Source organism: Lissotriton helveticus, chromosome 7 (genome assembly GCF_964261635.1).
Source record: "Lissotriton helveticus chromosome 7, aLisHel1.1, whole genome shotgun sequence".
Lineage (NCBI taxonomy): Eukaryota > Metazoa > Chordata > Amphibia > Caudata > Salamandridae > Lissotriton > Lissotriton helveticus.
In genome coordinates this window covers 1,709,163,824-1,709,308,002 of record NC_136068.1, presented here as the reverse complement: position 1 = coordinate 1,709,308,002, position 144,179 = coordinate 1,709,163,824, and the positions used below count along the sequence as shown (strand labels likewise).

Sequence of the window (144,179 nt, the reverse complement as noted above, 5' to 3'; positions counted from 1 at the left end):
AAGCCCCGCTCGTTCTCCTTGCATGAGTTAGGCCCCTAACTAGCCAACATCGGAGAACCGTGGAACAGGTGTTACCGGCTCTGGATGCAGCCATTCAACCAGTGCGGACTGCAATTGATTGCGAGACCAAGTCAGCTTTCACGAGGATTCATTCAACCCACATGGGAAGCAGCCACACAACCAGTGTGGCATACAAGGAGGGAATCTAGGTAAGCAGTGCTCGGAAGTCTGTGAGGTTTCTGCTCGTTATCATCCGCATGCGCTGGAGCCCCAACTCAACCAACAGGGGAAAACAGCAGAAGGATCCAAAACACGCTGTGGGCCTAAAGCCACAGCGTTTCCAACTCCAGCACAAAACGACAAGGACATAGAAACAGTAGTGCACAAAGTACGCTTACCAGACCTCCCGTTGTCAATGCTGCAGCTCTGGGTACGGATTAAACGCCCATGACTTGTGCACCGGAAGTGTTTTAGTTCTCTCGTTTCCTCTGACGTGGCCACATCAGGTACAGCAGATTCCCATGAAATCATGGGAGTTGTAGTTCCTTCGGGTTATACAGGAATCCACACAAACACTGGTCTCTATCAGTGTTCTATGGACGCCCTGTTCCTGTTCGATGCGTTGCAACAATACATCTGTCTCCCGAAGAACACTAACAGAGACATGGCTCCCTAGGGAAACTTCTATGAAACCTGGCAGTGAATTGAGGGGCATGAACCCCTGCAGCTGGTTCCCACGAGTTCTCCTCATTCCCATGCATCTTCCATGCTACCAGATACCACAATCTTTCCTGGTAGATTTTAGAATCCAAGATGCCCCTCACCTCATGCTCAACATCATTATCCACCAAGACAGGCACTGGACATTTTTTAACTAGAGAATGGGATGGTTTGAGTAACTATACATGAAATGCAGGGTGTATTCTCAGATTAGAGGGCAAAGCTAGTTTCACCACCACAGGGTTTATAAGCTTGATCACTTTAGAGGGCCTGATATATTTGGGATTGAAGATACTATATTTCTTAAATCTCCCTCTTTGTACACTGGCCCTGGATGTCTGTGCTTGTCAGCGTATGCCTTATATTGGATCTTAGCCTCTCTCAAACCTTTCTGTGCTTCCCTCAGGGTGTTTTGAATTTGTGTCATTCTATCCTGTACCTCAGGGATCTGTCCATGGTGTAAAGGTTTCAGAAAGGGAAGAATCTTGGATGAAACCCATGAGTGCAGTAAAATGGAGTATGTTAATAGACCTATGGGTAGCGCTGGTATATGTTATTTCTGCCAACCATAAGCTGTCTACCCAAACTTCTGAAGTGGTATCAACACAACACCTGAGGTACTGCTTTTAGGTCTGATTAACTCTTTCTGTCTTGCCGTCTGTTTGTGGGTGGAAGCTAGTGGACATATTGGAGGAGATCCTTAAAGCAGACCATAACACCTTCCAGAAGTTATCTGTAAAGTGTGGGCAAAAGTGTGGGCCACGGTCGGAAACTATGACACTTGGTACCCCATGTAACCTTACCACCACAAACTGATCTAAATACTCAAGCAAGACGTCATTTAGGAAAAACTGAAAAGCAGCGGGAGCATTATATAAGGTGAACGGCATCACCAGATATTCTTATAAGCCATAGCGGGTCTTAAATACCATCTTCGCGCATACGAACCATATGGTATGCTCCCATCAGATTCAGATGGGTGTAAATCATGGCTTTCTTTACCTGCTCCAACAGGACTTTGCTCAGAGGTAACAGATACCGGTTCTTAACCATGATGGCATTCAATGATCTATAATCGATGCAAGCATGCAATTACCCATTTGCTTTGGGTATAAAAAACAAAGGGGAAGTCGCAGGCGACTTGGAGTTGAATATGAATCCCACGCCAAACATTTTTCCAGATAAGCATGAAGAGGAGTGTTTTCAGGTTCTGTTTGCATGTATACTCTTCCACAAGGGATAATTGCACCAGGTACCAAGTCTGTCTGGCAGTCATATTGCCTTTGAGATTGGAGGACTTCGGCCTTCGTTTTGTTAAAAACATCTTCGTAATCCTTGTAGTCTTCTGGTAATGTCACCCTTTGTTCAGCAGCTGTGGCGATGTGGTGATAAAGAGCCAATGCTTTAGCAGGGCTAGTACGGTGTTGAGTACAATGGCTTAGGCAATACTCTGAGGTAAATAGAAGGGTTTTCTCCACCCAATCCACCTGTGGGTTGTGCAGCCTCAGCCAAGGTAAACCTAGGATCACGCCATATTGTGGAGCTTGGATGACATTAAAGGCCAAGCTTTCCAAATGATCTGTTCCATACAAGACTTCCAAGGCACTAGTGGTAAAACAAATGGGTCCTGAGTCTAGACGTCTTCCATCCACCGCAAAAACAGCCTGAGGAATTTCTTTCTACTGTAATGTGATTCCCAAAGTTTGCGCCTGCTCTTGGTCCATGAAACAAGGTGTTGCCCCAGAATCTATCATAGCCTGTACCTTACGCCATTCTTCTTGAATCAGAAGGTATATCTCCAAATAAAAACTTTCTTTACTACTAGTTGCGTCACCTTCCAGTGAAGGGATGTAATTCTGGCTTGAAGTGGTCCCTTCGTCCTTCTTCAAGCTTATTCGTTTCCCGCCATAGGTTCAGAAGTGACTGTCGATACCTTTTTATACTCCGCCTGAGGATACTTCGGCCTTAAGGTACATTCTTTAATAAAATGCCCTTTCTTATATGCACAGAACCTTCTTTCTTCGGTAGTCCCTTTCTTCAGGGGTTAGAGGGGAACGGACAGTTCCTATCTCCATAGGCTCTTTCTTTTGAGCATGGCTATTTTCAGAGGGCTGAGGATGATCTAATCGGGAATGGAATCTTTCCTTCTTCTTGTGTTCTCCTTTTCTTTCGCTGATGCAATGATCCAGCCTTAAGACAAGGCCTATTAAATCCTCACTAAAAGTGGGTAGAGGATCGATTTGGGCCAATACGTCTTTCATTTCCTCTTTTAACCCGTGATGGAAAATAGCTGCTTGTTTGGCCTCTGGCCATTCTGTTTCTGTAACCAATCTACCAAAATCATTCAAGTAGGTTATCGATTACCAGTTTCCTTTCCTCAATTCCAATAAATCTTGGTCTGCTGAGAGCGTGGCTGATCTACGATTGAAGGTTTTCTCAAATTCCCTAATGAAAGAATCCCAGTCGTATAATAAAGGGTCGTCCCTCTTAGGGGTACCGCCCATTGGGCTGCATCCCCTGCCAGATATGAAATTAAAAAAGCTACTGGTGCATGGTTGGTGCTGAATGCTTTGATTTTACACGAAACGTGCAACACAACTTACGTACAGAATACCTGCTCCTTACTACTCTCCCCATGGAATCTTTAGGGTGCAGCTAAAGGAATAAGTGTAGGGATTTCTACTACCATAGGTGCGGCTTGCAGTACTTGTGATAATCCTGCATCAAAATGATTTTGCTGTAGTCTGTCCTGTAGGGCAGCTATATCTGTCCTAGAGGTGGTCAGTTCTGTTTGTACCAAGACCAAGGCGGCCAGGACATCCTCTAATTTATTTATTTATTATTTAAGCTTATTAAACACGACAGCTACCCAAAAAGGGTTTCCCAGCGCTAGACAGGCAAGTTACTCAAGGGTCACCAATACAGCAGCTACTGGAAATTATTGATTAAAAAGCAAGGTCTTAATGGCTCTGCGAAAGCGAACATAGTTGGTCTCAGTACGGATATTCAGGGGAAAGGAGTTCCAAAGAGTAGGACCTAAGTGAGCAAAGGACCTGCCTCCCATTCTAGTGAGTCTAATTCTGGGCACAGTGAAGTAGACCAAGTCTGAGGATCTCAGTTTGCGTGAAGGTATGTAGGTATGGACAAGGGATTATTTTGGAAAATCGGGGCCCCTGCCTTAAAGGACGAACCCTGGCAAGGTATAGTACTATTTGTAAAACTGGACACACCGGGTTACGTGCACATTAACTACAGAGTAAACAAGACATTGTCTTTCAATAGATTAAATTCCAACAACTAACTTATATTGGATATTTCTTTTTTTTTTTTTTAACAGTGTTTAGTTTTTCTTAACATATTCTTATTTCATCTGTACAATTTATCAAACATTTTTTTTGATGCAGTTTTTTTTACATATGACACATAACATTAAATTTACACTGATTAATTCATAAATAGCAGTTCATGATTTCATTTCTTAAATACAGAATATATTCCCTTCAACGCGTTTCGGCCGATTGCCTTCCTCTGGAATTCTGCATTTTCTTTTTTGCATAGACAGTAGGCTATTGCACAGGTATGCACTGAAGCAGAATATCCAAATCAAAGAGTCCGAGCGTCTCTAATGGCGTCAGTGTTTCTGGATACACAGAGAGAGATCCAATATTTTCACTCAAGGTGCTTGATATATGGGTTTAAGATCGATTTATGATGTTCAAGGATGGATAGTTTGACTTCAAACTTCCTGCTCCTGCTTTAATTCAAGACCAAATCTCCGTTATAATGCTGTGTTCTGCTGCTGATATTTCAGGATAGTGCTTTTCAACCGGTATGGCTGTATGTTCACGACGGTCATCTGGATTTCTGGGATGTCTCGAGTTCCAGCCCTATTTGCGAAGCTTTTAAAGCGCTGTGGCTCTCTGGTAAACAAATATTTTTGCCTCGTCGCATCTGCCGTCTCTCGGAAAGCTGGTGCAAAGATGCATCTTTGAACGAAAATCATGAACTGCTATTTATGAATTAATCAGTGTAAATTTAATGTTATGTGTCATATGTAAAAAAAACTGCATCCAAAAAAAATGTTTGATAAATTGTACAGATGAAATAAGAATATGTTAAGAAAAACTAAACACTGTTAAAAAAAATAAAATAAGAAATATCCAATATAAGTTAGTTGTTGGAATTTAATCTATTGAAAGACAACGTCTTGTTTACTCTGTAGTTAATGTGCACGTAACCCGGTGTGTCCAGTTTTACAAATGGTATGGACAAGGGATTGCAGGTACCGGGGAGCTGAGCCGGCTTTGATCTTGAACATGTAGCTCAGGGTTTTGAATTTAATACGGCTCTCAACCCTGAGCCAATGGAGATCAGGGAGGGGTCCTGTAATGTGGCTAGATCTGGGAATTTTACACAACAATCTTGCGGCGGCGTTTTGGACTAGTTGGAGACGTCTTGTCACTGCCTTGTTCACCCCAAGGTAGAGAACATTCCGGTAATCCAGCGGAGAAGTTATAAGGGCATGGACTACGGATTATTGGGTGTCACAAGTTACCATCCAGATAATTTACTTAAGCCATCGCAGTATAGTGAAGCAGGTGGCCGAAACCTTGATTACTTGATGTTGCATTGTCAGAGCGCTGTCAACGGTAAAACCTAAGTTTCGCACATGATCTGATGGGAGAGGGAGGGGACCCATCTCAGAAGGCCAGTGCTTAGAGCACCAAAGATCTTGTTTTTGTCCCAGGATTAAAACCTCGGTTTTGTCACCGTTCAATTTAAAAAAATTTAGATTCATCCAGCCGGCAATTTTCCTCAGACCGGACTGCAAGAGAGATGTAGAACCCTGGTCAGTGTTCGAGAGGGAGAATGCAATCTGAGAATCATCAGCATAGGTGAAAAGCGTGAGGCCTTCTTGCTCCGCTATATAGGCCAAAGGTTTAACATAAAGATTAAAAAGAAGGGGGCTGAGCACCGAACCCTGGGGCACTCCATAGGGAGATGCATGAGTTTTGGAAGTTGACGTGTTGGAAAAAATTTGAAACGTACGGTGAGAGAGAAAGGAGACCAGCCAGCTCAGAGCAGAGCCACCAATACCCATAGAGGCTAATGTCTCTATTTATTATTTTTTTATTTTAAGAGTTTTATATAGCGCTGCTAGACCCGGAGGTATCAGAGCGCTTTACATGAGGAATTTAGCATTTAGCATATTACAAACGTTACAAAATTTACATGAACAATCATTGCGAGGAAGAGGAAAAACAAGGTTATACAAATACATCTAATGATTAGATCATTACAAAAACAGAAGATGTTAAGGAGCAATGGGAGCGAGGGAAAATAGGGGTAAGGGAAAAGAGGGAGAAGGGAAACATGGGAATGAGTGGGAGCAGAGAGAAAGGAACGGACAAAGGACGGAACAAGATGGCAGGTCAGGATCAGAGAAGAGGGTGAGAAGGAAGATGGGGACAAGAAAAGGGATTCTGAGAGAGGGAGAGGAGGTCCTCGGAGGAAGATATAAAGAGACAGCAGCGAAAGGACGAGGAGTGCCATGCACCAATGTCGGGTTTTGGTAGGTGACGGCCGCGGGCGCCAGGCTCCTCTATAGCCGAACCAAGCGGCTCCACCGGGCAATGGCCATGTCGTCTCAACGGCTTTACATAAGGTTCCAAAAAAACAGATGAACATGAAAATCAAGATCAGAAAGAACGGGGAAAGCTGGTAAACCACAGGAGGAGACAGCAGCGGGGAAGAAAATGAGACAAATGTCCAAAGTCCGTGCCGCCGGCGGGCCCGCTGCGCGAGCGCAGCTTCTGTGTCCTAAGTATTCTGGCGGCACCAAGAGACTGCAGCGCTGACCCCGACATCCGCCGGAAGTGAGTACAACTTGCCCGTACTAGCCCTCCGAACAAACGGCACCAGCCGCGTCGGACCGGTGCTGCAGGGGTGTGACCAGAAATTCAGGTAAGAGGCTAAGCTGTTAGTATCAACACAGTTTTAAAAACAGTAAGATTCGTGCAAATTTTTAAAAGGAGCTGGCGGCGGCGATTTGATTCAAGCAGCCTACCCTGTCCTCTAAGGTAGTGTTAGAAAGGCGATTCCAGGGGAGACAGAAGATGTCTGACTGCCGCCCCGAAACCCACCTCTCCGTATGGAATTGGCCGAGCGCCGTCGAGAGGCCTCTTTGGCGAGGCTCCTCTCCTACTATCGTAACAGCCGAGCAATCCCACCACCACAGAGAGACACCACACAAGAATAGATTTAAGAGTCTTTATATAAGGAATAAAGGCAAGGTTCCGCAGCAATATGTACAGGGGGGGATCAGGGGATCCCAACAAAGTCTCCTTGTCCGGGGAAGGGGGTAGCGGGACAGTCTTGGTACCAGCGGGTACTAGGAAACCCTGCGCACAGCTCTCAATCCTCGAGCTGGGGGGTGCCGGGAGCCGCGACAGCGTCAGCAGGGCTCCGAAGATGGTTCAGCTTAGTAGAGCCGCGACAGCGTCAGCAGGGCTCGGCGGATGGTTCAGGCTTGGTAGAGCCGCGACAGCGTCAGCAGGGCTCGGTGGATGGTTCAGCTTGGTAGAGCCGCGACAGTGTCAGCAGGGCTCGGAGGATGGTTCAGCTTGGTAGAGCCGCGACAGCGTCAGCAGGGCTCGGCGGATGGTTCAGCTTGGTAGAGCCGCGACAGCGTCAGCAGGGCTCGGAGGATGGTTCAGTGAACTGGAGCCGTGACAGCGTCAGCAGGGCTCAGAGGTTCCAGGTTCCAGGGTCAAGAGTTCTTATCAGGATCAGCCGCGACGAGGTCAGCAGGGCTCCGACTCCCAGATACAACTGATTTCCTGATCCAGGGCTGGCCCAGATATAGGACTGGAGTCCTTTGATGTCCGGACCCTCGCGCCTGGGGGTCAGAGGGGCCGGGATGAAGGTGTCCAGACACCCAGCAGGAGGGTGGAGCCAGCGCCCAGGGAGGCCGGAGGGCGATCGATACCAGGCGTCCGGGTACGGCTGGAGGGCCATCAAAACTCCTCTCCTCCGGGATCCGTCAAGTGGCCACTTTACCACCTGGGTTGATCTTGGTGCCACGATGTCGGGGCTTCGCTGGGGCTGCGGCCGGGGTCGGGCCGAGGCCACGTGCTCGGGACGTGATGGGCCCAAGATGGAGTCGGGCCTGAGAGGGTGGCACGGGGATGTGACCGGACCTGCAGAGTTGGGGCGAACCGGGTTCGCCGGGTTCCAGAGGGGGAGAGCCGGGGTCTGCCAGGGGCGGCTCTCGTCGAGAGTTCGTTGAGGGTGGTGTCCGGAGGGGCGACAGCGGGTCAAAGGAGGGCCGATGTCGTCCAGGGTCCGCCACGCGGGAGGGGTAGGACCACGCCACGAGGCCGGGTCCAACACACGTCCCCTCCAGCTGAAGGCGGGGAGAGTCACCCATCTTCTTGGGGATTCTCCTCGTCGAGGCGGAAGAAGCGGGACAGGCCGTCAGCGTTGGCGTGGTCGTTGCCAGGGCGATGTTCCACAGTGAAGTCCATCCCCTGCAGGGAGATGGACCATCGCAGCAGCTTCGGGTTCTCGCCACCCATCTGCATCAGCCACCGCAGGGGCCGGTGGTCGGTCTGGACCCGGAAGTGGGTGCCGAAGAGGTAGGGCCGGAGTTTCTTTAGGGCCCAAACGACGGCGAAGGCTTCTCTTTCTATGGTGCTTCATCGTTGTTCTCGAGCCAGCAGCCGCCGGCTGATGAAGGCCACAGGTTGGTCAACCCCCTCGGGGTTGACTTGCGACAGGACCGCCCCGATGCCGTGCTCCGAGGCGTCGGTTTGGACCATAAACTCTCGGCTGTAGTCGGGGGCCTGGAGCACAGGGGCGGTGCACATGGCAGTTTTTAGAGCCTCGAAGGCTGCTTGGCACTCGGGGGTCCAGTGCACCTTCGGTGGTAGCTTTTTGGAGGTCAGTTCAGTGAGGGGCCCCACAATGCTCCCATAGTCCTTTGTGAAGCGCCGATAATATCCAGTGAGCCCCAGGAAGGCTCGGACTGCTGTCTGGGTGACCGGGGGCTCCCAGGCCACGATGGCGTCGACTTTGGGTTGGAGGGGAGCCACCTGGCCGCTCCCCACTTGGTGCCCCAGATAGGTCACGGACCCTTGGCCTATCTGGCACTTGCTTGCCTTCACTGTTAGTCCGGCCCGGCGGAGGGCCATCAGGACCTCCCAGAGGTGTCTCAAGTGTTCGTTCCAGTGGAGGCTGTACACCGCAATATCGTCCAGGTATGCGGCACTGAACTCTTCTAGCCCCGCCAGCACTCTGTTCACTAGTCTCTGGAAGGTAGCGGGGGCCTTTTTCATGCCGAAGGGCATCACCTTGAATTGGAAGTGGCCATCGGGGGTCGAGAAGGCGGATCGCTCTTGGGCACCAGGAGTGAGGCCGATCTGCCAATACCCGGCCGTGAGGTCGAAGGTGCTGAGGTATCTGGCGGCCCCCAGACGATCGATCAGTTCATCGACCCGGGGGATGGGATGGGCGTCGGTCCTGGTGACGGCATTCAGCCCCCGGTAGTCGACACAAAACCTGAGTTCCGGGGGGGCGCCGGGGGCAGCGGCTTTAGGGACCAGGACAACTGGACTGGCCCAGGGACTGTCTGAGGGTTCGACCACCCCTAGGGCTAGCATCTTGGCAACTTCGGACTGGATGCAGGCCCGAACTCGGTCGGGAACTCGGTAGGCCCTGTGTCGCACGGGCGGGCTGTCCCCGGTGTCGACATCGTGGACACACCACTGTGTGACCCCGGGAGTGAGCGAAAACAGGTCCGCAAACTGCCCCAACAGCTCTTGGCAGTCGTGGCGCTGTTCGGGGGTCAGGGAGGAGGAGAGGGGAACTCCCTCGACGGAGCCATCTTTTTCAGAGTACTTCAGGAGGTCGGGCAGGGGCTCGGAGTCGTCTTCGGCCCCGTCATCCGTAGCTAGCAGCAGGCTCAGCTCTGTGCGGGCAAAGTGAGGCTTGAGCCGGTTGGCGTGTAGGACCCGGAGGGGGTTCCTGGGGGACTCCATGTCTACCAGATAGGTGACGGGGCTCTTGCGCTCCACCATTGAAGGGCCCCATCCATTTGTCCTGGAGGGCACAGGGTTCGACCGGGGACATGACCCAGACTTGTTGGCCCGGCTCGAAATCGATGGACGAGGCGTTCTGGTCATACCAGCGTTTCATCTCCTCCTGACTGGCCTCTAGATTACCTCGGCAAGTTCCCGGAACTTCCGAGTCTGGTTCCGGAGGGTCAGGAGGTACCGGTAGACATCTGGCGGGGCATCTCGGACTGTATTCTCCCAGCCTTCTCTGACCAGGCTGAGGGGACCTCGGACAGGGTGTACATACAATAGTTCAAAAGGGCTGAATCCCAGGGACTTCTGAGGTACCTCCCGATAGGCAAACAGGAGGCATGGTAGTAGGACGTCCCATTTGCGGCGGAGAGGTTCTTCTAGGCCCTTGATCATCCCCTTGAGTGTTCTGTTAAACCGCTCCACAAGTCCATTCCCTTGGGGGTGATACGGGGTGGTGAACTTATATGTGACCCCGCATTGTTGCCACAGGGACCGCATATATTTTGATATAAAGTTCGTGCCCCGATCACTCACGACCTCTCGGGGGAATCCCACTCGGGAGAAGATTCCCATTAGTGCTCGGCCCACCACGGGGGCCGTTATGGTCCGGAGGGGGATGGCTTCTGGGTAACGGGTGGCGTGGTCCACTAGGACGAGGATGAAGCGGTGTCCTTGTGAGGTGCGGGGGTCCAGGGGCCCAACGATATCGATCCCCACTCGCTCGAAGGGTGTTGTCACCACGGGAAAGGGTTGGAGCGGGGCCTTGGCTTTTCCCCCGCTCTTCCCGCTGGCTTGACAGGTCGGACAGGTCCTGCAGTGATTGCTGACATCGATGCGCATCTTGGGCCAGTAGAAGTGGGTCACCAGGCGGCTGTAAGTTTTGTCCTGCCCCAGGTGCCCGGCGAGGGGCACGTCGTGTGGCAGGTTTAAGAGGAAGTCTCTGAATCGTAGGGGGACCACCAACACTCGGCTGGCCCCCAGTTCGGCAATTTTCTGTTCACTGTATAGGAGGTCGTGGTCCCAGTAGACCCAGTGGGACCCCGACGTGTCCCCGGCGGCTTGAGCTGCGGCTTGCTGCCTGGTCCCCTCGAGGGAGGGACAGGTCTTCTGTTCCTGTCGGAATTGTTCTCGGGTGGGACCACCTTCCTGGTGCCATTGGCTTAGTTCAGGGATGTCGCCGAGTTCGGCGATGTCTTCGCGGGTGGGCCCTGGTGGCCCGGGCTCAAGGCCGGTTTCTTCATCGATGGCGGGTGGCGGAGGCGCGGGCCATTCCTGTTCTCCGGTCAGGGCGGCCTCCGCCAGCGCCGGGGCCCGAGCTGCCATGGATCGGGTCGTCACACAAACCCACTCGGGTAGTCCCAGCATCCCCAGATGCTCTCTCCGCTCGACTTGGGCCCAGGGAGAACTCTCGAGATCGTTTCCGAGGAGGCAGTCTATGGGGGCGTCGTCCCGGACGGTCACCTTTAGCATGCCCGACACCCCTCCCCACTCGAAGAGGATGCGGGCCATCTGGCACAGAGTCTCGGAATTGTCGGCGGCCAGCACGGGGCACAGTACATTCGGTAGGATTTGTTCGGGGGTCACCAGGTGGCAGCGGACGGCTGTCACACTGGCTCCAGTGTCACGGAGTGCTTCGGTCCGGCGCCCATTAATGTTGACCCACTGACGGTACTTTTGGGTGTTGCTCGGGAGTGGAGCCCGGGGAATCATGTCTCTCTCGCCCAGACAGACTAGGGCCATGGCGGCTGGCTCCCACTCGGTCTGGTCCTCGGTGTAGACCTCTTCTTCTTCCTCTCCTCCTTCCCCCAGGGCTGCGGCAGCGATCTGGCGGGTCGGAGGTCCGGCCACGCCGGTGCGCTGGTTCATTGGGCACTGGGAGTCACTGGCGAAGTGACCTGGCCGCTGGCATCTGTGGCAGGTAAAGTTCGGGCGGGGCCACGGTCGTGCTGGGGGGGCCCTCTTCGGGTCAGGGACGGTGAAGTGTTGCTCTGGGGCGACCCCCGGGGTGGACTCCGGGGCGGCGCAGGCGGAAGTCTCGGCTCCGGTTCTGGCCTCCTCCGCCGCCTCGCTGGCGGGGGTGCCCTTGCGTGTTCCGTCCGGATTCTCCTATCGGGATCCGGGGGACCCGGGTGCTCACCCATCGATCGGCCTCGGCGGCGAGTTTCCGTGGCTCGGTCAGCTTGCTGTCGAGTAGATGCTGTCTGAGCTCGACAAAGCAGTTGTTGGAGAGGTGCTCCCATACGATGAGATCGAACAGCTGCTCGTAGGTGGTCACTTTGCTGCCCTTTATGCACCCTTCTAGCGCTCTGCTATAAAAGTTCACGTACTCCACCCACATAGTAGCGGGGATCTTTTTACAGTCTCTGAATCTTTGCCGGTACATCTCAGGGGTGAGTCCATACCGGGTGAGCAGGGCGTCCTTCATGTGATCATAGGAGGACATCACGTCGTCGGCCAGGTCCAGCAGGGTGTCTCTTACTTTGCTGACGAATCTCCCCCATAGGCCGGCACCCCAATCTTTTCGGGGTATGCGGTGCGCGGCCATGGCGACTTCGTAGGCCTTAAACCACTGCTGGATGTCGTCATTTTTGTAGTACTCTTTGACGACATCCTTGGGAATGTGGACCTTCGGGTCGGCAGGAGGCGGGGGGTTGCGGAGCACCGCGGCGCCAGCTTCTTCGCTCTTGGCCTTGATCTCCAGCTCATTGAGGCCACGCTTGTGTTCGAACGTGAGTTTCTTTTCTTCTAGTTTGCTCTGTCTCCGTCTTTCCTCCAGGTCTCCTTGCAGCCGTAGTTGCTCAAGGGCGATTTTCTTTTCCGCTAGCTGGAGTTCTCAGTCCAGCCGGAGTCGGGCGAGCTCCAACTCGTGGAGCCGGCTTCTCTCTCGTTCTCGGGCATCTTCGTGGGAGAGGCCCGGATCTCGGTTGGTGTTTCTTTCCTCTACGGGGGCTGCTGAGGTCCCCTGGTGCGCGTCTGGGACCAGTTCACCTCCGGTCGGGGGTGGTGTCTCCCAGGCCTCCACCCATGTTTGTAGCGCTTCCTTAAAGTCTTCCTTGGTACTTAGTCCGGTGGTAGCGATACCTAAGTTTTTGCAGAACTGTTTGAGTTCTTTATGTGTGTAATCCTCCAGTAGTTCCTTCTGGAACTCTGCGTTCGTTCCGGCTTCTTTATCGCTCATGGTTGCTGTGGTCTCTGTTAGTAGTGGGTGAGTTGTTCGCTGTACGATATGCGTCGGCTCGGATCCCGTCGCCTGCCACCAATGTTAGAAAGGCGATTCCAGGGGAGACAGAAGATGTCTGACTGCCGCCCCGAAACCCACCTCTCCGTATGGAATTGGCCGAGCGCCGTCGAGAGGCCTCTTTGGCGAGGCTCCTCTCCTACTATCGTAACAGCCTAGCAATCACACCACCACAGAGAGACACCACACAAGAATAGATTTAAGAGTCTTTATATAAGGAATAAAGGCAAGGTTCCGCAGCAATATGTACAGGGGGGGGATCAGGGGATCCCAACAAAGTCTCAATGTCCGGGGAAGGGTGTAGCGGGACAGTCTTGGTACCAGCGGGTACTAGGAAACCCTGCGCACAGCTCTCAATCCTCGAGCTGGAGGGTGCCGGGAGCCGCGACAGCATCAGCAGGGCTCCGAAGATGGTTCAGCTTAGTAGAGCCGCGACAGCGTCAGCAGGGCTCGGCGGATGGTTCAGCTTGGTAGAGCCGCGACAGCGTCAGCAGGGCTCGGTGGATGGTTCAGCTTGGTAGAGCCGCGACAGCGTCAGCAGGGCTCGGAGGATGGTTCAGCTTGGTAGAGCCGCGACAGCGTCAGCAGGGCTCGGCGGATGGTTCAGCTTGGTAGAGCCGCGACAGCGTCAGCAGAGCTCGGAGGATGGTTCAGCGAAGTGGAGCCGCGACAGCGTCAGCAGGGCTCAGAGGTTCCAGGTTCCAGGGTCAAGAGTTCTTATCAGGATCAGCCGCGACGAGGTCAGCAGGGCTTCGACTCCCAGATACAACTGATTTCCTGATCCAGGGCTGGCCCAGATATAGGACTGGAGTCCTTTGATGTCCGGACCCTCGCGCCTGGGGGTCAGAGGGGCCGGGATGAAGGTGTCCAGACACCCAGCAGGAGGGTGGAGCCAGCGCCCAGGGAGGCCGAAGGGCGATCGATACCAGGCGTCCGGGGACGGCTGGAGGGCCATCGAAACTCCTCTCCTCCGGGATCCGTCAAGTGGCCACTTTACCACCTGGGTTGATCTTGGTGCCACGATGTCGGGGCTTCGCTGGGGCCGCGGCCGGGGTCGGGCCGAGGCCACGTGCTCGGGATGTGATGGGCCCAAGATGGAGTCGGGCCTGAGAGGGTGGCCCGGGGAGGTGACCGGACCTGCAGAGTTGGGGCGAACCGGGTTCGCCGGGTTCCAGAGGGGGAGAGCCGGGGTCTGCCAGGGGCGGCTCTCGTCGAGAGTTCGTTGAGGGTGGTGTCCGGAGGGGCGACAGCGGGTCGAAGGAGGGCCGATGTCGTCCAGGGTCCGCCACGCGGAAGGGGTAGGACCACGCCACGAGGCCGGGTCCAACAGGTAGCCATACTCAACTTCCGATCGGGAGGATCAATAGTACCAACAAATATCCATATGCATAGCTTCGGATTCCAATATCTAAAGCCTATTAGAGTCACCACTTATAGAAGGGCAGTGGTTTCCAAATACATAGGATTCAACATTAGAGTGCCACAAAAGAAGAGTTTTTATCCCAATAACTTCTTGGGAATTGTGATGCAAAATGTCTGCCTTATATCACACGAGGCAAACTGTGCTTGCTTTCATCCACATCTGTCCTTTTGCAATAATGGCAAACATTCCAGCGATAGGCAATTATTCAAAGATCATACATTGTCAATTTCCACTTAATGTAAGCAGGCATGTTTTCATGTCCATAGCAAACTCCCATCAATGTCTTTAGCCCCTCACTGACATTGCTTGTGTATGCTGCGCCATGCCTCTGTTTCCCATGTCATAAGCAACCTCGAGTTTCCATGCGGCTTTGTAACCTGCTGGCACCCCCACCTCCATGAAGTTAAACTCAGCTTGTAAACACATCAAGCCTTTATCAATGAGCTGATTTTTTCATGTAAATGCCCATCGAGAGGCTTATTATGGAAGCTTTCCACCAGGGCAAATCTGTTTTGCTGCTTATGCAGCATAAACCTACCCGATGGCAAGGTTGCTCAGTGAGTTAATACTTCTGGAAACACGGACATCACACCCATGTCAGTAAAATGTTTATTATTAAATGTTATTTTCAGCACTTTGGAATCATTACCATCTGTAAACAGGAACAGACTGCTTGGTTCAATATCTCCCAAACGTAAACAAACGCTTCTCTCCAAAGCTATTCAAGTGGGCATAGTATTCTTGAAGCTCGCTTAGTAAAGTGCAAGGTCGGGGAATAACTTTTCTCTTCCACTATCTTTTCTGAAACTCGTCATAGCATGTCCTTTATTGCACCTTGACTGATTGTATCAACTGATGTTGCAAATCCATCTCGGACTAACATTTAGTCAACAGCAACTATGTTTTCATTTATGATTTGTATTATGCTACATTATACAATAAAGCATGCTCTTGTGTAAAAATACATGAAAATTGCACAAGCTGGGTCTACAGTGCAATGCAAACCTCTTCAATATGTGGGGGAATATTGTCACAAAGCCCAAATTACTAAAGCACTGTAAGTCGTTTATTTAAAACAATATATTGAACATTCTGTATTATTACAATCATATTTTCATAATATACTAATATGCCGAGACCAATTGGCTAATGCTTGTTATACCAATATATTCTTTGTTCTCTGAAGGCAGAGAGGCCTTTGCCTAGTCCAAACCAGTTCTGGTCAGTTCTGGAGCACTCTGTTTACATGACTCCTTCTTTCCTTTCACAGTGCAGGGCAGAGACTCAGACGCACCACAGGAGGTGGAGCCAGCATCGTGGAGGGAAGTCCCTCAAACTCCAGACAAGGAATACACAACCTAGCAGAGGCAGGCTTGGATAGCTAGGCAAGAAAATACCTACTTTCTAAAAGTGGTATTTTCAAACACAGAATGTTAAAACCAACTTCACTAAAATATGTATTTTATCATTCTGAGTTCAGGCATACTAAACTCGAATTTCTACATAGTTCACTGAGTCAGTTAGGATTATAAGATGTAATAATCAAACTGCCCATTCTGGCCGATGGGGAACAGGTTGCCTCGCAGTAGTTGAACAACCAAAATGGCTGTAATTTACTATCAGGACATGCCACACACATCAGTGCACCCTGCCCCTGAGCCTAACATAGGGGTGGCTAATATGCAGAAAAGGGAAGGTTTAGGGACTAGCAAGTGGGGGCATTTGCCAGTCAACATGGCAGTTAGCAACTGCACACAGGCATTGTGGTGGCAGGCCTGAGACACCATTTTAGGGCTATTCATGTGGGTGGCACAATCAGTGCTGCAGGCCCACCAGTAGCATTTGAATCACCAGCCCTGGCACACTCGGTGCCATTTACAAGGGACCTACTGGTAAAACAAATATTCCAATCATGGATAACCAATCACAATAACAATTTATACAGAGAGCATATACACTTCAGCACTGATAAGCAGTGGTACAGTGCCCAGAGTCCTATTGACAACAACCACAGGTCAGGAAAAATAAAGTAAGAAGAAGCAAAAAGTTTGGGGATAACCCTGCAAATAGAGCCAATTCCAACAGGCATGTGCAGGTAAGCGTCCTGTAAATCGATGGTAGTCAGAAAATCTTGCACAGAAGCCAGAGGAATGATTACTTGTAATTTCACCATATGAAAATGCACAGTCCTTTTCCAACGGTTGAGTCTTTTCAAATAGAGCACTGGATGAGATCTTTTGCAGCAAAAACATAATGGAATGCACCCTTTGGCCCTGCTCTTCTTGGGGAACTGTGAGAATAACCTTCTTCTGCAGCAAAGTTGAACTCCTGTCCCATAAGGCATTCTGGGGATAGGAGTAGTGATGCATCCAGAGTCTGGAGGAAGAGAGTGGAACTCTATTAAGAAGCCATTCTAAATGATGCTCAGAATGCAATGGTTCGTAATATAGATGCTTTCCACTGAGGAAAAAATGCTTGAGCCTTCCTCCCACCACATCCAAGGCTGGAGAATCGGAATAGTAAGGACCCCTGTGTAGAGGGACTCACCTTGAGGCTTCCAACCTTTTGATCGTGGGCGATCTTAATATGCATTTAAATTACACTTCCTTAGCCACTACTGCCAATTTTATCGCGGATCTAGCAGCGCTCAATATCACTCTTCATAATTCTGGCCCTTCTCATAAAGCAGGTAATCTGCTCGATCCGATTCTCTCCAATTTGACTATGGTGTCATGCAAATCTGCTGTCCCCATTCCCTGGTCTGACCATTTTCTGATAGAATTTCAAATTAAACATGGGCAATCCTTAGAAAATTATTCAGCTGTTTCTGGTCACAGAAACAGCAAAAATTGGAAAAATCTGGACGTTGATAAACTGAATCTCTGCCTTCAGAATACAAGACCAGTGTCCTCTATTACCTCGATGGAGGAAGAAACGGTTATTCACCGTTGGCTCAGTTCATCCATAGACTCCTGTCTTCCCCCAGTTAAGAAGAAACACATTTATTGTCATCCCCCTGCTCCATGGTTCTCTGAAGCTCTTAAGCTAGAAAAAACTAAATGCAAGAATCTCGAAAGACAATGGCGCAAATACTATGATCCTAAAATCAGATCATCGTACAAATCTGCCCTCAGTAATTATCATACACTTTGTAATGACGCCCGAGCTAGACACGCTAATTCAACTATTCTTGAAGCTCAGAACTGTCCAAAAGTACTTTTTAAAGTTGTTAGGGAACTCTCTGGAGCCGCTTGCCACCCGAAAACTCCTTGTCTTGATTCCAAACAGTGCAATGAGTTGGCTGAGTTTTTCATTAATAAAATTGATACTATTTATGCCGAGTTTGATAAACAAGCTGCTATCCCTTCTACAATCTCGGTAACCAAAGGGATTCTCAATGAACACCTTCCTCAGATCTCTACACTAACTGACAACACTATTTGCCTAGATAAATGGACCCCACTTGATACCACCACCTTTGGTAGTATTCTGAGTAGCATCAAAACAGGATCTCCAAATGATCAATGTCCTCCGTCAGTTTTTCAAACTTTGAATCAGTCCTCACTGAATTTAATTATAGAGTTATTGAATATGTCGTTAGTTGAAGCAACAGTTCCGGCGACATGGAAACACGCCATGATTGTGCCCTTGCTGAAGAAAGCCAATTTGGATTCCGAGGAACCATCTAATTTCCGTCCCATCTCTCTCCTCCCTATTTTTTCAAAAATCCTGGAGAAGCATATAAACACCCAGCTCACCAGCTTTGTGGAAACTCATGATATCCTGCATACCTCTCAGTCTGGCTTTAGGGCGGGATTCTCCACGGAATCCACACTGCTGGGTGTTATGGAAAACATTCGTTTACAGGTAGATAGAGGAGAAACTGTGGCACTTATTCTTCTCGATTTAAGTGCCGCATTAGACACTGTTTCTCATACCATCCTTTTAACCACCCTTCAATCTAAAGGTATTACTGGTCCTGCACTTAAGTGGCTTTCTAGCTTCCTACTACAAAGAACCTTTCAGGTTTTTTCATCGACTTTTAGCTCGAAAATCCATGTTTCTCAACATTGAGTCCCGCAGGGCTCCATACTGAGTCCCCTACTCTTCAATATTTATGTAAGTCCACTGGCAAGAATAGCGGAGCAAGCTGGGCTCATGGTATATTCCTATGCCGATGACACCCAGATCATCTTCTCACTATCGGCCAAAACTAAGCACGATACATCAGGACTCGGTGTAGGGCTAACAAGAATTGCCGATTGGATGCATGCAAACAAACTTAAGCTAAACGGTGGGAAAATCAAACTTCTTTTGTTCGGTAACAACAAGTCCCTCTGGGGCCCTCAACATTGGCCCTCCCAGATGGGACCGCTCCCACGTCCAGTGCATTCGGCCCGCAACTTGGGCTTCATTGTGGATGACCAGCTGACAATGAGGCAACAAGCAGTTAAAGTAGAGTCCATCTGTTTTGTCATTCTTAAGTGGCTTTGGAAAATTCTATGGATGCTTCCTTTGCCCACCCAGAAAACTGTAGTCCATGCCCTAATATCATCTAGATTGGACTATGGGAATGTGTTATACCTGGGTACAAGCAAAGAAGTATTACACAGGCTACAAATTGTACAAAACTCTGCTGCCCGACTGCTATGTAAACTTCCCTACAGAACTCCAATCTCTGCCTCATTGCATGATCTTCACTGGCTGCGGATCAACAATCGTGCTAAATTCAAAGCACTGTGCTATATGCACAAGATTAATTCTGGCAAAGCACCTCATTACCTTAAGGCCTTGGTTCATCAATATCGCCCTTGCCGCACACTTCGATCCTCCAATCAGCACCAATTTAAAGTTCCAAGGATTAAACGAGTCAGAATGGGCGGACATTCTTTTTCTTGCTTAGCCCCCTCACTCTGGAACTCGCTTCCCTTTCACATACGCACCGAACAACATTATTTCAAATTCCGTAAGGACGTAAAAAACCTGGTTATTTAATCAATAATTTCTTTCTATTTTGTTCTATCTCCCTAGTTTCTGTTCCTTAGTTCCTGTGTGTTCCCTAGCGCCGGAAAACCTACGGGTAGCTGTTGCGCTGTATAAATCTAATAAATAAATAAATAAATAGGCCCATCCTGAAGTCTCCCTGGTTTACGGGGCTAGTATTTGCGACATTTCAAAGAGTATGACTTCGAATCTCCCTTACAATAATCCTTAGAATCACTAGATCAAGGCTTAAAAGGTCCTTTCCAGAAGAGGACTAATGTGATAAAAAATGTTTTGAAAAGATTTTTTCATCATGTCACCCTACTAGTTGCTGAAGATCTTCTTGCTCTGAAATGCAAGTTTCATCAGGGACACTTCCTCTGACAAATCAGCCTTCCAATTCCGGAGCCAAACATGTCACCACAATCGCACTGAAAGCAACGGAGGCCGCTTTGAGTATATCAACCAAAATGTCAATTAAGAACTTTGACTGCTGATCCATCTGAAACAAGATCTCCAATAAATCCTGTCCTTCTTGCATCAGTTCCGCCAGAGAGTCGAAATCTTCCACCAAAGATTGTGAAGTTAAAGCAGCATAGAAGGCTGTCCGCGGTACTAAATCCACAGCCCCAAAACATCTTTTAAGGCTGGCATCCACCTTCTTGTCAGTAGGGTCTGATGGTGAACAGTCATAAGGGTTCAAAGAAGACCTGCCCAGCAGGGAGCCTAAATAAAGTCCACTTTGATGGTGTGAGGCAGTATAACTTCCTCCCAACTGATATGATATCTGCAGAAACCTTGGAATCTGACATTGATCCGGCTTCTTCTAACCTCCAAAAATAGGCTCCTTGATTTTGGGGTGAAAAAGAAGTCACAGGAGCTGTTTTGGCAAATTGAGGAAAGAGACCATCAGCATCTGATTCAACAGGGGGGAGGATCAAACCGCAAATTGTCCCGGAGGTGCCCATGATTCGTCTCTGAAAATAAACTTTCCACCATAGGAACTGCATTTTTCTGGCAAAGAATACCTATCCGTATCAGAGGATGAATCCGCAGACCTCTTTTTCCTTCTCCGCCGCCTCATCAATCATGGCCTGAATTTGTCTAGCCATCAACCTGTTCTGTGACTCAGGAGAGCGACTGGGATGCCGCACAGACATCTCTCCTTCTTCACCCTCTGATGAAAGAAAAGGAGAACGCTTCCACCTCTTCCCCCTCCATTTGGAGCTAATCAAACTGTGAAAAGACAGGCCTTAAAAAAGATCTGCCATTAGTCATAGCCCAATAGTAAAGAAACATACGGGTCCCCAATAGAGAAACAGAAAGGCACAGGAAAGGAAGCCAGTCCCAAAAGGCCACAGCATAGCTACAGGCCCATATAGTGCCCATGCTAGTAAAGCAGATTGGCTGGTAAGGGGGCCTGCCAATATGCTTTACTAGCATGGGAGAGCACTGTGGTGCCCAATCGTACTGTATCATGGAGTCTCCAAGAAGTGGGAAGCCCGCTACAGTTACCCTGGAGCGAGCACACCACACCCACCCTTGGAAGGAGACGACAAAAAGAAACAGGAGGTAGGTGGGGGGAGCTTTTTATACTGGGAAAAGGGATGTCGGGGAGGTGCAGAAGGCCTCACTATGGGCCTAATTTACAAGAGTTTGGCGCAGGGCAGTGCAGCAAGGAATCTTGCTACGCTACTCTGCTTCAATAGAAAAGGGCAGGAATGCGTCTTATCTATGAGATACTGTGCATTCCTCTCCTATTCTCCTGTGCTGGCGGACAGTGAGCTGCCATGCTCCAAAGTAGGCAACCTTGCGGCATGGTGTAAGGGTGTCTGCATTGTAGGGGTGATTCTTTTAGTGTACTGCAGATTGCATTACAGATAGAAGGAGAACAATCGAGGAGAAATAAGGAGATTTCTCCTCATTGGGCCTCCCTAATGCCACCCATGGGGTGGCATTAGAATCTGACGCATTACCAGGTTTCCGATTCCTCGTAAATCTGGGAATGCTTCAGATTCGATGGGTGTTTCGTAGTAACACCCAGAGCAACACGCATGGAACGCTCTTTACACACAGTGTTCTGCATGAGAGGGGCACATATTTACAAGGCTATGGAAAGCCACACAAAGTGGCTTTGTGAGGCCTTGTAAATATGTTGCAGCACATTGCGCCACCAGAGCAGTAAAAAAAAGTACGCGCCTGCAGCGCAAAAGTACAGCTATGGGCCTCGTAAAGGAGGGCCTATGATAGGAAGCCAAGCGAGAGGGAGGAGGAGGTAACAGCGGTGTGAAGAGCCATTTGCAGGGTCTTGCAACTTGCAAAATGGCCGGAGCAGCTCTAAGAGATAGCAGCATAGAGTTCTAGATATTTGGCTTGAGGTGAGAGGAAGATCAATTTGACACAATGAATTCACGCAATGTCATCAATCTAAAGGCAGTCACTACAAGTATCCAAGAAGGTGAATACCTGTTGTGATGGGGGGTCTGAAGGAAATGGTGTCCCTCTGAATGAATTACCTTATTGCAGGTAGATAGAATCTTTAAGACAGCTCTTTTCTCGACAGGAGGACAATGGAGGTTTGTCAGATAATTAATATGTGCTCATGGAAAGTCGGAGAAGGACCCTAGCAGCAGCAGTTTGGAGCATTCTGTCCCATAGTACCTTTTGTTGGGTTTCCAGGTGGCCTTACTGTGTGTGAGGTTGGCTAGGTAAATTTCTTGCTAGAGGAGAATATGGAGATGGGGAGGGTGAAAGTGAGGTTACAGTCTCATCACTGTGAACAGTGGGATTGACGCACCTTTATACACATCTGTGTAGTTTTTATGAGGCATAGATCGTAGGCGTCTCCTGCTTGACTAAAGCCGTAGTGTAGTGTCCAGGAACTTATTCTTCTTTTGTTGGGAGTGTCAGATGTGAGTTTTCTGGTGGGAGGAAGTGGTTTGTAGTCAACATGAAACTGTTCTGCCAAGTGCTTATTTCCGGTTTGAATTATACATCTCGCGTCTTTATAAGGTACACACTTAGAGGGTCTTGCTGCTGTCAGTTTCTCATATATAGAGGGGCAGCGAAGGAGGAACATTTTACATAGTTCTATCACACCAATCAGACTCCAACAACCCTCTCTGTTGGCTTCACTTCAAACCATCTCAGCCACATTGGAACCTGTGGAGAGATGTCTGAAGACTTCAGGGACCTTCAGCAGTGGTTGTCCAGCTTGAGGAACCAGAGATCATCAGCTCAGGTTCAGTCTGATTAGGTTGCACACGGTTGTTGTGCGTGCAGTTTTGAGTCACGTTTAGCAACTGAGGCAGATCTGTAGATGGTTGAAAGTATCATGAGAACCTAAGTGGACATCTACTGCATAAGACTGAAGATAAACCTTTACGACTAGTACCAGAATAGGCATCACACCATGCACCTAAATTCCCTAAAAGAACAACTGAAGAAAGCATTGCAAGGCAAGTATATTTGTTCAAAAATGAGTAGTTGTGTTATTTTCCAAGATAAGTACAAAGTGACCCCCATGCATTCGCGCTCACTGCACGCAGAAGCGAAAGTAGTGATTGTAGAAGGGGACATTACAAAATAAGCCCCTCTCACCGACCTTTTCCGGTGGTTCTGTCCTAGTGCAATATTCAGTTCTGCTGTGGAAGGGTGGAGGATATGTGGCGTACAGCAGCTCTAGATCTCTAGGACGTTGTAGTAGAGCAGTATAAATTAGAAAATTGATCAGGCCAGATGCACGTGGCATCATGGTCAAGTGTAGCTGGCATAATACATAAAAAGACAGCAATGATACTGGCCAGCAGCCTGCAGTAACATGAGGCATTTAACATCACAATGCCCTTAGATGTTATGTTATTGTAGTAGTTATAGTACGGAATCTGCACTGGTGGAAATCTCTGAGGCAATACGCGAAACTCTAGACTCAGGGAGTAGGACAGTTCTGGTCCTGTTAGACTTGCCGGCAGTGTTTGACATTGTGCCTCATGCCCTGCTCTTGTCTTGTCTTCGGGATATTGGCTTAATAGGCTCTGCATGGGAATGTCTGAAATCTTTCCTTGAGGATAGAACTCAGCAAGACTGGATCCCTCCCTTTACGGCTAACCCCCAGAATTTACTGACTGGGGTTCCGCAGGGGTTGGTTCTGAGCCCTTTACTGTTTAACATCTATATGTCTCCCCTTATTGGGATGGCAGAAGGCTTGGGTGCCAAAGTCCTCGCTTATGCTGATGACACATGGAAGAAAAACGGGACATCTTCTTCCCATGTGAAAACCTGTCTGACAGCAGACCCAGCCCAGCTAAAATGCAATGTGGAAAAAAGACGAGATCCTCCTTTTCGGCAATTTCCCTCCTCAATATTGGCATTCTTTCTGGCCAGATGAGTGCCCCAGGCCTATTCCTCTGGATTTGCCTGTCAAGAACTTAGGTATCTGGTTCGATGAAAAATTGAGTTTCATCTCCCAGATCACCAAGCTGAATGGAATGTGTTTCGCCATTCTGAAATCACTGAAAAAGTTCTTGCCACTCCCTCTTTCGGCAAGGGAAACGGTCATGCGTGCTCCTATTACCTCACGTATTGATTATGCCAATGCACTGTACACTGGTCTGCCTGACTAGCTTTTGGACAAACTTCAGGTAGTCCAAAATACAGCAGCCATAACCCTGCTTAACCTCTCTAAGAGAATCAGTGTCAGGCAATACCTTCATAACCTGCACTGGTGAAATGTAAGTCCTTGGTTATGGCACAAGCTGCCCTTTATGGGCTATGCCCGATGTATCTTAGGAAACGTTTTCAGCTCTATGCGCCAGGCGCTCCGCTCTTCCTCAGTGCTGATGGCCTGCACCCCTAGGTTCCATCTTAAAAGAGTACGCAGCAGCTCCCTTGCTTATAGGGCAGCAATGGCCTGGAACCAACTGGCTTTTGATCTTCACTGCCTGCAGGAGCCAAAAAACGTTGGGAAGAGACTCAAGACATTTCTTTTTAACTAATTAGTCCTGCAGGAGCCCAAAAACTTTAGGAAGAGACTCAAGACATTTCTTTTTACCTAATTAGTCCTTCCTCTCTCCTCACTCCCGACGGGGTTTGAGCTGCGACACTCTCTGAGAAGCTGTGCACGCTACAAATGCCATAACATAACATAACAGTATAACACTTGTATAGCGCACAAATACCACCGGTCTCTTAGCGCTTATATTAGGGATATGATACCACGTTGCAACAGATATTACTAAATTGAGTAAGTCAAACTCTTCCAAAAGCTTGCTCAAAGAAGAACACTTCCAGTCTCTTCCCAAAGGGGAGGAGAGCGGTTTCTCTACTCAATTTTTCTGGCAAATCCCTTTGCTGCATAGCTTGCCCTGCACACCTGAGGATGTTAGGAACAATACGCAATCTAACGAGTCCATTTAAATAAAAACACACACGTCAACAGATATGAATCAGTGAATCTGATAGATAAAAATCAATAAAAATACATTGAAAGACCTTTATTACCATTATATGGATAGAGTGTTCTTTGGAATGGGATTATGGGGCAAAAGAGAAAGGATTAAAAGAAGGAGCAGACGCTTATGGAATCAGAAGATACACACAATAGTAATGCTCAGTCCTCAAATTATTTGCAGTTTGGCCTACTTTTCAATCTTTCCATCTATTGGTTTAGGTTATTACTTAAATTGTCACCCATTAAACCACATCTGCCACAATTGGATTTAAAGAGGTAAGCAGAGTGGCAGAATTAGAAAAAAACTAAAAAAGCCTGGAGGTTTCTTCTTCAATTCTCTTTATTGAATTTTCATTGGAACAGCTTTAATGTATGCATTACTTAATGTATCAGCACTATTACAGTTGTACAGAGAAGCAAATGAATTGGCCATATTTATAAACTATGGTTTACAGTTGGGCAGTGTTGATTAGAGGATACTGCTATTTTCTGTCGCTATTCAGTCCAGGTTTGACCTATGTCCTTCACTCTTATTCATGGGTGTCGGATTGTAATATGCAAGCCTTTGTTAGCCCCACGTGTTGCTGCTGGTTTGTGTGTATTCTGTCCAACATGTCTGCTTTTGGGATGGAAGGATTAGACATTTGAACAGTAGAAAGTGTTACCATCGGATAGCTTCTCTGAGGTCCTGCTGAAGCGGATTTGTTTTGCAGAAAAGCTCTGAGCAGGAGCAACATGAATCTTTGGCTTACTGCAATGCATCTTCATCGGATCGGCTTGGAAGGTTGGTCCTGGTCCTCCGGAGTTCTTGATACCAAGTCCCAGGTGTCTGGAAATGTTAGGGGAAGTAGATTTTGGTACCAGCCAAGGGTCCAGGACCTTCAGTACAGAAATTGGAGAGCTAGACTCACTGAAGCAGCAGGGTCCAAGGCAGGTCAAATTGAAGCTGGCTGCCTGGGCAGTTGCATAAAAGGCCTCTTGTAGCTTTTTGTGTCCCTGCAGCTTGAACAGGAGGTCAGGCTTATGACCCTTGGAGTCCACTTCTTTATTCTGGTTACAGAAAGTTTTCTAAGGAGGCTACTGTGGATGCCACACTCCTGTACCCTCTCTAACCAATAGGGTATTAGCTCAAAGGGGCAAATGTACTCACTTTTGCACCACTTTCTTTGGTCTATACTGCAAAAAATCCCTCTATGTGCCTAACTCCAAGATGATAAAAACATTCTCCCTTTGTGCTGAACCTGTGTACCCATCCCAGGGAAATGGACAATCTATCCTCTGTTGTCATTCCAAACTAGTTCTGAAGGCATCTCTTCTCCCACTGGGATTGGTACCTGCCAGACTGGGGGAACAATGAAGGGACCTAGCCTGGTGTCTTCTATCATCTGCCAGTGACAAGGTAGGCCCCTCTGAAGTTAATCACTTTCCTGGGCACAGTCCAGATGGTTATCCTGCCAGAGGAACAAGAAAAGGATAATCTTTAAAAATGCATAACTCTGGTTCTATGTATTCGAGTTTAGTCGTTTTGGTCTTGTTTTGTTCAATAAATCAAGCTCTAATTTTCTAACCAGGTGTGGATTATTTTGTGTGGGGCTTTTCACTGTACTACTGTTATAAGTGTTGCACACAAACTTTACACACTGCCTCTTAAGTTGGGCCTACATGCTCTGTGCCAAGCTACCTGAGGGTAAGCACAGGTTAATTTAGGGAGTGTTTCTGACTTACCCTGACTAGAATGGTGGTCCCTACTTGGGCAAGGTGCATGACTCTGCCAACTCAAGACCCCATTTGTAATACCCTTGGTACACTTTTGCACCATATACTAGGGACATATAAATCAGCTGCATATGCCAATTAGGTGTATTACAATTTCATCATGTTGAAAGGGGGGGGGCAGACAATTTACCTCTTGTTAGCAGGGGTAAACCACTAAGAATGCTACATCCAGTAAAAAGAGTCAAGGCACAATTCTGGCAGTACACCACACAAAAGATGGCCATTTCTACATTGACCCCTCCCCCAGCAGAATCTGGGTAGAACTACCTACCACCACAGGAGTTTTCAACGCTAAAGTGGAAAAATCTGAAAAAAACATCAGCGTTGATGTGGTGACTCCCAAGGCGATGATCAATCGTAAAGTCACACCCTGTCGGGAGATGGATCATCTCAACAGTTTAGAATATTCACCCTGCATTTGCATCAGCCATCTGAGGGGTCTGTGCTCTGTCTGAACGTGGGAATTAGTCCCAAACAGATACAGTCTCAGGGTCTTCTGTGCTAAGAGCACTACAAATGCTTCCCTTTCAGTTGCACTACATCTTTGTTCTCTGGGTATTAGCCGCCTGCTGACGAAGGCTAGATGTTGGCCTATGCCCTCATCATTTAGCTGTGAAAGAACAGCCCCAATACCACACTCTGAAGCATCTGTCTTCACAAGGGATTCTTTGCTGATGTCAGGTGTCTTTACACATGGCTTCAGGGTGTCAATTGCCTTTAGGCACACCTCCGTTCAGATCATCTTTTTGGGTTACTTCTTGGAAGTCAGCCAAGTCAAGGGGCAACGATGCCATATCCCTTGACAACACTTCTGGAATATCCAGTAAAGACTAAGAAGGATTTCGCCTGTGTCTGGGTCATGAGAGGTCCTAAGCCATAATAGTCTGGATCTTTGACTGGAGAGATTGTTCATGGCTCCCACCGACTCGGGTGGCCCAAGCACACAAATGAGCCCTGCCCCAGCTGGCACTCACTGGCCTTGATATTCAGGCCTGCCTGTTGCTGAGTCTGAAGCACTTATTTGAGGCTGTACAGGTAGTTGCCCCAGCTAGAACATAAGACAGTAATGTCATCCAAGGTGGCTGCACTGACATTTCCAGCTCAGATAGGGCCCAGTCGACCAAACCCTGAAAGGTGTCAAGGACATTGTTCAACCCAAATGACATAACTCTAAACTGGAAATGCCTCTCTTGTGTGGAGAATGCTGACCTCTCCTTGGCCTCTTAAGGTATTGCAATCTGCCAATACCCTAATGTGAAATCTAAGGTACAGAAACGACTTAGCTGCCCCAAACTGGTCAATAAGCTCATCACCTCTGGGTATGGGATGAGCAACAGCTTGATGATGGAACTGAGGTCCTTGCAGTCCACCCAGACTCTAATTCCTGGGATGGTGCCCTTGCAGGGGTTTGGGGGGGGGGGCAGACTTTGGTACCAAAACAACCAGCTGGAACAGGGACTACAGACGGCTCGGCTCATTCACCGCTAGCTCCAGCATCATCAAACCCTCATATTTGATACTGGGTTTGACCTTATCAGGAAGTCTTACTTGACAGTCATGCTGCCCCCTTATTAAAATCATGGGCACACCAGATGGTGACCCAAGAGGTAGAAAGAGAAGGGAGCAAAACTGTTGCAGTAAATGGTGACCGTTTCTCTGCTGCTCTGCGGTCAGTGTTTGGGAAAGAACAACTCCCTTGACTGACACATCCAGCTCCTCGGAGGACAGAAGGACTGGGAAGGGTTCCTTTGCTTCCTCTTCCCCAACATCTGTCACCATGAGCACTGTGAATTCAGATGTCTCAAGGTGTGGTTTCAATCTATTGACATGCAGGACCCTTAGGGAGTTATTGAGTGTCTAAAGCTCCACTATGTGTGGCCTCACTATTTTTGTCCTTGATCTAATAGAACCCTTTCACCAGCACTGTAAGGTTCTGGGCTCCACAAAATATTTGGCCAGGTTGGTACTTCACCAGAGTGGCCTGCTGTTCTTACCACTGTTTCATAATTTCCTAGCAGGCCTCTAGATTTGTCTCTTTCATGAAGAGCCTCATCTGAGTTCTGAGGGCTAGCATGTAGCTTACAACATCCTATGGGGTTTACTTTGGAGCTTTCTCCCACCCCTCCTTCACAAGCCTGAGAGGTCATCTAACAAGGTTTCCAAATGGAAGCTCAAAGAGGCAAAAGCCCACTCCCTTCTAGGGTACTTCCCTGTAGGCAAAGAGCATACAGGTAACAGAACGCCCCACTCATGTCTCAGGGGCTCTAATAAGCCCATAATCATACTTTTCGATGTCTTGTTGAATCTTTCAAAAAGCCCATTTGTTTGTAGGTGGTATGTGTGGGAACTTGGAGGTTACCCCACACTCATCCAACATGGCCTTTATGAAAGCAGACATGAAGTTGGTGCCCCTGGCCATCATACACGTAGTCACTGATCCCAGGGTCAGTCCCTAAGGCTGTCTTAGGGTCTAGAGGCCCAACAATATTTAAATCTACCCTATCAAAGGGTGTTCCCACCACAGGGAAAGGTTGCTGGGGGGACCTTGTGTTTTACTCCTGACTTACCACCACTAGTGTGGCAGGTGATACAGGATCTGCAGTACATATCTGATTCAGTCCTCAACTGGGGCCAATAAAAGTGGGTCACTCCGCGGTCAAGGTTTTTGGCCTTTCCCAGATGTCCTGCTAGGGTATCCCATGAGCCAACTCCAGTAGGAAGGCCCTATAGCATTGGGGGACCACCAACGTTCTAGTTTACTCTGGCTCAGTGACCTTAGGCTCACTCTACAGCCAATTCTCCAAATAAATGTGGTGTACACCGGAGGTGTCTCCATTGACCTGGGCCTCGGTCTACCACTGTAGACCTTCAAGAGTGGTGCACTCCCTCTTGCAGAATTCTGACTGGAACTGTTCCTTTCTTGGGCTCCCCCACTGAGGTATTGATCCAGTGGTCAGCTTCTTTCCGAGGCTCTCGGGCATAATGAGCCAAGTGTCTAACAGATGCTGGCGCAACTCTGTACAGAAATTACTCAAGATGTGCTTTCTCAACACCAAATTGTATAGCCCATTATAATCATTACTTTGCTGCCTTTACCTACCCATCCAAAATTTTACTTGATGAAACTACAAAGTCTACACATGACAGATGTTAGTAGTTCTTACTATCTCTGGACCTCAAGTGATACTTTACAGGGGTGAAACCAAACTTACAGATAAAGGCTTCTCTCGTGGAGGCATACTTCATCTGGTCTGCTACTTCAGAGATTGCAATGTGTCTAACCACTGCCAATCGCTGTGGGTAGCATTCCAATTCATCATTCTCTGGCCTACCCTGCCACCTCGGTTTGGACCCAGCAATATGCAAATCTTCTCTTGAGCATTATTGTGTGCTAGACTGAGGCACAGTACACAGATTTCTAGTACTCCCGGGTGCACTTCACCCCGTGCTTTCCAGCTGTATTTCACCTTGTGCCCATAGTTGGTCATCACTGTGTGCTCCACTAATGAGTACTAGACACTGCTTCTTTGAGGTACACTTCTAGTACTCCCATGGCACACCTCACCCAGTGCTCTTCTGCTTGCAACACTTCACATTACAATCCTTTTTGGCCTCATCACATGATCTGCTAAGGCATATTACACACAGCTCCTGTGAGGTACATCTCTAGTGCTCCCCTGGTGCAATTTACCCGTGCTATTCTAAGACAATGCACTTTGTGTTCACTGTTGTGCATCATCGGGTGCTCCATTAATGCTGTCCACTGCCGTGGATCCTGCATCACGTGGTGATTTATGATTGCTGGTCTGTGTGCTTTGCTGTCTATATCTTTGTAAGTTGGTGTGTATTAGGGTATGTTGCTTTGTTAGACCACGGGTAAATAGGAGGGCTGTAGGTGTGCTGGTGTGTGTCCAAATGCACCTACCAATATGGTGTGTACCTCTTTGTACAAAAGATAAATGCATTGGCTTTGTTTATGCTTGTTATTATTTGAATTTCAAAAAGCTATATTCTCTTGACATGCATGAATGTGAACTGGAAACAAAACTATTTCTGAGTAGATAATGAAGGAATAAGGGACATTTGGAGCATAATAACTGCATGGCGTGTCAATGCAAACTCCTATTTCTTGTAAGTAGGTGTAAGAAATTGGTTTATTGTTTAAGTAGGATTGACGCCCCGACCAAACAACAGCCACAAACCTTGTCAGGGGAACCACAAAAGTCACTAAATTCACTTGTACTTAACCCTTAGCTCAAAAGCAGTCAGGCTTAACTTGGAAGCAATATGTTGAGTCTTTATGGGGCACACAAACTGAAATCAAGGAAAAACATAACATTAGAAAAATCCCAAACCAGTTTAATTTAGAAAGGTTGAATACATTTTGATAGATGAAATGGCACCAAAATCAAATAAATCCAATCAGAAGAACAGGAGTTATCATATTTTTAAGTTTGTAGTGCAAAATAGAGTCTACACGATTAAAGCACCAACCATGGATATCTGGTTGTGCCAGACCGGGGCAAAGTCAAAGGTTAAGCCCGACCACAATGGAGCATGGGTTAGATACACAAGATGGATTGGTACTGGTTATGACTTTCATTCTGACTTAGAAGAAATTTGAAAGAAAAGTTCCTGAGAAGATAGAAGTTGAATGGGGCAAGACACAGGGGTGGCTACTCAACTACAGCGGAGGAGCGTCACCCCCTCCCCTCGCAAGTAGCCTCAAAACCTGAAAAATAAAACGATTCTAAAAAAGGTTTATTATCGTTTTATTTTTCAAGTTCTGAGTCTTGGGGGCAGGGCAATCGTGGGGGCAATCACGGAGAGGGAGTGGGGGGCCCTACTGTCAGTGTGCATGTGGGTTTGGCCAGCAGTCTTAGGACGGCCAAACCGTCCTGCACACTGAGATGTCTATAACCCAAGCTGCTTTGCCGGGTTAGAGACAGCAGGCACAGGCTCCCAGAATCTCTGGGAGCACAAATCCAGGGCGCTCAGGCGATTCCTGACGCTGCTGTCATGCTGCCAGCAGTATGAGAGCAGCGTCTGGTTTGGCTGCAGCGCAGGGGAGTTTGGGAGCCTGTGCTGCAGGGCAGCCAGAGAGGAGCGGAAGAGCAGCAATGCGGCGTGCCGCAGGTATGTTATTTTTGTTTGTTTGGGTTTTTGTATTGTTTCTTCGGCCCCCACTCACCTGCCCCGCCACACAGCCCTGACACCAGCAGCTATTGGCAAGACAGCAGGTGGTGTCTATGGAGGAGGCATCTTCATCAAGAATCCAGTGAATTAAGTCAAAAATTTCCAGCACAATGAAACTGCAGTCTATAGGCAACGATGGCTGCACGCACCCGGATACCTTTGCCGATAGCTCCAGCTGAATAGGATTTGCTGCTGCAGAGAAAAACAGAGTGGGAGTTGTCGCGAAGCTAGGCAGACCAGCAATGCACCTTGGGCAGATCGGATGGCAGGAAGACCCCAGTCTTCTGTCAGTTCTCAGGCCAGTTTTTGGTGAACATGCTTTTAAGTTACAACTTTTTGGAGAAGTACCACCAACACCACAACCAAGGGTCCTAGACTTGGGGGGGGGGGGCATCACTTAGGAATCACTCCAGCAGGGGCCATGTGCAGGGTTCAAGACCCTGTGTCTCACAGAAGAAGCCAACAAATAGGGGTGACTTATATGTATTAAAAAGAAAGGTTTAGGTATTGCAAAATGTTTATTTTGCCAGGTCTAATTGGCAGTTTAACCTGCACTAAAGGCTGCAATGGCAGGCCTGAGACATGTTTAAAAGTGCTACTTTAGTGAACGACATAATGAGTGCTGCAGGCCCACTAGTAGCATTTAGTTTATAGGCACTAGATACATGTAGTACCACTTTACTAGGGGCTTACAAGTAAATTAAGTGTGCCAATCAGGTGTAGGCTAATTATACCATGTTTAAGGGAGAATGCACAAGCACTTTTGCACTGGTAAGCAGTGGTCAAGTGCACAGTCAAAATACAAACAAAAACGAATTTCAGGAAATAAGAGGGGTAAAGGCAAACGTTTGGGGGAAGACCACACCAAGTTTGTCAGGTCTAACAGTACACATGAGGAGTTAGTGCGCCATATTCAGCGCCATTGGGATTCTGCAATTCTGCAGCGTTTTCTGCATAATTATGACTTTGTGGCTTTTGCCACATAATCCATCATCTGCTGTGTAATCTTCACATTTCAACCCACAATTTTTATTTCCACCTAAAACGGATGAAAACTTAGTTACTAAAATGTGATGCCGTGCTCCCGCGCAGTGGGAGGTCCTTCGCAAAGGTTGACTGGTCACCTTTCAATTGATTATTGCTACATTTGATTGTTAACCTGATACTTGTGAGTTGACATCTTGCCTAGACAGTGTGGCCATGAGCTACAATGACAAAACAATGATGTACTACTGTCAGAAAATGCAACGCATTATATCCATAATTTGAGTTTTCGTGCCACATAATTTGGTCCTCATCTACAGCATGAATGCAGTCGCTAAGTCCATATTAAAGGGAACCAGCATTTCCGCTTTGGTCACGTGCAGGAATCGAGGCTGTGAGGTCTCTGGCATGTTTGAAAGTTATATTAGCTCCCTTGCAGAACTGTCTGCAAGAGCTGCTGTTTTTTAGCTCAGACGTTTAAAAGGGGGTGCTATAAAAAATGCTGTTTGTTCTCAAACATGGATGAGAGGCGTGCAGGCTGCCGAAGACCTGCAGAGGGGGTCCACCCTCCGTACCCACCTTGGCTACAGCACCGCGAGGGCCCCCAGGAAGCTGCCCGCCCCCACCCACCTCGGCTGCGGCTCCGATCTCTCTGCCCCCTCCAAGTGTCAGAGGCGGGGGACTTCCAGAGAGCAGCCATGCGGTCTCTTCATAGGCGGAGAGTGCGCAGGAAGAGGGGCTCGCGGAAATAGAGAGGAAACAAGTTAGTAGGTCAGACGAACAGCAGGCAGGTTGGCGCGTTCCTGCATCATGGAGTCCCGGGTCAGCTTGACGCCCCTGTTGCTGCTGCTCTGCGCCGGTAAGTGCCCGGTGGGGTGGTACATCCGACGGGTGTCTTGGGGGGGGGTGGGGGGGAGGGACTGGTCCGTGACCGCTCGTGTTACCCCAGCATCTTGGACACACCTATAACATGCAGACAGACGATGAGAGGAGAAGACCTTCTTCTCTTTGTTTTCCAGCTCACGCATTTAGCGTCTGATCACGCTTCCAATTATTTGTATGGTGACCAACTAACATGGAGGCAAATTCTGGACGGGAGTGTAAAAAATTCAGGACAATGGGTTAAAATTCAGGCCAAAGGGTCGAAATTCAGGACAAAAATTCCAGACAAAAAGTCAGTTTTACAGACACATCGAAGGAGAGACCCTACCCCACTATTCTATCAATGCATTTATTTATTACTTTCTACATAGTACTATGTATACACTATGGTCTTTATGTGATTGTACTGGTTTAAGGGCATTTATCTCCTATACACTGTCATCATTTCCCCTCTAGAACACTTTAAGCTGCACAGGGTTCATTGCTCTGCTTCCCTATGCTAATAGTTAAAGCAGCAGCAACTGGGCAGGAGTCTGGGGGTGGACAGTTTATTAAGGGTTCGTTTGTTACAAAGAAAATGTTTCAAATAGTGTGCTAACTATTCATAAATAGCCCAGCACCGTTCTTCTGTAATTGCACAATGGAATCTATTGCTACATACCTGACTACTATCATGCTATGTAATCTCTTTTGGCATACAACAATAAAATCTTTTCTTTTAAAACATGTGGTAGTGTTTCATTTTAGTACATTAGGCCACAATATTGCATTGGCATTTACCTGAAATTAAAGTTTCTAAAGATGAACTTCAAAACATTCATTAACCCACACTATTGACTACACCAGGTGTGAACTGAGTGAGCCTATTATCTGGTGCCCCTTACATCATGACCAATATTATTGTTATGAATGGTGGAATATTCCAGGCTAATAAAACACACACGTTTTTTTTCCACAGTCCATCGTAAACAGAATTACTTGAACGTGCTCTAAAATGTCACTATTAAGTACATTAGACACATGAAGTAAATTGATTTGACTAACATCACACAACTTAGCTGTGCAGAAAATCCGGGATTTGAACCCAGGCTTCCTGGTAATACATAGTGCACTTAAGTCACTGACTGGATTAATGTATTTTTTGCGATCCCCTTTAAAACCAGAAGACAGTGTTTTGTACAATTCTGTAAGATGAATAGAATACTATGTTAAATAAATACAGATGACCGGCTAATCTGACAAAATATCTAATTAAAAAAAGGTCCATAATGAAAATAAGGGAAGGCAGGACACCATATGCTAATGTCACTTACCGTTTAGACATTATATAGCTATTCTAGATATGGCGAACTACTGAAACGTTGAGCCAGGCTTGAGCCTGAAGCCTGGCTCTAGCTCAGTTCAAGGTTCTGTTAGAACCTCGAGCCCATAACAAGGCAAGCTTTCATGTGGCTTCTTCCTACCTCCTTCCCTCGACCCAGGATGTCGCATTAGGGCCAGGGCTGCCTATTTTGGAACTGGGGAACAGGTTCAAATCTCAGCATCGGCTCAACGTCTTGTGATTCTGGGCAAATCACTTAATCTCCCCATGCCTATAAACAATGAATGTGACCTCGTGTAATGTAAGCGGTGGTCATGTAAAGTGCTTTAATAACCTTGGTTCAGGTTCACACTATATAAAATCTTCCGAAAAATGCACAAAGAAATAAAAGCAAATCCTTAACATAGGGAAAGACAAATACCTGTGTCCTGGCTAATTTTTACAAAGTTACATTTGAATACCGGGCTAAATCACGTTTTCCTTACGTAAATTGTATGATCCTAGGCAAATGTGTTTCTTCCCCTACATTTTTTCCATTAATGCATATGAAAGCAGTTTCAAATGCATGAGTTCAGAATACACGTTGTACAAAAACAATTTATTTAATTTCATATGCTTTAATGTGATGTCTTAAAGTCAGTGCTTCACATGTTAAAGAAATACACTTCTCCCGAATTTTACCATATTTAACATGATGGTTGTTATATGATTTACATAGGAAACATATCAAGGCTTGGCTCGTGCACGGGCTCTAAGATACAGGCCAGACCCTTGGCTTGGCTCACTTTGTTAGTTTGTTGCTCGCCCACCTCAAAGCTATCCAATGCAGCAGTTAAAGTGCATTAAAAAAAGTATAAATACTGCCATGGGGATGGAGTGAGGGAGCGAAGGGATGCAATCAAAGGCATGGCTAAAAAGAGCAAAATATGGTTAACTATTTTGTTGCTCTCTCACCATCAGGTAACTACATATAAAGTAATGCACACCTTAACTGAAAAATAGATAAAAATGATACTAATCAGTCGAAAATATTCTATTGTTTGTTATGAAACCTGTATTGGTAAATGCGTTCACTACAGAGGTATACGCCTGCAACCAGAGGTCCACAGAATTGAATCCTGTTTTGTGTAGTAGGGAAAAGTGGCTTGTGTATTCTTAGTGCTAGGAGATCCCTGAAAGCACTGTGAATGTTTAAGTTGTTATTTTAAAGGATCATTAACACAATATATTACAGGCTGCCACTAAATGCGCATATAATTTAGGTTAAAGATAAAAAGTGCTACTAAATTATAGATATCAGTAATATACATATTTTACCTAGTGTCATGAAAGTCGATTCACCAAATTGCCTGGGGTAACGGAAGTGACATCACAATGCCCTTAGACCCCCACTGACACCACAGGAAGTGACATCATAAGGCCTTTGATGTCTTCCTGGCAGTGATGCCATGTGGCCTTTAACCATGGTGATGTTACAGGAAGTACATCACTAAAGGTATAAATTCTATAATTATTGCAAGATTAATACATTAGGTATACTATTCATACATTTTTCATATCATCTCATCTCTCTTCCATTACTATTTACATATTTCCCATCATATCTCCCTCTTATTCTCTCACCTTTACTTTAGGAAAGGTATTTGGTCCGTATTTGGACAGTATTAGTGAGCAAGATTGCGCCAAACATCTGGCGGCTAGCAATGCAGGCTCATACAGTGCCATTTACAAATTGTCAATTATAATGATTTTTCCAGAATCAGTATGTCACTAACCGGTATTTTCCGAAACGGGACTCGCAAATCTATACTTACTTTCTGACATGTTGCCATCTATTAGAAAATAGTATGTTTTGCACAAGCTTTAGCCATATTATAGGAATAAAAAATAGCATCAAAAACAAAACCGAATGCATTAATCCTTTTAAATCCCTGAGTGCATGCTGTACACTGCAAAAACCATATACATTCTTGCATAACCCGAAGAATTAGAAAGATATCATGATGTTGTGAAAAGCTCTGGCAACTAACTTTTGGGTTATAAATGTCATTGCGATCATTAGAGACCTCACCATCAGGAGCTAAGGAAGAAATGCTCGGTTAAGCAAAAAAAGCGGATGAGGGGTTAGGCAAAGGGGACGATGAATGATTCTGTAGCATGTTAACTCACGACGTATTTTTATTTCAGAGGGGAAACAATGACTCCCAACACTGTAACTACCGGAACGTCTGTTACAGAGAATGATTTAAAAGAAATATGTTTCCTTTTTTATGTGTCAATAGGCCAGTGTTTCAAGGCATTTGACACGAAATGTACCAATCTTTGCAATAATAACCATAACTTTTCAAAACGCCCTCTCTAATTAGGAAATTTCAACTGACTCCATCAATTCAAGGCAATACTAGCCCCAAAACGACCTTAATATTTTCTAATTGCACACATCTGCATTCCGTTGGAGAAGCAGACAGGAAATTAACTTTTGTCTTTTAGTGGAGAGGCTAGAATTACGGACAAATGCTGTCCGTTAACATACCTATCACGGACAACGAACATTAGAGCTAATTTACGTGAAAATTACGGTCGGTTGGTCACCCTGCTTATTTGCACAGGCAGGAGGTAACCCACGATTTGCTCCCCGTTTCCTGCTTATCATTCCGTGCTCCAGACCTCCACAGTATTCCTTCCCACGGACCCTGAGCCTACGCACACCTTCAGAGCGCTTCAGTTTATCGGGTTCATGCATAATAATTAACAAATCCACAACAGTTTTTGTTCTTAGCATTCCGTTTTTAGTGAGCTGCAGGGCTTAAAGTGGGCTGGGTCCTGCCGGTGCTCAGCAACAGCACAGCAGTTTTTAAAAGCAGGTGCCAAGACGAGTCCTTATCACGCTCTCCACTTTTGCCCTCCGGGTGAGAAAAAACGTAACTCTGCAATAGCCTAACCCACCCATTACTGCCTTTGATGTAATTTCAAAGAGGCTTGTTTTTCAGTTTCATATAGCGCAAACTTGAAGCGCTTTACCCGATCCCCAGATAAATTACACAAGGGAATATTCATTATTTTGAATCACAGGACGTCAGACTCAAATCTGTTTTCTCAGTTCGAAGGCCGCTGCTCGAGCCTAATGCTGCACCTTTGCCCACAAGAGGTAGTAGCATTTTTAATATTATATACAACAAAGTTATAGTTGTTGCTTATTTATCTGATGCAATTTACAACCATTGACACAAACAATAGTCCTGGTTTGTTGTAGGTGTAATGTCACATGTTGTATTATATATCTAGATGAATGGACAAAAGCAGCAAAATACCAGTGTGGCAGCCAACTATGCTAAGCCCAGATTTTTAGGTAAGTGTTTTTGGCCACGCCCTTAATTACAGCAGCCACACCCCTAAGAGAGACCCCCTCAGTTTTTTCATCCCACTTAAAGCCCTGGTGAGCTGGTAATGCAGTAAACACCAGTCCCAAATAGCACAGACAACAACATTTACTGGCTCAGCTGCTCACTCAGGCACCACAGAAACTTGAGCTCTGCACCTTGAGAGCTCTGCACCAATAATAGTTGAATGCATCGGTAGCTCAACAAATCCTGGGTTTTCCTTTACATTCTGGCACTTGTAGATCTACTTTTATTATGGGATCACCAGGACTAGAAATCCCAGCATGCAAAGGAAAAACCCTGGAATGGGTGAGTTACTCCGCATGGAACGTGGAATCTTGAGAGCCTCTGTTGTTGATGCTTCTCCTGTGTAAGGGAAGTAGATCTACAGCACCCTCTGTTCTGTTATTACCCACCCGATGCAGATGGCATGACAACTCTATTTATATCAAAGTCAATGGCGCAAAATCGTCTTGCCTTAATGAAGTTTAAGTCGCCTTTGACTTGGCCTGCAGTCCCACCCGACAACCCCCTTCTAATGCTTCCCTTTCCAGGCAGTGTTCACTCCTTTCTTCTGCCACCGACCACACCCCCATTACCACCTGCTGAAAGCTGGTGGTAAATGAGAGAGGTAATCCCCACGAATTTGGGATTTCCATTCAGAGTTTCACCCAGAAAAATCGGGTTTGCACAGTTATTCCACATTCCATGGATGTTAACATGTAATAAACAGATAAATAAGCTTCCACACCAGCTATAAACTTTATTTCCTGCACATAAACCTGCATTACTTGTAATCAGGCCCCACGAAGTGAACAAATAAATAGGAAAGAAAAAAATAAATTTAATTCCGAAAAGGAAACATTTTCTGTGCCTAAAATTTAACAGAAAGGACGAAGAACACTGAGAAATAGCAGAGACTGTTGAAGAAGTACTATCATCTGGCTAGCCAAAGAGCTATCTTGTCTCCGGAATGGGTTTATTAATAGAGGCACGCATGGCTAATCCACGCGTGCCTCGACCACACAACCCGAACCACAAATGCATCTTACCTACGCATTCTTTTAGCATGCATGCCTTTCCCACGCAATTTCATGATAAAGGCATGAATGGTAAAGGGGTATAAGAGGCTAAGGTCGTGACCACCCCTACCCAAGCCACAAACCCCCTGCCTGCCGACCCTGTGGTCCAAATACCCCCACCCCCTCCCACCCTCAACCCCCACCCCCCATGATGTCCCTAACCCTTAATATACACTACCATGACCTCCTCACACCCCCACACTGTCCCTAAAACGACCCCAACCCCTTTCACTGCGCTTAGGCCTAAAACCCTAACCCCTATTTTAAAAATCTACCCCAAGCCCTTAGAAAACTACCCCGCCCTCCCCTAAGCCATAAAAACGACCCCAACTACCTATTCCCCTCCCCCTGCCCTGAGACCTAATACACTTTCCCTCGATTCCCCTCCCACCCCGGCGCTGTCCCTAAAACTACCCCATCTCCTTCCACTGCCCTTAAGACTAATACCCTTACCCCTAATTAAGAAAACTACCCAACCTTCCCCCAGCCCTGAAAACTACCCTGACCCCTCCACAGCCCTGAAATCTACCACAACCCCCTCCCTAGCCCAGAAAATGACCCTCAACCCCCACCCCCAGTCCTGAAATCTACCTCTACCCTCCCCCAGCCCTGAAAACCACACTGACCCTCCACAACCCTGAAAACTGCCCTGACACACCACCAACCCTGAAAACTACCCGCCACCCCCTCCACCCTGGAATGACCCAGACCGTCCAGCCCTGAAAACAACCCCCAACCCATACAAACTTCCCCCACCAAACCCTGCCCCACTTACCCCACGTGTCCTCTCTTCCTGCTTCCGCTGAACTGCAGGCAGCAGCTGGACCGCACACTGCCTTAACCACGCATATGCGTGATGAAGGCAAATGCATGGTTAAGGCAAGCATAGTAGGGCTTGCCTTGTCGGAACAACGTGGTTCTGCCCGTGTTGTTCTGACTGTTTCCCCTCCAGAATGCATAATACACACATAGGATTAAGCAACCCCAGCCGTACATTATAAGGATGTTGCAGGTCACCAAGAAGTGTCTTTGCCATTTAACAACACAAGGCCAGTGATCGAAGTGTATTAAAAACGTATGAGAACAGCGATGCTGCACGCAATGATGGCGGGCTGAGTGGGTGCCGTCAAATGTTAATCAGTGTGAAAATGCACTGGTGTACTTTATGAAACCTCTATTAGTTAATACAGTGCACTAGAGAGCCACATAATTGTATTCTGGTTCGTGCACTGGAAAATAGTGAATTGTGTATGTTTACACAGTTCCACTCTACGCTACTCCACTATTCTTCCAGTCTACACCACTCCACTATCTACCAGTCCCCTCCACTCTGTTCAACTGTATGCCAGTCCACTCTATGCCAATCCGCTCTACACTATTCCACTGTATGCCACTGCACTGCACGTTAAACCACTCTAACACTCCACTTGATGCTGTTGCACCATACTCCACTCCACTATACGCCACTGTAAGCTAGTGCACTCTACACCATTTCATTGTACGCATGCCACTCATCTATTTCACTGTTTGCCACTACACTCTATGCCACTCTATACAGTTCCCAGACCCCCCAGGATATAGCGGCATGGATTTGCAAATTTAGTGGCACAAATTGTGGTTGGTTTTATTCTCCAAATAATAAGTTAAACTCCACCCGATGCGCGATGCTTCCTCTCAGTAGTGAACCCCAACGGTGACTGGACACTCGTTAGAAGTAACCACCAAACGGCCGCATCGCACGAGGGTGCAATATTAAACAACAACATAACACGCGACTACAACACGCGTGGTCATATAATTGAAACATAACAAGTAGGGAACGTGCTCATCGCGCAACACACCGCGCGATGAGCACGAGCTATTTAAAGTAACCATTACATCACCTTCCCCCTTACAACAATGAAAAGAAACAAAAAGAAATAAAAAAAAACTATTGAATATCACAAACATCAACAATTTTAATACCTAACAAAATCGTTGAACTTCCCAGGTGTTCTCATGACTCTTCCATGAGAAGAAATTACCCGTGAAGAAAAGACATTGTTTGGACTGGAACCAGAGGAAACAACACAACTGTTGGACGATTGAATCTGATTACCAACACAATCGTTTACTCCCACAGGGTCCTTCCACCAATGGCACCAATCCAGGTCTTCAACAGGTTCTCTCCTAAAGTCTTTAATAATGTTAGCTTGTTGGGGTGAAACTTTTACCAGGTGGCGTTTGTTCCACCAACCCCTATTATCAATAAAAGCCGCACCCTTACTGACTTTGAGAACCCTTAAAGGACGAAAAAAAATTGACTCTCCTTTTTTTCCTCTAACAGGTTTCTTTAGCAAAACCCAGTCATCTACAGAAATGTACACAGGGGTAATGTTAGCCTTGGAATCAAAATTCTTTTTCATAAGCATTTGTTTGTTATCTACATTTTTCCGGACAGCGTCCATATTAATTCCTTTATCTCCAGATAATTTTTGAAGCCATGAGGGAAACAATTTAGAATGTGAACCTCTGTTCCTCAACAACACAAAAGGAGAAACTCCCGTAGTGCAGTGTGGAGAAGTATTGTAATGCCAAACTTTTTCCTTAATGAAATTAACTACATTCGCTCCACAAGCCAACGCCGTCTGAACGCCCTCTTTATTTACCTTATTCCCTCTCTCTACTAAACCATTAGAAGATGGGGAATATAAAGCAACTTTTAGTTGTTTAATATCCAGATCACCAAGAAACTTTTTCATCTTATCAGATACAAAATGCGCTCCATTATCGCTAACAAGTACCCTAGGAGCTCCTTCCACATCAAAAATCCTTTTTAAAAATGAAATAGTCGAGTCAGAATCAGGTGATTTAACACATTCGTGGTACATCCACTTTGAATAATAATCCACCAGTAGGATGACATATTTACATTCTTGATCAAGAATAGAATAAGGTCCTGAAAAATCGATACCAACTTTTTCCCATGCAGTATGTGGAAATTCGGTTGGGGATAATGGGATTTTCATTGTGTGCCATTGTTTATCAGAAACTAAGCAATCTGGGCAAGAATCAATTAACCTTTTGACCTGCACATCTAAAGAGGGCCACCAGTAGTGTTCCTTAATTCTCATAATAGTCTTAGTATTCCTAAATGGCCTTTATGGGCTTCACCTATAATTAAAGACCGTAGTCTGAAAGGAGGAACGAATTTGTCACCTCTGCGAACAATGTTGTTCTCAACTGAAAGTTCATCTGCCACTTGAGAAAATCTACGTAATTCCCCCTCCAAACACCTAGGTTCTGGCCAATTATGAGTTGCGTAATGGATGACTTTCTGAAGTACTGGATCACTATTGCCTGCTTCCTTCCAATAATCCTCTGATAAAACAGGGGTTAAACCCCCTACAGCATCCACCAAAGTGACACATTCAATATCCTCAGGAGATATGTCTTCATCATCATCCTTAATCATGGAAAGTCTTGAAAGACAGTCAGCTCTAAAAATTTTACCACCGCTAATGTGTTTGACCTCAAAATGGAATTCCTGTAACTTACTAACCAACCTCATCAATCTAGCCGACATACAAGAAGAATTAACCCTTTCAAAAATATAAACAAGAGGTTTGTGGTCGGTAACAAGCTCAAACTTTCTACCCCAAATATATGTTCTGAATGTATGTACTGCCCACACGCAAGCTAACGCTTCCCTTTCAATTGTGCTATATCTGGTCTCAAATGACTTTAATGAACGCGAAGCAAAAGCTACTGTCTGTTCATTTCCTCCAACTCTCTGAGTTAAAACTGCACCCAGACCAGTGATACTAGCGTCCACCGTTATGGTAGAAAAACAATCGTCCCTGAAAGCGTGAAGGGCCTTAGCAGACACAATCAGTTTCTTTACATCATTAAAAACGTTGTCTAATTCAGGAGACCAGGTAAAACTGCAACCTTTCCTCAACAATCCACGTAGGGGTTCGACCAATTCAAAATAAGCAGGGACGAATCTAGCATAGTACTCGGCCAAACCGAGAAAAGACCTAAGAGAGTCTTTGTCAGATGGAGGTTTGGCGTCTTCTATGGCTCTTACTACAGAAAACTTCGGTCTAATCCCCTCCCGAGATATGGTATGTCCCAAATAATCAAGTTCCTTAACTGCAAACTTGCATTTGTCACCGCGGACAGTCATTTTTTTAGACCTCAAAATAGTGAGGACACGCCTTAAAATTGTATTATGCTCCTCCAAAGATTTAGCATAAATCAAAATGTCGTCAAGGTAAGCCTGTACCCCAGTTATCTCATGGAAAAGAGAGTCCATAAGCTTCTGGAAGACACTTCCAGCCGAAGCTAGACCGAAAGGGAGGCGTAAAAACTTGAACGCACCAAACGGAGTAATGAAAGTGGTTAACTCCTGTGACTCCTTAGACAAAGCAACCTGGTGATAAGCCGATTTTAAATCGATTAAAGATTAAAGAAAACTACCTAGCCCCACCAAGATTAGCGAGCAGCTCATGAATCTTCGGTAGGGGGTGGCAATCCACAATAATGTTCTTGTTTAAACCGCGCAAATCCGCACAGAGCCTAATCTCGCCAGTCTTTTTGCGTGCAACCACAATCGGGGCAACCCACTGCGAAGAATCAACTGGTTGGATAATCCCTTGATCACATTGATCTTTCAAAGACGTATCCAACTCTGCGCGAACGCTCAAAGGAACAGATCTGACTTCATGAGCTACCGGCTGAGCCCCTGGAATCAGTCTTATTCTATGTTCAAAACCTTCCACACTGCCTATTTTGTCGCTGAACACAGGTTTAAATTCTTCCATTATTAGTTTTGCATCAAAAGCCTGTTCAATAGACATACATTCCACCCTTGTTACAGGTAAATCCCCAACCTTAACAGGATTTTTGTCACCAGGAACCAAATATAACCCCATGCGTGCAATATCCTTCCAACCAACTATATTTTTGCCCTTTTCAGCAACATAGATTTTGGTAATAGTCTCTCTTCCTAAACATTGCACCAAACCCTCAAAATACCCAATCATGTTAATGTCTTTTTCACCAAATGCCTTAGGGTTTACATCTGAACTCAATAATTCAACTTTCCTTTTCCATAAGTCATAGAAAGTAGAATCTCTTAGAATAGTAAAGGGAGAACCGGAGTCCGCCATGACCTGTAAGGGAACATTGTCAATTATAGCAGAGCACAAAGGACCTTTTATATCATTCACTTGTCTGTTATCATCTAAAGTAACAACAATATTACTAAAAGCATTTGAACATTCATCCAGCATGTCAGATTCAACACAGTTAACAGAAGGAGTTTTCTTAAGATTCCTACAAACCCCTTGGAAATGGCCCATTTTTTTACAAATGACACAACGTCTATTCATCGCGGGGTATCCTTGAAAATTACCCAAATGGTTCTTTGACCCACATCTGTAACAAGCTGCAGATTGTTTCTTTTGCACAAATTTCACATTTTTGTTTTTAAAATTTACAGCACATACAGCATTATCTAAACAAGACTCGGAAGAATTAATTAAGTTAATACCACTTTTTGACGCTTCAGCCATGACTTTGCTAGTAATTGCGGAACGTTCAATACTTAAAGAAAGTTCAATCACTTCACTTAGGGAAGGATTTTTGCAACCTAGAATTATTTCTTTAATCTTCCGTGAAGAACAGTTAAAAACAAATTGGTCCCTGATATAATTATTGCAAAGGGGACCAAACTCGCATGTTGTCGCTAAAACCCTAAGTGCAGAAATGTATTCTTCAACCTTTTCGCCATCTTTATGTTTCCTTGCATAGAAGTTATGTCTTTCCAACATAATATTTGGTTCCTCAGCAAATTGTTTTTTTAATCGGGCTACAGCTTCCAGATATACATTCCAATTGCGATCACCACTTTGACCAGGGGGAGGTGGAATTGGGGGAATACTTTTAAAAATGCATTGAGCTGCTTGGCCTAGGCAACTAAAAAGAATTGCGAATTTACGTTCAGCGGAAAAATCCATAGCATCAATAGCAATAAGATGATTTTCAAACAAGGCGAACCACTCTGTCCAAATTATCTCTGGACTTCTGGGTTTACTCAAAAAATGAGGAGGTTGAGTAATATGCTGCAAATGCAAGTTAGCCATGGTCAATATTAACTCCCAGATAAAACAACTTTTGAAATATAACGAGAAAATATATAATTAAACAAAAATTTAAATGAAAACGTGAGCTCTCTTAAAATGACATCACCAAAGTACTTTAAAGCGTGCGCATCACTGAAATGATGCGCTGAAAACTATCACTTAAGAATTTCAAAGCGTGCGCATCGCTGAAGTGACACTCAAAATATATGCCAACTGAATCCTTAGAGCGAGCGCATCGTTGAAATCATATTAAATGGATTCCAAAGCGTGCGTGTCGCTGATGAAATGTTTAAGAGTTAACGTAACTGAATCTTTAAAGCGAGCGCATCGCTGAATAACACGCTGAAAGGTTACGACAATTTATTTTCCAAGCGTGCGCATCGCTGAAGCAATGCGTTATAAATTGACTTAGTAATGCGCTATAATTTATATTTACCGTGTGGATTCTCCTCTCAAAGTGTGTGCATCAGAGACCATCCATTAAACTTGTGCGTTACTGTGGACACGCACCGATGGTGGCTGCTCGTTTCTAAACGTAAACAAAGAAACGTGTGAAACGCTGTAATGCACTGAGTTTTAACGAATCAAAAACCTGATTGCTTGAGACGCCTTAGAAATCTTTGAAACCTTCAAGGATTGGAAGGCAAACTGGCGAATCACAGCTGAGTCATCGAAGACCGCTAAAAGACGATTTGCATCTCTAGTCTTAATTGGCCAATCTTCAAATTCATTGCGAAGCGTAGGTTTTTATAGCCAATCCATGAACATGAGTCTAAAATGGCCAATCCTGATGCTTGAATTATGAGTCAATCGCGCATAGATTGAAATCGACGTACCTTGTTTGTCGGTGAAGAGAAGGGTTGAAAGAAGAGCTTCACATCCAAACGGCAAGGTATGTCCGAAATCTGAAGTTAATATTGCATGGGTATGGTGGAGTTTATTCCCGATCGTCGCCAAATGTTAAGTTGAATAATCCACTCAAAACGAAGTATAATTGTGGTTGGTTTTATTCCCCAAATAATAAGTTAAACTCCACCCGATATGCGATGCTTCCTCTCAGTAGTGAACCCCAACGGTGACTGGACACTCGTTAGAAGTAACCACCAAACGGCCGCATCGCACGAGGGTGCAATATTAAACAACAACATAACACGCGACTACAACACGCATGGTCATATAATTGAAACATAACAAGTAGGGAACGTGCTCATCGCGCAACACACCGCGCGATGAGCACGAGCTATTTAAAGTAACCATTACACCCTTGGAATTGCAATTCTTCATCTGCCAGTTGGGCTAAACAGAAGTGTGAGGTCTAAAATTTTGTGTCACATTTTGTGATGTCAATTCCTGTGAGGTCCTGGGTCTTGATGCCACTTCCTGTGATGCAACGTGCCATGTTGCGCTCAATGATGGCACTCAATGTGATGTCACGTGCTATGCTGCCTTACTTGGTTAGACCCCCCCACTTCTGTTTTTTAGGACCTGCTCCCCTCCTAAGAAGTGAAATAAAGACAAAACAAGACAACAGGCCTCCTGCATCCGTGTACCCAGAATCGGGGAGAACATTCCTGTCTCCATCAGGGCCGCCCCAGCACGGATGCAATGCAGGGATTGAATGACAGGCACTCACCCACACCTGACCCCCACTGCATGTCTGGTTTCTGCCCCCAAAGCTCTCCTGCCTCTGAAGTCATGGCTCCTGCCGGGATCCGAGGGGCAGGCGCAGAGTACAAATGATTCGGAATGAGTCCTGTTCCTAGGGAGGGCCGTGGGCTAAAGAACATGATGGATTCAACCAAGATCTGTGGCTGGGAGTGAGTGTCTGAAAAATCTACGAGTTGTGGAAATTCCTTAGGATCTGACATAAGAGACTTTGTAGTTACCTTTGCATCAGAGATGCCATGCTTCTGGGTTGTGATTGCGGCATCAGTGCCATGCAACTCTTACTAAATCAGACGCTGGGCATTTTTTTTGCTATAGGTGAAAGTTAGTAAATCTGGGCCTTAGGGTCTCTTGGTGACCTGCACCAAGGGGCAGATGGGAAAGAAATGAGGGTTCCACTTGTAGTCTTGCGGAGAGAAAGGAAGAACAATTTCTCGCTTTATGTAACGCCCTTTTTTCTGCTAGAGCAGTTTAATTACTCTGGAGTGCATGTATGAAGCATGTTCCATAGGATGTGGTAAATAGCAACTTTACACTTTATTCACTACATTTGAGGCTATAATTCCTGTGTTTCCTTCATGCGGTGGCGAGAGCACATTAAGAAATTAAATACCGCCGCCATTCAATTAATATTGCATTTGTTTAAGGGAGGGCTGTGCTAGGGCTTAGAAGCCCCGCTGCGAGTCTAGACTGCAGACGGGCCCCCCCACGTGCAACTCACGACACCCACAACGAGGCGCTTCACAGGTCGTAACCAGGGGGCCCGGCCTGGAAAGGATAAAAAGAATGCGCCGCCCCCCTTCCAGCCATAAAAGAAAAATATGCCCCTAATGGGAGGACCCAGGGGGTTGGCTTCTCGTGCAATGACACACACGGACCCCAAAACCACCGCAAGCCCCTGACACCTGCCAGAGCCGAGGATATCAGGCGGGGGCGTGAAAAACAAAGCCTCATTAACAAGTGAAAGGTCTTTTAATGACCTGACTAGGATGCTGTCCCCTGAGTTTCACCCTGCGTGCGCCCAGCTGCATCCTCAACAAAGTATGAGTGGAAGCCTTAGTAGAGCCCTGTTCTCCAAGAAATTATACCAGTGCATCACAGGTGGAAACGGTCACTGGATGTCAGTCAGCATTGAACACTGCTGCACACATGGCAATAATGAAAAAATTACTAGGAAATCTCAAGAACCACTGAAGGAACAGTCCAGAAAGGATGGAACATCATCGTCACACGGCGGTCCATCAAAAGACAATTTGTCTAGCACACGGTCTCAAATGTACTATCTGGGCTTCCAGGTGTCTTGAATGTCCGCAATGAGATCCTGATTGTGCGGTCTAGGACCTACCTGGAGTGCCTGACTGAGTCAGAGGTGCTGGACAACGCAATAAATATCCTTGTGAACTTTTCCGGGGAACAGCCCCAACGATCTAAAGGCAGTTGAATATAGCATTGGGGAGGCAACTAAGCATGGGCGTAAAATCCGCTCCGCTCGCGGATTTTTCGGATTTTCGGCAAATCCGCAATCCGCGAACGCTCGCGAATTTGTCGAAAATCCGTGAATCCGCTCGCGGCGGATTTTTTGCTTGGTTGCGGCGCGCGGCGTGGTGCACGGCGTTCACTTTCCGTCATTTTAGCGTTTGCCGAGTTGTTTTTTTTTGCGAGTGACGCGCCATTTTAGATCTTGCTGCGTGTTCCCGCGGGAGTTTGTCGCCCGCGAATACGTACTCACGGCTTGCCACCTTGCACAGCACACCTCGCGAGAGTTCGCAATTGCGAACACGTAGTTGCGGCGGAAAGGAACAATCTCGCACTTGCGAAATAGAGATTTTGCAATTTCGCACAAGAAAATCACCAGCAAACAGGATAAACCTTCAGAAAATTATGATTTTTATCAGAATCACTCCTCAGGTTGACATTTGCATGGCCTTTTTTTTTTGCAAGGAGTCCATTTTGGGGGGGGGGAGGAAGGAAGTGCCCCACAGTCTCCAACTTCCTGTTCCTGTCCAGCAGGCTCCTCCCAGTGCTTTGTCCATCTCCTGGTCACTTTCATTTGGATCTGGAGCTGGAAGGATTACTTTTTGTGGGTGCTGCTGGATATTTGGATTTGAGGCCTTTTTGACTGTCTTTGGATCACTTTTGGATTAGAAATCAACTTTCACAAGTAAGTTTGTTTGGGGCATTACAGTTGCTGCAAGTAAAATTTTGGAACTTTTTCAGAACATTAAATAAATTATATTGTGGGTAGCCACAGTATCCAGTAGGACCAGGGTTGGTTAGGGGTGCATGATACAACTGTTTTGTTGAATTTAAACACCATTTAGGCCATGGATGGGCTGGGATTGTGCTGATTTTTGTCTTTTTTTTGGGACTGCTGGTGGAGCCCTTTGCCCAGGGGTGGTGAGTGTTGCATGGGCCTAGTCTTTCTGTGGGGTGTCTTCTTAAATTTAAACATAATTGAGGCCATGGATGGGCTGGGATTGTGCTTATTTTATTGTTTTTTGTCGTTTTTGGGGGGCTGCTGGTGTGGCCTTTTGCCCAGGGGTGGTGGGTGGTGCATGGACTGAGTGTGCCTGTGGTGTGGTCTCACTCTCTTTAATGTAAACATCATGGATGGCATTGGATTGTGGTGATTTCTGGCTGTTTTTCTGTTTTTTGGGGGTGTACTGTTGATGTGGACTGGCCATGTGGGTGGTGGTGGTGGCCATCTTGAGTGCTGGCTGCTACAGGCAACATGTGCTTGGGGTGTAAGGGGCCATTTTGAGGAGAGGCAGTGTCTGAGGCCTGCACTTATTTTGCCTACTTTTCATCCATTATGCCCAGGGGTAGTGAGTGTTGCATGGGCCTAGTGTGTTTTTGAGGGGTGTCTTCTTGAATTTAAACACCATTGAGGCCATGGATGGGCTGGGATTGTGCTGATTTTATTGTTTTTTGTCGTTTTTTTGGGCCTGCTGGTGGGGCCCTTTGCCCAGGGGTGGTGAGTGTTGCATGGGCCTAGTCTTTCTGTGGGGTGTCTTCTTGAATTTAAACATAATAGAGGCCATGGATGGGCTGGGATTGTGCTTATTTTATTGTTTTTTGTCGTTTTTGGGGGGCTGCTGGTGTGGCCTTTTGCCCAGGGGTGGTGGTGCATGGACTGAGTGTGCCTGTGGTGTGGTCTCACTCTCTTTAATGTAAACATCATGGATGGCATTGGATTGTGGTGATTTCTGGCTGTTTTTCTGTTTTTTGGGGGTGTACTGTTGATGTGGACTGGCCATTTGGGTGGTGGTGGTGGCCATCTTGAGTGCTGGCTGGTACAGGCAACATGTGCCTGGGGTGTAAGGGGCCATTTTGAGGAGAGGCAGTGTCTGAGGCCTGCACTTATTTTGCCTACTTTTCATCCATTATGCCCAGGGGTAGTGAGTGTTGCATGGGCCTAGTGTTTCTGAGGGGTGTCTTCTTGAATTTAAACACCATTGAGGCCATGGATGGGCTGGGATTGTGCTGATTTTATTGTTTTTTGTCGTTTTTTTGGGCCTGCTGGTGGGGCCCTTTGCCCAGGGGTGGTGAGTGTTGCATGGGCCTAGTCTTTCTGTGGGGTGTCTTCTTGAATTTAAACATAATTGAGGCCATGGATGGGCTGGGATTGGGCTTATTTTATTGTTTTTTGTCGTTTTTGGGGGGCTGCTGGTGTGGCCTTTTGCCCAGGGGTGGTGGGTGGTGCATGGACTGAGTGTGCCTGTGGTGTGGTCTCACTCTCTTTAATGTAAACATCATGGATGGCGTTGGATTGTGGTGATTTCTGGCTGTTTTTCTGTTTTTTGGGGGTGTACTGTTGATGTGGACTGGCCATGTGGGTGGTGGTGGTGGCCATCTTGAGTGCTGGCTGGTACAGGCAACATGTGCCTGGGGTGTAAGGGGCCATTTTGAGGAGAGGCAGTGTCTGAGGCCTGCACTTATTTTGCCTACTTTTCATCCATTATGCCCAGGTGTAGTGAGTGTTGCATGGGCCTAGTGTTTCTGAGGGGTGTCTTCTTGAATTTAAACACCATTGAGGCCATGGATGGGCTGGGATTGTGCTGATTTTATTGTTTTTTGTCGTTTTTTTGGGCCTGCTGGTGGGGCCCTTTGCCCAGGGGTGGTGAGTGTTGCATGGGCCTAGTCTTTCTGTGGGGTGTCTTCTTGAATTTAAACATAATTGAGGCCATGGATGGGCTGGGATTGTGCTTATTTTATTGTTTTTTGTCGTTTTTGGGGGGATGCTGGTGGGGCCCTTTGCCCAGGGGTGGTGAGTGGTGCATGGACTGAGTGTGCCTGTGGTGTGGTCTCACTCTCTTTAATGTAAACATCATGGATGGCGTTGGATTGTGGTGATTTCTGGCTGTTTTTCTGTTTTTTGGGGGTGTACTGTTGATGTGGACTGGCCATGTGGGTGGTGGTGGTGGCCATCTTGAGTGCTGGCTGGTACAGGCAACATGTGCCTGGGGTGTAAGGGGCCATTTTGAGGAGAGGCAGTGTCTGAGGCCTGCACTTATTTTGCCTACTTTTCATCCATTATGCCCAGGGGTAGTGAGTGTTGCATACTTGCATGTCCGTAGTCTTTCTGTGGGGTGTCTTCAATGTAAACATCAAGGATGGCATGGGATTGTGCTCATTTTTCTGTGTTTTGTCGAATTTTTGGGGTGTATAACTGAACTGATGTTCCTCTGTCTTCCATTGCTTTTAGGTGCACAAGAAGACTCAAGAGAACCACCAGTGCCAGGAAGAAGTCCTGCAGCGGTGTGTGCAGCATAACGTCACGCGAACGTCACGTCTGGACACAGAACCCTCTGCAACTCGTGCAACTGCTGCCTGCTGACCTGCTCTGAAGAGGATGGCCCCAAAAAAAGTAACCCGTAGCTCCTCTAGCAAGAAAGGTGCCAGTAAGGAGCAGAAGAAGCAAGTTACCAAGGAGACTGGTGTGCCGCCTGCCCCTTTTTTTGGGAGTAAAAAAAAAAGTATGCCTGCAGCAGCAGCAGCGGGATCTGCTGGGGACCAAGCTGGCAGCACCCCCCCGCTCCATTGGGCTCAGTGCCACCACCACCACCACGCCAACTTAAGTCCAAGCCCTTGAGTGCTGCAGAGGCAGCCAGTATAGTTCTTCAATCACCATCGACCAGTGATGTTGGCTCATCGCAAGAAAGCAGCAGCAATGTCCCTCAATCAACACAGGTTGTTGTAGCTCATCTGACGAGTGTTGAACAACCACAGCCGCAACAACAATCACATGTGCAAGTACAAGCCCAAGTACATGTGGAAGGAGAGGCAGCGCAAGGAGATGCGCAAGCAGAGGTGCATGGAGGGTCACAAGTGCCCACAATAGTTGTTCCTCCCGAAGTAGGGGCACATCAGGAAATCGACAATCAAGGCGAGGTATCATTTGAGGAAGCCACTCCTCCTGCTGATCCTTCATTGTCTTCCACAACCCTAGCAAGGAAGAGATCAAGGGTGGTGTCTACATCCTCTTCAAGCACACCTCCTTCTGATGATACGGATCAAACTTGGGAACCAGCACCACAGCCGTCTGAGAGTGAGGCACACCATGATCCAACAAAGGTACTTAAGCGTAAAAGGAAGCTCGTCCAAAGTCTCAGACTTATGGAGTGTGATGAGGCTCAACAAGAAGTGGCGGATACTGCTGCTGATGAAGACTCTGCCAACGACGACCCAGTCATCATAAAGGTCACTGCAGCCCCAGCGGGCATGCAGCAAACAGACATTTTGACCCTAGCCCGAAGAGCTGCTGCGCGTGATGATGATGATGATGATGTTGTCGATGAGGAGGCAGTGGAAACACCACAATCATTGGAGTTAAGTAGTACACCAACTCGTCCCGCTTCCATATTTCTTTCTGGCAAGAAGAGACCTGCGTCAACCTCGACCTTAATTAGTGGCGGTGAAAGTGGAAAACGTACAAAAGTTGGGCAATCCAGATCCTCCACTTCATCTGGCATTAGCTTCATGACTACCACCACCAGTATCGCCGCCTCCTCCAGGTCCCACAGACACTTCAAGTCCCCAGTTTGGGACTTCTTTACTGTTTGTCCCAAAAATCCAAAGTTTGCCATTTGTACCCTTTGTAAGCTTGCAGTTAGTCGTGGTAAGTCAGGTACCAACTATGGTACCGGCGGCCAGAGTGGTCATCTTGAGAGAAAGCACGCTGTCCAATGGTTTGCGCACCTAGCTGCGATCAAGAAAGGCCAAAATCAAGGAAACGTTGATGTTTCATCTGATGTTGACGAGCAGGAAGAAGACGTGTCAAACACTTCCCTTACACCCAGTACCCCTGTCAGCAGCACACCCAATGTGAGGCACACTAAGAGTGTTGGAGCGAGTGAGACACCAACGCACAAAAGTTCACCAGCGAGCAAAATTGGGTCAACGAAGTCATTATCAGCCCGTAAATGCTTGGTCCAGGCCAACATTAGAACAATGCTTACTTCAGACGTGCCATATGAACGCAACCACCCACTGACGCGTCTGTATAACACTAAGCTGGCTAAAATGCTAGCTGTGGACCTTCTACCTTTTTCTTTTGTAGAAGCGGTAGGTTTTCTTGAATTAGTTGCAACGCTCTGCCCTAAATGGAAGGTTCCGAGCCGGTTCTATTTTGCCAGAGTTGCGGTTCCAGCACTACATGAAGATGTGCTGCAGGCGATTGGGGCAGCTTTGCAGAAGAGTGCTGTTCACACAATACATCTGACAACAGACATGTGGACCAGTGGCCCAGGCGATGATTACATGTGCATCACTGCACACTGGGTCTCTTTTTCAGGTGTTATAGCAAAGCTAAACGCAGGTGTTGACCCGGACCAAGTTTTCAAAGCTGCTCGGAAACATGCAACACTAGCCATGTTTGGCTTGGAGAAAAGTCACACAGCAGAAAACCTTTTGGAAGAGTTTGACAAAAAGGTCTTGACAATGCTATCCCCCCTAAAACGCAAGATTGGTTATGTTTCCACGGATAATGGCGCCAATGTAGTTAAGGCCATGTTCCTTGGTGACCATGTTAGAGTGCCGTGTTTGGCGCACTGTATCAACCTGGTAGTTCAAAAATTCTTGAGTGATAAAGAGAGTCCAGCGTTCGAGGTAATGGCCACCTGCCGCAAAATGTGCAACCATTTCAGCCATTCTTTTAAGGCCCGGAAGCATCTGCGGAGACTGCTACTTCAACGTGGAATGCCAGTGAAAGCACTCATCCAGGAGGTGGCAACACGTTGGAACTCAACCTTCTACATGCTTGAGCGTCTGCATGAGCAGTATACGGTACTCGATCACTATTTCTTGACAGAGGCTACATCTCAGAAGGAGGACCTGCGGATGAGTAAGGCGCAATGGGACATAGTTAAAAGCCTGACAGACATGCTTCGTCCTTTTGAGTTCTTCACGCGTGCAGTCAGCCAGGAGGACTGTAATTTGGGAAAAGCTATCCCATTGTTGTGCATACTGGAGCACCAACTGATGGCGGTTTCTTCTGAGTTTGCAAAAGATGAAAAAAAAAAAACCATTTCATTTTGTCTGAGAAATTATTACATCGCCTACGTGGTGATGAACGTCTTCAAAACATCAACTCAGATCAGCATTACATTTGTGCTACTATTCTGGATCCACGCTACAAAAAGGCGCTGGCAGACAACGCATTCTTTCCTTTCGCTGATGCAGATGTTCAAAAGTACAAACATTGGTTAGCCTGGTCAGCCAAGAGGTTTGAAAAAGAACGGCAGGTTATTGAAGGAGAAGCCAGTACATCAGCATCAGCAGGCCATCCGCAGTCACAAGAATCCACTTCTGCACCTGTGGCTGGGGCACAAGTGACCTCTCAGCCGTTAAAGACACCGGCAACTGGATCATCTGCACCACACACAATGACAACACTAACAGTGGCTGGGGAGGAGGATTGGCTAAGTTTGATGGGGTATGGTTCTCGAAAAAATGTCACAGGCACAGCAAAAAGTAAGCAAAGTGGAGGAACAGTTGATGACCTTGAGTCGATGGTGCAGGACTATCTGAATGACTCAACAGAGGTCTTCCTTAATGATGAGCCATTGCAGTATTGGCATGGCAAAAAACAATTGTGGCCACAGCTCTTCAACCTGGCTATAAACTATTTGTCTTGCCCACTCGCAAGTGTGTCTTCTGAACGTGTTTTCAGTGCTGCTGGTGGCATTGTAACTCCCAAACGGAGCCGCCTCTCGCCCAAAAATGTGGAGCGGCTGACAATGATCAAGATGAATCAGCACCTCATACCACCAGATTACAAAGTACGAGAAAGCACGCCGCATGAAGACGAGGAGGACAGCAACGTAGATGAGGGGATTTTTTCTCTGTTCGGTGCCACTGACCTCATCCAGCCTGAATTCGCAGAGTATGATGACGAAATCTTGTTCTTATTCCCTGACACCGAGCCCTGAAAATGAGACAATCAATCAAGAACTTTCTTTTTCGTCCTTATTCACTTTTATTCCTGTGTGCTTTGTGTCTCTCTTTCTTTGTTTTGCACAGTTAATTTAATTCAAACTTTAATCACCTAATCCCAAAAACAAGACCATCATCAGAACTGTCTTCACTTGTTTGCTTATTGATTTGAAGGTGCCGCAGTCTACATTCCTCAGGTTCACAAGTTCTGAAGAACATGCTCCTCTATCCTCCTCCTCCAGACTGCGATTTCCCTCCAAGCAGAGTGCTGGATTACGCACAATGAAGAAAGACTCAGCACTTGTGGGGGTGTTGTACTTCTTTGCGGGTGAGTTGACGGTTTTGGGCCCATTGCTGTGAAGCTCTAATAATGGACAAAAGTGTTTTGGACCAAATATGAGGTGGAAATTTCTTGCCGTTTTTGCTGACTTGCTTGCCTTTGAGGTGCTCTTTGGCGGGGTTCCGGGGGTTTGTGTGTAATTTTTGGTGTCTGTCGAAGCACTGCTGCGACAGTCTAATCTTGATTGCATTTGCTTTTCAGGAAATCCGTGGTGGAAAACAGGAGTTATGATGATTGATGATGATGACCTAGCTGAACAGCGCCGCATTTGGAACGAAGGCCGAGAGATATTGTAAGTATGAGATTTAGCTTTTTCGCTGTTTGGGGGTGTTGTCGGGTGTTTTTTTGCGGGTGGGTTGGCGCCGGCGGGTCTTGCCTGGGGCATTCCTGGGAAGGTCTAATACCGGATAGAAGTGTTTTGGACAAAATCCATAAGGAACAGCCTTTTTTTTGCCATTTCTTCAGACATCTTGCTCAATGTAGCGTTTTGGGGGGCTTCCTGCTGTTCGTGGGTGGGTTGCGGCCGATGTCTCTGTCGAAGCACTGCTGCGACAGTCTAATCTTGATTGCATTTGCTTTTCAGGAAATCCGTGGTGGAAAACAGGAGTTATGATGATTGATGATGATGACGACCTAGCTGCACAGCGCCGCGTTTGGACCGAAGGCCGAGAGACATTGTAAGTATGAGATTTAGCTTTTTCGCTGTTTGGGGGTGTTGTGTCGGGTGTTTTTTTGCGGGTGGGTTGGCGGGTCTTGCCTGGGGCATTCCTGGGAAGGTCTAATACCGGATACAAGTGTTTTGGACAAAATCCATAAGGAACAGCCTTTTTTTTGCCATTTCTTCAGACATCTTGCTCAATGTAGCGTTTTGGGGGGCTTCCTGCTGTTCGTGGGTGGGTTGCGGCCGGGGTCTCTGTCGAAGCACTGCTGCGACAGTCTAATCTTGATTGCATTTGCTTTTCAGGAAATCCGTGGTGGAAAACAGGAGTTATGATGATTGATGATGACCTAGCTGCACAGCGCGTTACTTTGGACCGAAGGCCGAGAGATATTGTAAGTATGAGATTTAGCTTTTTCGCTGTTTGGGGGTGTTGTCGCGTGTTTTTTTGCGGGTGGGTTGGCGGGTCTTGGCTGGGGCATTCCTGGGAAGGTCTAATGCCGGATAGAAGTGTTTTGGACAAAATCCTTAAGGAAAAGCCTTTTTTTTGCCATTTCTTCAGACATCTTGCTCAATGTAGCGTTTTGGGGGGCTTCCTGCTGTTCGTGGGTGGGTTGCGGCCGGGGTCTCTGTCGAAGCACTGCTGCGACAGTCTAATCTTGATTGCATTTGCTTTTCAGGAAATCCGTGGTGGAAAACAGGAGTTATGATGATTGATGATGATGACGACCTAGCTGCACAGCGCCGCGTTTGGACCGAAGGCCGAGAGACATTGTAAGTATGAGATTTAGCTTTTTCGCTGTTTGGTGGTGTTGTGTCGGGTGTTTTTTTGCGGGTGGGTTGGCGGGTCTTGCCTGGGGCATTCCTGGGAAGGTCTAATACCGGCTAGAAGTTTGTTGGACAAAATCCATAAGGAAACACCAGTTTTGGCACTTTTTGTAAGTTAGGGTTCGTTAGGGTTAGCCCTAGCAGCAGGATTGCATGTGTTTAGGGGGTTCTATTGCAACGCGGTTCTGTTGTTGTAGAGCACTGTTGGAGCGATGCTGGCTATGGATACTTTTGCTTGCAGGCAAGTGGTTTGAATACAATCCACGGTCTGTATTTGGGCCTACTGTTACTTTCAAAGTACGTTTTGTAACCATTTTTCTGCTAGGCATCGTTTTTGGAGATATGATTGGGTTCTTCTACATTTTTGCGACTGGCTTTAGTAAGGGTCTTGGTGGGAGCATTGCTGGGAAGGTCAAATTTTGTTCTAAAACACAGTAGTACACCCACCTTGAGGGGAAAGATCCGCTATAATATTTTGGCCATACTTATTGATCCTTAAAAAGGTGACTCAGACAGAGCACGCAATTTCAAAAATATTGTACTGTCTATTAGGGAAATCAAAGTGTCACTTTTTGAACCACACAGCGTACATACCTTTTATTTATTTATCAGTGGTATTGTAATAGCACTTCCTGTTTTCCGTTCAATAATTACAGGCCGGGTTTCAGTCAACATCCGCCAGGCAGGCAGTGGACAGGGTGTCTCTTCTGTCAGTGGTCACCACCACATTGATGGACGAAGCGTCAGCTGGAATGGAGGAGTGCCGCCAATAAGAGGAATTGTTTGCTGCATGCAACTTACTTACCAATTTCAACAGGACAACTCCAACAACATACGCAATACAGATACAGTATCCATTGTTGTCTTTTATTCTATGAGTGTGACTGCATGTGCTTACCTTTAGTTTGTAACCAAAGATTGTCTGTAAACTCTGTATCTTCAATTATTGTTTGTCCATGCTCTGCTTTTTTTTTCTTCTCTCAACAAAACCTACCCAAAAAGAAACCCCCATTCCCATCCATTTTACAAACCCTAACCCTCTTCCCCCGGGCTGTGTTGTTTTGCTTGATGTCTGACTAAAATGACATCAATAATTCCACACACTTGCTGGGGAAGATAAGGTGATAGCAGCAACAGGCTGGTGAAGGAATACGAGGATATCTTCTAGACTTACTCAGCTTCAGTACTATATCTTCTAGTAGTAGTAGCCAATGTCAAATAAATTCAACGCAAGTACTAGTTATACTTGCAAGCAAATACTTTACCATTTGTTAGGCTACATTATGGCACTGTTCTAGTGTACTGTCACCTGCTATTTTCTCGATCGTACCGTAACCGTTGTAATGCTACAGTAAGGAGGACAAACAAGGTTTCGTTTTCTTTTTTTCCATAGGCATGCAACTGCCACTGTGTCACACCACTAGTACCACCGCAATGAGGAAATGTCACCCGCCCAGGATTGACAACGTTAATCCCCATTTCACCTGGAGCCAGCCCTGGGCCTAGCCCTAATTTCTAACACAAATTACAGGTAAGATAAGCGTTTGGTGGGAGGTAGTATAATGGAGTATTATTTCGGAGTAGACAAGAGATTGACGGTTGTACTACTAAAGTCCTACGACTGTTCAGGAAAACAAAGTTACTGTTACACCCCCGCCCCCCACCCACCAGACTGAAAAGCAGTAAAAAACAGGTATGGTCAGATAACGTTGAAAAATATATTTATGTAGCCCTAACAAAATAATCTCCCTCACCCACCCTAACCCCAACGATTGTCTCTGAAACGTCCCAAAACGATCCCAACTCCCAAATCCCACCCCCCAAAAGTCTATAAAAAAAGGGCAAGGGACACTCCACTACTGGAGGGTGCTGGTGCTGGTGCATGATGCGGCATGGGCATCATACTCCTTGCGGAGGGTGGCAAGCTCGGAGCGGAGGCCCTTAACCAAGTTCTTATACCTCAGGACCTCCTGCTCCAGGTTGGACATGCGGACTCGTAGGCGGCGTTGGCGTTCCTTGCAGCTCCTGTGGGGGGCAGCTGGTATTTCGGTTGCTTGGCGGTGGCGGTCGGCTTTCTTAGCCCGGCTCGGTCCCGCTGGCTTAGTCACGGAGGAGGATGCAGTGGTCACAGTCGAAGATGTTGCCCCGCTCGACTGCGTGTCCTCCTCCTCCTCCAGGGCCACCAGCCGCCGATACTCGGCGACTGTGGCCTCCAGCCTCCGTTGCCGGGCCAATCTAGCCTGCTCCCTCCTTGTTGTTGATTTGGAAGGAGCAACTATATGAAGAAAGAAAGACATAGTCTGTAACCAATGCTCCTTATTAATAACACAAAGTGATTGAGCCGAAAGTTGGGTCACAGAGTACAAGTAGCAAATTGAAAGCACAGTACATAACTATTGAGGACAGTATCTATGTAACCTCCCACTTCTGCATCCTTGCTCTAACAGTAGTGGTAGTTTAATGAACTAATTCTACGACCACTATGGACTTCCATTACAGTCGACTATGACAGTACACCAGTCTTATTCTTCTTCTTCTCTCTTGTTTAGGGAAATGGGTACGTTATCTTATGCAAGCCGGCAGAATGACATGGACACAGCACAGTGAAGTTGCACCCGAGAAAAAAAGTTGCACACCATGATGATGGAGACAGACTTGCGTTACTGTACCGGTCCAGTACATGCAGGTGGTGAAGCTATTACTTTTCTATTACGGGTGGCACTGAGAATACTCTGTTACAAGGGCTACTGCTTAATTAATTTACCTTTCACCCTACAGTGCAAATGAGTACTAGAAAAGGAAACTGAAGAAGCTAACTAATTTGATTATCTATCACTTCACATGGGACGTATTTAATGACAGATGAGATGACTTTAGGTGCTTTGCTTAATATTGAGTGAACAGTGATACACCCACACATGAATGACGTACTACAAGTAAACTAAAGTTATTAAGAGAGGTACGGAGTGTCCACCGTAATAACCAGATATATGCTGTGAATGCAAACGCAATACAAAGTACTGCTACTATTCATGGTAGTATTGGACACATTTACAATTTCTTTTCCTTGCCTTCCCTGCACTGGGACGGACGTGCGGGTGCGGTGGTACATGCTCTTCAAGGTAACACTTACTTCACCTGGCGACCATCTACTCTCTCTAGATACACATGTGCTATGTAAGAGTCAGAGAATACCATGCTCCAGGCATCCATTCAGTCAAAGTATACGCACACATACAGTTTCTGTTTCACCCACCGAGGCTGCTGTCCTTCCACCCATCCTTGCTTCATCATTGACCCAGCCATGCACCATACCATATTCTTTCCTTCCCAGCCACCTCTGGGTCCAAGCAAACACATATCGTTCTTCTTTGCCAGCCATCATACAAGTTCGCGTCCCACTTACTTACACCCTTCTTTCGCTTTTCGTTCATCCCATCCATCACGTTCGTCTAAGAACTTATTGGGATTCTTCTCACCAAAAACTTCACAGCTAAGTCGAAGTACATTTCGAGGAGGCTACTACCTGGTTGATTTGTAATTGTAATACACCCGTGCAGAAAGCACACTATGCAGTCTTCAATCTCAATAAGTAAGGAATATATAGCTTACCTGTTTCCGCCACCACCGTTTGATCCCCCACAGGAACGGCCACCAGCTCTTCTAACGCCGCCTCCTCCCCAGAGGCCTCCGAGTCCAAGTCCAACACAGCCACCTCCGCGCTGGCCCCGTCACCAGATGTTACACCTACAAAGTACATTTAAGAATGTTAGAATACACCACTCACTACTATATAATATTTGGTCTAGGAGAAATGTTAAAAAAACAGAATACAATGTAATAATTTGTGACTGTCTACTCCATAGTAAAAATGTCCCATTTTCCAGGGAAGGCTGTTGTCTTGCTGCACTTTTATGCACAACTGATGAATGCTTGCTTTTGATTTTTAACACGCACCACTTTTTCTCCTAACAGACAGAAGCTTGACTCCTGAGTCCTAAGAACACGACCAGGATCAAGTTCAAACTAGGTGAGAGTTCGGCTCGACCACAAGAAATGTGTCCAATTAATCGTCAGCACTAACCACTTTTCCGTTTACAGTTAAATAGTTTTATGACAAAGTAGATTTTAATAAATGTGTTTACTTTTAATAAAGCTTTTACACTTAAATAGACTCTGTGGTTTTTGTTCCTCTAGACTAGAGTGGATGAGCTAAAGGTTTTGGAATTTTTGCAAGCATGAGTGCCTCTGACACTTCTTGACTGTGCTGTGACTCCGTACTACTCTCTTGTCCTGCGTACGATAATCTAGAGATCATTGGGGATCTATAATCGGTGACTTCGGGAGCTGAATGACTCTGCCACACTATCTAGTCAGTAAGGAGACAGTGCATAGAGGTATTGCTGAATATAATGGGAGTCCAATGGAATTGCCAAATGTCCAATCTTAGTTAGCTACACAGACAGACTAATAAGAATAGTCTAGTAATACCACAGGGAGTCATATTCGAGGCAGGATAAGAATTTATATCCAGTCTACAAGAAGATCAAAGACGATTTAGAAAAAATCGAATGAGGAACGCTAGGAAAAAATAGGTACTGTTTATTAAAATGTAAACTTACTGGGGCCAGCAAAGGAGCCCTCGCCTGCCCGATCCTGGCCTGCATCCTCAGCACCCTCCTCCTGTGTCCTCTTGCCCTTGGGGGGAGCTGATGTACAACATGAAAGAAAGAAAAACCAGAAAACATGGATGAGATTTTTCAACCAAATCAAACATTTGAAAAGAACAATAACAACATATTTTGGAAAAATAGCAAATAGATAGACAACTATTCCACGGGATCTATCTCATGTGGTATACTACGTTATTCGTATTGCCTGATTTGCGGAACGTTGACTTAGAAAGTTCCTATGTAACTCAAAAAACAGACTACTAAAGAGGTTTGCCTAGGCCTGGCACTGCAGGCAGCAGTGCGCAACACGTGACAGACAAAGTCCATCCTGCTTGCAGATCAGTGAATACTCAAACTATCAATCCACCCGCCACCACCGCCACTATTTCTTCTGATAGCCATGTGACTGTCTAAAGGAAGGACTGGACTTCAGTCTGTTGGGGCTGATTTATAAGTCCCTTGCGGAAGTTGCGGCTGATTTTCCTCCATTGTTGCGTGCCTTTTCTGACGCAGCGGCAGAACAAAAGACTCGCCATGGTGTTGGTGCGGCGTATATATTTAAAAAAAAAAACACATATGGGCATATGGGCGATGCATCACGTTGTAAAGCCCTGCGCCATCAGGGGGCGTTCCGGCGCAAGGGAGGGCGTACCTGCGCAGGAACGAATCCTAAAAGTGGCTGAGGGAAATCTACAAGATGTCAATCAGTCACTTTTAGGACAATGATGCATGACTCAAACCCTGCGCGCTTGAAGCCGACGTACGGCTTGATGCATCATTGGGGAGATAGGGTACCCCAGAGCATTGCTGGAGCTGCGCCATCGTTGGCACGCAACTCCAGCAATGCGCTGCCTTTACGGCACAGATGCGTAAGGCTTCTGTGACGTTTTGGGCCAATGGGTGGTGGTGGCATGGCACACAATTACTGCCGCATCCCTGCTACTTTGCAGGGATGCGCCGGTAATTGAAAATATGACCCTTACTGTCTAGCATTACGCAGTTCTTTTCTTTACAGTACACTCATACATAATTTCTCAGGCCAATGAAATGCTTCTGAACACAACATACAAAACAAAGAAGCATAGTAGCAAGCAAGGCTACTGAGAAGGAGAGCAGTGCACCTGAAAATGAAATGCATAGAAGATTTTGAAATATAATTTACCTCAATGTAATCGGCAGCATTATTGCTCTTGGTAAAGAACAAAGATTTGCAAATAACAGAGCAGGATAAAACAGAGTAGTAAATGTACTACTACTACTACTCACCAAGCCCGGGGACCTCTACGCCGAGCGGTTCCAGCAAGTCCCGCTCCCGGTCCATGACATCGGTCCAGCGGTGGGTGGCCTGGTTATATGTGCGCCGGACCCCAGAGATCTTGTACATGGCCCGGCACACCTTCTCCCACCGCTGGCGGCGCTCCCGGATGCCATAGCCGGTCGCGATCTTGCCGCCTCCCAGGATCGTCTTGGGGAGGCGGCGCTGGACGTGGAAGATCAGTGCCGCCACTTCCTCCGCGCTGAAGATCTCCCTCGGGACCACTTGCTCCCCCCTTAAACGCCCGCACGGGAGCCGGGCACGGGGTGCGGGACCCTTCCCCTTCTCAGGGTGCTTCCCGGCTCCCTTTACCATGGTCTGGGCAGAAATAAACTTAAATGATAAAGAAGAAATAGAATAGTGAAGAAGAAAAGAAAAGAGTTTAAAAAAGTAGTTTAAAAGTAACTAAAAGCTGCAGAAAACACAAAAATATAGAGCTAAAAAAATAGAGGGTTAGATAATAAGTAAAATTAGATCAAAAAAACTTCAAACAAGCAAAGGATGGCAGAGATTGAGAGAGGATAGAGAAAGCATGCCCAGAACCATAGCAATGAATGAGAAACAAGATGGCCGCGCCCGTTCACGACCGCGTGGGTAAGTTCGCGCGAGATTTTCCTTGCGAGTACGCGCGAAATTGTACTAGCGAGCAGCACACTTTGCAAGATTACACATAGCGGGCGGAAACGGAATTACGTCACGCCAACAAGATGGCCGCGCCCGTGTACGACCGATAGGGTAACTTGGCAAACGTATAGCTAGAAGCGCCTCGCGAACACGCGCAAGATCACGCGAACATACACGTCGCAACAAAAACAATTTTGTATTCGCACGTATTCGCGGCTTCCGAAATCGATCTCGCACGGATTCGCGCCCCAAAAAACGCGCGAAATTGCAGAAAAAACGATTTTAGCTAAACTGAAAGCAATGAGCAGGTGCAAAAGTTCAAACTTAACATTAGTAACATTCAAGGTAGTGCTTCCTGATGGGCCCCTCCAGAGTTTGCAACTATTCTATGACCCTGCTATGACCCAAACAGCAGGCTCATAGAATAGCACCATAAAGGTCCTGTGAAAAAAAAATTTCACTGCAACAAAAAGCAAATTACAGATAAGGAAGGAAGCAGGTGCCAGCCAGACTGGAACTTTCAAAATTACTGACACATTAATGAAACACAAATTAATTGATGGCAGTTGAAGAAGGGCAGGTGTGCTTGCTTTTTTCAACCACCATAATCTACAGTGATAAATAAACCTAATAGGTGCCAGTGAGGATGTACTAGAGGGTGGCATGGGTGTCCCAGAGGGTGGCAGTGGTGAAACAGAGGGTGCTGTGAACCTGTGATGATAAACCAGACGTAGAAACAACATAGTCGCGGCCGTTGCAAGCCGAAAAGTAAGTTCGCAATTGCGAACTTGTCCCAAAATCGGCGCGAACACGCGCCAACACAAAAAACGGAAAAATCCGCAAATCCGCTAGAGTTCGCGGATCTTCGCGGATTGCGAATCCGTAAATACGCTAATTCGCGGATTGCCAATCCGCAAAATCCGCCCATGCTTAGAGGCAACATCAGTCTTTTAGGGGATGGGTGTGGTGATGTCACCCTCTTTAAGAAATGTGTTGTCTTGGTTACACATATATTCTATGACTATGTTGCCAAGGTTTAAATGATTACACCAGTGTTGGATTTATGCCGACAGCCCGTGAGGCATGCAGTCTGTGTTCCTGTGGCCCCATCCCTGTCTCAGGAACCTTATCTTCCAGTCATCATATTGTATTTTAAATAGCGGTCAACAAGACCGTATGAAATATAAAAAACATCCCTACATTGTATGTATCATGTTACTGTGGTCAGGCGTCTGTTCTTGTTTTGCTATGTACAGTGAAAAGTCTAAAGCACACAAATGCACTAGTGTTGATATATTTAAAAAGCAGCGCGAAAAACCCTCTTCGGTTATATCAAAAGTTCAGCTGCAGACTAGAGCTGAAAAGTCCGCTGAGCCCCTGTTTACAGAACCCTCGGCTCGAGCGCGCAGCCCATTTCCTGAGAAGTCTGCTGCAAGAATGCCCCGTGAGCCCGGGTAATCCAATGGAGGCCAAGTGAAAGGTCTTTTAATGACCTATGAAGTACTCGGGTGCGGCTGGCAGCTCAAAAACTGACTGTCTCTGTGTGTCCCGGGAAGCTGCTGACACACACGAGTGGGGGGGGGAGGGGCGGCGCACATCCAATAAAAGGCATTGTTTGTTTTGCTGTCTCCCGGTAGAGACACTTTCTTGTAAATATCGCGGCCAATATGGTTATTATCGCGGCCATCGCGGTAATCTGCCGATTTCGTGATTTTTTCGTGAATCGCGAAATCGCGATAAACTGGAGGGTCTGGTTGTATGCTATTCCACTCTACATCACTCCACTGTATGCCACTGTACCAGACTCCACCATATTCTATTTAATTATGTCCCACTACACTCTACAACACTCCACTATATGTCATTTCACTCTACCTCACTCCACTGTATGCCATTCCCCTGTACACTACTCCACTGTACTTCACTCCATTCTACTCCATTCCACTCTATTCCACTGTAGGCCAGTCCACTCTATGCCAATCCACCGTACGCCTCTACAGTTTACACCACTGGACTATTCCCCACTCCAACATACGCAATTCCTCGGTGTCCAACTACACTTTACAACACTACACTATATGTCATTCCTTTGTACCCCACTCCACTATACGCCATTCCACCGTAAGATACTCGACATTACGCTATTCCACTCAAAGCGACTTTGCTGTTAAACACTCCACTCTATGCTATTCTACTATATGGCACCCCACTGTACATCACTCCAAGCTATTCCACTGTGTTTCACTCCATTGTACACTACTCCACTCTTTGGCACTTCTCTGTACTCCACTCCACTCTACACCATTTCACTCTACAATTTTCCTCTGTAAGTCACTTCACGTCACTCTACTCTATTCCAATCTACTCTATGCTATTCCACTGTATGCAACTCCACTCTATGCTGTTTAACGTCTACCCCACTCCACTAAATGCCACTCCAGTGTATGCCACTACACCGTATGCCACCCCACTGTATGCTACTCCACTCTACACTATTCCACTCTGTCACTGTACTGTATTCCTCTCCAATTTATGCTATTCCGCTATGTGGAATTGCACTCCAAATCCACTCTATTCCACTGAATGCAACTCCACTCTCCGCCACTCTACTCTATGCTATTTCACTTCTACCCCACTGTACTGAATTCCACTCCAGTGTATGCCACTACACCGTACTCTACTCCAATGTATTATTCTAGTCTTCGCTACTCCACTGTGTGCCATTTCACTCTGTTCCACTGTATGCCAGTCCACTCTATACTTTTCCACTGTATGCCACTCCACTGCACACTATTCCTGACACCCCACTTTATGCTGTTTCACTATACCCCACTCCACTGTATGCCACTCCACTATACACCACTGTACGCAGTGCACTCTACGCTATTCTACTCTACGCCATTCCACAGTACCCCCCATCACTCGTATCTATTCCAATGTATGCCACTACACTCTATACCACTCAACACAGTTCAACTGTGTGCCACTTCACTCTACGCCACTACACTATATGCCACTGCACTATACCCAACTCTACTGTACGGTTTTCCTATGTATCTAATTACACTCTATGACACTCCACTAAGCACCACTCCACTGCACACTACTTTACTCTACACTATTCTAATCTACATCACTGTACTTTATTCCACTCCAATCTATGCAATTCCACTATAATCCACTCCACTCTATGCTGTTACACTGTATAGCACTCCACTACCCTAGTCCACTGTGCCCAACTCCACTGTACGCCACTACAGTCGAGGATACACCACTTCACTTGACTCTATGCCATTCCACTGTATGCTACCCCACTGTACACCATTCCACTGTACGATGCTCAACTGTATGCCATTCCACTATATGCTATTCCACTATATGCCACTCCACTGTACACCACTGCTCTGTATAGCACAACGCTATACACCACAACACTCTATGCCATGACATTGTATGGCCCAATGCTCTTCGACTCTCTGGCACAACACTGTACGATACTACACTCTTGTTCATGCCATCTGAGTCTACTTCGGTCTGCAAACCTCTACTTCACTGTACACCACTCAGTGCCCCTGCACTCTATCAAATGTTAACCAACACTACTCCTCAGATCAACACTGCATTCCAGTCTATTTCACTATACAACACTGTAGTCCACTCTATGCCACTATACCAGACAGTACTCGGCTCTATGACTCTCTCGGCCACGCCAAAATGATTGACTCCACTGTACTCCATAATGCACTACTCCACTCAAGAGCAATGTATCCCACTCAAATGTACAACACTGCATGCCACACTCTATTCTACTAAAAATCACACCAATTTAAAACAGTGTACTCCACTCTCATGCCACTCCACTTTACTCCATTCTATGATAGTTTCCCTCACTGTATGACACTGCATATAACTGCACTGTGCGACACGATCCTCAACATTATAACACTTTACTCCACTATGCTGTACTCCATGCCATGGCACTGTTTGATCTGTACGGCACTGCAATGTCTGTTGCTCCACTCTAGCACACTCTACTCTATTTCAAGGTGCACTATAGAAAGCTCTAGTACACTCTATACCACTGTACTACACAGTACGCCCCTACACTCCTCTGTGTAACCCTCTACTCCACTTTATGCCACTGTGCGATACTCTACTCAACTCTGTGCCACTCTTTGACACTCTACTCCACTCTGAGAAACACTACTCAACTACCTCTACGCTACTTCACCACTTTACTCCACTGTACTCTATGACACACTACTCCACTCTACTCTACTATACTCCACTACTCGACTGTGTGCCACGCCACTTACGCAGCTGCTCGAGGGCATCCCAAGTGGTTGGCAACCATGGAGATTGATGTTTAGGCGGCAACACAGCCGCCAGGAGAGCATCACCCCGCGAACATTGGGGGTCATGAGGAACGGTATCTACCTACCTTATTGTGGAGCAACTGCCATGCATTGAGGTCAGACGTGCTTGTGGGGGATCATACAGAACTTCAAAACGGGACGCAGTAAAGACATGTTCATCCATTGATGGACTAATCAGGAACACTCCAAATCCCAGAATGCAACATCCACGGTCTCATCTGGGCAGACCATCTTGGGAGTGTCATAAGTTATTGCTTCCCAAGTGTGTGGCAACCATAGAGCTTGATATATATATACTGAACAAAACTAAGTTTACAGGGACATTAAAGTTAGATTGATGTTTTACCCACACAGAACCATAGAAATTCATCAGTTATCATTATGCTTATGTTACGAAATGATAACTCATGGCCCAAAGTTACTTAAAGGCAAAGGTATATTTGTACTTATACGTATAACTATAACTGCTGAATGTCTATGGTTTGTGTAGATAAAACATCATCCTAACTAAAACGTCCCTGTAACCTTTGTTTTTGTCAGTGAATTTCTATTTTTTTCTTTCCGCAAAGTAATATATAATTTCCATACGTTAATACAACCAACATTTGCCCGGCGGGGATTAGCTTTCTGCCAAAATTTGGTGAAAATACGTTCAGCAATTCGGGCTGTAGTCGTATTAAATAAATGCAAAATCCCCATAGACATTACATGTGGAAAAAGCATTTTGGGCCCCTACTCCCATTTTTCTCAGCACCTGCTTCACGAGTTTTATTGCAACCTTCCGTGCAGAACTAGGCAAAGTAGGGCGCTTTTTTGGAACATTTCGTGAAGATTCTTCAAACGATACCAGTTATTAGCAAAACAAAAGCAGTCAGTCAGATCTCACCATGAGATCTGTGTGGAGGCTCCACCCACAACTCTGTATGTCTTCTTTATTTTAATAACTCCAAAAACACTTAACAGATTTACACCAAATTAGAAAAGGAGATATTTCTGGGCTAAAATCTAGGTTTCTGCCAAATTTGATGTAAATTCATTCAGCAGTTCATCCTGAACTACTGTTAAAAAAATACAAAATCCCCATAGACTTTGCACTGTGAAAAAGCGTTTTACCCCCCACTCCTTTTTCTCAGCACCGCTCGACGGATTACACCAAAACCTTCCATGCAGAACTAGGCAAAGTAGGCACTGTTTTGGGAAATTTCTTGACGATTCATCAAACGGCACCAAAGTTATTAGCAAAATAAAAGCAGCTAGTCAGATCTTATGATGAGATCTGTGTGGAGGCTCCACCCACATCTCCATATGTCTTCTTTTTTTAATAACTCCAAAAATACTGAACAGATTTACACCAAATTAGAAAAAGAGATATTTCTGGACCAAGATCTGGCTTTCTGCAAAATTTGGTATAAATTCTCAGCACCTGCTTGACGGATCACACTGAAACCTTCCATGCAGATCTAGGCAAAGTAGGGCACTTGTTTGGGAAAATTTAATGAAGATTTGTCTAACGGCGCTAAAGTTATTAGCAAACAAAAAAACCTCCTTCTATGGGAAAAGTTGGTCCTAACTTTAACTACCTTCTGGCAATCTACCATGGTAATGTTTCAGACAAAGTTTCCATTGAAAAGGTTTTTTTTAATTTTGAATAGACCCTGTGGATGAATTTACGTGTAACGTATCAATTCACTTACCCAGTCAATTAATTTTGATGTGTCAAACTAAGTGAAGATCCATCTACTGGAAAAAAAGTTCAGAAACCTATATGTTTTTTATTTGGTTCAAATCTGCACTGTAGTTTTTGAGCTGTAAGCATTTTAGAAAGTTCCCATGTGGACTTGAAAAGCTTACCACTCATTTACATTTGTATCTTGTCAGTTGAAAACCATTTATTAATTTGCTTATAAAGGTTGTGATCATTTTATTGTTTAGTTCATTGAAATCATAACAATGTTACCATAAAATGTTTAGGAAGTAGTTGTTAAAAAAGTAGTGGTTAAGGACAGTTTGTTGTTTAGCTTTCGTTGTTGAGGAAGTCGTGGTTTAGGCAGTAGTTGTTAAGTCATAAAACCAATTTTCATAACAACGAATTTTTAACAACGACTTACTTTATCCACGAAGTCTTAAAATCGAACAATGACACTTTAACGATGACCTGAACCACGAAGTACGGAACCACGACTCTTCACTGTGGACCGGAACTGGATACACTTTGTTTTGAATGTGTTATAAAGACAAAGGCTCCTAGCTCATTCAAGATCAACAAAATACAATATAGACCACAATGGAGTACTATATGCAAAAAATCCTTGCCCAGCCGGACAAGGGATTTATTTGTAGACAAATGTCAGATAAACATTATATTCCTACAGGAGTAGCATGACACAAGCCTGTGCCGTACTAGAGAGGAGAGAAACAAGATAGGAAAAGGTGAAAGGGTGTTTTCAGGCAAGAAAGAAGAGCAAAAACAGGGCACTGTAAGTCGATTTGCAGATTAATGACAGTGTCACCTTGAGTGAAGCACACATTTACATTTACAATAAATTATGCGTATGCCCACTCATGGGTGTCGACGTTTCGATCCCTTATGCTCCGTTAATTGGTTGGGATCATCATCAGGACTAAACAGTTAGATTTGCCTGAACATAATGTAGCCTCTGTCAGTAGGCTGTGGTCATAAAATGAGGAGACCACCGTCAGAACGGGATTCTGACTGAGGCGCACAGGGGGCGCCGGGGGATTCAGCTTAAGGCGTGCAACCGGGCCGTGGGTTGCTAAGAGATATGCTCCTTATTAATTTCATAAGGCTCAGCAATGTTTAAATTGGAGGGATCCTGGTCAGTTGTAATTCCGCCTCATGTGGCGTGCTTGTTTGTGGAATCACAAACACCGGTATTTCAAGATTGTGGGAGTGGGGCTCGAATGCCGGATACTCGCTAACCCGGTAATGGGGTAATGGATCGCAAGTCACGGTGGTACTTGCGTGTAACCAGGATACTCGGATTTGAAGCCGGCATCAAGTCCGAGTATCCTGGTCACACGCAAGTTCCACCGTGACTTGCGATCCATTACCCCATTACCGGGTTAGCGAGTATCCGGCATTCGAGCCCCACTCCCACAATCTTGAAATACCGGTGTTTGTGATTCCACAAACAAGCACGCCACATGAGGCGGAATTACAACTGACCAGGATCCCTCCAATTTAAACATTGCTGAGCCTTATGAAATTAATAAGGAGCATATCTCTTAGCAACCCACGGCCCGGTTGCACGCCTTAAGCTGAATCCCCCGGCGCCCCCTGTGCGCCTCAGTCAGAATCCCGTTCTGACGGTGGTCTCCTCATTTTATGACCACAGCCTACTGACAGAGGCTACATTATGTTCAGGCAAATCTAACTGTTTAGTCCTGATGATGATCCCAACCAATTAACGGAGCATAAGGGATCGAAACGTCGACACCCATGAGTGGGCATACGCATAATTTATTGTAAATGTAAATGTGTGCTTCACTCAAGGTGACACTGTCATTAATCTGCAAATCGACTTACAGTGCCCTGTTTTTGCTCTTCTTTCTTGCCTGAAAACACCCTTTCACCTTTTCCTATCTTGTTTCTCTCCTCTCTAGTACGGCACAGGCTTGTGTCATGCTACTCCTGTAGGAATATAATGTTTATCTGACATTTGTCTACAAATAAATCCCTTGTCCGGCTGGGCAAGGATTTTTTGCATATAGTACTCCATTGTGGTCTATATTGTATTTTGTTGATCTTGAATGAGCTAGGAGCCTTTGTCTTTATAACATAGTTATACCCATGGTTCTTAGCTATCCGTTGGGTTCCCCTTGTCCTCTAAAACACTTTGTTTTGAAGGCTGACGTCTTGTTTTGGAACGAGTAAGAATGATATGCACGTCTCTTCTCTCTGCCTCACTAAACATGACGTCGCTTTTCTCCGCCCCTCTCTTCTCTGAACTGAACATTATAAAAACGGGAACTTGCCTCACATTATTTGGAGAAGGCACTATTTTTAAAATAAAGATTAATTTACGCAATCCATGCCTTTTGAAAGGAATTCCTGCAAACAATTTAACAGGAGTTAAAAAGAGTGTTTGGATGCAGTTTTCATTTTTCAAGATTGCTTGCACGACGTGGGAATTGCTTCTTTTGGAATTTACTTGCATTTTCAGGTAGGTCAATCTTTTTTGAAACATATATTATTAACCTTTGCCATAGAATCTAAAGTGGATTGTGGTAGTGGGTATGGGAAGTAATTTAATACTCGTTATTCCTCCATTTTATTATTCATTACAGACAGCTGATATAAAATAGATAATGGACTTAAAATTTTGTGGCGCAGGGTGAATTAACACACTTTTCTTGTCTTTCAACGTATTAAGAAGTATGTTTTTCAATTGAATTATTTTTTTGATTTAAGCAATCATCTCTTTTAAAAATAAAGGTATCATTGTGCTTCACTCTGCTTTATTGTGCTCCATGAAGAACACAGCTTGTTATGTGTTTATTAAAATTAACATAATGGCTTTAATTGGTAATGGAAAAATAAATCTGTTAAAAATCGTTATTTAGGAAGTAGTTGTTAAAAAAGTAGTGGTTAAGGACAGTTTGCTGTTTAGCTTTCGTTGTTGAGGAAGTCGTGGTTTAGGCAGTAGTTGTTAAGTCGTAAAACCTTAAAACAGACTTGATTAACATCACGCTAAGCATTAATTCCTTATAATCGAACAGTCTGAGCATTTTACATTATTTAGGAACAGAAAATACATGAAGCTAGCCGAAGCTAGAAAAATCAGATGTTATTCATAAAATAGATTAAAATACACATTACATCTGAAGTTAGTGATCAATGTACAGTGATAGGGAGTTTATTCAGTGTTCAAAATGAGCAAAGTATACACTGGCCTGGTTAATGAGGAATTTAAAGTGCATTATGCTATTTAGAACTACCACAAAATGAGGTTTAGTCTGCAAAAATACAAAGTTGATACTGTGTGATACTGTGTGCAAAATTAGCAAAGTATACACTTGCTTGCTTTGTAAGGGGTACAAAGTGCATTGCGCTATCTAGAACTGCCACACAAGTTTCCTTCTAGATACCAGCCTAATACTTTCCTTGTGCAAAGATGAGCAAGGTATACACACACTCCGTTCTTAGTTTTAAACGTTCTTAGATTGCATGCATTTTCTTCACACATAAAGTGCATTTGTGCATTGTGGTGACTATTTATAATAATAATACTTCTTTGTTGTTTATCTGCAAAAGCATTACAAATACCATATCTCAGTAAATGGAAAAGACTGTCTGAAATTAAAGTGCAATGTAACAAAAAGCTATAAAATTCACTCAGTTATTCAGTAGACAAGCTTCTTAGCTAGCTATTGCAAGGGTGTCCCAGTTTGCAAGGCGAATTCATTAATTAAAGTATGTCTTTGTTCCTGATGTACTGTAGCCTTTAGTTGCAAGAGTTGCTGTTTTAAAATTTTAACAAATTTAGCGCATCTCCCCATCACCCCAGGTGTTCTGCTGCTAAAGCAAATGTGGGATGCCTGTGCTTTTAACTTTGGCACCATTTCACAAATGCAGCTAAAATATGGCAGACGCTAGGGCCCAGATTCTCAAAGATTTTCCACCAGGTTGCAGCACTTTTTTATGCAGACCTGATGCAAAATCCATTTTGGTATAGACAAATCAAGTTAAATGCTGATTGCTCTGCTTTGTTGAAAAAAAAAAAGAAGAAACTGCACACTGCAGTACATTTTGCTACTTTACGTCCGGGAGTTGTTCCATGGGTGGTGCATGGGGTTCCTGTGCATCCACCCATGGATTCTGACACAAATCCATATTTACAAAGAGTTGTATATATGGGGTCGCACCAAAATTACACTCCTGCCTGAGGTTTGCGTAACAAGGAGAAATATCTTGATTTCGCTTAGTTATTTCCTCTTTTCATGTGCACTGCATTCTGCAGCACACCTAGAAAGATGAAAACGCCTCCTAGGCTAGTTGTTGTGCAGGAAGGGACACCTTCCTGCACTTAAACTGTACTGACCTTAAAGCAGACACCCTTGTACTATGGTGACGGGGGGCCTGAATTGGCTCTACACAGCACAAAGTGGTCCAGGCCTAGGAAAGAGCTGAACTCCACCAGTTCTTTGAAGATATGGTTCAGTTCTGTTCTCTCCTGCTCTTCATTGTGGGATGTCTTTAGAAATCTGCACTTCAGGATTTACAGATTATTATTGGTATTTTCAAATGTGTGCATATCTGTGAAGGGGCGCAAACAGTGATAATTTGCTAATAGGTTTGTATATGTGATGAATATGCATAAAATTGGGCAGACGCTCTGTTGGATTATTTTTCTATTGGTAGGTCAAGTTTTGTGGCAATTCATAAAATGGGATCTAGATAAAAAGGGCGGAGGTAATCAATGTTCCCTCTAATTTTTTTCCTCTGTGTGCGGCAGTGGAGGGTCTCTGTGCGCTGCAACCGTGGCTATGTGCGCCAGTGACCAAACCGCGCGTGTCTGCGGTGCCAAATGGCACTCAAAACGTTTACTTTAAAAAGTGAAAAGATGGTGCATTTTCACATATACAGAGCCACAATAAGGGTCTTCAGGGCAGTTTTATTGTATTGCCTTTATTTTCATTGTTGTTTCTCTGACTGCTGTTGTCTATGTTCCCCGCTGCCTGTACGTGGTCTGTGCCCCTTTTTCTTCCCTCTGTTCCCCTCGCTGTCCCCGTGCTCTCTCTGCCCGGTCTTTCCTTCTGTACCCCTCGCTGCCCGTGTCGCTGCCCAGTTTTCCCTTCTGTTCCCCTCTTCTGCCCCCGTGCCTCTCTGCACGTTCTGCCTTCTGTTCTTAGCTTCTCCTATATTTCTGTATTCTGTATTTTGCCTCTGTGCCATTAGTTTTTTGTGCCTGTCTGCCCTCTGTGCCACTCGGTTTTGTGCCCCTTTTGCCTTCTGATCCACTTGTTTTTTGTGCCCTTTTGCCCTCTGTTCCACTCGTTTTTTGTGCCTTTCTGCCCTCTGTTCCACTCGTTTTTTGTGCCTTTCTGTCCTCTGTGCCACTCGTTCTTGTGCCCTTTTGCCTTCTGTTCCACTCGTATTTCCCTCGTTGTTTGTGCCTTTCTGCCCTCTGTTCCACTCGTTTTTTGTGACTTTCTGCCCTCTGTTCCACTTTGTTTTCACCTCGTTTTTTATGCCCTTCTGCCCTCTGTTCCACTTGTTTTTTGTGCCCTTCTGCCCTCTGTTCCAATCGTTTTTTGTGCCTTTCTGCCCTCTGTTCCACTTCGTTTTCCCCTCGTTTTGTGTGCTCTTCTGCCCTCTGTGCCACTCTTTTTTTGTGCCCTTCTGCCCCCTGTGCCACTCGTTTTGTTCCTAGTTTTTGTGCCCCTTTTGCCTTCTGTTCCGCTCGTTTCCCCAGCCGCTGTGCCCCCTGCGGCCCGCCCCCCTGACTGGCCACAGTCTGCTTCGCGCTTTACTAACAAAAGCGTAGTCAGTTTCCAAACACAGCGCGTACTTTAGCACACGCTGTGTTTGGAAACTGTCTCGACGCTTTTGTAAGTAAAGCACGGGGCAGACTGTGGCCGTTTGTTTAAGTATTGCTGTTAATCGGAGCCCGTGAATGGGGCTCTGATTAACAGCAATACTTAAACAAAAGGCCACAGTCTCCTCCGCGCTCCCACATAGCCGCAAGCGCCACAAGCCCCACCAGCCCCCCGCCTCCTTACCTGCACTCCTCACGCCCGCTCCGCCGCCACCGCCAGGAAAAGTGCCTCATGTTCGCGCCGCTCGCCTCTTTAAAGCGGCCAGCGGCGCGACTCTCTCTAGTGACGTCCTGTGTGCGCGCTCCACGCGAGGTAGTGCGCGATAATGTCAGGGGAGGTGCGCACGAGCACCCTAGAGGGAACAGTGGCGGTAATTAAAATTTTCTTTTGCTTATAACTCTGACGCTGTTTGGTCAATCTGAGTTCTATATGTCTAGTATTTAAGAAAGTGATATCCAATGCAGGTATATTAGATGTCGCAAAACTTCAGTCTCAAGGACAGATTTACAGATAGGGCAATCAAAATTATTTTTGATTTACTAATAACTTTCTTTGGCCTTGTTTGATGGATCTGCACAACATTTGGCAGGGACTTAGCATGCTTAACATTCTTTAAGAATTTGAAGTTTGCAAAACTCTATAGGGGATAGCAACTAAAAGGGGGCAAAAAGTGTTAATTTGCTAATAACATCTGCACTGTGTGATGAATATGCAAAAAATTTGCAAGTTGCTTGGAAAGTTTACATTTGTATTGGGTATCAAGTTTTGTGCCAATCTGTCAAGCGGGGGCAAAGTAAAGAGTGGGGCAATAAAACTGCTTATAACTTTACCACGGTGTAAGGAATCTGTATCAAATGTGGAAGACAGTTATCAGGGTACGCCTAGTACAGGTATTATATATTTGTGGGGGTGAGGCGTTAAAAAGGGGTAAAAATATTTGATTTATTAATACTTTGGCACATTCTGATGGATCTGCACGAAATGTGGCAGAGACTTAGCACATTTGGCCTACGGTTGGTTTTCTCAATTTCATGCAGGCCTATGAAAGGGGAGGGGACTTCAAGCATGATGAAAGAAGTGCTCATTAGCTAATAGTTTGCCACAGTTTGATGTCCCCACACAAAAGTTTGCAGACACAGGTTTAGTTTACTGTTGCTTATGTCAAGTTTGGTGCAGATCCGTCAGGAGGCAAAGAAATATGGGAGGGCAACTACAGAATTATTGACTAATCATTTTTATGTTGTTCTGTTTACATGTGTGACATTTGTTAGCTAGCAAATTAAGCCTGGTGGAAGTCCAGGCAAGCCCTGCACCCAAACCATGCTGCATACAGTCGAAGGTGGGTGAGCACAGGGCCTGGGCTAAGGAATGCGCAGAATGTGTACATGGGAAGCTTTGTAGTGAGGTTTGGGTGATAACGGTAGGTGAGCGCAAGGCCTAGCCCACCAGCCAGTCCTCGCAGAGCACAGCCAAACTCCATGCATAGCATGGTTTGGGTGGCCATGGCAATTTGGCAGCAGGGCCTGGTCATATACCACAATGCAGATGGCCAAAGGCCCTGCTCTTAGGCCTCGCACGGCAATGTGTATCAAGGACTGACAATTATGAAGATCATTATAAAAATAAGACATAAGGAATGACTTATGATGTGTGTTGTATGCATACTTCAACATAACTGATGAATTTCAGTGGTTTTACATGTTTGAGCTTCAAACATAACTCACTTTTTAACTAAGTAAAAAAAAATATTAAGTCATTTTTTATTTTTATGTTATGTATAAATGTTCGTATTTGTGTTTGTGATTTGTGAACCGTTAACTTGACAATAACTAGCTTGAGATTCGAAATAAGTTGGTTTCTGATGAACATTTAATGGGTATTACATTTGAAGAGGAGTACTGGCCACGTCTTATGAGAGGGAGTGTTGTATAGAATTACAGATGGTGCCTGAGTGCCACCTGGCAGTCAGACGGTTGGCAGTGTCCCGCATCACCATGTGCCGCACTGCGGATATATATATCTATATATGGAATATATATAGATAGATTGATAAATAGATAGCTAGATAGATGTGTGTGTATTCACTAGAAAAAAACAAAGCTGAAGTATTGTTCTAATTAAGTGTAATAAAATGATTTGTTTTAGTTAAAAAAAAAACTTAGAAATACACTGGAAAAAAACAAACGTTAAGGTTGTGTTATGGCTATGTGAATTTCTCAGTGACAACATCAATGTATTGAACTAAAAAAAAAAAAAAATCACCAATTATAGTTAGCAACATTAACTATAACGTACACCCCTGCCATGCACTGCTTATGATCTCACATACAACATCACTTATGACATGTTCTATGATATCACTGATGGCATCTCAAATGACATCACTGATAACATCATCCAATTAGTGTGCTAGTTTCTATTATAGTTTACATAGTGACAGGTAGCTGTCATAATACTTTGCTACCTAATTTTCCACAGATTGTATTCAGCCAATGGGTGTAAGTGCTTACAAAATGCATGTGCTCGTAATACACCATTGCTGTGTAGAGGTATTTAACATGTTATACTTTTTTTATTTTGAGTGACTCTGTGTGCAGGTGACAGTTGACTCGTGTTCATTATGCTTCAGACAAGTTTTTGATTTTACAGAAAAAGTTTCCTACAGGAGAAAGATTCTATGTAGTGGATACTAACTTTTGTAAGCTGCCTTGAGTTATTAGACAGAATCTTGTCAGCATGATAATTTATACTTAACCTAGAAGACTGTGTGTACCAGCAACTAAAAATGCATGTGCACTAGTTTTTCTAGAATAGATGAGCTATCTGTAAAGTTTTCACCACAGAGTGAAGGGTGCAGGTAGATTGTTCTTTAGCACATTCGGAATTTCTTTTTTTTAGCACATAGTGGTTTTTAGGTCTCAACTTAAAGCATTGCTTTAGCAATGCTTGTTTTGTCGAGATATCTAGTAAGCGATCCGAAAAGTCTGCCAAGTGCGGATTAGCCACAGTTCATGTGAGAAAGGCGTGTGCACAAACCAGCCACGTCACAAACCACCATTTGTCTGTGCCTCAACACACTTCGAGGGCTGCCACTCCCCCGCCCTCCACATCTGTCTTCAAAGGAATGCGCTCCGCTCCCCCGCCTCCCCCACAGAAATGCCAAGAGCTTGTTTTGTTTTGCCTTTTCTTTTTCCACTATCTCTTGTCTGCCCCCATACTCCCCGTCTTCCTTTCTTTTCCCTTAATTTAACATTTAGCACTTGCCCCTGCTTCGTGTTCCTTGTTTTTCCCGCGGCCGCGTCAGTTTCATTTTATTTCGTGCCGTCTGTTTAATTTTTCTTACGTGCACCGCATCCCTACGATCACTTCCCGCTCACTTTTATTTTTTTCCCCATGGCCGCGTCACTTTCATTTTCTTCCGTGCTATCTCACAAGCGCAGCCGCTCACTTTTATTTTCTTCCCGATCTGTGCATAGAAAAGTAGGGCCGGTGCTGCTTTGAGCCAAGTGGCACAGGTGGTGGGGTGGGCAATCCCAGTTAAAGTCAGCATGCCAACCTAGTACCAGCACAGCTAATGTCAAGGCACTCAAGAAGATACGGGCCCGTTTCCCAGCGTCATGCAGTGTCCATGGGTACAGCAGCACAAGCAGCCCCAACAGCACCTACGTCAGGCCCCTTTGGCAGTTTGTACTAGACGGTAGAAGCACAGCGCGTCCGAATGCTCCACACTTGGCTCCCACCACACACCCGCATCGCACCACCCCGCAGCTTCATGGGGGCTGCCAGGGGTGTCACGGCACCACAGTGCATCACAGTCCATGGTCCACTAGATCACCACTCTGCAGTGTGCTGCCGGGAATCAGCTCCACCTCCTCACCTCTCAGCACCGGATGTCAGCAGCTTAGCGCCAGCAGCCTTGCCTCTCAGGCCGTAGCCTAACTCCCAGCCATTGTAGATGGGGGCCCCAGTCCTGCCACAATGCTGTTTGCAGTGGTGCCTTCTCCTTCAGGCACAGCGGGGCAGTCATTAAGCACGGGAAGGGACTCTGCGGGCACACAGCAGGGCTCATCTTAGAATAATAGCCGGATAAACGGGGAAAAGAGTATAGCTCACTTAGAGCACTCCCGCCATGATGGCTGCTCAAGCCACGACCCCCAACCTCCCTCATATTAAATTGTATTCATGTGTAGTGGTATTTAACCTACAGGATTTGGGGATTATGCACTATGGTTTTCCTTACATGATGTTATTGTATTCATGTGTACTGTTCTTTGATACACAGGATTGGGTTATTATGTGCTACTGTTTTCCTATGTGATGTTTTTCCTTACAAGGTTTTTTCCCAAATTTTTATTTAACGCCTCAGCAGCCGGATGAGCTGAGGGCTCAGACAGTTTTCAGGACTCTGTTGGTTTCGTGGATGTTGTTAACCTCCTGAGTTTTATTTTTTACATTTTGCTACGATGGAGGTGCTCCACGTGAGACGCGCGTGCACAAAACCCATCAGCCTCGCTCCCATTCGTCAAACCCATCAGCCTCGCAGCACCAGACTTCACATGCAGTTCATGTTATCTAGTCGTGTGAGACGCGCGTAGCCTTGCACCCATTTTCTCCCAAGGAATCCCTTCCGCTCTCCCCCCACCTCACAAACCACCATTTGTCACATGCATCAGACCCGCCACAGCTAGAGCTTCAGACTTCAAAGGAATGCTCTCCCCCGCTCCCCCTCTGCGCAATGCCAGTTATCTTCCTCCCTTATCCTAATCGGCGAGGAACCCTGTGCTCTACTACCAACGCACTGGGGCTGACTTGTCTGTCTGACCCACACACCACCCAGGTATCGCGTCTGTCTGGGTTAGCTGTGGCGCCTCCCGCTTCCTACCCTGCTTTATGCCACTGCGTTTTTAGGTCTCGACTTAAAGCATTGCTTTAGCAATGCTTGTTTTGTCGAGATATCTAGTAAGTGATCCAAAAAGTCTGCCAAGGGCGGATTAGCCACAGTTCATGTGAGAAAGGCGCGTGCACAAACCAGCCACGTCACAAACCACCATCACACTTCGAGGGCTGCCGCTCCCCCGCCCCCGCATCTGCCTTCAAAGGAATGCGCTCCGCTCCCCCGCCTCCCCCACAGCAATGCTGAGAGCTTTTAACCACACTCACATATTAATATGTAGTGTACCACTAACTTGTTATTCCTTTCCCTAGAAAAATTCCACATCCTCACCCAGTGTATTTTTTGCGCAAATGAATTATAACATGCCACCATACCTGATTTTATAAAAGTTTATAAAGTAAATCATTCCTCTTGAGGCACCTTTGCCAATACTGAGCATGGCGTTTCACTCTAGAAATAGCAATATCACCACTCAAACATCTCATAAGACTAAAGTATATGTACACTAAGGTTCATAAAATACTAGGGCTTATATTAACATATTCCAGATTCTTTGTTTAATAATTTGAGAAACACTGAAGCTTGCACTTTTCTCATGTGAGATTGCAACACAATTGGAGGGAGATAGTAGTACATGTGAAGCACTAGCCTCGCCACTAAAAACCATTTGTTGAAAAATGTCTGTGCATACTGCACACTGGAGAATGAGGAGGGACGACCTTCAGCTTTCAAACTTCTCTCTCAAATAACTACGCATCGTAAGGCGTGTGCAGGACTGACTTAGCTGAGACGCCTCTCTTGCATAACTGGTGTATGTAGTAGGGTGTGTAGTGGGACTGGCAACTCCTTTCAGACCTCTCTCCCAGATAACGGGTATGCATAGTAGTCTGTAGAGAGGGACTGACTTCTCCTTTCAGACCTCTTTCACAAATGACAGGTGTGTGTGTAGTAGGGTGTGCGGATGGAGTTAACTTTTGTGGAAAAGTAAATTTTGCCATGTTCTGTGTCCCTACGTGTCATCCATCATATGTTATGTGTGCATGATTAAATATGCATATGTATTCCCCATGTCTGATTAATGACGCAATTACAGTTGTGTCCCCCTCTAGTATGCCAGTTTCCAGTCCTCGTGAATACTACGAATATCAGGCCTATGTAAAGCTACGTTGCCACGTTTCTCAGTGTGCACGTTATTCTATTATAAAGTCCCCGTTTCTAGGCCTCAAAAGGGCCTGGACACCAGATTCAGCTCCTGTCTCCTGAAACCTCGCTGAGGAGGGATACAGCCCCCACCTGTATCCTCGACCCTTCACTTACTTCCTGCCTCGCAGTGCCCGGCCCAGCCTGGCTCAGTCTCTGAGTCTGCCAAGAGTATGTTATGATTCCAGTTATCAGTTCAGTCCTCCTTCTCTGCATTCCTAAGCTACTGAACTGCATCAATAGTTTCCGTCATTGTCTAGCCTTCACGTCTCCACGTTAGAGAAATACTGCATTCAATGGTCATTTAATATTCTTCATCACGCACTACATGTAGAATAATGCATGGTCCAGTCTTAGAATCAAGTTAGCCTTTCCCCTCTTGACTTATGGTTTATATCAACATGTTCTCTAAACATCAGATACTAGATACTGTTTAGGTACATGTCGCTCCGACCCTCCAGACTTCAGTCTCTGCTCCTAGCACAGAGTTCATAGCCCCCAGCTTCTCCTAGTGATACGTCATTGCCAGTTTGCGCGCACCACTAGGTTAGAGGTCCCGGCTCCTCAGGTAGCCCCCTCCATGGTTTCCGCCCCATTCATGACATATTCTGTTACGTTTGCATCACATGTCTATGTATACGCCCAGTTACACCTCTCTTCCCCCTTATCTTTCGCGACTGCTACGCGTCACGTCTTCTGCTCCACCCACTGCTACGCCTACTGCAATGTAATGCTATGTGTTTGCGTTATGTATATATGCTCATGTATTGTTATTGAAAGCCAGCGCGCTCATCCCAGATCCAGCCCCAGCAGCTGCTGGGCCCTGTCATCCTATTCCCATGCAGGTTGTCCTGTTCCTGTCCCTATGCTGTATTAAACCTGCAAAACTCCTACTACCTCGAATCTTGACTCTTATTTATTGAGCTATCTGTTATGATATATGTCTAGTCAAAAATAGGGTATTATTTATTTATTTACCACATAATGGCGCCCGAATAGGGACTTGCCCTTTCCCCACGCGTCGGTGAAGCCACGCCGACCCCCTGACCCTCTGCAGTCGTGACGGAACTCTTCTGCGCAGTGGCAGATATTTCTGCTCAAGTATCCCTCAGGCCCACGGAGGAGACGGAGGAGGCGGTCCAGCATCCAGACGAGACGGTGGAGGAACGCGGCGAGTCCCGACCAGAGCCCAAGCCAAGAGTCCAAGGTCCGAGGTATCCGGAGGTCCACCCGTAACTGAAGTCCGAAGTCCGAAGTTCGTCGTCCGTCGTCGTAGCAGTCCAGTCCAGTCTGAGGCCTTCCGTTCTTGCTGCCCGGTGAGTACCGTTACTGGGGTGGTATCTAGACAGGGTCAATCTAATTGACTCTGGTCTGTGGGTTGGTGGTACACAGTCCCACAAACGAAGTGTCCACTTCGGTGGATGCGGGTCCTGACGTGTCTCTTTATGAGACCGGTAAGTTCCGTACTGTTTCAGCAGTGCATCTAGTTTCTGTTCTAGTCAGTTTCTGTTCTCGAGAAAATTTATGTGTTCTGTTCTCAGTATTTCCAGGTAGTATTCTGTTCGAACTGTTATTTTTTTAATGTTTTTCATGTATTTTAATGTCGTGGTATGAATGGGGTATAAGTATCGTGTTCATTGTGTATTATATTGTGTCTAGATTACAGTTCAGTCATGCCCATATTTTCCAAGTTACGTCAGTTAAAAACTAGAAAGGGTCTGCTGGAAGCAGCAGTTCCCGTCCCGCCGAGGGACAGTCCAGGTCACTTTATGTATCAGAAACATGGCATAAGCGCCATATTGTATCTAGATTTATGGGTAGAGTATACCAAACAGTTAGAAGAAAAGTATAGATGGCCCGTATCGGGTACATGGGATGCCGAATGCATCATGCGAGTAGAAGAGGCATTATGGAAAAAGAAAGCCAGACAGTCACAGAAAGATGCCATCGAGTTATGGCGTAAAGAAGCTCATAAAAGAACTGAAAAAGAAATCAGAAAGTCAGAATTAAGTAGAGAATCCTTAGAGCGAGCCCAAGAAAAAGAATTAATCGAGATAGGTGAACAAGTCAAAGCCGAACAGTCAGACAGACAGAGGCATGCCCTTATTAAGGGTATGTATCCTCTTCTTGCCGAGGGCTTGCCAAAAGCGACCCCAGAGGCATCCAGTAATTTCCCGCCACCACTAGTTCCGACCAAGCTACGTCACAAACCGACCGCAGCTGATATTTTTATTTCGTCCTATCTGGACGACACAGTCCCTGAATATGCAGATCCTGTTCGCGCTCCGCCAGTCCCTGTAAATCAGGCACATCCTGCTTCTCCAGACACCGGGGCACCCCATGCAGTACCTGCTACGGTACCCCCGGTCCAGCCAGCATTTCAATTTCCCGCTCCGACACGAAGAATATCAGTCGATGATTCTAGTCTAGGGGCCGCAGGAGGAGGTCCTCCTCAAACCCCACCGCCACGCAAGCGTTTATCAGCACTCGAATTACATGCTCAAGCATCACAGCGTACTCCCAAGAGTAATAAGTCTGTTGCAGAAATCAGGCAAGCCCTTGGCGAATGTGCCTATGATCCAGTCCCAGGCGAGAATAATATGGTTTTATATTCAGTACGCGTAAGGAGGGTGACCGAGTATCTAGTCACCCTACCCAATATGAAAGAGGATCTAGACAGAATATATCGTTTCATCCGTACAGGGGATGATCCAGAAAGTATTAGTGATGCCATGTCTCAAAGGAAAGCTGAGATCCAGCGTATGATATTAAAGTTTTTAATTAACTGTCTAATAAGAGAACAAGATTACCCGTCTAAAGATCCGGCCGAAATGAAAACCCTGACAAAGTGGAGTGATAATATAGCCGAGGGTAAGCACAATACCATTAGTGCCATGGAGAGTATGTACAAGAAAATCCGTAGAGAAATAATAAAGATACACGAACAACGTAAAGCAGCACAAGTAAGCGAGAAAGAAAGTCACTCTGATCCTGAAGAGGAAGACGACGAGAATACCGCCAGAATAGCGTATGTAGGAAAATCTAGATTTCCAGATCGCCATTTACGCCTAGAACACAAGTCAATTTTCCATCATTCAGTACCAGAACAAGGTTCCCTAGAACAAGTATTCCAAGCTACCGATCACATTCTGAAATCACGAATCGGTTACAGTGAGTTAAGTACCATGCATGAACAAGAACTAGCCCGATCAGCAGTCCGATGGATTACTGATTCTACCACTTTTCCAGACGAAATAGTGGCACAAATGTTTCTGAAATTGCCCCCAGCCGAACAGCGACTGGTGGGTATGTATATGATCCAGCACCTCATTACTCTGTATGAGGGTCAGCACTCTGATCCAGGTCCGTTACACGATATCCTGAACGAGTTACTCCAGTATAGATGGAGAGGTCTAGGTACCGATTTAATTAGTGTCATTCTAGAACAGCGCTACAAATATAGAACGTTTCTGAACCCGCATTTTGTTCATGTCTCACCCCCAGAAAGTAAACCATTTTACATAGAAAGACAGAATCCGTTACGAGAAGTGCATCCAGTCAAGACAGAGGACGGTGAAATGCAACGAGTGTTTGTTTACACCCCGATTACAAAGATGGAACTCCTCGAGATGAAGAAATTAATTCCCTGTCATGACAAAGATCCAGCAGGGTTCCATAGAGAATTAAAAGACATGCTCCGTATGGGAGAATACACTTACCCAGATATCATTAAAATGTTAAAGGTCCTGTTGCCCGCAGGGGTGTATGAAAAGCTAAAGGAAAAAGAATGGGAGGTGGGAGAGAAAAAGATCGATTGGGCAGTTCTAGAAGCTGAAGACAAGACACGAGTACCAGGTACCGGTCTAGGAGAGAAATGTAAAGAATTACCAGAATTATTGATTCAAGTTCTACCCAGATTATTGACAACTAGAAAAGAAGACTGGGATGCAATCTCAGCCTGTAAACAGAAGCAAGACGAGGATATTAGTGATTTTTATTCTAGATTTGAAAAATGCTTTAGCATCAATAGTGGCCTCAAGACAAGTAGCGAGTCATACCCTCACCTTTTTGTTACTAAATTAGTCGAGAATTCAAGCCCACAAGTTAAAAATCGAGTTCTGAAAGTCGAAAGTACCTGGCAAGCTAATACTCCGTCCCAGATGCTCCAGATGCTCCAGTACCACCAGAATAGAATCAGGGAAGAGCAAGAACACGAGAGAAAACGTATGAAAGACACGAAAATGAAAGTACTAGTTGCACAATCTGTTCCTCAAGACAGTCAGAAGAGGGGTCCGAATCAAGCCAGTCATCCTGCAGCTCCCGTTAAAGGGAACTGCAATTATTGTAAACAGCCAGGTCATTTTATAAATGAGTGTGCAGTTCTGAAACACAACATAGCTACTGGTAAGACTAAAGAAAGACCACGTCCGCCTAGACAAGAACAAGTTTCACAGATTCCTCAGCCACAGAATGCACAACAGACAGTTACTGCACCGCAGCCCATCGCTGCAACACAGCATGTTACATCGCAGATGTACCAGTATGCACAGTCTGAGTATCCAGAGTACCAGCAGTATTCATGAAACAGCCTAGAGAGGGAGGTAGGCTTGCCTCTCATCGAGATACCTGTAGATCAAGAAGGTCCCTATGTTCACAGTCAAGTATTAGGGAAAGACAGAAAGTTTTTGATTGATACAGGGGCAAGTAGGACCACAATTAGTCATGCCGAAGTTCCAGGGGCTCCGCTCTCAGGCTCAAGAAATGTTTCCCTTGGATTTTCAGGAAAATCTATCGTAAATGAGATTTCAAAGCCAGTTACTCTAGAAGTAGGTCCATTGTCCCGCACTACTGATCTGTTACTTACTAAGTCATGTCCAGAAAACCTATTAGGCATTAAGACACTGAAAGAGTTAGGTGCAGTTATATGTTGTTCCCCAGAGGGAATACGTCTGTTCCTGCGTGACTTTAAGGGTCACTATGTATTACGAGATTTTGATTCAAGACTGTCTAATGTTCCACAGCATCTATGGGCGCAAGGCCCAACTGATGTAGGTTATATGCAAATCACACCCTATCGTGTGACTCTCAAGCCAGGTGTAGTGTTACCACGAATCAGACAGTACAGATTGCCACCTGAGGCTGTAGCAGCCTTATCCAAAATTATTGACGAGCTCATCGCTCAAGGAGTAGTTGTAGAAACTGACTCCAATGTATGTAATTCTCCGATCATTCCAGTCATGAAACGTACTGATCCAAATGCACCCCCAGTATATCGATTAGTGATCGACCTACGAGAACTTAATAAATGTATTATTCCACAGTACCCAGTTGTCCCAGACATCTCTTCCCTATTGACAGCCATTGATTCCGAAGCCATGTTCTTTACAGTAATCGACCTCAAGAACGCATTTTTTAGTGTTCCAATTCATCCAGACAGCCAGTTCCTTTTCGGATTTTGTTTAAATGGAAGGAGCTATATGTTCACACGCGCTCCTCAAGGTTTTACAGAAAGTCCTAGTATTTACAGTCAAGCACTTAAGAGACAACTAGACAACATTCACATGCCAACTGACACTGCCCTGCTCCAGTATGTCGATGATCTACTGATCACAGCCCGTTCTGAACGTGCTTGCGAGCGGGCATCCCTTAAAGTCTTGTATTTCCTAGCCGAGATGGGGCACAAGGTGTCCCCTTCTAAGCTTCAATTCTGTGTCCAGCAAGTGGTCTACTTAGGACACTTACTGTCCAAGAGGGGTAGGCAGTTGACACCAGACCGTATCCAGTTAATAGCGAGTCTTCCTCAGCCCAAGACCCAGAAGGAGGTACGAGCTTTTATCGGCCTCACTTCTTACTGCAGACAATGGATTCCCCAGTATGCATTTCTAGCCAAACCACTGATACAGTTAACGACACAGGAGGCAGCCGCATCGACTGTCCTCCCTTGGACATCTGAACATACACTTAGTTTCAATGAGTTAAAGAAAGCTTTATGCCAAGCTCCAGTTCTAGCAACACCGAACTACAGTAAGCCTTTTACACTTTTCGTTACTGAACGTGAAGGTACAGCATTATCTGTTCTCACACAAGATCAAGTAGGACAATACAAGCCCTGTGCTTATTTTTCGAGCACATTAGATCCTGTAGCCCAGGCTCTGCCTGCGTGCCTCAAGTCAGTTGCAGCCACAGCCCTAGCTATCAGACAAAGTGATTCCATAGTCTTAGGACATACCTTGACAGTACAAGTTCCACACTCTGTGGAAGTTCTTCTGAACCGAACACAAACTCAGCACTTGACAATTGCACGTTTAACAGGTTATGAATTGACACTGTTCCAGCCACACATAGAAATTAGACGCTGCAACATTTTAAATCCTGCTACACTGTTACCATCAGTTACTTCGAATCCTGACCCACATGACTGTGTGGAAGTAGTTAACATTACGACAAAGCCAAGACAAGATCTGACAGATACTCCGTTACCAGACCCCGACCTGACACTTTATGTGGATGGTTCATGTATGAGAACTAGTACAGGAGAACTAGTCGCCGCGTATGCAGTGACTACTGACACTGAAGTTATTGAAACACACTGTATTGACACTCTGTCCGCTCAAGCAGCAGAGCTAGTTGCTCTGACACAAGCCTGTATACACGCCAAGAACCTGAAAGTTAACGTTTACACAGATTCACGCTACGCATTCGGAGTCGTACACGACTTCGGAGTGCTCTGGCAGGAGAGAGGTTTCATGACTTCTCATGGAACCAAGATTCAGCATGGTCTCCTTATTCAAGCTCTGTTAGATGCCATACACTTACCGACATCCATTGCTATCATGAAGTGCAAAGCACATACGAAAGTCACTGATATTATTTCCCAAGGTAATGATCTAGCAGATCGCACAGCCAAGCTTACAGCACAGACTCCAGACAGTCCAGTTAACATGACACATACTCCAGATCCGATTACATGCATGACAGTTAAGGACCCTACACAAGATGTCATAGATATCCAGTTACATGCTACTCCCGAAGAAATCAAGAAATGGTCCGAACAAGGAGGGGTCCAGACAGATCAAGGATGGTTAACAAAGGGTAGAGCCACATGGTTTCTCCCCGACTCTATGGTTCAAGTCATTATTAATACCGCACATAGTCCAGCACATTTAGGAGAAAAAGCTATGTTAGACAGTATCCAGAACATTTGGTTCAACAAGCATTTACGGGCTGCAGCTAAGCAGAAAGTCCGTACCTGTATGATATGTTGTCAGTTTAATCCAGGTAAAAGTGTCCCGGTGGAACAAGGTGGTTTCCAGCCCCCTGACCACCCTTTTGAAGTCCTCCAGATGGATTATATTCAGATGGAGCGATGTCGAGGTTTCAAGTATGTCCTTGTAGTTGTATGCGCTTTGTCCAGGTGGACAGAAGCATATCCAGTCCCAGATTACACAGCCGCGACCACTGCCAAGCAGTTGGTTCGTGAATTCTTCCCTCGTTATGGACTCCCTAGAGTCGTATATTCTGATAACGGCCAGCCATTCTCCTCAGAACTCATGAAGCACGTTTCCCTTTTACTAGGGTACCAGTGGAAGTTCCATTGTGTACGCCATCCTGAAGCAGCCGGTCTCGTTGAGAGACATAATCAAACCCTGAAAATCCGCATCGCCAAAGTCTGTCAAGAAAAAGGTGTGGACTGGCTAGTAGCTCTGCCAGTTGCTTTATTTTACATGCGCATGGTCGCACATTCCAGATCAGGTCTGTCCCCGTACGAGGTCGTATTCGGCCGCCCCCCTAACATGTGGGGTACTCCTAGACCCCGAAGTATTACCGATGTTTCAAGTAATATGCTGACAGATTACCTAGCTTCCTTGATGTCTGCCCTCAACTCATGTCGTTCACAGGTTGCTGCCGCATTTCCAGACAATACCGAGGTGGCACCGCATGAAATCGTCCCAGGATCCATGGTGATGGTCCGCAACTTTGACAGATCAAGTCCGCTGGAGCCTCGTTGGAAAGAGCCCCGACAGGTCCTCCTCACCACCCGTACAGCCGTGAAGTTGGAAGGACGCAAGGGCTGGGTGCACCTTTCTCATATCAAACTTTGTAATGGACTAAAACCCGCCCTAAAGAACATTTCCCAGGATTTGAAGGATTGCCAAAATATTGTTTTCAAGGACTGTCCCGCAAAAGACATTGCTACAACCCCTCCCCTGTTAGAGAAAACTCCGCAGCAGGAGTATAAACAGAAATTAAGGTCTAGTAAAATGAGTCAGTCAGTTTGATTGTCTAAGTCCTCCCCTAGGTGAAACGGTTAGACTGTTTCTGACATGTATAAAATAGACCCCCATAGTGAGAGAGTTAGTCAAAACTCAATCCGATGTATCGTTTTTCTAAGTTTCATATTATTTCTCAGCCTTTTGACTTCCTGCACTAGTTACGCATTTTATCTGTGTTTTCCAGTTCCTCATGTAAATAAGCATTCTAATATTACAGTAGAGCACACGTTTAGTGATCTGCCCCCTCATGAACTGTCCTACCGCCTCGCTATGCGAAATAATTCCTTTATCCGCATGTTACATTACTCACACCAGACCAGCAATGCCACTAATTGTTGGGTATGTGGTCGACTCCCCCCTTTCCAGATGCCGAAGGGAGTTCTGCCACTTTTTCCTTATCCATTTTCACATAATGGTTCGTGTGGAGCATGGTCCACGTTAACGTCATCCTCAACAGATATGTTTTTTCTTAACAATACATGTTTTCCAGACAAGCAAGGTTTCCCTCACCGAACAGGGTTAGATCTAGAAAATGAAGTGTATAATTTAGGTAACTATTCTTCGAATTTCATGGTCTTGAATGTTCAGTCTGATACTACTCCAGACTTACCTGCTATTTCAGTACTACCAGTCAAAGGCGAATTATGTGTCCGAAATAATGGTTCCGTACATGTAGGACATAGTGATTGTACTACTATCGTCAAGTATAGTGACAGTGGGAAATCTATTTTTAAAGCTTCACGTCATTCTTATTTTGTTTGTGGTCAAACCGCATATATTCGTCTGCCCCTCGATTGGGAGGGAACCTGTTACATTGCCTTCCTACTGCCACCAGTTTTCCTAGCCCCACCTGATTATCATAGAAATACACATCTAGTACACATTAGACATAGAAGGGAGATCGAGTCCCCAATTGTCGATTATACTGAAACTACTCTAGAACAATATACCGATTTCAATAAAGGTTTCTTCTTCTTTATAGGACCTGTCCAGAATAGTAAACTAATCCGTAGGTTAACCAGAACCCTTGAAGCTGTAGTAAATGAGACTGCCTCTGCTCTAGGTAACTTAACTGAAGAGCAATCTGCTATGAGATTTGTCGTTTTGCAAAATCGTCTCGTCCTTGACGTCATACTGGCCGATAGGGGCGGGGCCTGTAGAGTCATCGGATCTAGTTGCTGCATTTTCATTCCAAATAACGCGCCGTCTGTTTATTCAGCTATAACCAGACTCCATAAAATTGCCCATCTGTTACACCAAGATCCAGGCACCTGGACATGGTCCGGTTGGTTCTGGAATATAATTTCCGCATGGGGATGGAAAATATTGTCCTTCCTAGGTATTGCAGTAGCGATCATATTCAGCTGCTGCCTCTGTATACAATGTGGCCCTGCGATTTGCGGCATTTGTGCTACCTCTTGTATTCCTAGTCCCAAGCCCAGTTCTAAATCCCGTTCCAGGATAATTCGAGACGAGCAAATGATACTGTATGAAATGATAGATGGTATCATGAATATTGATGTTTCCTGATGGAAACGTAGTGACAAGGAGGGAATGTGGAAAAGTAAATTTTGCCATGTTCTGTGTCCCTACGTGTCATCCATCATATGTTATGTGTGCATGATTAAATATGCATATGTATTCCCCATGTCTGATTAATGACGCAATTACAGTTGTGTCCCCCTCTAGTATGCCAGTTTCCAGTCCTCGTGAATACTACGAATATCAGGCCTATGTAAAGCTACGTTGCCACGTTTCTCAGTGTGCACGTTATTCTATTATAAAGTCCCCGTTTCTAGGCCTCAAAAGGGCCTGGACACCAGATTCAGCTCCTGTCTCCTGAAACCTCGCTGAGGAGGGATACAGCCCCCACCTGTATCCTCGACCCTTCACTTACTTCCTGCCTCGCAGTGCCCGGCCCAGCCTGGCTCAGTCTCTGAGTCTGCCAAGAGTATGTTATGATTCCAGTTATCAGTTCAGTCCTCCTTCTCTGCATTCCTAAGCTACTGAACTGCATCAATAGTTTCCGTCATTGTCTAGCCTTCACGTCTCCACGTTAGAGAAATACTGCATTCAATGGTCATTTAATATTCTTCATCACGCACTACATGTAGAATAATGCATGGTCCAGTCTTAGAATCAAGTTAGCCTTTCCCCTCTTGACTTATGGTTTATATCAACATGTTCTCTAAACATCAGATACTAGATACTGTTTAGGTACATGTCGCTCCGACCCTCCAGACTTCAGTCTCTGCTCCTAGCACAGAGTTCATAGCCCCCAGCTTCTCCTAGTGATACGTCATTGCCAGTTTGCGCGCACCACTAGGTTAGAGGTCCCGGCTCCTCAGGTAGCCCCCTCCATGGTTTCCGCCCCATTCATGACATATTCTGTTACGTTTGCATCACATGTCTATGTATACGCCCAGTTACACCTCTCTTCCCCCTTATCTTTCGCGACTGCTACGCGTCACGTCTTCTGCTCCACCCACTGCTACGCCTACTGCAATGTAATGCTATGTGTTTGCGTTATGTATATATGCTCATGTATTGTTATTGAAAGCCAGCGCGCTCATCCCAGATCCAGCCCCAGCAGCTGCTGGGCCCTGTCATCCTATTCCCATGCAGGTTGTCCTGTTCCTGTCCCTATGCTGTATTAAACCTGCAAAACTCCTACTACCTCGAATCTTGACTCTTATTTATTGAGCTATCTGTTATGATATATGTCTAGTCAAAAATAGGGTATTATTTATTTATTTACCACACTTTCCTTTTAGACCTCTCTCTGAGATGACAGTAGTGAGTGGAGAAGGACAGTCCTCTCCTTCCAAACCTCCCTCTCAGACAACAGGTGTGCACGGTAGGGTGTGTGGAGATCTGGCCTCTCCACTGAGACCTCTCTCTCAGATGACAGGTGTGCGTAGCAGGGTGTGTGGTTGGAATTGTCTTTCCTTTTAGAGCACTGTCTTGGATGATGGATGTGCATTGTAGTGATTTGAGAGTAACAGGCCTGTCCTTTCACACCTCTCTCTAGGATGACAGGTGTGTGTAGTAGTGCATCAGGAGGGACTTGCCTCTCCTGTCATATCTGCTGTCAGGTGACAGATGTGCGTAATAGGGTGTAGGGAGGTATGACCTCTCCTTCCAGACCTCCCTCGGATGACAGGTGTGCGTGGTAGGGTGTGTAGATGGACTGACCTTTCCTTTCAGACCTCTGTCTCAAATGACAGATGTGCGTAGTAGTGTGTGGAGAATTACAGCCCTTTGCTTTTAGACCTCTCTCTCAGATGATGTGTGTACATAGTAGTGTGTGGGGAAGGACTTGCCTCTCCTGTCAGACCTCTCTCGTAGATGATGGGTGTGCATAGTAGGGTGTGTTGAAAGAGACTGACCTCTCTGCTGACACCTCTCTCTCAGATGACGGGTGTGTGTAGTACTGAGTGGAGAGGGACTGTCCGCCCTGCTAACACCGCTCGCTCTGATAATAGGTATGCATATTAGGGTCTGGGTTGAGACTGTACTCTACTCACAACTCTTGCCAAGATGATAGGCGTAAATAGTATTTACATTCAAATCGCTGAGGTGTTTCAAACCCAGGTAGTTACAGGTTCTCTTCAGGACAAGGGCTGGTGGGACAATTCTATCTTGAATAATCCCCGCTGGACAGGGTCAATGGAAAAAATCACGTTGCAATAGCTGTTACAAATGAAATCATATCCCGCATCCTGGCGCTCTCCCTCGACAAACACAGCCCCCCATCTCAGCAAGCAAATCAATGGGTGTATGTCTGCGTTTGTTGGCATGCGCCCAGTGATCCGCTTCGGCGATTTGAATGACGTGGGATTCCATATTACTTGCATCATTAGGGACATAAATTAAGCCTTTATTTGAAATAATATTTGTGGTACCATATTAGATGGTTTTGGAACCCCACTGTTCATCCCAAGAGGGCTAAGAAAAACATATCCCTTCTGGTATTACTTTTAGAACTGGTTGAATAAGTGTCACGGTATTGTTTTATGTCTTTCGTGGTTATGTTTAGTACTTTCAATATTTTTTAGATATTTTATTTGAGCACAATGTTTTGAATATAAGAATCATGAATAAGAGTGGTGATGTCCTCCCTTTTCACGTTTATGAAACTGTGTAAATCTATGTAGCAATATGGAAAATGAATTCAAAGGTCATGGTTATTGAATAATGTGATCTGTTTTCAAAGTAAAGTGTATTTAAAATCACGCAGCCACCTATCTTTTTGTTGGTACGACTTTTCGAAAGTTGGAATTTTCTTGCCTTAGCCATTTGGTGCCTGCAGCCTGTCTCTAATCATCGGACTGGGTGTCGTTTACAATTGGACTTTGTGTTCCTCCTAGACAGCTACACTCAATGGGTGCTTAGGTGTGAATGGTAGTGCTATCACTGGCAGGATGGGAGGAGGGAGTTCGATCAGGCCTCACTTACACTTGAAATGTCTGTGTCCTGTCTTCATATAAAGGACCTAACAACCCTGTATTGTCACTTCCGCCAGCTGGAGCCAGGACAGTGGAGGTAGAGAATCCCATGCAAATCAAAGACACTGTCTAGAAGCTTCTCCCACCTTCCAGTATCAGGGCACCTGTATATAAAAGAAGGACCTCAGGCACTAACTCTTCAGTTCATGTCAGGACCTGTGGATACTCTGCCAGAAAGATAGACAACTGTGCTGCTAACAGGACTCCCACTCTGAAGGAGCTGCTGCCCTGTTGTGCTGACCTGCTATCCTCTTGCTTAAAAAGGAATAACTGAACTTGTAACCCATCTTGAATCCAGGACTCTCAGAGTGACTTAAAGGGCTAGCCTGCTGGCCTCCTGAGGGACATAAAAAGCTCCCCTAAAGTTCCTGGACTCGTCTTCATCAAGTTGCTGACACCCAAGTGGTGCCTCTTATATCCTGTACCTTTGGTGTGGCTCAGCGGGCTCTTAAATCAAGCTTTTGGGCTCTTCGCAACTGCAAGTGGTCTCATTCGCATCAGACCTGCACCACTCACACCGAAAATCAGTGCAAGTCGCTACCAGCCCATCACTTCCCACAGCAAGCATCGATTGCCACAGGGACCGCCTTTGAGCAGTGCCAGCCCACCTGTCTGCGACGTTCTCCTTGCTTCCTGCAGCCCTCCCACCGCAAACTGAAATCTTGTTTTGTACATCAGAAATGCTGAACTTACATATTTGAAGGTGCACTCATATTTGAGAATGAAGAAAATGGCAACTCTTTAAAATAAGATATTTGCCAAAGATCACACAATTTTAGACCCGTTTACAGGTCAAGCACATTACAGTTAGATCAAGTAGGTTTTTCAAGTTACTCGACCTGTAGGTCCAGTAAACTTTTTCTGATTTTTCGAGGCCTGATGTTTTACTGAATCGCATTTTGCATTTGCACATCTGTATTTGAAAGGAGTGTGTTTAGTGGGTCCATTCCAGATACAGAACCGGTGAGGTATATATTACTGTTTTGTGACCCAATTCCGGTTGCAAAACAGTAATAATTTACCACCAGTTTAAAACTGATGGTGGTAACCCATTCACAAAAGGGGAAGGGGTCCCCTGTGATAATGCAAATAAAAATATTTTTAAGAGCAGACAGTGACCCCAGGCACCACTGCCTACTCTTAACCGCATGCGCGCGGCGGTTATTTTTGCGCTGTGGGGCTTTTTTCTAAAAGCCGCGTTACTTGACGAGCTGAGCTCGTCATGAGCATGCGAGCGGCGCAACTCATGACGAGCTCAGCTCGTCATGAGCACGGAAGTGGTTAAAAAATGAAACTTTAAGGTTTCAATTGTTTCTTTTTAAACACATCTAATTTTTCTTTAAGGAAAACGTGCTGCATTTACAACAACAACATTTGTTTTATTAAAAGGCAATCACAGAAATGGTGGTCGGATGACCTCAGCAGGCCACCAGCCCTTTGACGGCTGTCATTCCTAATGGGTCGCAAACTGCAACCTACCTCATTAATATTCATGAGTTTCAAACATTAAGAATACCGATTTCGTAATTGGGATTCTGAGAGAATCGCAATCAGGAAATCTGTATTCCCAACGTTTGTACATCTGGCCCTAAATCTCTTTCCTAAACATGTCCTTAAACCAAGTTTTATAGGTGACAAACACACCAGAGACCTGCCATTGATTATGCGCTCTACAAATTACAATTAACATCCCACTCATTTTGCCCTGAAATCTGGTGAATGTCCAGGTGGAGGACTATTGATGACACAGCATTCACACGAGCAAGCCACGTCTGACAAAGAGCAAATGACAACATTTCGGTTTCAGGCCCTAGCTCCCTATAAGAACCCTGGTGCATCCACCCACCCAAAAAGCAGATGCTGTGCTTGTGTGATCAGGTGGCTCATCACAATATCACAACCCCAGAATGACAGGGAGAACATGTCTGTGAATCTCTTACCTTGTTCTCCAAAGCAGTTTCAGGTGATCCCTGGTTCCAGCTGCTTCTCTACTACTACATTACTACCACTGCTCCTACTAATGTCATTTGTGGTCCTGCAGTCTTAAGTAGCCTCTCATAATAAGTGATAGATTCCAACAACCGTTAACCATTGCGAAGAAACAGCGCCTGTTGTCTTGCAGGTTTTTGCCTGAAACGTAGTAGTAACTGGTGTGCTGTACCAATCTGAAGTCATGAATATGTGTTTCACATTGTGTTTTTAGCGCTGCAACGATTTAGTAAACAGCCTACATATTTGCCTTTTTGTAAAAAATATATTTTGGATGTGTATAGATTGTAAATGGGTGACAGTAATATGATCTTTTCCAGTGCCCTGGTGATTCATGAACAGTCAATCTCCTACATACCCCATTTTAGCAACTTCCTAATTTTGATTCTCAAAACCTCTGATCTCATTGGAAAGTTTTGCACTTCCGTAATTTGCTGCAAATAGTGTTCCACGTTCTGAAACCTGTCTTCTTTTGTGTTGCAGTGGGACCCGTCTTCCCCGAGCAAGGTGAGAGTGTTCTTTTCCTGGTCTTGTCGTGAGCATTCCTTCCTGCCTTCTTCACCCTTCACTTCCGGTCTCCCTCGCCTTCATTTCCTCACGCTGTACTCTTCTTTCTTCCTCCTCCACCGCTTAGCTAAGGCCGCTTCATGGCATTCACGTGTCGTTTTCTCCTCCATGCTTCACCCCGTATCTTTCAACTCATACCTGACATTTTAGTGAATGGAGGGTATGAGGAGGGCTGGCTTTAGGACGGTGCGACCGGTGCAGCCGCACCTGGCGCTGACCTTGGTTTACAGATTACTTATGCATTTAAAAGACCCTGCTGCAGACAGAGCTCATTGTTTGACCAGCAGTTTTTAGGCAACACAAAAAATGGCGAGATAACGCTGATGATTAATTTTCCTGCTGGGAAGGGATCGGAGTTTTGTCCAGTGGAAGGTTTGACTCAAAATACAGTAGCACAGACGGTTGATGTGCCTGCTGTAAAGAACGTGCACGGTTATTGTACACAATTGTTAGAGACCTTACTATTCAGTGGATCTTAAATAACTAGGATCCTTACTGTAATGTAACCCTCATCAGACCTCTCCATGTACAGCGCTCTGATGCCTTGAGGGTCATGTTCGTGCTTTATAACACACTAAAAATAAATAAGTAAGGCAATTTGGGTGGAAAGGGGCTTTTTAGAGTTGAGGGTGGGTAGGGGTATTTAGGTGGCAAGGGGATTTTTTTTAAAGGTTTAGAGTAAGGGTATTTGGGTGGCAAGGGGATTTTTAGGGTTTAGGGTAGGTGAGGCTAATTGGGTGGCAAGGGGCTTTTTAGGTTTTAGAGTGGGAAAGGGTATTTGGGTGACAAGGGCATTTTTTGTGTTTAGGGTGGGTAGGGTATTTGGGTGGCAAGAGGATTTTTAAATTTTAGGGTGGGTGGGGTTTTGGGGTTGGGTTTGATAAGGTAATATATATATATATGTATTACCTACTGGCGATAGCCAGTAGGTATATATAGTTAGGATTTTTTCTCTATGGGATTTTTGAAAATTCTATGTCTAATAACTTTGGCGTTTGTGGACGGAATTGGCTGAAATTTTCAGGAAAATGGAACATTTTGTTTCTGAGCAGCCCCTGAAAATTTGGGGGGGGGTTCGTCAAGGGGGGGCCGAGAAAAAAGGGGGGTCCCAAAACACGTTTTTCCCATGTTAATTTCCATAGGGCGGTTGGCCTCACTTTTAGCCCGAACGGCTGAATGGATTTGCACGAAACTTGGCAAAATTGTAGGGACTGGTAGCCCGATGTGCCTTTGCTAGGTCTCAATATATGTGCTCCAGTGGATTTTGAGAAATTAACGTTCAAAAAAAGATATATATCTGTAAGCGCGCTCCGGGCAGCGCCCCGGTTCGCGTACCTGACGCGTAACGGAACTTCGCGAAGCGAAGCTGATTGGCTCTCCGGTGTCTGTCAACATTCTAAACAGTCCGGTGCGGCCGCCATCTTGTCTCTCGGTAGGATCGAGAGACAAGATGTGGTGAAAAACGAAGGGGGAAATGAAGGAAAGGGGGCAAGGTAGACCCCTCCTGACCCCCTAGGATTGATGAGGGGGATATTAAAGTGCCTCGCGGACCAAAAAATAAAAAATTAAATTTTTGCGATTTTTCGCTGTAGAGGCGCGTCCTGGTACGCAAACCGGGCAGCTAACCGGCAGCGTAACGGGAGTCTGAGGAGAAGCTGATTGGCTGTCAACATTGTCAACATTGTAAACAGTCCGGAGCGGCCGCCATCTTGTCTCTCGGTAGGTTCGAGAGACAAGATGTGGTGAAAAACGAAGGGGGAAGTGAAGGAAAGGGGGCAAGGTAGACCCCTCCTGACCCCCTAGGATTGATGAGGGGGATATTAAAGTTAAATTTTTGCGATTTTTCGCCGTAGAGGCGCGTCCTGGTACGCGAACCGGGCAGCTAACCGGCAGCGTAACGGGAGTCCGCCATCTTGTGTTTTTGGAGCGTCCGGTTCGCATACCGGGTAGCGTCCCGGTAAGCGTAACAAAGAGAAACAAAAAAAAAAAGATTTCCAGCAAACTTGGCAAAATTGTAGGGACTGTTTGTTTGATGTGCCTTTGCAAGGCCTCAAGATATGTGCACGTGTGGATTTTGTCTAATTAAAGTTAAAAAAAATATATTTATCTGTAAGCGTGCTCCGGCGCGCTTACGTTACGGGTTTGGTTTGCGCTGCAGAGCCGATACGTCGCGACGCGTCATGAGGCGTCTCACGTGGCTACGTGATACGTCACGTAATAAAGAATATATTTTACAGCTATAGATATTAGCTCTTAAAAAACCAATGAAATTCACTGAAAAAACCATAGGTTATAGACCATATATAGTTAGGAATTTGCATTTACAAAACCTTGAAAATTCACTGAAAAAACCATAGGTTAGAGACCATATATAGTTAGGAATTAGCATTTAAAAAACCTTATTTTACTCACACAAAACCATTGAAATTCCATATATAGTTATTTGCACTAACTATATATCGCGCACCCGCAATCCACTGCTGATGATGTCACATATTACATCATTCATGACGTGGTCAGTGACATCACTGATGACATCACTGATGACATCTCAAATGACATCACTGATGACATCACTGATGACATCACTGATTACATCACTGATGACATCTCAAATGACATCACTGATGACATCACTGATGACATCTCAAATGACATCATTGATGACATCTCAAATGACATTACTGATCACAACACTGATGACATCATTCACTTGAGAATACGATGAACCTCTTCAGACTCTAATATAACCTTAGATACACTCAGTGTAAACAGACACTCACAGACTGTCACTCATCCATGGAGTTACTCACACACCTAGTCAGTCATGCAAAGAATCAATCACACCTCCATTTCCTCAACTATACAGTTATACACACCTTATTTATTCAAACATATACTAACACATATTTACTCTCTTATACAATCCCTGATACAAGTTCTCAATGATCCATACAGCCACTCACACATTCACTGGCTCTTATGCACAGTTATTTATATATGTCAACTCTCACATGTACTGTGTTTTACATATGTACTTACTTTGACATGTAGCACTGAGATATCCATTCACTCACCAATACACTCATGCACAAAGTCAACCGCCCATACAGCTGTTTCCACATGCACTTTTGAACCCATACATCTAGTGAATCAACTGCTCACACATCTATGCACAGAGTCATACACCTCCCAGCCACCCACACACACACTCAGTCTCCCATACAAATACTTGGGCAACCACTCAATAACCCATATAGTTACTCATATAGCTACTGATCAACACATGCAGCAGTTTACAGAACAACAAACATAATGATGCACAAATTAAGACAGTTTAGTCACTAACCCATGCACTCAGTGAGACACATTTAATCACTCACTCATACAGTCATTCATGCACCTACTAAATCCTTCATCCAGACACTTATACATCCACTCATTCTTCAATATGTAAGACATATTTTAACTTTACAGAAACCTACAGTCACTGGATGTTGTCATCAGTGATGTCATCAGTGATGTCATTTGAGATGTCATCAGTGATGTCATCAGTGATGTCACTGACCATGTCATGAATGATGTAATATGTGACATCATCAGCAGTGGATTGCGGGTGCGCGATATATAGTTAGTGCAACTAACTATATATGGAATTTCAATGGTTTTGTGTGAGTAAAATAAGGTTTTTTAAATGCTAATTCCTAACTATATATGGTCTCTAACCTATGGTTTTTTCAGTGAATTTTCAAGGTTTTGTAAATGCAAATTCCTAACTATATATGGTCTATAACCTATGGTTTTTTCAGTGAATATATATATATATACACATATATATATATGTATATTCACTGAAAAAACCATAGGTTATAGACCATATATAGTTAGGAATTAGCATTTAAAAAACCTTATTTTACTCACACAAAACCATTGAAATTCCATATATAGTTAGTTGCACTAACTATATATCGCGCACCCGCAATCCACTGCTGATGATGTCACATATTACATCATTCATGACATGGTCAGTGACATCACTGATGACATCTCAAATGACATCACTGATGACATCACTGATGACATCTCATTTGACATTCTTGTGCTAATACGATAAACCTCTTCAGACTCTAATATAACCTTAGATACACTCAGTGTATACAGACACTCACACACTGTCACTCATCCATGGAGTTACTCACACACCTAGTCAGTCATGCAAAGAAACAATCTCACCTCCATTTCCTCAACTATACAGTTATACACACCTTACTTATTCAAACATATACTAACACATATTTACTCTCTTATACAATCCCTGATACAAGTTCACAATGATCCATACAGCCACTCACACATTCAGTGGCTCTCATGCACAGTTATTTATATATGCCAACTCTCACATGTACTGTGTTTTACATATGTACTTACTATGACATGTAGCATTGAGATATCCATTCACTCATCAATACACTCATGCACACAGTCAACCACCCATGTAGCTGTTTCCACATGCACTCTTGAACTCATACACCTAGTGAATCAACTGCTCACACATCTATGCACAGAGTCACACACCTCCCAGCCACCCCCACACAAACTCAATCTCCCATACAAATACTTGGGCAACCAATCAATAACACATATAACCTCTCGTATAGCTAATGATCAACACATGCAGCAGTTTACATCACAACAGACATACTGATGCACACATTCAGACAGTTTAGTCACTAACCCATGCATTTAGTACGACACATTTATTCACTCACTCATACAGTCAGTCACGCACCTACTAAATCCTTCATCCAGACACTTATACATCCACTCATTCTTCAATATATCAAACATATTTAAACTTTACAGAAACACACAGTCACTGGATGATGTCATCAGTGATGTCATCAGTGATGTCATTTGAGATGTCATCAGTGATGTCATCAGTGATGTCATTTGAGATGTTATCAGTGATGTCATTTGAGATGTCATCAGTGATGTCATCAGTGATGTCATTTGAGATGTCATCAGTGATGTCATCAGTGATGTCACTGACCATGTCATGAATGATGTAATATGTGACATCATCAGCAGTGGATTGCGGGTGCGCGATATATAGTTAGTGCAACTAACTATATATGGAATTTCAATGGTTTTGTGTGAGTAAAATAAGGTTTTTTAAATGCTAATTCCTAACTATATATGGTCTATAACCTATGGTTTTTTCAGTGAATTTTCGAGGTTTTTTAAATGCTAATTCCTAACTATATATGGTCTCTAACCTATGGTTTTTTCAGTGAATATATATATATATATATATATATATATATATATAACATCTCTATGGCAAAATGAAACCCCTCATTTTGTTCCTTTGCAAATTAAATGTTTTAAGTGTTAACACTTTATTCCAATCAAGATGACTTCAGGTGTGCCATACTTTTGTCATAAGTAAGACTGTTAGCGCTCTAGTTGTTCTTTAGAACACTCTGGGACATTCTGTCACTGGGCTATAGTTGGGCTACATCTGGCTGATATTTGGGCTACATTTGGGCTCTTTTGTCTCTGGTGGCCATCTTTGGGCTACATTGGGCTACATTGGGCTACCTTGGGCTACATTGGGCTCCAACATATATATAGCCCAATGTAGCCCAATATATATTTTTCAAAGTTAATTTTCGTAAAAACCACTGGAGCATATATCTTGAGACATAGCAAAGGCACATCGGGCTACCAGTCCCTACAATTTTGCCAAGTTTTGTGGAAATCCATTCAGCCGTTCGAGCTAAAAGTGAGTCCAACCGCCCTATGGAAAACTCAATGTTAAAAACACGTTTTGGGACCCCCCTGTTTTCTCGGCCCCCGCTTGACGAAACCCCCCCAAATTTTCAGGGGCTGCTCAGAAACAAAATGTGCCATTTTCCTGACGATTTCAGCCAATTACATCGACAAACGCCAAAGTTATTAGACATAGAATTTTCAGAAATCACATAGAGAAAAAATCCTAACTATATATACCTACTGGCTATCGCCAGTAGGTAATATATATAACATTTCTATGGCAAAATGAAACCCCTCATTTTGTTCCTTTGCAAATTAAATGTTTTAAGTGTTAACACTTTATTCCAATCAAGATGACTTCAGGTGTGCCATACTTTTGTCATAAGTAAGACTGTTAGCGCTCTAGTTGTTCTTTAGAACACTCTGGGACATTCTGTCACTGGGCTATAGTTGGGCTACATCTGGCTGATATTTGGGCTACATTTGGGCTCTTTTGTCTCTGGTGGCCATCTTTGGGCTACATTGGGCTACATTGGGCTACTTTGGGCTACATTGGGCTCCAACATATATATAGCCCAATGTAGCCCAATATATATTTTTCAAAGTTAATTTTCGTAAAAACCACTGGAGCATATATCTTGAGACATAGCAAAGGCACATCGGGCTACCAGTCCCTACAATTTTGCCAAGTTTTGTGGAAATCCATTCAGCCGTTCGAGCTAAAAGTGAGTCCAACCGCCCTATGGAAAACTCAATGTTAAAAACACGTTTTGGGACCCCCCTTTTTTCTCGGCCCCCGCTTGACGAAACCCCCCCCGAATTTTCAGGGGCTGCTCAGAAACAGCATGTGCCATTTTCCTGACAATTTCAGCCAATTCCGTCCACAAACGCCAAAGTTATTAGACATAGAATTTTCAGAAATCCCATAGAGAAAAAATCCTAACTATATATACCTACTGGCTATCGCCAGTAGGTAATATATATATGTATCTTTACAAATATATATTAATGTGTGTGTGTATAAAAATGCATTGTGAAGCCAGTGTTGTTAAGGCATGCATGGTAATGGCACGCGTGGTTCCATCACACAACTCTACTCATCCACCCCATCTATGCTCAGCCCACTGAACGTAGAGATTCTGGTGACCTTTTTTGCCCAATAGCAGCTCCTATCTCCATAGCGGGAGCTGCTTTTGGAGATAAAGACAATGCCAGCAGGTCAGCTGTGTTTCGAGACATCTTTGCACTTTGGTACCTTTTTTATCAAGAGGCGACCCTGCAGAAATCTAAATATACCACACATGCTCGATGTTTCTAGAGAATAGGGGATATTTCTGAACGTCTTCTGAGGGGGAACGCCAATGTTCGCACCGGTTCTTATGGCAGTCCACCACATTGTCGTGCGGTTTGTGTTTTTTAGAGATGAGCACAACAGTTGGGTATTAATTCAATGTACATTAAAATGACTAATACCTGCCACCCAAGCCATTCTTATAGCTTTGGGGGCCTGGAATAGTCTGAAGTGCCACACTTAAAGGTGTGTGATGTTCGTAGGTGTGTTTGTACTGCCATCAGCAGTGCTGGCCGGGGCACTGGGTGGTGCAAGCTGTAGAGGCCTGTTGAGGCCAGCACTGGCACTTTTTTTTTTACAAATTAAGCACTGCCAGTTATTAACCCCTTCACTGCGGCGGCTATTCCGCCGCAGTGCTAAGGGGGCGGGCGGAAATGCGGCGGGCGCATGCTGGTGACGGAACCGCGCCATCACCAGCGTCGGTTGCGCTGTGCTTATGACGGAGCGGTTCCGTCATGGCCCCGCCCGCTCAATAGAACGCTCAGCGCAGGCGCGGAATTCGCGCCGCGCATGAGCGTCGGCGGGCCATGACAGAACCGCTCCGTCATCAGCACAGCGCCACCGCGGCTGATGACTGAGCGGTTCCGTCATCAGCAGGGGAGGGGTTAATATTTGCTGCCTCCTAATTCTGTCATGGTGATCAGATACAATGCAGGTGTTTCTTATGGTGGCAGGGGCTGCACTGGAAGCTCAATGATCACCATTAATACCAAAGCACGTTTGTTTGGGCCCTTCTCCTCAGGCTCCAGATCACATCAGAAATAACTCACAGCGGTCCAGGTTGTAAAGATCCTGGCAGACTCAATTTGTTACAGTTACAAAATGCAACTCTAAAGCACTACCAAAGGTGTAATTTAGGGGTTGGTGAAGCGTGAATACCGCCTTGAATCGGCTCATGTCCTGGTGTATGTTGTGGTGTTTTCTATCCTCACTAGTTAGTTTCCTGGTCAGATATGCCTGATTCTTGCATCTGATGGCCTTGTAGGTAATTCATCTATCTCTCATGTTGGTCCACCTAAATAGATAATTGTTTACAACATATTGAATTCTTTCCTATTACTGGATGGTAAGTCGGTTTCACTTTCTCACCGGAGCTTAAAGAATGAGTCAGTTCAGAAATGCTTTTGCTTTTGAACACAAGTGGTTTTCATGCAAGTGTGAACCGATAAATCCATCTTATGAATTTTTAATGGAAGCACAGGAGTGTTTCTTAGTGGCACCAATCCACATGAATTTATTACAGATTTCTGGAGAAGGCAGGTCCAATGGGTTTCAAACCCACTGATTTGTGATTGCACTGCCCCCTGTAATTTCAAGCAGAATCAGTACATTGGAGCAACAGTCCCTTGAGGTCTATCCATCACCTGGACCACATGGGTGGCTGCTATCTTACTCTACAATGATGGTTTTGTGCCCTGTGATTGGCTGTCTCTGTATGTAATAATGTCATGACTGAATCCTAAGTGACTTCTGCTTTTTTCATCCCTCTTCCTCCAGCTATGGACTGTGGCAATTGCTACCGAATAGACACAGGAACTCTGGTGGGTGTGGTGGCAGGAGACGTCGTTCTAACCATCATCATCATGTGTGTGGTGTATTTCTGTGCGAGGCAGAAGAACAAAGGTGGGTCTAGTGCTGGTAAGTGCAGGATTATTGCCAACTCACTGGTGCTCAACTACTTACTCATTGGAGCTGGCTGTCCCTGGTCCACAATTCCTGTGGGAATCTCGACCACTCTATGGCTCTCTGTAGTGCCGGATTTATGTGCTAATGTGCTATCCTCAATACAGAAATACAGTGGAAAGATTCTAAATTTAGCACCTGTAGCGCATTGTTCCTGTTGGAATACCCTATATCTTGTGAATACTGTAAATTGACACACCCGCCGGATATCTGTTGTGATGTTCTTCATCTGGCACAAAATAGCTCAGGGCTCCGATGATTGTCTAAGATAAACTATGTTAGAGGCATCGCCTATGAGGTGTCAGGATGGGCACACTACAGTGCACTGTGCCTGGCTTCTTGCAGTACAGAAATCCTGTGGCAATGCCATAGATGTAGCACACTAGACGGCGGGATTCTGGTGGGAAGGCAATCTGTGGGTGTACTGTTGATGCTCTGCGGTGAAGGATTCCCTTGTTACTGCTGTATGTTTGAAAGACTGTAGTGGATGGTCTCTTGACTGCATTTTAATTGTATGCCTGATATCCGTAGTGCAGTGACCTGTGATGCTCCAGAATTCAGTTTCCTTGGACAAACCGAATCAATACAGAGAATCATTCCAAGTTTTTGTGATCAAACTCTCTTAGACATGTAGCTTTGTTCCAGGCATTGACTGCAGCCATACTGTTTTGGGATAGGATAATGAAGCTAGCTTCATCAAAAGGATGCAGGAGCCTGATGGTGTCTCACTAAAGTCTCTGGATCTAAAGACTTACAGCCTGATTCATCAAGCCGAAATCGGCTCGCAAAGGGCCAGATTCTGAGAATCTGGCCCTTTGCGAGCGCTAGTTTTGCATTGGGATTCATCATCCCAAATGCAAAAATCGGTAATAGCGATTTCGCTATTTTGCGAGGAATTACATTTAAGGAATCTCTATGTGAGATTCCTTAAATGCAATTCATCATCCATTTAAAAATTGCGAATTCGCAATTTCGGCCCGCTATTTACCGCAAGGTCAAACCTCTTGGTAAATAGCGAAAACTTAGAAAAATGCTTTTAAAAGCATTTTTCTAAGTTGCATGTTGCACACACACATGTCCTTTGGACATGTGTGTGCGCAACACCTGTTTCGATTTGCATTTAAGGGGTGCTACAGGGTGTCCTTTGGACACCCCTGGCACCCTTTAAATCGCTATCTTATTTGCTATTAGCAAATTGCTAATCGCAAATAAGGAATACTCCCCATTCATTCCTATGGGCCTTTTGGCCCATAGGAATAAATGGGGAGTTATTCCTTATTTGCGATTAGCAATTTGCTAATCGCAAATAAGGAATGTGTAGGAATCGCATTTCTTTATGCAATTTCTACATGAATCCCGTTTTGCAAGTCCTTAATAGCGATTCGTTATGAATCGCTATTAGGGGCTCGCAAAACGGGAGAATGATGAATCAGGCTGTTAGAAACACCGGGGCACATGCATCATTGAGACATTTTGCACTTCTTAATTTGCGAAAAATACCGAATTGCAAATTAAGAATTGCAAAATGCTATGCATAATTTTTTTCGGTATTTATTTGTGATTCGGTAAAAATCGCAATTTTTACCGAATCCCAAATAAATACCGAATTCTTAAGTGCATTTTCGCAATTCCCATTGATTCCTATGGGCCAAAAGGCCCATAGGAGTCAATGGGAAGGCATTTACAAATTCGCAATTTGTTGATGCATTCCAAGGGTGCAGGGGGGGGTCCAAAGGACCCCCCCCTGCACCCCTGAAATGCATTTGAAAGTGCATGTTTCACACACACATGTCCTAAGGACATGTGTGTCTGTAACATGACAGTTTAAAAAATGCATTTTTTTGCTTTTTGACAGATTTTCGCAAATTACCACGAGGGTCAACCTCGTGGTAATTTGCACTTCCAATTTCAAAATTCGCATTTTTTTTAGATTGATGCATTGCATTTAAAGAATCGCACAAATGCGATTCCTTAAATGCATTCGCATTTTTAAGAAATGCAAAAAAATGCGAATTCTGAAAAAGTGTTTGATGCATCCCAAAAACGTATTTAGGAAGTGCAAACAGCCGAATTTACCGATTCGCACCGTTTGCACTTCCTAAATAGGTTGATGCATGTGCCCCACCATTTCCACGACAACTGCATCTCTTTGCACCCTCATGTACCCCAGCTGTCTCCAACATTTTTCTCGTAGATTCCCTTGTTTGCCTCCATATTGTACCATTTCAAGTTTGTTTTGGCTAGTTTGTTGAACATAATGCTAAGCTAAAAATCTTCTCTTAGCTAAGCCTTGCTCACCTTAAAAAGCCTTTTAATTTTAATCCTAGAGATGTATTTCGCTTGAACGGTAACATCACACCACTTGCGAATAACAAGTTTCCAACCTGCCAGTGTGTAGTATAGAACTGCAAATCTTCCACTAGTAGGATTGATAAAGGACAAACCTGTGTGATGTTGTGACGCACTCCACACCACTGCACTCAATGACTTTTACCTCCACTCCTTGACCATACTGCTTAAGACATGAGAAGTTCCTTGGCCTTAAGTCTGTGACAGTGGGCCTTTCTGGTGCATCTGTATAGGATCCGCTTCTTCTGACTGAGAAGACATTGATGGACTTTTGAATATCCCGAAGGTGACACACTAGATAAACTGTCTTCTTCTTCAAGTTTTCTGGTGTGATGCTTTGTCTTTTCAGTGGACCTGGGTTAACCATGTTCTGCTTTGCTGAAGGAGCTAGAGCGAGGCGGTGTTTGTTATACCTCCTTTTCCTTCTGGTTTTGCAAATGCTTTGAATGCATCCTTTCCATTTACACAGACACCATTGCTGTCCACTGCAGAAGGGGATTTAAATCTACAGGTAGCACTGTTTGTGATGTGCCTTGATGTGGCAGAAAGTGTCACATACATTTTGTCTCTGCCTAAACTTGTCCATTATATTTGCTTGGATGTTACTATCATGCACCACTTGAACCATGGACGGTATTTTATCCTGCCTCTTCAGATGATTCACAGCCCTCAAATACTTAGGACATTTCTGCCTCTGCATTGTTATAAAGGTCACATGAGCAGATTTACCGAAAACTGAGCAATTAAATATTAGGCATAAATCAGCTGGAGCAAAACAACAGAAATTGCTCATTGTCTCATAAACAATGCTTCGTGCTCCAACGACCCAGTTGGATATTTTATTTTGCGAGTCTCTAATTGCAGTTTTTTGCGACTCGCAAGTAGAGACCCGTAAAATGAAATGTACTAATGTGTCTCAGACACATTAGCGATTCCTAAATGGGTCGCAGGGGAGGTGCCTCGTCAATATTCACGAGGCAGGTCGCAGTTTGCGACCTATTGGAATAGGCAATAGCACAAGGATGGTGGTATGCTGTGGACAGCAGACCACCATGTCTCTGTTTGCTTTTAAATAAAGAAACTCTTTTTTTAAAATGCAGCCTGTTTTCCGTATAGCAAATTGGGATGCAGCCCAAAAAGAAAAATTAAACGATTCTGTAATTTTTTTTAAGGGTAGGCAGGTATCCGTGGGGCCACGGCCTGCTATTGAAAAACGTTTTCGGTACCATTAACAAAGGTGAAGGTGCCCCCTGGGAACCCATTTTTGTTTGAGGCTGGCTTACCACCTACTTGAAGAAGTTGGCAAACTGCAATTGGCAAAGCAGTCGTCCATCCCCTCCAACTCGTTATTGGAAAGGGACACCCTTGGCACACCCCTTTCTATTACCGACTTGCAAACCCTATTTTGGGAGTCAGTAAAAGGTTACCAACTCACAAAATAGAGCTGGTGCACTCCAAATGGCGTTTTAGTGGTCACAAATGGCCCGGATCTCCATTTGTGACCCCTAAAATCATTCGTACATCTGGCCCATAATGATATGCTTGTGCACGCTAAATGCACTTAGCATTGTGTAATGGTGCAGTAATTTATATGGCTTTTATACTTGCGGTATACCCTTCAGTACATTTGTTTTTCTAGATGGATATCTACCCAGGGTTAAAATGTGTAATATATGTGCCTCTTTTGCAACCCGTACTTAGCTGTTACACTTAGTACGCATCTAAATCCATGCAATGTTGGCCTCCATCTTTTGACTATTGTTAGCCATTGCTTTGATCAGGGAGTATAATTCCACTCAATGCTACGGCATACTAATGTGTGTCACTTTAGTAGGAATGGGTTTGTGTTGACTCTTCTTGGTGATTGCACAGTTACCACCCTCTAACACCCATTCTGGATCAGGATTTCACACTATGCATAACAATGACATTGAACACAACACTTGTTGAGGCATTCAGTGCTGAATACCTTTCACGGACTAAAGTTGATCAGTGCCATCATTCCTGTTGCTTTTTGTCGCATGAGCATCCTTGTACAACGTTAGTAAATCTTGGCCACATCCTTTCATGCAGCCTTTCAAACGTTTGAATAAGGTGTTGTTAGGTTCTCCAAGATTTTGACATTTAGAGTTGAAAATTCATCTTATATAGACGGAGAATCTACCTAACATACATGGCACCTTCATCTTCCCCAAATGCAAACAGGGTGTCCATTGTATTCGAATTTACTCGGTGCATACAGACTTTTCTTTGCTTTCCTTTTCTCTAATAGCCTTTGTCACTTTGAAAACACCACAGTCATTCATCTGTGCTGGCCTCTATCCCACAGAATGCTTGCTCTAGATGTCTCAATCAATCAATCAATCAGGAGATTTGTAGAGCGCACTACTCACCCATGAGGGTCTCAAGGCGCAAGGGGGATTATGCTACGGCTTGAATAGCCAGGTCTTGATTAGCCTCCTGAAGGTAAGTAGGTATTGGGTCTGCTGTAGGAGTATTGGGAGAGTGTTCCAGGTCTTGGTGACGAGGTAGGAGAATGATCTGCCGCCGGAGGTCGCTCTTCGGATGCGGGGGTCGGTGGCGAGGGCTCTACACTAACATTTATGCATGAATGGTGGTACGAAGGAGCTCAGTCTTAGTGAGGACATTTCACACACATCACAATGACGTCCTACCAGGACTTCATGAAGAGCTCCCCACTGGAGAAAAATAACACCATAGGAATTGTGCCATATTCTGCCTTCCATCTAGAAGAAGGCATCCATGGCTTGCAGGTAAATTTACCAATACACTCCTCAACACTGAGGACTTCAGATTCTTCTTTAGAGGTTTTTGAACGCCAGTTGGCTAATATTTATTAGTAACCTAATGCTTCCTGTTATGTTATCGGGAATTTATAGAGCGCAAGTTCACCATAAGGTCTCATGGTGCTTTCTCTGAGACAGATCAATGCTGCTTAGTCTCTTTAATCTCAAGGTAGAGCAAATACATATGGTTTCATCAGAATTTGATCAGGTGGCTGAAGGCAGGCTCTATTTTCATGTAGGTGATGAATATTTGTTTTAGATGGTGAGGAGCTTGTAGGGTGGAAAATTCCCTAGTCGAAAGCATCTGATATCCTGTGAAAATAATTCTAAAGAGAAGAAAACATTTCAAATGAAATTGAATTGAGGGGAACACTTATCCCTGTACGAATATGTAAGGAGAAGAGGAAGAAAAGCATCTCTTGGGACTACTGTGAATCTATTTTCAACTATATATATTTACATATCTATAGTGCACATTCAAACAGTCACAGAATACACATACACATTCCTGTATGAACCCAAAAAACGACTATAATACGCACAAGGATAAGGAACTCAAAAATCCATACAATAAAACATTTGTTAATTAATATATAATATTTCAAATAAAAAGTCTTTTTAGGATAAAAACATAATTGGACAATACATCAGAATGATAATCAACAGATAAAAAACCCTGAGAGATAAATGAAGTGTGAGACAATCAAAACATCAAAACACATACTTATGCCACCAAAATAATCACAGACACAGATGGCCAGTCACACACGAAACACCAGCACCCAGGACCCGATCTTCAATGGAAGCAGGCATCCAAAACCAGCACATTTCTGGTAAACATTCTGTACATAATCAGCTTGCCCAACTCCCTGTTCTTCAGTCAATTATTCACCTCCCTGAAAAGCACGAATCTACTCCAAGGACACTGCAGCAATGACTTAAACTTCAGTCTCTCCTACTATTTGCATTCAGTCTATGCTGGTGACTACTTGCGGCCTAGACCCACCTGCCTCTCACAGGCAAGTGAGTCTTGACAAACTGGCTACTATAAAGAGGCAAGTGACGGTGGCTGTCAGAAAATATCTACACCATAACCTACTGTACTGAAACCACGAATATTCTCCACCAGACAACTCTACATGGAAAAACTGCATTTTAGGTCTGCCTCCACGGGTATCCCCAAAACTGTGATTTGCTTAAAGTCAAGCTCACCCCATCTCCTTACCATCACCGAGAAGTGGTTCACCACTTCTTTGCTGGAAATCCTTGCCATCTTCACAGCGATATATAGCATCCTTTTCAGAAACAGAAAAATGCAGTGGTGGCAAAGCAAAGTCATTTGCAAGGACTAGTTCATCTCTAAGCTAATCGATGGCCCACCATGTGCCTTCTTTGAAAATATGTTAATAAGATGTTTCACCAATTCACATATAGTCATCATATCCATGTTTAGATATCCCGTTTAAAAGGATCCAATCTTTTTTTCCCAAAGAACATCCCTAGTCTTGCACTCTGTTTATCCACACTCTTGAATAGTCTTCACATTAACAAAGATGTAATAAATGGGTTGAAGACCCACACAGTAACTATGCTCAGCATGTCAAAGAGGGCTTGGACATTCTATGCTTTGAACAATGCAGCTGTTGACAAACCATTTCTAGGAATCATTGACTAGACCTCTTGTGCACCTGTATCGCCATGCCCAGGTCTCCCACCTATTGTTAACCACATGATTGTCACATGTGGCCCAAGTCCACACCAATCCAAAGGTGTAGCATTGTTTGTTTGAGTCACACAACCAGATGTCGATCTCTCTTCCTAAATATGGCAGGCCAACATCATAGGTCACCAGTACAGTCTACCTAATGACATGTTGGAGAAAGTTGGTTCTGGGTGCTGACAGTTGGTTTGGTTAAGCTGTGGCTGAAACATAGAAAGAGCAGCGTGGTTCTTACCTTGTTGGAGATCTGTGTTCTTACAAACATTTTTTTGCTGGGATGAGTACAATTTTAAGATATTTACCCCAACACTCTGTGGTTTTAGATAATTTGTCAATAGTTGTCTTTTAAGTAACACTACTCTCATGGACGTACTCTCATAGAAGGAATCCTAAAGGAAAGGTTGAGATGGAGAGTAAGCATGGGCGTAAAATCCGTTCCGCTTGCCGATTTTGCGGATTTTCGGTAAATTCGCAATCCGCAAACTCTCACGAACTTGCCGAAAATTCATAAAATCCGTGCGAAGCGGATTTTTTGCTTTGGTCGCACTTGCCAACTAGAATACTATACAATTTCGCGGGAGTAAAGACTTGCGAACACGTAGATGCGGCGGGCAGCGACAATCTCGCAATTGCGAGATTGCAAAATTTGCAATTTCGCACAAGAAATCCACCAGCAGGCAGCATAAACCTTGAAAATTATGATTTTTATCAGAATAACTCCTCAGGTTGACATTTGCCTGCACTTTTTCTTTGCAAGGAGTCCATTTTGGGGGGTGGGGGTGGGAGGAAGGAAGTGCCCCACAGTCTCCAATTTCCTGTTCCTGTCCACCAGGCTCCTCCCAGTGCTTTCTTCATGTGCTGGTCACTTTGATTTGGATCTTGACCTGGAAGGATTACTTTTTGTGGATGCTGCTGGATATTTGGATTTTTGCAAAACTGAAAGCACTCAGCAGGTGCAAAAGTTCAATCTTATCATTAGTAACCATTCCCTGTAGTGCTTCCTGAGGGGCCCCTTCAGAGTTCATTTGCCTACTTGCAACTATTCTATGACCCTGCTCGGACCCTCACAGCAGGCTCAGACAATAGCTACAAGTATACAACAAAGGTCCTGTTAAAAAAATTACACTGCAACAGAAAGCAATTACAGACATAACTGAAAGCACTCAGCAGGTGCAAAAGTTCAATCTTATCATTAGTAACCATTCCCTGTAGTGCTTCCTGAGGGGCCCCTTCAGAGTTCATTTGCCTACTTGCAACTATAGGCCACAAAGGTCCTGTGAAAAAAAAATTGCACTGCAACAGAAAGCAAATTACAGATAAGGAAGCAGGTGCCAGCCAGACTGGAAGTTTAAATTCAGTGACACATTAATCAACCCCAAATTAATTCATGTCAGTTGAAGCAGGGCAGGTGTGCTTGCTTTTTTTCACCCCCATAATCTACAGTGATAAACCAACCAGAGGGTGGCAGTGATGTACTAGAGGGTGGCATGGGTGTACCAGAGGGTGGCAGTGGTGAAACAGAGGGTGCTGTGAACCTGTGATGATGAACCAGTTGTAGAAACAACATAGTCGCGGCCGTTGCGAGCCGACAAGTAAGTTCGCAATTGCAAACTGGCACAGAACCCTCGCGAACTGGCAGAAATCCTTGCGAACACAAAAAAAAAGAAAATCCGCAAATTCGCGAGAGTTCGCGGATTTTGCGGATTGCGAATCCGTAAATACGCAAGTTCGCGGATTGCCAATTCGCAAAATCCGCCCATGCTTAATGGAGAGCTGATTTTGTTCAAGTTCATTTCCTGATCCATATTATGTGAAATTGAAAGGGGAGCCATGCAGTTTTGTTGGCTTTGGAAAATTATTCAGCCACTAAGAGAGGTAGAGATTGTGGGGCAGAGCGCTTCAGAGCAACACAGATCATTTTGGTTGGTATTCGCTGCCAGTTATGGGCCACCTTTCCAATCCCCAATCTCCTCTTGACATACTGACACATGGCACGTCTGCCTGGGGGCTATATTCGAAAATTGGGACCACGTCTGTTGCTGGTAGTATATTTGTGATTTTTTTGTTACTCAACAATGTCATCTCGCTAGAACTATTAGCAGTAGGTCAACCTTGACAGAGTACATCTTTGTACAGATATTGACATGATTGAGCGTTGGGTCACAGCCTATTAAATATAATAGACTTGTTGTGACTTTATTGCATATATCTTCTACTTTAAGCTCATTTAGTCATTGTTAGTCAATGGAGCAGCCATCTTTGACATTTGGTACATAGTTTGCTTTATCTTAAGCTGTTTACAGTTATGACTTGTATTCTTAAGCGAACATACAGAAGTTACTTAACATTATATGAGTTAAGCTTTGAATAAAGTGGTAGACAGAGTACATTCTATTTGCATACAAATAGCAGCAGTTGGTTGATTTTGACTTTGTAACAAACCTCAGAAGCAGTTTAAGTTGGTGAACAATTATAAGACAAAAGAAAAACTTACCTTCCTCCTTTATAAAGTAGGTTGGTGTTATTTTTATTATGAATCCCCCCCCACTAAAATGCAGAACGTGACACAACCTCCACTTTTCTTAACTTATCCACGACAACCACCTCTGAAATATGCAAAGTGGAGGAATGTGCAACAGTTTGCGGCAGCAGCTTTAGCGTGGAGTGAAAACATACACTTAGATGCATACTCTGTGGGCTGAAGGAGAAGAAACACCGGATAATTTACCTGAGTTTAGTCAGGAAATAGCACACGTTCTTATTGAGTATGAAATTGTTATTAAATACATGATCTTCATTGCTTACCTGAAATGAGTGGAATGCTAGAAAGATATCACTTTGACTGACAAGTGCCAAACGACAATTCATCTATTGTCTATAGATGATTATGTCATTGATCTGAGGAAGTTGGAGTTACACCTAAATAGTGAAAATGGTTGATCCCTCACATGTAGATGGCAGCTCCCTCACCTTTTCCTTCCTATTGGCTTGACTTGATGAGGAGACAGTGAAACCAGTGGTGAAAAACACAACTTGGGTGGGCAATGAGTCTTCCTTCTTTACTCATTTAAACATAGTCAATGAGAGGATGTTTCGACTTCTGAGACAACTATGTAGAGTCCTTCCTCTTCTCCAGTTCCACCACTAAATTGCTGTGGCTCACACTACAGTCAACACTGGACTGAACTATTGACATGGCTTCTAATCTGGACCGCCATTTAAGGATATTTTGAAGGCCCAAAGAACTCATACTAGTACTGCCCTGCATCACATCTAGTTGGACAGATATGAACTAAAATCCAATTAAAGAGAACTCTCAAGTCTAGACTGCATATTGTGTAAAAGGCAATTAATGGCTGCTCTCCTGCCTTCCTTTTCACAGGCTTAGTTTTCAGCCTGGAGACAAAGGGGACTTTCCAGAACTTACTGGCCTTCTGCCCGGCCAGGCCCTGAACGTGTGGCTGATGGCCCATGCACAACCAATGTTCATCTGTAGGAAGCTCCTTCCCCAGCACAGCTACAGGCAACCTTCACTTCACTTGCAGTCCATCTGACGTTTGTACCAACATCCAGCCTTACAGAATCTTAGGTTCGCCTTTCTTCCGTTGCCCACTGAGAGCGTAAACTTCCCACCACAGAGGCTTTACCTTCTTCTAAGATTGCAAGAGTCTTGTAATTAAAACTACTTTGGCTACCCTGTCCCCATACTTACCATCACTTCTACTGTTTTCCCTTCCCATATGAGCTCTGACATGGCTTAAAAACTGCACATGGTGCTTTAAAAAACCCATAAATAAATGTCTTAATTTGTGTCATTTAAAGTGAATTGCTCTAGTGAATCATTGGCTCTTAGCAGAATATATCAGGGCATCTAATTCTGCCTGTCTGCTCTGAAGTCTTGTGGGAGTTTTTGCTTTACAGCACATTGTCACACAAAATAATGAATATAGATGTATCCACTATCCTTCTCAATCCAAATAACTGACTAACATATCCATCACTCAAATTAATTTAATATTTCACTATACAATTCACCACTAATCCTTTATGGGTTCCAGAGTAGCATGTAACTAGCCGAAAAAGCGCGTCAGCGCCTCATCAGGGGTAGTTAGTGGTATATAAATGCAATTATAATACAATACAATAGTGCAGTGCATGTGCCACTCTTGGCTACTGCGTCACTGACCATGCTTCAGATTTGGTAGACCAGAGCCCTACCATGGCTAAGGCCATACTATGCATTGAACCCAATATATCGCCACCAGATTTAAGGTAATCCATGGATTTGGTACAGCAGAGCTCTGCCACATCTAGGACCTTGTGGTGGAGATGGCACGCTGGCATTCTACCACACTGTGGACTTATAAACAGTTAGTGTTCAATAATATGACAGTGATGTGCACTATAGATTTAATATAATAGGTTTGCTCTAGTTCCCTATGTTAACTTTGTTTTGACAGTATGATGATGATGCTACGAGGATCTTAAAGGTTTGGCATATGACAGTGCAAAGCTGTTATGTAATAAGGCTATCTATATTTTATATTTTAGTGTAGTACTGAGGTGAAAATACAATGGATTTGGTGCATGGTAATGTAGTAATATGGATTTTGTGTAGTATTCTTTGTAAGAGTGCTCTTCTGTGCATTATTCCAAATCCAAATCCAAAAATTCTTTATTTCGGCCATATAGACCATAAAAGATGCAGTACAAGACATTACATACAATAAAATACATTTTTTTTAATAAAAATACATAAAATAAAATTCACTCGCCCAGCGGGGAAAGAATTAAAAAACACTAGAAAGTTCAGGAGGCTTCAGAGGTTTTTTTCTTTCTAATCAACCATATAGCCATAAGAAATTTGGAAACAGCGAACACAATATGGCCCAGGGTACTGGTTTTCAGGATCCTGTATGCCTGTGCACACTCTCTGAACCCTAGGTTCTTGCATAATGGCGCTATCCAATGTTTCCTGGCCCTTTGATATGCGGGGCACACAAACAAAATGTGGAGATCATCTTCCAAGTGGCTGTTACAGCAGGGACATGTTTTATCGTCCCCGTTGGTCCACTTGCAAGTGTATGAGTTAATAGGGAGTGTGCCAAGCCTCCATTGAACAAACAGTTTCCTCGCCAGGATAGGGAAGATAAAATCCATAAAAGGTTCAAAAGCATATGAATTTTTGGATTCTAAAAATCGCAAAGTAAGGGTGCCGCTGTTTTGAGCGTCCATCAAGTGTGCAAGGGAACTATCTTTAAAAATTTGTGACAGGGCTTTGCGCGAGATTGTTTGACAGCCTCGCGCAGGGTCCTCCCAGAGGTCGCGGCAATCAGTTCGTTTTTCACAAAGGCAAGCCAGGGGATTTTGCCACTGCAGTTCAAGCTCATGACGTGGGTAAGATCCTCCCTATAGTGATGAAGTTCATTCGTAGACCAGAGCCTTTGCCAGAACTTCACTGGTTTTGACACAAGCTCCTCTGCAATAGGGGGGAGACCCATGTCCATTCTCAGAGGCAGAAGTGGCGTGGCACGTGGGAGAGCCAATAGGCGCCTTAAGAAACTATTTTCAACTGTTGATAAGTCCTTCACCGCTTTATGCCCCCACAACTCACTGCCATACATGGCCGCTGCCTTGGCCTGGGACCTATAAGTTTCAAGGGCCGGACTTATGGGCTTGAAGGAAGAAGTATTGGCCACCTTCAAAATTGCGCCCGACAGTTGGGACAGTTTAACCCTAGATCGTACTATCTGGCGGTCCCAAGATAAATTTTCCTGCAATGTTACCCCCAGATATATGAAGGTAGACACCCTCTCAAGGCTGACAGTCCCCAGGGACTATTCAAATGGCAGTTTGGTGAATGCACAGATTTTGTAATCGACAAATACAAATTTTTTCATTTGTTCGTCTGAAGATGCCATGGACCTGATGCATGGTAATGCATCACCATGGACTTTATGTGGTTTTAGATACAGTGTTCCAGCAATATTTATATGGTAACTTAGTAAGAGTGCACATTTTGTGATACACATCTTATGTTTTTTTTCTTATTTTGCTTTTTCTAGAATAGTGCAATGAAATATTTAAAGACAACAGATGCTTAATTTTGAAAATTAATTATTTCTTTCATCTTCAGATGACAACAAGGTGTACATGAACATGCCAAACAGATAATCAAAAATGCCTGAATCACTCCATCTGAGGTCTGAAGTACCACAGGAAGCACCTCCCATGAAAAACACCACATCAGTGATGCAACACCAGAGCACCACAGATTCCTCCACTTTGAGACCTCCGATTCGCGATGAAGAACATCTACTCTACAGCTGCAGACTTAAATACCAATTCTTCCGCTCTCAAACTTCAGATATACGAAGCAGCTCTAGCCTCCTTCAATATCACTCTTGATATTCATGAAGCAGCACAGCTCCCTTCTGATCTCAGCTAAAGGAAGAAGCACCAGTCTTCTACTGCTTGAAGCCATGGCCCATGAAGCATCACAGGTCTCAATAGTTGCAAAAGTGAGCTTAGATGATTTGTCCTGATCCATCCAAGGCCTGAAATAGCACCCAGCATTCATACCCCTGAAGTACAAGCAACACCCAGTCTAGTAGCGCACAGACTTCATATAACTGAGACTTCAATCCAGGATATGAAATAATACCAGCAGCCATTCCGATCTAGGACTAGCAATAACAGAAGCACCCTAAAACTTTCCAATGGAAGACTGAATCAGGATCAGCCCTTCTGATCTAAGACATTAACAAAACCCCAATGGTCTAAGTTTGGAGATAACTGAAAAAACATCAGTTACACCACTAAAAGACTGTAGATAACCAGTGCAGCTTCAACCAGTCCAATCTAGGAGTGGATATTAGTCCTGCAGCACCAATCCTCCATATATACAACTAGAGATACAGCATCAGCCCTGCAAACTGAGGAGTTGCATTAGCCCTTCTGATCTAAGATTATAGCATAGCTAAAAGAAACAACATCAGGCATTGTGATCAAAGACTGTACCATAGTTAACAGAAGCAGCATCAGTCCTACCGATAGATGAATGTACACCAGATAATTGAAACAGCACCATACCATGTGTTCTAGTGATGGTGTTATCAAAACCAGCACCCCTCCTGATCACTGGCTGTTGCCAAATGAAAAAGCCTTTCCTATCTCAAACTGTGTATAACTAAAGCTGCATCAACCCGCCCACCCTAAGACTGGAGATCATACAAGCAGCAATCAACATCTAAGAATGTGTATAACAGACATACATACAAAGTATTAGCAACTTTTGCAAAGTAAGTCTATAAATAAACACAAGAAACTTCAACCATTTTGATCCAGGATTGCAGATAACAAAAGCAACATCCACCATCCTGATGTTATACTGTAGATAAATGACTCAGCATTAGCACTTCCGACCTGATACTGAAGATACTACAATCAGCATTCACCATTCAAAGGCTGTGGATGCCCCTAGTAGTACCGACTCTTCAGTATATGACTCCAGACAATACAATCCACAACATCCACAACCAGAATAAACCCTAACAATTTAAATCTGGAGATGACTGCAATAGCATGGACCCTTGTAATATATAACCTGAGATAAGTGAAGGAGAAACACTCCTTCCACTATGCCTCCAGAAAAAAGTGAATCCTCAAAAGTTCTCATCAAAGACTGTAAATGAATCAGCATCGACCCATCCACATTAATTCTAGACATACTGGAAGAATTGTAAGCATGTCAATCAATACTGGAAATATGTGGAGCTTTACTCTATATCACAGTTATAAAGGGGATTTACACATGCTCTAGTTCCTTCCTTTCATCACTCAGCAGATGAAAACAGCATATGTGGAACTAAACTTATGACCAAAAAAATCAAAGGGGGAGGTAGAAGTGTGTGAAGGGTTCACTCAGCTTCCACCATTGCAATAATAGTAATCAAAGGAGAGTGAACTCTGCTGGTTTTCAAGAGTCTAGGCGTCTCAAGTGTCGACTCGAAAACCTCAACCAAACATTGTCACTGGTGGTGTAAGTAATCACCACTATGGTGTCTTAATGCGCGGCATCATCATTGGGTTTCGCACCTATGTACTCGCTTCACTAGGTGAGTGTTGCCTCCTTCCGAGGGAAAGTATTGATGGCCCTTATGGAGGTGCGTCAAATTACCTCCTTTATCTCAAAATTGCCGTTTAATATAGGTTTTGACGACACCTCCCTGGTCTTAATCACATGCTCCAGCACATGTAAAACTGACAATGCTTTTGGAATTGCATCTGAAATTTGAAAATATGCCAAATAAAATGTATTTGAAATCCAAGTGTTTACATAAAGTCAGAGAAGTGTATAAAATGTATATATTAAAGGAATCTTGGAGTAACCGCAAATGGTAATTTTATCAATGTTCAACCCGTTACATTGTGTATTCATTCATGTTGCATAGGTTGGCTGGGGTCCAATGCATTTGGCAATGCAGAAAAATAAAAATATTCTGTTCAATCACACAGTTCTCCATCTATTTCTTCCAGCTCCTCTCAATCCACCAGTGGTCCAGCCAACAGATTTTTCATCTGTGGCCAGTCTCATCTGGAGGTTCTGTACTTGTAAGACTTATTGAGATGAATTAAATCCTATGTCCACCCACGGCTATATAGTGTCAAAAAACAGAAAGTCTATGAAGAAAGTAGCGATCTCGGTCACAGAACTCATGTGTTTTGAGATCCCAAATAATAAAAAGAAATCAACCTTTCTATGGAAATTGCCCATGAATTGGGATACTCGGCTCGTCAAAATTAAACATGTCCCTTCCTTTCCAAATTTCAAGAAGACCCTTAAAATTTACATATTTTATAATCCTGAAATCTGACGTCATCTTGATTCTAAGCTACTAAAGCCACCATTCTAGTTAGTGTGTTACTTCAGGTGCAAATTGAGCATCAAGGAATTACCTATTCTGCAGGTTTTGGTAATTACTGGGCGATCAACACCTCCATGGACGTTATTTAGCGATCACCAGGAGTCGCAGCTGCAACCTCTGGGTTGCCTCTTGTGACCCCTGGCACTGCCTTGGACCCCAGCTTTAGAAGTTGCAAAGCCAGTGTCAAGAACACAGGGGAAGTTCCACATTCTTTGTTTTCTGCCCGTTTTTCATTATACTAATAGTAAATATTATTATATTATATTATTCACTATTAGAGTAATAAAAAATGGATAACACTTAGCTGGAACAGAATCTTTGGCAGCTGTGCTAAATATTAATGGTTTTAGATGTAAATTATATGCATGCTTGCGGGTGAGAGTGTGTTTATATCAGGGGGAGTGTGCATTTGTGAGCATGTGCCTGTATGTGTGTATAAGTGAGTGAGAGTCAGTGACAGTTAGTGAGGGAGACTGTGAGAGACCAAGGACCAGATTTACTAGTCTTTGATTACAAGCCAACACTCCATCAACGTTCATTTGCTGCTTTGTGTCAAAGGGAGGGAGAATAAATGCACCATATCTAATGATACGCAGCATTTGTTCTCTTCCTGTGCATTGGTGCAGTTCTGACAGCCACGCACCAGCACACAGGAATGTGCATTCTCTGAAGCATAGGTTTTGTACTGGAAGGGGTCCATTATGGTACAAACACGATTCTTCATGGCTTTTTCCACTTTTTGCAGGGCAACTGCAAAGTTGGAAAAACTAAGAGAAATTAAAACATTTCTCCTTGTTAGAACTCTGTTGAGGAGACCTAAGATTTTGGTGCAAATTCTCATATCCCAATGTTAAATGCCCATGCATCACCCATGTAATACTCGTTTGACACCAAATAATAATAAGCATCCCATAGCACAATTTTGCTTTACTTCGGGATACTCCCCAGTGCAAATTAGGATTCGTTTTGGATAGTAAATCCCACCCTAACATTTGACGCGGGGTTTGCTTCACAAAAGTGACACAAACATTGTACAAAGCATTAGTAAACCTGGGCCTGAGTGTCTGTAAATAGGAGTGAATATGACTGAGATTAGGAATGAATCCAAGTGAGCAAGTAAGAATGGATACGAATGAGAGTAAGAGGCTATAAGAGAGAATGAGTGTGTGTAGTAGGGTCATGTGACATGCTTTCCTGGAAAACAAAATCTAGGGGCATATGATGGCATTCAGGTCAAAGGGTATATGATGTCACTTCCTCTACCCCTGGTATTTTCGTGAATTAACGCCCATGCACACCTTGTAATGCAGACTATCATGCAAACATGTTTTGCCTCATTCAGAGGTGCACTACCCCAGACTTAGCCCTATTTGCCCAAAAGATTTGTGGCAGGTTTTACCTGCCAAAAATGTTGTGGGCAAAAAACCTCGAGGTCAACAATTTACTTCCAGATAGCAACACAAAACTTTGAATGAGTGCTCTAATGAATCATTAAATGCATGTCAAACTTTTGCTTGGAAAAAGCTTTGTAAATTGTCTTCTTAAAACCGTAACTTGAACATTGAATAACCATGCATTGGTGATACTTATAGAGAATTTACCACATCCTACTTATCAAATCAAATCAAATCAAAAATCATCCAAATCTACATGAAGGAAGATATATTGTGTTTCCTTTCACAAATTTCTTCAACCTGCTCAGCAACATAATCCCATTCTACCTACATGTTTCACGGGCATAAAGCATTAGACACATAGATTCCTAGTGGACGAGCTTTTTATCGTTGTCGCACACAAATATTTTTCCATTTCAGAGTGTCTACTAAGCGGTGCTATTTACAAGCCAGTCTCCAAGCCCTACCTTCTTTCGCTCCTTACAGTGGTGATACAGGCTCCTTGTGCTTGATAACTCAGATATTCTGTATCCAAAGAAGGGTCTGTTGAGGCGCTAGAAGCTCACAATATTGTATGTAGCATTGATATATATTGCTTTTGTATGCTGTTATTCGCCCTCACCCTGTTCTTTTCTTGGACATTAACAGCTGTGAATTTTCTTTTATTTCACATGATATAAATTAAAGTCTTACTTCCAAATACATATTATTGACTACTTTACATTATGCTAGAATCAAATTAAGGAAAACACGTTTTGTAAAAGAATGCTCCAATCTTTAAACATGGCTAGATCTGTTGTAGGTCGGTGGGGGTCCCCGACTCCTCCTGACCTGGAGGAATGGAGACAAGGGCATGACCTATACATGGCGGCTGAGAGGGTGACCTACAAATCCAGGGGGTGCCCTAGGAAGTTTCGAAAGATTTGGTCTAAGTGGAGGCACTATCATGGACTCGATGGAGGGCTGGGGGACGGTTGAGCCTATTATTGCTTTACTAGTTCACACGGATGGAGGCGGGTGGGGCTGGGAGGGGGAGCTGAGAGATGCCTCCTCAATGCTTAGTTCTTTACCACAAATATGTGGTGTGCCGCGTATCAACAGCTTGCGATTGTGGGGTGGAGGGAATGGAATCAGAGGGAAGACTGTTGCTGAATACATGACTGTATTGTTGAGTTATACACAAAATGCAAATAAAAATGTTTAAAAAAAAAAAAAGATCTGTTGTAGGTCCGTCAAATGGGGTTTTTCTCATGGAGTATGCACTACAATTGCATATGTCAAGTTTTCTCATTGATGGAACACAAAGGAATGATAATGACATGGGTTTGTAAAAGAAGCAAAACTTCAAAGTTTGCACAACTAATTCTACACAATGATACACCACAACCTGTACATTGCAACAAACTGGTGCATCTGTAGTAACCCCCGGGGTGGAGTTCGACACCTAAGTGACGACTGCACGACCACCATTCGTCATGGGACCATACTAGGACCTGTATTTATGCTTAAAGCAGCAGTGGCTTCTTTAATGAAGTGCCCTTTGCATTAAAATATATTTTTCAGTTATGTGGGCATAGAAACTGCCTTGTGTCCCTATTTTTTCTAAAAAGAGAAAACAAAAGGTCATACAAATGGCACAGCATTAGAGCAGACACTAGCACAACTCCTTTCCTCAAATTGGCGCTGCTGAGGAAGGCATAGCTTTTAGGGAACAGAGATGTGGCCTGAAAACTACCGGGTGAGTCATTACTGGAAACTGAGGACCCCGGCCAAAGCTTTTTCAATGATTTGAACCCAAACCAATACACAAAAAATACAGAAACAAGCATTCATCAAACAAATACACAAGTGGTGAAATATTATATTTAATTCACAAGCAAATGAAAAGAAAACTCAAAATTTTAAAAGGAAGGTTGGCACTTTCTAAATGTATTTGAGGCCACTTAGCTGCTGCTGTACATTATATAAAAATAAAAAAAAGCGAGAGGGGAGCAAAATGAGGGGGAGGGAGCAGCAATAAGAGACAGCAGGAGGAGGGGGTATAGAGAAAACAAAAGCTTTCCGCCATGAAACTCAAGGGTGTACGTGCGCTATATAAGCATTTATTAACATAACATAACATAACATAACATGAAGGAGGGAGTACCAGACAGGGCAGGGAGAGGAAGAAGAAATAGTACACCCATCATGTCAGGAGCAGTACACCGTAACTGATTAAGTTTAACCACTATGTGCATGGTCCATGCTCCACAGAAAGGAACACAAGTGAGGCTTGACCTGCACTGGCCAAATAGGAGGCTGCAAAAAAGAGTGACACTGAAGCCAACAAATGGTAAGCAAAGGGCGGGCTCCAAGCCCTTTATTGAAAAGAATAGTGTCTTTTCAAGTGGAGCACATGCAGTGCACACGCTATTGCTGTCTTGACCTAAAAGAGACCTAAAATGAGCCTTTGCACTTCTCCTGCCTCCCCATGATCATTGGACTGAAGCTCCCAACAGGCATTTTCTCTGCCTTTTGAAAGGAAATAACACTTGTTCCTGGCTCCACTCCCCTGGGCCACAAGAAGTGGATGACAGATTGAGAACAATGTTCGTAATAAGTTGCTGATGCTCAGGAAACGTGAGAGGTTGAATGGTGTTTGGGGCTCTAAAGCATAAGCATACATTTAGCACTGAATGCTGTAGAGCTCAAACAGCTCTCAATTACCCCCAAATCGTGTTCTGTTCCTTTACAAAATAAACTTGAGTAAGGAAGTGCTTAAACTGGTTAAGGGGGCTAGTGTGCTCAGGGGGTTGCAGGGTGGATATATAATATACTGGACATCTCCTGATGGTGTGTTGAAAGAACACAGGGGCATCTGTGGGGTTTCTGGCCACACATTGATGTCCTGTCATAGCCTGACTGGGTGTGGGCACAGTATGGCAGACAGTTAGTAAATGTAAATGTAAATGTGAGATACTTGTAAAGCGCACTGTTACTCTACCCGAGTGTCCTGGCGCTGTAGACCGCTGGGGAACCCGTCCTGGTTTTCCCTGTGAGATGGTCCCTATCTGAGTATCTCCAGGGTGAAACGAGGCATCCCCGGCGTCTGTGGGGGGCCGTTGTAGAGATAAGGCAAGCTTAATGCCCAGAGTTACCGAGTGTGTTCCCTGGTTAGAGTAGGCACTGAGGCGAGAATTATCGAGTCCGTTGACCCTGGTGCAAAACCCTGCCGCGTCGGGAATTGAACCCTGGTCCCGGGCCGTTCTCTGCTTACAGGTCTGCCGCCTCTAACCAGTGAGCCACACCTCTCCACAGTAGCAGCTGATCTTAGGCACTGTAGTACGGGCAGGGCCAGGGGATACCTGACGCTGTTACACATACACGCATGCACACCCTGACCCCACGTTATTGGTCAGGGGTGAGTTCGGAGCGGGAGAGCCCAGCACCCACGCAACTTTGACGGCACACCCTGCCTCATGCTTCATTTATTGCTGCAAGTTTTGGGCACTTGAAGGGCCTCCCCTTACACACATGAGTCACAGAACAAAATCTCATCCACTCTTTTACCTAGTACCAAATCTTCTGGATTCATATTAGACCACAAACCACATCTCCATATCAAATAAAGTAAACACATGCTTAGTTTTCATTTGAAGTTGGTTACTGCACCAATAATCAAATAGTAATAAAGTGTGTGTGATTGTTGATGGAGTCATGGGTGGATTGCTTTAACTGAATGAACTGTTTAGAATGAAGACATGCTCTGCCAGTGGGACAAAACTTACAAGAGCACTCACAAGTCAGCTGAGGTGAGGGGCGATGAGCAGCAGATATCTAAGTTCTTCCTCACGGCATGGCACTGGGAGTGGCAGCCCAAGCCATACCGGCCCATTGGGGCACCATGAATATCCCAACTCACACTGACTGGCTGCACAGACTATGGCACATTTTAGGTATGGAGAACATTTCTATGACCTTGGCAGGGAAGGAGGATGAATTCCAGGAGGTCTGGAATCCTTATGTGTTGCTAATATCACAGGAATTCCATGAGTTAACATGCCCCAGATACCTCAGACTGCTACGCCTCTCGGAATTCCCGACGTGGTGTGACCCATCTAGAAATGATCGCATTTACACGAGTGCAGACATCGCATGCAATGGGATTGGGGAAGGAGGTGCTGGGGGTGTTCTCTTGTGAGGTTTTTCTTTTCTTTGGTTATCCTTTTCGCCTTGTGGGGTTGTTTATGTACCAGTCGTAGCACGGCATGTAGTCCGTCTCGATCTCAATGACTCATAGCAGCTGTTGTATTAGCTTGGTATGTTTGAAAATATCAATAACAAGATTTAAACCATACGTTCTTCCTCAGCAATAGGACACATGCATTCAATGTCCTCGACAAAGTTAACCCAGAAGTCAGACTCTGCATCAGTCAGTCAATCAATCAAACAGCGTTTGTAAAGCTCAGCACTGCCACCCCTGAGGGTTATCTGGGTCCTGTGCCTCAGTCGAAGAGCCAGTTCTTGAGTCTCTTTCTAAAGTCTGTCAGCAAGGGGGCTATACAGAACTGGAGGGGAAGGTCGCTCCGTGTCTTCACAGCGATGTAGGAAAAGTAGCGGCCACCGCAGCGGTTACGACGGATGCAGGGGGTGCGTGTGAGGGCGAGTGAAGATGATTGCAGGTGTCTAGCAGGTTGGTGGAAGTTCAGTCAATCTTTGATGCAGACAGGTGCTAGGTCACGGAGGACTTTGTAGGAGTGCATGAGGATCTTGAACTGGCATTTCTTCTAGATGGGGAGCCAATGGAGGTCTCTCTCTGGAGTCTTCTGAGGAGCTGGATGGAAATGCTGGCATAGAGGGCTTTGCTGTAGGCGACTGGTGATGAGGGCCTGAGTGACAGACTGGCTGGTGTTAGTTGGGATCCAGTGGTGTTGGTTGAAATCAGTGATCTAACTAAACCAAAGAAGCAGTGGGTGGCAATGGAAAAGGCAGAGCCAACACTAAGGTGGTTGCAATCCATCCTTACATTACCCCTGTCTGCACAGCCCCCTGGCCAATTGGAGAGCCCTGGATGCAACATTAGGAGCGAGGCAACGACAAGCAGGTGAGGATTGAGGCACAACTGCCGGGCGGTCAGACAAGCCACCAACATTAGTGGAGGCGGCAGAGGAAGTTTCAGAGTTGTTAGTGGGTAGGCAAAGAGGCGGTAATGATGAGAGTGAGGTGCTCATGCACTAAAGTTGTTAAAGAATATGACCAGAGCATGCCTCTAAGCTGTTGATATATTTCCTGATTAAAAGAAAAATAGTTATTGCAAAGACAAAGTCCACATTTGTAAAGCGCACACTCACCCGTAAGGGTCTCTAGGCGCTGGGGGCCGTCGGGAAGATTAAGCGAGCTATTGCCCAGAGTCACATGGTGCTGGGCTAACCTGCCGCCGGAGCCGGGGATCGAACCGTGGTCCCCAGATTCCAGCGTCAGTCGCCCTGGCTGCGGCGCCACACCTCTCCCGATACACATTTCTGTCATCTCAACCAGCATACAATTATGGTCCTTCATGCTGATATCTCTGTTAGTCACAGTCTGATACTACTTGTTGCATAATACATTAGCACTGTCTGTTGATAATGCATGCATTACTTGTAAATTAGGTAAATTCCATACTTGGAGGGTGCCATTGGTTGTCACAGCACCTGATGTTGAAGCTGAAGGAATAGTCATAGGTTTATTCAATCCAAAGTATTTAATAAGTTTCACCTTACGAATAAATTTAAAAACATCAATTTTGGTTTGATTGTAGGAGAATTGGTTGGCCGATTAATACGTGAGTCCTAATGATAATAACTGGATCTCAGCCTTAGATAGCAAAGTTTGGGTATGGTTAATAACTGTGTTGGAATTATCATTTTTCTTCATCCCTTTCTATTTCCTTTGGATGGCACTGTGCTGATCCTATCTTTAAAGACTTTGATAGAAAAGCAGACATTTGTGGTGAGCAAATTTAGAGTGTCGCTGGTGTTGAGAGTGCTCTACACTGGAGCTACTTTCCACCTAAATTTGAGAACTACCATATATATATTGAGCTGTATGCCCATCATTGGTAAGGGAGTCCTTGAATCAGTGTGTTACCTGTTTTGACCTACAGGTTTGGGGATTTGGCTCCTCATAAGAAGCAATTTTTGCAGTGATATAACTATGTCGTCCAGCGACGTGCTTCGTGATTGGGAAGCAGCAGCGGAAGCCCTATTTCAGGACCTACCTAGCATTAATAATGAACAGAGAGCAACAGCGAGCAATACTGACATGAGGTCTTTGCTTAGGACACTCGAAAAACCTTTGAAAAATGAACTCACAAAATGGTGGGCAAAAAAAGTCCCTAGAGAAATACTGTGACGCCAACAGAGTTCCTAGGGGCTTTCTCCAATAACATACAGTTGTCATTCACTGACCTTTTCCCAGTGGTCTGGTCGGACAGACGTTGTTTAGGTTGCCTCTGCCTGACAGATTTATTATAAAATCAGCAAATAAACTATCGGTCAGCAGAGCTTGGGATAAGGTAAAGATTGATGAACTACAGGAACTGTTAACCTCGACTTTGTCTTCCCTACCCTGTAATCGAGACAATGCCACATCCATCTACACTAACTGGCTGGAATCAGCAGGCAATAAGCTAGCACCTGAGAAAATCCTCCACGCCAACAGGGCACAACCCTCTTCGCCTTGGTATACCCCAGAGCATGGAGGAGGGTGTACGCAACAGATAAAACAAAATTCAAGGTAAGCTTAGCTCAGTATAAACAGTTGCTTTTAAAAACAAAACAAGAGTTGTTTGCAAATAAAATTAACTCTGCAAAGAATTCAACCAAGGAACTGTTTAAAACCCAGCCCCCCTAATCACTGCTAGCCAAGAACTGTGTGACAAGATAGCAACATTTTTCTTAAATAAAGTCGGGGTGATTTTTTCTACTTCCACAGGCTCTACTACGAAGACTCTCTTGACCGACGAAGCAGATCCTAAGCCGTCACTAAGCTCCTTGCCACAGCTTGATAAATTTGCCCCAGTTGCTGTCATACATACTTTTACAAAAACAACAGTTGGCGGACAGAATGTAGAACAATGTCATACATTCACCCCAGTACAGAGATCTGGGCCTAAATCCATCGTTTTTTACACTCCACAACACCCCAGTTCAGACATGGCCATTTGCAAATCAGCCTTGACCCTGTGCCTCATGGGAACAGTCCAGCCCGAACTGCCAAGCCATGTCTTTCCTGGACCGGAATCAAGCATCCTAGGACCGGTTTTTGGCTATCAGCCGTCTTCAGCCAGGATAGCTTGACTCCAGTGGTGTGGAGAGCATGGGACTCACGTCTGAGCATACCCATCCCACTTGGGGTAACAAATGCAAAAACAACAGTTGATGGACAGAATGCAGAACAATGTCATACATTCACCCCAGGACAGAGATCTGGGCCTAAATCCATCGTTTTTTTGCACTCCACACCACCCCAGTTCAGACATGGCCATATGCAAATCAGCCTTGACCCTGTGCCTCATGGGAACAGTCCAGCCCGAACTGCCAAGCCATGTCTTTCCTGGACCGGAATCAAGCATCCTAGGACCGGTTTCTGGCTGTCAGCCGTCTTCAGCCAGGATAGCTTGACTCCAGTGGTGTGGAGAGCATGGGACTCACGTCTGAGCATACCCATCCCACTTGGGGTAACGCATGCAAAAACAACAGTTGATGGACAGAATGTAGAACAATGTCATACATTCACCCCAGTACAGAGATCTGGGCCTAAATCCATCGTTTTTTTGCACTCCACACCACCCCAGTTCAGACATGGCCATATGCTCAGACGTGAGTCCCTTGCTCACTTTGCCACTGGATTCAAGCAAGCCGGGCTGAAGACGGCTGAAATGCCAGAAACCGGTCCTCGGAAACTTGTTTCCGGTCCAGGGAAGGCATGGCTTGGCAGTTCGGGCTGGACTGTTCCCATGAGGCACAGGACCAGACTGATTTGGATATGGCCATGTCTGAACTGGGGTGGCAGAGTGGGCTAAAGAATGGTGATGGAATAAACCCATATCTGTTGACTGGGTGTGAGCGTTTGATTGGTTCAGATGCTCCGTCCATCACCACCCCCTTTTGTACCACTTTGTTCGCCATAAATTGGCAGGGTATGCTCAGACGTGAGTCCCTTGCTCACTTTGCCACTGGCTTCAAGCAAGCCGGACTGAAGATGGCTGAAATGCCAGAAACCGGTCCCCAGAAGCTTGTTTCCGGTCCAGGGAGGGCATGGCTTGGCAGTTCAGGCTGGACTGTTCCCATGAGGCACAGGGTCAGACTGATTTGCATATGGCCATGTCTGAACTGGGGTGGCAGAGTGGGCTAAAGAACGGTGATGGAATAAATCCAGATCGGTTGACTGGGTGTGAGTGTTTGATTGGTTCAGTTGCTCCGTCCATCACCACCCCCTTTTGTACCACTTTGTTCGCCATAAGTTGGCAGGGTATGCTCAGACGTGAGTGCCTTGCTCACTTTGCCACTGGGTTCAAGCAAGCTGGGCTGAAGACGGATGAAATGCCAGAAACCGGTCCTCGGGAGCTTGTTTCCGGTCCAGGGAAGGCATGGCTTGGCAGTTCGGGCTGGACTGTTCCCGTGAGGCACAGGGTCAGACTGATTTGCATATGGCCATGTCTGAACTTGGGTGGCAGAGTGGGCTAAAGAACGGTGATGGAATAAACCCAGATCTGTTGACTGGGTGTGAGTGTTTGATTGGTTCAGATTCTCCGTCCATCACCACCCCCTTTTGTACCACTTTGTTCGCCATAAGTTGGCAGGGTATGCTCAGACATGAGTCCCTTGCTCACTTTGCCACTGGATTCAAGCAAGCCGGGCTGAAGACGGCTGAAATGCCAGAAACCGGTCCTCGGTAGCTTGTTTCTGGTCCAGGGAAGGCATGGCTTGGCAGTTCGGGCTGGACTGTTCCCATGAGGCACAGGGTCAGACTGATTTGCATATGGCCATGTCTGAACTGGGGTGGCAGAGTGGGCTAAAGAACGGTGATGGAATAAACCCAGATCTGTTGACTGGGTGTGAGTGTTTGATTGGTTCAGATGCTCCGTCCATCACCACCCCCTTTTGTACCACTTTGTTCACCATAAGTTGGCAGGGTATGCTCAGACGTGAGTCCCTTGCTCACTTTGCCACTGGATTCAAGCAAGCCGGGCTGAAGACGGCTGAAATGCCAGAAACCGGTCCTCGGAAGCTTGTTTCCGGTCCAGGGAAGGCATGGCTTGGCAGTTCGGGCTGAACTGTTCCCATGAGGCACAGGGTCAGACTGATTTGCATATGGCCATGTCTGAACTGGGGTGGCAGAGTGGGCTAAAGAACGGTGATGGAATAAACCCAGATCTGTTGACTGGGTGTGAGTGTTTGATTGGTTCAGATGCTCCGTCCATCACCACCCCCTTTTGTACCACTTTGTTCGCCATAAGTTGGCAGGGTATGCTCAGACTTTGCCACTGGATTCAAGCAAGCCGGGCTGAAGACAGCTGAAATGCCAGACACCGGTCCTCGGAAGCTTGTTTCCGGTCCAGGGAAGGCATGGCTTGGCAGTTCGGGCTGGACTGTTCCCATGAGGCACAGGGTTAGACTGATTTGCATATGGCCATGTCTGAACTGGGGTGGCAGAGTGGGCTAAAGAACGGTGATGGAATAAACCCAGATCTGTTGACTGGGTGTGAGTGTTTGATTGGTTCAGATGCTCCGTCCATCACCACCCCCTTTTATGCATACTTTTAAGCTTCTTAGGACGGCAAAATCAGGCTCACCATTTGATCCTTGCCCATTCTCAATACTTAAACTAGCACCTGAGCCAGTCGCACTAACTTTGACTTCCATCATCAATGCTATGTTTGAGGAAGGGTATTTCCTCAAACATGGACAAGTGCATCTACACTACCCCTTTTGAAAAAACCGAGTCTAGATCCCAAAGACTCCAATAATTTTAGACCCATCTCCACACTCCCAGTCCCCATGAAAATCACAGAAAAAATTATGAATGCACAACTCAGTCTATTCCTGGAAGAAAACCAGGTACTAGACCCCCCCAATACGGGTTTCGGGGAGGACACAGCACAGAGTCTGCGCTCCTTAAATCCACTGAAGAAATTAGGACTATACTTGATCAGGGAGGAAAAGCTGCTATGATTATGTTGGACCTCTCGGCAGCCTTTGATACAGTCCATCACGTTTTATTGATGGACCGGCTGCAGGAGATTGGAGTCAAGGGCACCACCTGGAAGCTACTCAAATACTTTCTATCTGATAGAGTACAGACTGTGTCCCTCAGTGAGGTCACTGCAAAACCTTTCTCGTTGCCCTGTGGAGTCCCGCAGGGGTCGTCCATGAGTCCGACACTTTTTAACGTTTATGTATCACAGCTGGCTCCCATGATTGAATATTTTGGTTTTAATTTAACCTCATATGCGGATGACACCCAAATTGTAGTGTAACTGCTGCCTGATGGGATACAGGGAACGGCATCCCGTTTACATGATTGCATGACAGCTGTGGGTAACTGGATGGTCCAAAACTGCCTTAAGCCTAACTCCAGTAAGAAGGAGGTGGTTCTGTTCGGCAATGATCCAGTTTTCTGGTCCCCAGCATAGTGGCCGGGCTACACTGGGTTCTCTTCCGACTCCTATTAGGAAGGTCAAAAATCTAGGAGTCTACATAGACAACAAACTCAGTTTTAAGGATCAAGTGAACGGGGTGGTCTCTGTTATATCTTACATTTTGAGATCTTGCAAGAAAATTATGCCTTTCCTACCTAAAGACCGCCAACAAACAGTCATTACTGCCTTAGTGATGTACAAACTGGATTATTGTAACAGTCTTTATCTCAATATCCAGGAAGGTCTCATGAAAAACATTAAACTTCTGCAGAATGCACCGGCCAGACTACTCACCGGCATATCAAAACATGCCTCAATCTCGGCTGAGATTGAAAAGCTCCACTGGTTGCCCGTCACGAAAAACGTGTTTGATTCAAACCTTTGTGTGTGGTCCACAATTCCCTTCAAGGAAATGGACCCCTCCACCGAAAACTGCAGTTCCAGCGGTATGTTCCTAGAAGATCTTTGTGCTCTTCAGAAGCAAAACTGGTATCAGTGCCCTTTGTAAAGAAGTCCAACTTGGGAGGCAGAAGGACCTCTGCAGTTGCTCGCAGCAATTGTACCCCAGGGGAAGAGCTGAATTTTCTCAAGGAGGACCGGAGGTACACCTTGCGACCCCGCAAACCTCAACCGCAGCAAGGGGATCAATCAATCAACGCAGGAGGGAAAGGCGGATCAAACATCGCAAACACCACCAGCAGAGGGAATACGCGAAGGAATTGGAGATGAAGAAAAATGATAATTCCAACACAGTTATCAACCTTACCGAAACTTTGCTATCTAAGGCTGAGATCCAGTTATTATCATTAGGACTCATGTATTGCCCGACCAACCATTTCTCCTACAATGAAACCAGAATTGATGTTTTAAAATTTATTTGTAAGGCTACATTTATTAAATACTTTCGATTGATCAAACCTATGACTATTCCTTCAGCTTCAACATCAGGTGTCGTGACAGGAGCAGCCTATCATATCCACTAGGTAGAATTTGTAGATATGGTTCCATGCCCAAGCAGGTGAGCCTTATCTGATGTTGCATAACAGTGGATTTAGAGACTTCACCTGCTGCTCTTAATGAACCCAACAGTTCCAAGGCCCTCTTTCGTCAATGCTTTTCTAGAAATCCGAGACATAGAACTGGGGTTTGTAAAATAGTCTGGGTGTCCAAGGTCATTCATAAAACAGCGGACAAACCTGACCCAGGGGATCTTTAAAGCCCCCTCCAGACTAAGGCTATCAAGTAGGATCTCTCTTTTTAGGCGAGTCTGTTCATTGGCCCATATCCTGTGCCAAAGAAGAATTGGCTCCAATTTAATGAGGTCCGCTATATAAGGAAGACCTAATTCCTCATGGCACACAAAGGAGGACGTGCCGCGTCGGACTGAGAGGAAAGTATTTTCCACGTATTGTAGGGGGAGGGTGTTGGCAAAACCCCACACCCCTGCCCCATACATCGCGGCTGTGATACATTGAGCTTTATAGATTTGCAAGAGTTCCCCAGGCCGCTTCATGCCCAACTTCTTCGCGAAGGTAGCAGGGGCACTAGTTGATCTGATAAATATACGTTTTTTCATGGCTATGGTGTGTGTCTTTGATGGAGCGAGATAGAAAACAAAATTTTGTTTAAACTCGCAAAGTCACATTTCCATAACATAAATAATAATATTAATAATTTGTGATGTATTGTGCTAATACAATTTAGATTAAACTTTACACATGGGGGGACTAACACGTGTGCTCATAAACGTGCATAAGTGTTGCATCTTTTTGTTCGTGCAAAATAATAAAATAATTTGTTGTTTTCGTTTTTGTCATTACTAACTGCAGCAAACCTAAAAGAGGCATGTGCTTAATTTGCTTTTCCTTGTCTATGTGATGTCATTTCTACTATTCTAGGTGCACATAAGTTTCATGGATTCATGAAGATTGGTAGATATAAACGCTGCTTTATTTGTTTGCATTTGCTAGGTAACATTAGACTAATTGGGAGGGTTAATTAATTAGTAAACCTAGGGTGGATACAGAATCAACATTGTTTCTTACATTAATACTTTTCTTGTGTTTGTTTATTACTAGAAAGCATAAGTTGCCTGCTTTTGGGCCTAGTTTGCTCGAGTTTACTAAAGCTGAATTTTACTTCTGCAAAAGTCACGAGATGCCCATTCTGAAAAAGTGTTCGTCAAAGCTGCATTCACTAAGCAAACCTGACATGCTGTCACCATTTTGTCGGACGTGGCCAAGGTCGGAAAACAGTGATAAAGGACAATTTTGTCAGCTCTAACTTGGCACCCGCGGAAGTGAAACGAACACTGTGAGAACATTATTTTACAATTGTTGCAAACCAAGGAAGCTCTTGGTTGCATTCGGAAAAGACAATGGTCTTTAAGAAACGTGACCTAATGGAAGTTTTGAAATGTGGGTGACATGTCACTTGTCACTCTCAACCAATGGGACTTCGTGGATTTATGAAAACTTTCCTTCGCTTAGTTTAGCTAGCATAGAAAAGTATAAAAAGTCATGCCCTTAGGGATGGGCTGGCTGCTGCTTTCTGACTTTCCGATGAGGGTGAAGTGCTGCTGGACTTTGCGTGGAGCACGTAAGAATCCTCAAAGAACTTTACTTTATTTTCCATTTATTTAGCTTAGCTAGGGACTTAGGCTTTAAAAATGCTAAACTGTTAAAATCTTACTTAAACTTTGAATTTCTTACTTAAACTGTGTTTTTCTCATGAAACTTTTTAAACATGCTTACTTTAATGCTAATAAAATTGCAATTATAAAACTACATTTTGAAATACCATAATTTAGTAAATAAAATCTTACTTTTGACAAACAAGCTGGTCTTGATTATTCAGAAGTGCAGGTTACCATTAGCTAGATCACATTACAAATGGTGGTCGTTTAATTAGTTAGGAATTGTTATAATGATAATATTCCTTCCGCAGATGTATAAATTTGTATATATTTTGTAAATAAGGTGTACATAGGTTTAATTTGACCACCTGATTCAGTAGGCCCAAATATGTCATGTTTATAAATGGGTCCATAAGTTAGTGTAGAATTTTGTTTATAGGTTATGAAGTTGGGTAGCGTTGTTTATGATATATTTTCTATAGGCCGCTGGATCAATTCTCTGGTAGCAGAAATTGATGGTTGCTAAGGGTAACCAAGGTAATATGTTGGTTGCTAAGGGTTACTAAAGTGTTATGGTATGGAAATAGGATCGATGTTTTAACACACGTTGAGTTTGTTTTTCGTGCTATCTGTAAGCTATACCGGTATAGATTGTGTGGCGAGAAATTAGTCACGCAAGTCATCTGTTCTGTTTGCAGTGATATCGCCGAGTATCACAATTGGTATCGCCGTGTACCATAGTGTTGTCGCCGTGCAGCACAGTGTTAGGGCTAGGTGTGAATCTTGTAAAGTAAGGGTTTTCTAAGAAATTAGAGCAGCATGAGAATAGGGACAAAGCGCCTTCCATAAAACTCACTGTGATAAAAGTATTAGTTATATCCGAGCTTGAGTGAAGGGCAGAGTAACGTCGGTGCATGATTATCTATAAACAGGTTAGAGTCCTGTAAGGGTACATGTTTTATATCTATAAACAGGTTAGAGTCCTGTACGGATAACGTCGTTATTTTGCTAACGGTGCATGATTTCTATAAACAGGTGAGAGTCCTGTACGGATTTCATGTGTGTTTGAATTTAGGGAATTTTCCTTGTGAAAGTGCGAGTTTGATTTGTAATTTATGTTCAAGTGGAACTCTTAGAACTGTCACTTCGCGGTGCGTTCAGAGGAAAACAAGTTCATAATTTTACGTGTTAGAAGGGTGGGGTAAGAGTTACTCTACTAACAATTGAAAATTATCCTTAGTGTGAATAGCGCCGACTATTCCGAAGTGTGGATACTTGAATGTATGTAAACTATCCTAAATAGTGAAACAAACAGATGAGTCCTTATTGTCATTGTTTAAGAATTAATTTACACTGAAAAGTGTTCTTAAAATGGCGTTGTGAAAAGATTTTGTGAAGGAGGGGTAAGCGCTAGGAGTGAGAAACGAGAAACCGCAGCTGCTGTGTACGTCACAGAGCCGCGCTGGGATTGGGTAACCTACGTCACAAACTGTACTCTGATTGGCTCTTGAGTCCCTGACGACCAGTAAGCTGATTGGTCCTTCAGAAAAACTCCATTTTTATTTGTTGAGCAGAAAAGTGACGTAGCTCAACTGTCATTGGCTTGTTGGTGTGTTTTGCGCACGGATTGGTTGCTTTGCGGAACATCCCGGAAATATTTTACGAACAATTTTGCGAATTAAATTTAACTTTTAAAAATGAGTTATCATTTTAAACATGTTGAGAAAAAGCCAACATTATTTCAGAAGTTTAAAAATTTATTTTCACCAGACAAGAAAATCGAAACGCGAGGTGGTAAATTACTTCATAAGTATAAAACGCCTGCAGCATACATGGAAAGTGAATATGGATATCATACTGTTTTATGGTTTGATAGCTGGAAACGCTATACTAAAAACGACGGTGTTTTAACTTGGCCAGATGATGGTTCATTTAATGTAAAAGTCTTGAGAAATTTACGAGAGAAAATGAATGCTCTTATTCCAAAACCGAGACCAACTCAATTTGAAGCTTTAGTTGAGTGGGAAGATGAGATGTATCAGTTACAAAGAGAAGCTAGTGGAATTAAAAGACCTTCTAAAACTCCAGCTTGGAGAAGAGAAACTCATGAAGACAGGTTGAGAATGTGGAGGCAGGGAAACATGAGTGAAGGATTGTATTTAATACAGGAAATGGTTATGGGTACTCCTACTGGGAAATCAATAGAAAGTGAATCTGAAGATGCAGTTATGGAAGAAATATACACCACAGCTAGAAAGAATCAGCCTTTGAGACCTCCTAGATCATGGTCTACTCCGTTGGTTTCTACTGAAACTTCACCGAGTGCACCTCCAATTAATGAAACTCCAAAACTTTATCCAAATAATTGTGAAATTATTGAAACTCCAAGAAGACCAGAATTTGATAATGCTCGAAATGAAGGTAGACATTTTGCAATGACTCCAAGAGCAAGAGAAGCTCCAAAAGACTATGCAAGAGAGACAAGAAATGTTGAGGCTGTTGATTCTGCTGAATATTTAAAATCCAAGGAAGAATTAATTAGACGAATGACAAAAAGCATGGAAGCTGTGACAGTTCCAGTAACGATTGGTCCTGTTCAGCCTGTATTTGACCAAAGAGAATCAAACAAAACAGGGTTAACTATTCCTTTAAATGCAGAAATTCAAAAGGTTGCTGAAAAATTTTACTCAGACATATCTGAAATAAACTCTTCGAGATCGAGAATGCCAGATTTAACATTTAATGAGGATTTATCTCCAAAAACACCAATGGGTGCTATTTCGGATGCAGGGAGTCCTGAAGTTAGGATGACCACACCGAAACTTGATGTGGCTAAATTAAAAGCAAATATTGAAGAATTAATAATTGGAACAATTGGTCCAGATAGTTTGAACTATTATCGAGATGATGAACTACTGTTCATTTGTAAAAGTATTCAGTGGAAAACTAAAAATAAATATGATCAGTTAGAGGAACTAGCAGCGGAACTCGAAATTGATGTGAGTAAACAAAAGAATTTTGCAAAGCATTACAGATTAGACTTTTCAGAAAGTGACATTGAGAGTTTGAACTCAATGGGAAGAATACTGCATATAAAAGATTTGATTGTATACATCAAAAAGCTGGGAGAACTCAATAAGTGGAGAGTGAAATGGACGAAAAAGAAGGAAGATGAAAGATTGGAAAAATTGTCAAAACAATTTCCAATGAGAGAGATTGCAGGTGGAGGATATGTTCATGTCCCTTGGTCAAGACAGGACATACTGTTATTCACAAATGACTTTCCAAAATTGAGGGAGAAACCAGTGGAGTGGTATAGACAAGTGGATAGGTTTATCAAAGTGTCAAAAGTTCTGTGGATTGATTTAGATGGATTTTTCGACATTGTCGTACCATCAGATCTTTGGACAGAATGTAAAATATCAATAAGTTGGCCAAAAACAGAACCTGAGCGTATTAAAGAAACAGGTGCTCCAAATCCTCTTGTAATGGATTTTTACGAAAAAGTGATCGTTTGGATGAAAAACAAAATTCCACCCAAAGAGGTTGATTGGGTTAAAATAGAAAGGACAAATCAGGAAACAAAAGAATCAGTTCATTCCTTTTATGAGAGGTTACTGTTAATTTTTAAACAATACAGTGGCTATGAAAAATTGGATGAAAAGGACATGAGTCATTTCATCTATAGATTCGTTTATGGACTAAAACCTGAAATTGCAGATATGATCAGGAATAGCATTGTAGGATGGCAATCACTTTCTGTGGATGATATTCTGAGAAAAGCTAAATATTGCAGTGATGAGTTAGAGGTGAGACAAGAGAAGCTCAAGGAGAAAGCCATGTGGGCTCAGGTAAAAGTGGCTGAGCAACAAATTGCCAGCATGGGTAATAAGAACACAAATTTTGTTCAAATTGGAAATACGAACCAGATACAAGGAAAACTTAAAGGTAATATTTTTCCAAGAAAATTTAGCCCAAAGATTGAGGAAATGAAACAAAGATTGCCTTGTTTTAATTGTGGCGAATACGGACATTGGAGAGACGAGTGTCCTAAACCTCCTAAAAACTTAAAGAATCCCTTATTAAATCCACAGATGCAGAATGGTGTTGACCTGCAGCAACAGCTACAGATGCAACAGGGGCTAAACGAGTTAAACATTCAGCGACAGCAACAACAACAGGTGAATAACTGTCAGGATCAATTGCCACAACCACCATTTCCGAATTGTGGGGGAGTTCAAAAATATAATCCAAACGTGGGATTTCAGGGAAATGAACAGGTAATAAAACCGCAAAAACAGCAAAAGCAACAAAGGGTGCAAATGCAAAATGCCTCACAACAATTTTTGTTAACAGAAAGCCAAGACAGTGATTCTGATGATTATTGCTGACGGTGCCCGAGAGAGGAGGAAGAGTGTGTTGTTGGAGCCACTCTTGAGGTTGACCAGTCCGGTCCATTTGTAAACGGGAAAGTTAACAATGTAGACATCACTTTTCTAGTGGACACTGGTGCTACCCGTTCTACTGTTAGATCAGTGGAAATTGAAAACCTACCTCTCTCTGGGGATACCATCCAAGTTGTTGGAGTAAGCAATCAACAAATTAAAACTGATTTAACTGATCCAGTTCCAGTTGAAATTGGAAATTATAGAGACAAACACAGATTTGTGGTTTGTAATAGTAGTCCAGTAAATTTACTAGGAAGAGACATTCTGTGTAAAATGAATTGCAGAATATATTGTTCTCCTGATGGAGTTGAGTTACAAACAATGGAGGAAGATGGTTTGTACAGAATGACAATGATGATGACAGAAGCAGAAGAAGCAAAATTGTTTCCTGCATTTGAAAAGAAAGATTTGCCTGAAGAGCTCAAGGAAACAGTGAAATCTGATATATGGGATTTTACTGGGAATGAGATGGGTCTAATGAAAAACGTAGATCCAGTAAAAATTACATTGAAACAGGGAATAGAATTTCCTAATATTCCACAGTATAAAATGAAAGCAGAAACAATCGAAGGTATTACGCCTATAATTGAAAAATTAATCAAACAAGGTGTATTAAAAGAAATGGAGAGTAGTCCTTGTAATTCACCAATTATGGGAGTTAAAAAGTCAAATGGAACATTTAGGATCGTACAAGATTTGAGAAAGGTTAATCAAATCGTTGTTCCATGTAGTCCTGTGGTTCCAAATCCAGCAGTAATTCTGTACCAGATTCCACATGATGCTGAATGGTACACTGTCATTGATCTTTGCAATGCATTCTTTACTGTTCCTTTACATCCAGACAGTTATGAAATCTTTGCTTTCAGATTCCAAGGTAAGACCCTCGGATGGTCTAGAATCCCTCAGGGCTATACAGAAAGTCCTTCAATTTTTAACGAGTTGTTAAAAAGATCTTTGGAAAACTTAGACTTACCAGGTAGGTCTACGTTGGTGCAGTATATTGACGATTTGTTGATAGCTGCAAAGACAAGAGAAAATTGTGTGACAGACACAATAATACTGTTAAATCGCCTTGCAGAAGAGGGACATAAAGTGTCTCCAGGAAAATTACAGTTTTGCAAGCAAGAAGTAAAATATCTTGGTCACAGAATTGCAAAGGGAAAAAGGCAAGTGACAATTGAGAGAATTAAAATGATTCAAGCAATGCAACCTCCAAGAACACAAAGGCAGGTCAGAATGTTCTTGGGAATGGTCGGTTACTGTCGACAATGGATAAGTGGATTTTCAGTAATTGCAAAACCACTACAGAGACTGACAAAGTCTGATGTAAAAGATCCAATTATTCTCAATGAAATTGAGATGGAATCTTTTGAGAATCTGAAAAAGAGCTTATGCCAAGCTCCTGCTTTAGGTATGCCGAATTATGAGAAAGATTTTGAACTGTACTGTAGTGAGAGAGAAGGATGTGCATTGTCTGTGTTGATTCAGAGACATGGAAATTTAAAGAAACCTATTGCATACTTCTCTGCAGTTCTTGATCCCATTGCAAAGGCATTACCAGGTTGCTTGAAAGCAGTTGCAGCTACAAGTGTTAGTCTTGAACAAAGTGAAGGAATCATTATGGGATTTCCTGTGAAAGTTTTTGTGCCTCATTCAGTTGAAATATTGCTGACAAGAGGTAAAACTCAGCATTTGACAAGCAGCAGATTAACAAAGTATGAGAAAATCATACTAGGAGCAGATAATGTTTCGATTTCAAGATGTTTGAATCTGAATCCTTCTACATTACTGCCTGATTCTGAGATCATTGATGATATTGAAACAGAACATGAATGTTTAGATGTTATGGAATTCTGCACGAAACCAAGACATGATATCAAAGATAGACCTTTATCTGAATCAGATTTTGTCTACTTTGTAGATGGCTCATGTTTAAGATCTGAAGGAGGTGTTTTGAAAGCTTCATATTCAGTCTGCACAGTTGCAGATGTTGAAGAAGCATCATGTCTTGAAGGAGTTCGATCAGCACAAGTAGCTGAATTAATTGCTTTGATTCGTGCTTGTGAAATATCTAAGGATATAAGAGTTACCATCATTACTGATAGTCAGTATGGGTATGGAGTTGTACATGATTATGGACAACTCTGGTCTCAGAGAGGCTATATGACATCAGCAGGGTCTCCGATTAAAAATGCAGTTTTCATAAGGAGATTAATTGAAGCAATACAATTGCCGAAAGAAATCGCAATTGTCAAGTGTGCAGCGCACACTAAAGGAGTTGATTACATCTCAAAAGGCAATGCATTTGCAGATGAAACGGCAAAATTTTGTGCAAGAAAAGGTTATGCATATAATCGGGAAAGGAGTAAAGAAACTGATTCAAATTCATTAATGCTAACAACAGTTATAGAAACATGGAATGAGATTAGAGACTTACAAAATGAAGCAGATGATGAGGAAAAAGATCTGTGGTTAAGATCAGATTGTAGACCACGTGATGAAGATGGAGTGTGGGTTTACAAAGATGGCAGAGTAGTCTTACCAAATTGCTTGATTGCTGATATGGCCAGATTATATCATGGTCCAGCGCTTCTTGGAAGAGATTCTATGATCAGACTTTTCCGAGAGACTTGGTTCAATACTAAATTCAGAACAATTGCAGAATCTTTTTGTCAAAGGTGTTTATCATGCCAACAAATGAATCCAAACAGAAAATCATTGGTAGGGACAGGAATAATTGGTCGAGAGGGTGGTCCTTTTACCAGGTTACAGATGGATTTCATTGAAATGCCATTACACAATTGCTTAAAATATGTTCTTGTGATTGTTTGTTTATTTTCAAGATGGGTAGAAGCATTTCCTACACGACATTGTGA

At 44.6% G+C, this 144,179-nt stretch overlaps 1 protein-coding gene across 4 annotated transcripts; it reads left to right on the top strand.

The window, feature by feature from the left end:
- The first annotated feature begins 33,276 nt into the window (after positions 1 to 33,276).
- Positions 33,277 to 121,748, top strand: HCST (hematopoietic cell signal transducer). 4 transcript variants are annotated; one of them, XM_078655393.1, is made up of 6 exons: positions 33,598 to 33,714; positions 70,682 to 70,783; positions 72,429 to 72,451; positions 97,468 to 97,491; positions 106,175 to 106,315; positions 119,373 to 121,748. In XM_078655393.1, coding segments are annotated over exons 2-6 (228 nt in total). In that variant the 5' UTR covers positions 33,598 to 33,714; positions 70,682 to 70,781; the 3' UTR covers positions 119,411 to 121,748. The 4 variants fall into 4 exon arrangements, with proteins under 4 accessions (XP_078511518.1, XP_078511517.1, XP_078511516.1 ...); XM_078655391.1 differs by lacking the exons at positions 70,682 to 70,783; positions 72,429 to 72,451 and having other exon boundaries at positions 33,282 to 33,714; positions 106,175 to 106,300; XM_078655390.1 differs by lacking the exons at positions 70,682 to 70,783; positions 72,429 to 72,451 and having other exon boundaries at positions 33,282 to 33,714.
- Positions 121,749 to 144,179: the final 22,431 nt, after the last annotated feature.

What these genes read in the sequence shown, in the direction of transcription:
- HCST (XM_078655390.1), top strand. Translation starts at nt 33,666, where the DNA reads ATGGAGTCCCGGGTCAGCTTGACGCCCCTGTTGCTGCTGCTCTGCGCC. An exon ending in ACCCGTCTTCCCCGAGCAAG is followed by an intron (nt 97,492 to 106,174) that starts GTGAGAGTGTTC and finishes CTCTTCCTCCAG; the next exon opens with CTATGGACTGTGGCAATTGC. An exon ending in CAAAGGTGGGTCTAGTGCTG is followed by an intron (nt 106,316 to 119,372) that starts GTAAGTGCAGGA and finishes TTTCATCTTCAG; the next exon opens with ATGACAACAAGGTGTACATG.